General features: G+C 51.5%; 5 protein-coding genes across 10 annotated transcripts; 4 read left to right on the top strand and 1 right to left on the bottom strand.

The window, feature by feature from the left end:
• Positions 1-4,457: 4,457 nt before the first annotated feature.
• AIFM1 (apoptosis inducing factor mitochondria associated 1) lies at positions 4,458-69,450 on the bottom strand. 6 transcript variants are annotated; one of them, XM_050964203.1, is made up of 19 exons: positions 69,445-69,450; positions 39,552-39,658; positions 28,961-29,103; positions 23,088-23,178; positions 21,137-21,193; positions 20,218-20,250; positions 19,596-19,720; positions 19,323-19,453; positions 18,348-18,438; positions 17,559-17,643; positions 14,923-14,999; positions 13,060-13,168; positions 11,182-11,289; positions 9,101-9,189; positions 8,869-9,009; positions 8,130-8,272; positions 6,582-6,706; positions 5,185-5,381; positions 4,458-4,710 (listed from the first exon to the last, which is right to left on the bottom strand). In XM_050964203.1, the coding sequence occupies exons 2-19, from the start codon at positions 39,637-39,639 to the stop codon at positions 4,639-4,641; spliced, it is 1,905 nt and encodes a 634-aa protein (XP_050820160.1). In that variant the 5' UTR covers positions 39,640-39,658; positions 69,445-69,450; the 3' UTR covers positions 4,458-4,638. The 6 variants fall into 6 exon arrangements, with proteins under 6 accessions (XP_050820160.1, XP_050820162.1, XP_050820165.1 ...); XM_050964205.1 differs by lacking the exons at positions 39,552-39,658; positions 69,445-69,450 and adding an exon at positions 39,796-39,849; XM_050964208.1 differs by lacking the exons at positions 39,552-39,658; positions 69,445-69,450 and adding an exon at positions 32,845-33,148.
• Positions 39,826-44,696, top strand: MARS2 (methionyl-tRNA synthetase 2, mitochondrial). The gene is made up of 3 exons (XM_050964215.1): positions 39,826-40,094; positions 40,292-40,626; positions 41,834-44,696. The coding sequence occupies exons 1-3, from the start codon at positions 39,869-39,871 to the stop codon at positions 43,016-43,018; spliced, it is 1,746 nt and encodes a 581-aa protein (XP_050820172.1). The 5' UTR covers positions 39,826-39,868; the 3' UTR covers positions 43,019-44,696.
• On the top strand, positions 53,060-58,639 carry RAB33A (RAB33A, member RAS oncogene family). Its single transcript, XM_050964237.1, has 2 exons — positions 53,060-53,365; positions 58,066-58,639. The coding sequence occupies exons 1-2, from the start codon at positions 53,060-53,062 to the stop codon at positions 58,519-58,521; spliced, it is 762 nt and encodes a 253-aa protein (XP_050820194.1). The 3' UTR covers positions 58,522-58,639.
• RBMX2 (RNA binding motif protein X-linked 2) lies at positions 67,440-80,497 on the top strand. Its single transcript, XM_050964228.1, has 6 exons — positions 67,440-67,528; positions 68,619-68,734; positions 72,011-72,062; positions 73,287-73,416; positions 75,657-75,837; positions 78,949-80,497. Exons 1-6 carry the CDS (start codon positions 67,524-67,526, stop codon positions 79,410-79,412), a joined length of 948 nt encoding a protein of 315 aa, XP_050820185.1. The 5' UTR covers positions 67,440-67,523; the 3' UTR covers positions 79,413-80,497.
• Positions 80,498-86,026: 5,529 nt separating this feature from the next.
• SLC25A14 (solute carrier family 25 member 14) lies at positions 86,027-95,770 on the top strand. Its single transcript, XM_050965231.1, has 6 exons — positions 86,027-86,098; positions 87,736-87,870; positions 90,365-90,489; positions 91,580-91,715; positions 92,267-92,347; positions 95,299-95,770. The coding sequence occupies exons 1-6, from the start codon at positions 86,027-86,029 to the stop codon at positions 95,338-95,340; spliced, it is 591 nt and encodes a 196-aa protein (XP_050821188.1). The 3' UTR covers positions 95,341-95,770.
• The last annotated feature ends 26,126 nt before the right edge of the window (positions 95,771-121,896 follow it).

The raw sequence follows: 121,896 nt of genomic DNA, 5'->3' as shown, positions 1-121,896 counted from the left end.
AGCTCTTCTAATCGATCCCAGTTTGTTATAGACCAAGGACTTTTATACAAGGAAATGCTTTCTGGTGGACACCGGGAAGAATGGCAGCCGCAAAAACAGTTGGTGGTTCCAACTAAGTACCGGGGGAAGCTCTTAAGCTTAGCCCATGATCATCCCAGTGGCCATAATGGGGTGAACAGAACCAAAGACAGACTGGGGAAGTCTTTCCACTGGGAGGGGATGGGCAAGGATGTTGCCAAGTATGTCCGGTCTTGTGAGGTATGCCAAAGAGTGGGAAAACCCCAAGACCAGGTCAAGGCCCCTCTCCAGCCACTCCCCATAATTGAGATCCCATTTCAGCGAGTAGCTGTAGATATTATGGGTCCTTTCCCAAAAAAGACGCCCAGAGGAAAGCAGTACGTACTGACTTTCGTGGACTTTGCTACCCGATGGCCGGAAGCAGTAGCTCTAGGCAACACCAGGGCTAACACTGTGTGCCTGGCCCTAACAGACATTTTTGCCAGGGTAGGTTGGCCCTCCGACATCCTTACAGATTCAGGATCTAATTTCCTGGCAGGGACCATGAAAGAACTGTGGGAAACTCATGGGGTGAACCACTTGGTTGCCACCCCGTACCACCATCAAACCAATGGCCTGGTGGAAAGGTTTAATGGAACTTTGGGGGCCATGATACATAAATTCATCAGTGAACACTCCAATAACTGGGACCTAGTGTTGCAGCAGTTGCTGTTTGCCTACAGGGCTGTACCACATCCCAGTTTAGGGTTTTCACCGTTTGAACTTGTGTATGGTCACGAGGTTAAGGGGCCATTACAGTTGGTGAAGCAGCAATGGGAGGGGTTTACGCCTTCTCCAGGAACTAACATTCTGGACTTTGTAAGCAACCTACAAAGCACCCTCCGACACTCTTTAGCCCTTGCTAAAGAAAACCTAAAGGATGCTCAGGAAGAGCAAAAGGCCTGGTATGACAAACATACCAGAGAGCGTTCCTTCAAGGTAGGAGACCAGGTTATGGTCTTGAAGGCGCAACAGGCCCATAAGATGGAAGCATCATGGGAAAGACCGTTCACAGTCCAAGAGCGCCTGGGAACTGTGAACTACCTCATAGCATTTCCTAATTCCTCACTAAAGCCCAGAGTGTACCATGTTAATTCTCTCAAGCCTTTCTATTCCAGAGACTTACAGGTTTGTCAGTTTATAGTCCAGGGAGATGATGCTGAGTGGCCTGAAGGTGTCTACTACGAAGGGAAAAATGTTATGACATGGTGGCAGCGGTGGGAACATCTGCAGATGTCTGACCACAAGAGTGCCATGGCAACGAACTGACATATATAATGAGATCATTAATATACTAACCCATAGAAGAAGGGCATCCCAGCATTAGTAGGGTGAGGAAATACAAACAAGGAAGAGGGGAGAAACCCTACTGAATATGCATTACACAGAGTGGCATCAGCATAACATATTATACAAGTTGTAGCTCATCCTATGTGCAGAGAGAGAGAGAGAGAGAGAGAGAGAGAGAGAGATAGGAGGTGCCAGGATGATGGCCACTGGTGATGGTGAGAAGGAAGATAATGGCTAATATTTCAGGTTGTTCTGCAAGGGAAGGTGAGAGTCTGGATGTTCAGATGGACACGCTCCTGTCTGACATTTCTCCTTCCCAGGTACCCAGTACCTGCTCTCTCTCACTAACGTAGCATCTCCCTTCCTTACCAAGCTGGTTATGTTGCTTGTCCAGCTTGCTGTGGAAGAGTATACTGTAGAGTTCAATAGCTCAGCTGTCCTGGGTCATTAACGACAATGACAGTGACAAAATCTGCAGGTTCCCTTCACTCTAAAACCAGAAAAATCACCGACCAGAGAGGAGATTAAACTGAAGCTACAGTTCCTTAGCCCTAATTACACCCCAGCCTCCCCCAGAAACTGGGTACAGCGAGATCAGGCTGAGACTTTGGGTTTGCAGACCAGGCAGGAAAGTGAACTGGTAAATTGAGGGTCCCTGGTAGCAAGGGCCCTGCCAGCAGGGCAAAAGGAGTCCAGCTCAAGCTCCTGTATAGCAACACAGACATTCAAAAGGGGGCAAATGAAGGTTAAACAGGCAGCCTTAATTCCAGCATTTCCTACCTTGCAGGTGCTTGACTTTGCAACCTGAATGTTTTTTTTAATGTAGAGCTTTTCTTTGGCTTGTGTGGGGAAATTCCTAGGTTTTTAAAAAGCAAACTGAAAAAATAAATTCCCTCAGCAGGGTTGGAACCTTTAGATCCATCACATTGACACGTGAGCTAAAGCAGTGGTTCTCAGCAGTGGTACGCGTAACCCCGGGGGGGCGGGTGGCAGGGGGAGGCACAGGTCTGCTACAGGGTAAGTCAACTCATCTAGATATTTGCCTAGTTTTACAACAGGCTATAGAAAGAGCACTAGTGAAGTCAGTGCAAACTAAAATTTCATACAATGACTTGTTTATACTGCTCTATATATTATACACCAAAATGTAAGTACAAGATTTATATTCCAATTGATTTAGTTTATAATTATATGGTGGTAATGAGAAAGTCAGCAATTTTTCAGTAGCACCGTGCCGTGACACTTTAGTCTTTTTATGTCTGATTTTGTAAGCACATAGTTTTAAGTGAGGTGAAACTTGGGGGTACGCGAGACAAATCAGACTCCCGAAAGGGGTACAATAGTGTGGAAAGGTTGAGAGCCACTGAGCTAATGGAGCAACTGGGTAAAAGGGTAAACAGGATGACCTGGGTAATTATAGTCTTGTCTGTCTGACATCAATAGCTGACAAGATAATGACATGGCTGATACAGGGCTTGATTAATTAAGAATTTGAGGGTAAAACAAACAAGGAGTCCGGTGGCACCTTAAAGACTAACAGATTTATTTGGGCATAAGCTTTCGTGGGTAAAAAACCTCACTTCTCTTACTGCCAATCATCATGGGTTTATTGAAAATAGATCCTGTCAAACTAACTTGATTTTTTTTTTAATGAGATTACAAATTTGGTTGATAAAGGTAATAGGGTTTATGTGATTTACTTGGACTTCTGTTGACTGGGTACAACATTTTGATTAAAAAATAGAATACAAAGTTAACAAGGCACATATTAAATGATTAAAAGCCAACTAACTCAATGTAACTGTGAATGGAGAATCATCACTGAGTGGGCAAGTTTCTAGTGCAGTCTTACAGGGGTCAGGTCTTGGTCCTACACTATTTAACAGCACTGCCTTGGCACAAAACTAGCAGAGTTAAAACCCCCCATAAAGTGAAGCATGGCTCCAGTACTGATCCTGGTACCAAGATTCTAATTTGGTCCAAAATAGACATAAAATTAAAACCTATCACTAGCACTAACTGTGCTCTTTACCTAGCTAACTACTAAGAGAACAAACACAATATACAAAGGGTGAGGGAAAAACTCGCAATAGCAAGACCAGAAGTGCTCCAGCAACCATCACTGGTTGTCAGAAGGAACTGAAGGAGAGGAAGGGGTGGCTCTGTCCTCTTATACCTGCATCCAGTGGTGCAGAATGGCAGAGGGCACTTGAGCTGCCCCAACAAGTACCACTGAGGGAAAAAGTTCTCCAATAACTGTGCATGAGGGGCGTACATACCTACGGTGGAATGGACATGTGCAATTACTCCAAGAAGAATGTTGGCCATACTTACAGGATGGGGGGCTCTATCCTGGGAAGCAGTGACTCCAAAAAAGATTATCCATCATGGCCCAAATCAGCTGAACATGAGCTACCAGTGCAATCCAAAAGGGCTAATGTGGTTCTTGGATGCATAAACAGCGAAATAGCAAGTAGTAGAGAGGTTATTTTACTCTGAATTTGGCACGGGTGTGACTGCTGCAGGAATACTATGTCCAGTTCTGGTGTCCACAATTCAAAGAGGATGTTGATAAACTGGAGAGGGTTCAGAGAAGATCCATGAGAATGATTAATAGAAAATATGCATTAGTGTGAAAGATGTGACGAGCTCAATCTATTTAGTTTAAAAGAGATTAAAGGATGACTTGTTCCCAGCCTGTAAGTACTTGCCTGGGGAGCATCTATTTGATAACGGGTGCAGTTACATGATCAGAACTATATGTTGTGATTTTTAAGTACACATTTGAGATTCTTCTCCCCCTCTCTTGCTGCATAAATTCCTCCATCTGAATTTGCAGTAGTTTAGCCAGCACTTCAGGATGGTAGCCTGGAGTTCCAGAAACACAAGAATTGAAGAACTGCCCTCCTAAAGCAAGCGAAGGATGGAAATGCCAAGCACCCAGGATAATACTGTGTGAACGTGTGCACTCAGTCCCAGGTGGGACCTCTGCAGGCTGCTAGAATGTGAACTTTAGGGGAGCAGACAACAACACTGCCTTCACCCTAGTGGAGCAAACAAGTGACTAATTTTTCCACAACTCCTCACATCTTTAGGAAAAAGGCCTTGAATTTAGAAGAATCTGGTTTTATTTACTGGTGCAAACATTAGAGTTCTAGATTACTGGAAATATTCACAAAATACTCAGAACACAGAGTCAGCGCTCCGAGGCAGGGAGAGCTCTCAGCCTGCAGCATGTGTGTCCCCACTTACACCGATGCACCCCAGCCAGACAGGTCTTGGAAAAGGGGCTCAATCTTCATGGATGTTGAAGAGCTTCGCTACTTCATTGAGGTCAGCATGCTCCTCTCCATCTTTAATGATCTGAGGAGACAGAAGAGGGCGTTGAGGGCTGCACATGCTATGTATGTGGAGTCCACATTTCTAGCTGCCAATAGGGGGTTTCCTACACTTCATCTGAACCACCTATTACTGGCCACTACTGGAAACACTATAACTAGGTTAGATGGACCAATGGTCTGGTCTGCTGTGGCAATTCCTATGATCTATTAAAAAAGACACTCCCCTGGCAAGTAAGAGTGTCTGGCAAAGGATAAAGATAGGGTTACTCTCCCTACAAAAACAGCCTGTCTACCTATTTCCCAGCTGGCTTTAAAGACAGGACAAGAAATCGCTGGTGAAGGTACATGAGATTCTAGTACTTAGTCACAATTTCCTACTATGAAAATGTATTCTGCTGCTCTGATATGCATGGTTGCTGCTGACACATGCTGCATACATGACACTTGATGAACTCAAGTGCGTCAACCACTCATCAATACAGAGGAAACATCTGACCTTTCGGGCAATTGGCATCCTGTTGAAGATGTTCCATAAGACAATTCCCACCACCACTTTATCCCTGATGTAGAAGATGACCCCTTTGCCATAGTCTTCTCCTTGCTTTGGAACCTGAGGTGTTGAAGGAGAGCTGGCAGAGATTGTAATCTCAGAGGCTTCTGCTTCCGTTTCACTTTCTGAGCGGATGCCAGTCCCTACAGCAAAAAAACAAAACAAAACAAAACATGGGAGAGTCACACATTGGAAATGTCATGCAAGAGTGCAGCTTTTAGTCTGCAAGGCAAAGCCCGTTGTAAGAGCTCTGAATTGCCTATCCAGACCATGCCAATAGCTGCAATGTTGCAAAATACAACGCACCACTGTGAAGAGGAGACGTGTCCTGGGTGAAATAAGTTTCTTTACACAAGAGTCACTTGTTCGTTAAGTGCAGTCTCTAGAAAATGCCTTATGATTTTGTTTGATATGTAACCATTTGTTTCCAAGACCTTTACTCACTATCTCCGGAATTTTTAGTCTTTAGTGATAAACTTATTCTTGTTTTCAAAGTGCTGTGATGTTAAGCAACAGGTTGATCCTGAGTGGAATCATGCACACTGGGGTGTACTGTGTTCCTTTAGGAACAGCAGACCTGGTAATTCTGTGAGTGGCCAGAGTCAGGGGTTGGCTATCACAGGGGAACGCTTCAAAGGGACTCAGATGCACCTATTGTTACCCTGCAAGCTAACGGGCTGGCAGAGCCCAGAGGAAAATGCTTGGATGGCTAGCAGGCTGGTGTAAGGGAGCTGACACTCAGCCAAGCACAAGCAAGGCTCCTTGACATTGGTGCAGGGGTAACAAGGTGGTTCTCAGTCCTGGGAACCCCGAGAGCCATCACAGCAGCATCCCCTGTATTGCTAGCCAACAATTTTTATACCAAGGTGAGCCACTAAACTGTGTTCCTACATCTCCCCTCCACGCCCCAAAACCTTTGGTTGGAGCTCACCCCCCTGCAGCAAAACAACCTGCCTTCTGGTGGAAGAAGGTTGGACACTGCTTCCTGTGCGAGGCAGAGGAGATTCAAGCTGAAGCGCTCTATTCTTTGTTTAGACTGATAATGCCGTCTCCAGATGCACAGATCACTGAACCTGACCAGAGGAGCGCCGACATTGCCTAGAACTCATTCACAAGGGTGCTGCTCCCCTCTCCAGAGTGGTGTGGCCAGAAGCACTCTATGCAGCCTGGGCTGGAGGTGAGCCAAGTTCAAAGGGCAGGTGTCTCCTGATGCTCAGCACCCTGCACAGTTCTGAAACCCCTGCTGCAGGCGAGTGGAGTGACTGCCTTCAATACATGACAATCTTCCACATATTATCACTCTACAGGCAGCTGTACAGCCTCCAGCAATGCCGCTCCCCTACCTGACTGCTCCGTTGCTGACTTCGGTGTGTCTTTTGCAGTTGCTTTAGCAAAAACTCCTACAGTGGGCAAGCTACTGTCTACAAGGCCAATGGCTTCATATCCGACGTCAGGGCCCAGGTCACTCCTAGCAATAAACAGAAACAGACCATCGCAGTGTCCCAGTTTGAAACATTAACTAGCCATTTAACAATCTGATAGATTTAAAAGAACCATGAGGCCACAGAACACCCAATTTCTCCAGAACAGCTTTGTGCCCAGATGGATTATCTGGTGGACAGAATACTAGAGGTGCCAGCCAGCACCTGCAGGGTGCTTTGGCTGCACAGCTCTCAGTGCAGGCATTTGATGGACAAGTGTAGATCTAACTGAACAGGGGAGGGGGAGATGGCCTAGCAAACTTGCCAGTTACTTCACAGTGAAATATTGCAATGCACCATCCCCCACGGAGCTGCTCAGCAATCAAATGTGCTTCTGGGTGGCCAAATACACAGGATCTACACAACGAGTGCTATGCCATGGTATCTGGTCTGGCAACACAGCAAGGGATTGAAGAGTAACTTTTAGCCACCGCACACTGACAAATGCCGAGTGAGACCCAGTCTGGCTCGCCCGTGGTTAGTACAGTTAACACAGAATGCTTGTAGGATGCTGCATGTATTAATCCTACTTAGAACAGCTGCTCCCATGATACAAGTTAATGTCTAAGCATTTGCTCAGACTGTAAATCTCCCCAGGCAGAGGAGAAGCATTGCCCAGTGTGAATTTCTCATTCACCACAAGAGGCGTTATCCCCTGCCCATCAGGAAGGACTACTGTGTCCAAATGTGTCATTGTGGAATAAGGACTTCGTTGATTGCTTCCCCCACAGCTCTGAGGAGGGGACATACCCAAGCCCCCATCCTATGGCAGCTTGAACACTGGGGGAAGGGAATAAAAAGGCTTGTTAAGGAGAAGTGATTATTCCTTTGTTGCTTGAACTCTTGAGAGGCGAGTTTCTTAGCCTAGGCAAGGAGTCCCCAACAGCTGAGCTTGGGTGAGCCCTAAAGGACATCTCAAGTTTTTTTTAAATTACAGAAGTTTCTATTATTATTTGGAATGGAAGACTAACTTGTGTGTGTGTGTGTACACTACCTGCTTTAACCTTGTAAATAACTCATTTATTTTCTCTAGTTAATAAATCTTTAGTTAGTTCATTACAGTATCAGCTACAAGGGTGGTCTTTGGTGAGAGATCTGGGAGCAACTGACCTGGGTAAGTCTTTTGGGACTGGGAGTAAACTGAATGTTATTGGGATTTTTGCTGTAAGGGACTATCTATCACAAAGGCAAGCTTTAGACTGGCATGCCCAAGGGGACTGTCTGAGACTCCATGGTACGACTAGTATGTAGGTAGTTCACACTTGTTACCAGAAATCTAATTAAAGAACATACAACCAATTTGGGACTCGTGCCCTGCTCCGTGACAGTCAGCCCTGAGGCTGACACTCATACTTGTAAGCCACTCTGGACAGTGAGACAAAAGGCATATAGAAAGAGGGAGAAAACTACCAGAACATTGACTGATGCCAATAAGGCTTAGCAGCTCCTGTCATGTTTTCTCCAGCTAATCTTCCACTCACAACAGCATGATCATGATGCTCCACCCGTCTTCTACCTAGCTTGATATCGTAGAAGCAGGCGGCATCTCCTGCCTAAAAGAGAGATGCACACAATGCAAAATGGACAAGAGAAAAAGCAAGTTAAAGAGAAAAAGAATGATGGGAAATGTTGCCCAACCATAAAGGTAAAGAAAACAAAGGGTTGCAGGACAGCCTCCAATTTAGCAGGTCTCCATGGCTTCAGCACTTCTGCCAGAACCAGGAAAACTAAGTTAGTTTTGTGGTCATACTGATCACACTTCAAGGTTTGGATTCCCTGCCAAAGAACCTTTGTGTGTCAACACAGGACTCCTCTGGCATTCGGCAAAGAGGTAAGGGGGTTACTGGGATATGCCAACTTCTCATACACACAGTGCTCATACTTGTCAAGTAGAAGTTTGCACACAGTTCTGACTACCGGAACAAGGTGTGCCAGCAACTGTGCATTAATGAGCTACCTAAGATTGCCAGGAAGGCCCCAGACAGTGTCATAGCTGAGATGCTGCTGCTCTCTACATCTTACTTGTATTGTCAGCCCACAATCCACCCATTCACCTAAACTGGATTTGTAATCACAGTTCTATGTACATGCTTATTCACTGCAACATAAACAGCAGATAAAGAAGAATCTTCCACCTGCACACACGTACCACCCAGATGTTGGAGCGCGCCTGCAGCTCTGCATTCACCCTGAACCCTCCAAAATCAGCGTCTACCTCCAGGCCAGCAGACTTTGCTAACTCCACATTGGGCTCCAGGCCCACTGCTGCCACTATGTGATCAGTCTCCACCTGATGGAGAGAGAAATTCAGACCGGTTATATTACTGGTTCCTTCTCCACATTGCCAAGTGTCTGGCTCGCTATATGCTTCTGGCATTTACCTTTCTTCCATCCTTCAGTTTAATTACCAGCCGGTTCCCACAGACACAGACGGACTTCACCACAGCATTGGGCATGACATTAACACCCTCTGGAAACAAAACATAGAACACTCAACTGGAGGCCAGGGGAGAAGAGCAGAAATTTCAGTGGAAGCCAAACTGTGTGGTGCAGACACGCAAGCAATGTACCACTTCTTGATTGTACCAGGCAGAATTGTGAATGGCTCAGCCGCTAAGGGACACTGGCTTCTCTTTGTTGTACACAGGATCCACATAGTCTAGAGTAAAAATGTGAACAGAAAGGAAACCAACTACAGTAGAGCCTCAGAGTTACGAACTTACTGGTCAACCACACACCTCATTTGGAACTGGAATGACACAATCACGTAGCAGCAGAGACCAAAAAAAAGGCAAATACAGTACAGTGTTAAACGTACACTACTAAAAAAATAAAGGGAAAGTTAAAAAACATTTGGCAAGGTAATAAAAATGTTTCTGTGCTTGTTTCATTTAAATTAAGATGGTCAATAGCAGCATTTTTCTTCCGCATAGTAAAGTTTCAAAGCTGTATTAAGTCAATGTTCAGTTGTAAACTTCTGAAAAAACCACCATAGCGATTTGTTAAGCATTACAAACCACCTCCATTCCCGAGGTGTTTGTAATACTGAGGTTCCACTATAACGAGTCTTAAGAGGATTGTTTAGAAACACAGGAACTACAGCAACAAGTGATTGTCTGTAAGGAGATGCAAGTTACGTGCACAGAAACATGCAAGGATTGGGACCTTTGTTTTCCAGTCCTCAGGCACTATAATGGATACATAGGTTAGATATTGCTCCATTCCAGCCGGGTACACAGACCATATAAGGGATCTTCTGGGACCAGTGGAAGAGAAGCAGACCAGCCCCGTCAGTCACTATGCCCTGCAGCTAAGCCCCACGCTCAAAAGCCCATTAGCTCTATTCTGCCTCCATAGTGGGTTGGGTGATCAGTCCTCTTCCTTCCTCCATCCCAATCCTCAATAGAACAAGAAATTATTCTAAAAGGAAAATGCCAAAGAAGAAAAAGGTACTTCAGACCAGATCAGGTTGGCCAGCTAATCCCGTCAGGTAGGGACAAACAGGGCCTTGCTTGCCCAAGATGGGAGGCTATGCAAGATGTGTTCCCTCTTCCACAAGTTTTGCTCCAGGCTAGATGGCTGAGGCAAAAAACCAGAGGCAGAATCCCAGGTTCTGGCCATTATGTTCGAGGCAGCTCAGGAGAAGGTAGGATATCAAGTCTTGAAGCCACACTCTGCTTCCAGAATGCTGGGGCCACCTGGCTGCTGGTATTGTTCCCGTCACAAATCAGAACAGCCTCAGGGCCATTACAGAGATAGCCATGGACAGGGTACCCCTGCCCATGCCCCCTGCACAAATGATTGGGAGGACGGGTGCCACAGGACCCACCATGCCGGCTCTGTGCTACCCAAGGAATCCTCAAGCAGCCAGGTAAGCCAGCTTTAGGACTGTTTTGTACCACCTAAACAGACAAGTTGTTCTATCTAAAACATGTCCTGTTCTGCTCATGGGTTGCCTGTCAGTGAATTGTGCTTCTTCTGCACCAGAAATCCCCTCTCAGCATTGGGGAAATGCTCATGCAGGACCCCCTCCTCTGGAGTGAAGGGACATTCCTTAGAGGTGACGCAGGGAAGGTTAAAACTCCTGCATGCAGCTCTGGAGCTATGCCTAAGGAGCATATGATCAGGTCCAAGTGAGAAGAACAAGCTAAACCTAAAACCTAAGCAGATTAGAGATTCTACAGCAGACGCATGAAAGATGGAATCAGTGACAACTCCAAAGGTGTCAGTGAGGACACTAATTTTCATGGAAGGAGATGTCTGGCTAAGAGCTCCTGGACAAAAAGGCAGAGGCTCTTCGCTGGGGCCAACCTATGAGGCAGTGCTCTACCACCATGAGGGCTGCTCTCATATACTTTACAAAAGTAATACTGGTGAGGATGGATCTACTCTACTGCTCCCACAGGCTACCCTGTAGGAGAAGGAGCTCTTAGGAAAGGAAGGAGTTAAAGAAAAGCTTTACCTCTTTTGACTTTGTCTGTTGTCCAGTTGCTCAGATACTCAGGCAGGACCTTGCCCATGTTGCCGTTCTCTGGGAACATCTGAATCACCTCCAGCCCTGTGGCTTGTACTGTGAAGAGACCCAGAGAGCAGCCTCTTATACCACATGGAGCTGGGCAAAACTGTTTCTATGCTTGTTTTATGATAGTTTACCCTGCTTAGACAAAAGGAGTTCAAGTCCTTTCTTACTGTAATTTCCTAGACACAAATCACTCTAGCCCTGAGTCTGGCTTCCAGAGTTCACTTCACAGGTGAGTAACAGAAGGGACTGTTTCAGGCCTTTGGGGTCAGACACTCTCTGGATCCCTGACTGGCACCAGCGCACTCTGGGGGATCAGACACTGGATTTACACACAGAGACAAGATTGTGTTTGCCTAAAACAGTCTTAGCGGTGTCCATTTCATAGAATCATAGATTATTAGGGTTGGAAGGGACCTTCAAGAGATCCTGGGTTTAGCAGGCATTTAACTGCCCCGAGGGCGGATTACCTCCACGCAGAGAGGCCTATTCTTTACGAGACCTGCAGAAGTTAAGTGAGGAAGATATTCAAGAATGCATGCACACTTGCTAGTGAAAACCCAACCCAGCAGTGTTGGGCTTGTGCTCACAGGCCTTTGGGAGAATTGCTGGAGTGGGGCTTCATTTACAAGGCAAACTTGACCTTTCTACAAGGAGCACTGATCTCCAAAAGTACTCGAACCCACCTGCTATTCCAGACAGCAAGCCCACAAGAGCCAGGCTCAAAGAATTGGGAAGCACTTCAAAATACTCTGGTCCAGTAGTCCAGGGCCCCATTAGCTAAGGAGATGTATGCGGGGCAATGGAGAGCCTGACAAATCCACACAGCCAGCCAAGAGTTCATGTGATAACGCACCAGACCACTACAGGCAGGCAGACAGACATCTGTTCCACTGGCCAACTGCCTTGACTGGCAGGGAACCCAAGCCCCCACCTTCCCTTCCCAAAATAAGACCAGAGGTTGGGGGGGAGAAGAGGGAAGGATATAATCTGAGGGCCTGTTCAGACAAATACGTAGTTCGCAGCAAGCTGGGGTGTAAGTCTACCCCACACTAGACTCTCATTGTGCAGCAGGCTATGTCAGGGGTGACCAACCTGTGGCTCCGGAGCTGCATGTGACTCTTAAGAAGTTAGTATGCGGCTCCTTGCATAGGTGCTGACTCCGGGGTTGAGGCTACAGGCACCAACTTTCCATTGCTCAACCCCAAGCCACGCCCCACTCCACTCCTTACCCCAGCCCTTCCCACTCTCTCCCCTGAGCCTGCTGCATCCTTGCTCCTCTCCCCTCCATCCCAGAGCCTCCTGTACACTGCAAAACAGCTGATCGTGGCAGGCAGGAGAGATGGGGAGGAAGGGAGAGGTGCTGATCGGCAGGGCTGCCGGTGGGCAGGAAGTGCTGGGGTTGGTGGTGGGGGGGACTGATGAGAGCTGCTGACATATTACTGTGGCTCTTTGGCAATGTACATTGGTAAATTCTGGCTCCTTCTCAGGCTCAGGCTGGCCACCCCTGGTCTACGTGGATCCTGCTGCCATGCACTAAAAGTTCCCTAGTGCACTTTCACCTACCTTACTTTGAAACACGAGTAGATCAAAGTGCACTAAGGAAGTGTTAATTCGCAGCAGCAGGGTCCACACAGACAGGCAGGCTAGCAAGGGGTAGACTCACACCCTAGCTTGCTGCAAACTAAGCATTCGACTAGACAAGCCCTCGGATTTTTCTGGCTCTGGGGTTTCTTAACACGTGCCAGTCTCATGTGTCAGTCTCACATGTGTTGCCTCATGCAAGAGACTGAAGCAAGTGGCCTGGTGCAATCCACTCACCCTTTCTTCCCAGAGCACAGGCCAGCTCACTACCCAAGAAGCCGCCGCCAATAATGGTGATGGACTTGACTTCTCTTGAAATTTTTTCTAGAGCTTTGAAGTCCTCAATCTGTAAGAAGATTTATTTCCATTTCAGATGCCCCAGTCAGTGACAACAGCAGATAGCATTTTGCTCTAGGCCCTCCCTCCAAATGATTTGTGAACATGGAGAAATCGGTTTCACACTCTAATTACAGGAAACACTCTCTGGGCTAAGAGTCAGCTGTACATATTTTCCCTTTTGTACGTTCAGCAGTAACTCTTGGATTTCCACCAGGGGCGGCTCCAGGCCCCAGCATGCCAAGCGTGTGCTTGGGGTGGCATGCCGTGGGGAGGCGGCAGGCAGGTAGCCTTCTGCGGCATGTCTGCAGAGGATCCGCTGGTCCCGCGGCTCTGGTGGACCTCCCGCAGGCGTGCCTGCGGAGGGTCTGCTGGTCCCGCGGCTCCACCGAAGCTGCGGGACCAGCGGACCCTCCGCAGGCACGCCTGCGGGAGGTACACCGGAGCCACAGGACTGGCGACCGGCAGAGCGCCCCCCGTGGCATGCCGCCATGCTTGGGGCGGCAAAATGCCTAGAGCCACCCCTGATTTCCACTGTGGTCTGATTTGACCCACCTGCAGAGATCCAGAGCACAAAGAGATCTTTCCCATTCCCGGGGTGAACCATCCCCTCATAACAATTTCCCTCCAGCCAAGATGCCTAATCCCAATTAACGGGGCTCCAAATGGGCCTCCATATATCACCCTAAAGCAACCAAGAACCATGCTTCCCACCTTCCTCCTTCCCCAGCTGAGCATGCCATCCCCACCAGGCGCTCAGCAGTTCAGGACTAAAAGCTGGTCTGCCGATCGGTAGCACACAGCACGGCGCCTTATTACTGGTTCAGTGACTGAACTAGAACAGAGCCCCAACTTCCTCCCATTTATATTTCAAAACAACACCAACACTGCAGACACAATGCACCTAAACCAGCGAGATCAGCTGGTCTGTGACATGTTTTTCATGACTGTGAATTTGGTAGGGCCCTACTTATAAAGCATGCTGCCCTTAATCAAGGAAGAACAGAACTATATATAGGAAAGGCCTCTGCAAGCAGGGATGGGATACTACTCAGGAGACATGCACCATACTGGGAATAAGGAGAGGGAAGCAAGAGCCAAGGAAGTAACTTTCCACCCCCCAACCACATTTAGTCACTACTGAAACTGAAATTTCTGTGCACTTGCGACTATCTACCAAAGCTAGCTGGTCACGTGGTTAGTGGAATCTTCCTAGACTTTTAAATCCTCTGCTCTAATCCATCTGGGCCAGAGAAGACAGGGGCAGAATGCTTTTGTGCTTATTGCACTGGACCGGGAATCAGGATATCTTGACTCAACCAATATAGCTTTGGAAAAATAATTTACCCTTGTTGTGCCTAATTTGTAGTTCCAATCTAATCTAAGGATAACCCCACCCTTCCCCTCCTGGGGACTGGAGGATGCTCAATTCGTTATTGCTCGTGAAATGCCTGGGAGATACGAGAAAGTCCTATGCAAAGGAAGTGTACAATTACTTGCTACTGCAACCCTAATTTATCTCTACAATCCTGAAGCGAGGGCTCTTATTTCCTGGGGACAAGGTGCTGGGATGCTAACACAGCTACCCTGTCAGCTCGCTTGTGGGCAGCAAAGCCGTATGAGGGACCTTCTAGTTACTGACTAAGGCCAGTCCCTGTCGGGCAAAATCTGTTAAGAATCCGAGTTAGCACAGACTGAGGGTAACAGACTCCACCATGACAGGCTTTGGAGAGCACACAAGGAAAAAAGCCCCCTTGGGATTACCTTGCGGAACAGCGTCAGCCTCTGTTGCACATCTTTCCCTGCTCTCTCGATTGCAGGAAGATTCCTTGGGGAACCACCTGATAACAGGAAAAGACACAACTAGCAACACAACACTCAGATGAGAGCACTAGCCCTCCAGGCAAAGCTGCAGAATCTGGGTTTGGGCTCCTACTGCTGCAGAACTTACTCCACCCCTGCTCTTCCCTCCAGCCAGACACACTCATATACATCTCAGCTCTGTTCAAAACACAGGGTTCAGAAGAAATCAGTATTGTCAAATGGGACACGGATAACTGATAAGCTTATCAGCAGGTATGAATAGCAATAAATAGCTCAAAAAACAGAGCACAGTAATTGTCAAACATGGCCAAATAGAACCCATCTGATATATTTACACAGCCTTCAGGACATTCAGAACATGCTAAATCTGCAGGGGTGTAAGGGGGGGAGAGGGGGGGTATCATAAGTTTCCAGCCCTTCTGTTTGTGAAGAAACTTTTCTAAATGTGCTTCAGTGTAACCGATGCAGGGATGTCTGCCTGAGTCTGCAGACAGCCTAAAACAAGCATTCAGAGGGATGGACTCTCTTGCCCTCTATTAATCTCATTGGGATGTTAGCTTTAGCCCATAGAGCAGAGGTCCCCAAACTGTGGGGACCATGAATTTGGGAGGGGCATGGAGTAAAGTTCAGGGGGGTGGGGAGGGAGTGCCACCCACCAGCTCTGCTCCTGATCCTAGCCCCGCATCCAGGGCTCCATTCCTGTCCCTGTCCCTGCACCCAGCTGTAGCCCCAGCCTCAACCCTCTTACCCCAGTATGTGTTCCCCCATCCTGGAGCCACGTCACCATGGGAGCAGGGGGCGGACACAGGGAAGGGGTGATGTGAGGTAAAAAGTTTGGGGACCTCTGCCATAGAGCTAGCTGTGGTATTTATTTTATTCAGCAGTAACACAAGGAACCTACAGGCCTGTCCCATGTAAAACATCGGCTTCAGCAGTCAGCGTAAAGATTGAGGCCTACAAAGTCTTGCACAGGTAAATGGCCTAACGGTCACCCCTAAGTTTTGGAGAACTGGGAACAGAGTGTGTAAGGGGCAAGTTTGTCCATAATGACAGCAACCAACCACAGGAACATGAGCTAACACCAGTTTTTAGATATTTTAGGATGGGAACATCTGCAGATGTCTGACCACAAGAGTGCCATAGCAACGAACTGACATATATGATAAGAAGATCATTAATATTCTAACCTATAGGAGAAGGGCATCCCAGCATTAGCAGGATGAGGAAATACAAACAAGGAAGAGGGGAGAAACCCTACTGAATATTCATTACACAGAGAGGTATCAGCATAACATATTATACAAGTTGTAGCCCATCCTATGTGTGGGGTGAGAGAAAGATGGGAGGTGCCAGGATGATGGCCACTGGTGATGGTGAGGAGGAAAATAATGGCTAACATTTCAGGTTGTTCTGCAAGGGAAGATGTGAGTCTGTGGATGTTCAGATGTGTTAGAGAGTTTGGGACTTTGCTAAATGTATTAACAAACTACTGTAATATAGAGGGGCTCCTAAAGTGTGAGTGTTGCAACTGTGCACATTGGGGCTCCCCCTGAACAGTAATTTAGATAATACTGGGGCTCATTTTGGGACAAGAACCTATCAAACCTCAGAGTGATAACTGGGAATTCTTAAGTAACCAATATACATCATCTGTAGATGGAGCTATCTAACTCTAAACCCTTACAATGGCACCCTGAATGACAACGTTTAGCATTTCAGTGCTAACCATTTCAGCAGAAGGGAGTGGGAACTGCTTAAGGGAGGAAATTGAAAGGGGAGAAAAAAGAAGGAAAACCAAGAAAGAGGTAGAGAACCCAGGAAGGAGGATTGAGAAGGAAGAGAACACAGGGTAAACAGATGATTTTCCCACTAAGTAACACTAAAGGTGGCAAGGTACTGAACAAATAATAGGTAAGGTAACAACAAACAGTTTAGTTACCACCTTAAGGTTGGTATTCTACACTTACCATGAGAGGTGGGGTGGTTGCACAATCATAGGTGATCTGCCATGAACTGTGTCCTATCGTCACACCCTGGCCCACTGACCATGATTAAAAAGAGAATCCAGCCCTCTCCACCAGATGAGTTTGGCAGCCTGGACTAAGAATCATAGGCTATAGCAGCAATGCCCCACTACAGAGGGGATTGGAGCTAGATTCTCCCCCTCACTCCTCAGACAGGCGGGATCTTGAGCCTTGCTTGGCACTCAGAGCCTTATGTCAGACTTGAAACAAGAACCTCCTTCCCATTATCTTCTCAGGAGTCTCTTCTCAGCTTGCTGGGCATGGCTTAGCATGCCTCCCCTGCTGTCCTGTGCACAGTCAGCGGAGAACGGAGACATCCCATGGTTTCTAGGGGATGAGCTGGACTGCACTGGACCAGACACAGATTCCCATCAGGCACATTCCTGTCCGTATAACTGTCCCAGACAAGGCTGCGCGGTTCCAGTCCCCATCAGCTCAAGAGTTCTGTATTACCGTCCCAGAGAACAAAGAACCTCCCCAACATGGTGCGTGACATTACCAGCAGCCCAAGAATTAACACGTCAGGGAAAGATGACACTCCATGGAACCTACCTGTGGCAATTAAACATTTATCATAGGATATCTGGGTTCCATCATCAAGTTTCACCACATTGCCTCGAACATCCATATGCACCACCTGCAAGGCATAACGCAGAGAGCAGCTCAGGTTTGCATGTCCTGTATGCACTCTGAGCAGTGGGCAGGCAGAGAAGCAGCCACAGAAGATACCTTAGCGTGAACAAGGTTTCCCTGTAGAATCTCCCTTTTCTGGAGAAAGGAGCCGGGGAGGGAGCATGGCTTCAGAACGAATAAGAGGTTTTAACTTGGCCGTAGCTCAAAGCTCAGACTGAACCTTCTCTAGGCTTGTTCCTCTCCATGAACGCTGACTCTCAGGGGAATGCTGATCAGGCACCTGCTATGATTCCATGGGACAAACAGGCTCACTGAAACCAAAGGCTGTCTGGGCTTGGCTACCTGGTATACAGGGGAGGGAATGGCCAGCCAGGTTCACAGGAAGAGGCCAGGCTCCCTACTCACTCCAACCACGAGACTTGTAAGGAGGCTCCTAAAGCTAACTACGCACACCAACTCAGGGTCAGGTGGTGCTTGGCAGCCTCAGTAACACCCCACTGCCATGCTTCAGAAATGGAGCTCCAGCCCAAATGTCTGCACAGCTGTTTTTAGTGCGTACCATGAGCCTGCACCTGTCAACCTGGGCTCACACTTCCTGCTGCAGGTTTTTAAATGCAGTGTAGACAGACTCTCAGGCTCTAAGCTCTGCTATTTGTAAAGCACTGTGTACATGTATGGTGCTGTAACACTGATTAATGCTGTACCAACCTTCTTGCCACTGAGGACGGCCACTCCACCATTCTCTGTATAAGGCAGATCACGAGCAGGTACGTAGAAAGAAGGCGGCTGGAAAAATATACTGTAGAGAAAAGGTGCTCCAATGTATACAGTATTGCTGGTTTTCCTACATTAGCAGCTACTCAATGACTGGAAGAGCACTCACATATCGAAACACACACAGGAGTTTACAAAGAAAAAAAAAAAAACAACCTCTGATATGTTAACATGCGTCCCTTGGAAATTCCAGAAAGGATTTTGTCTCATAAAACTAGGATGTCCATACTGTTAAAAACCAAGCCCTAGTACAGTAATGCTATGCAATGGAGGAAGCCATACAGGTCTAGTCAAAATTGCACAGAGGTTAGCTTTGCACCACATAATTGCATCAAGTTCTTTATGCTCATTTCTTGGTGGTTATACAGTCCAGCTCCAAAGTGTTCAGTATCTTCCCTGAAGACAGAGAAAGATACAGGCTGTAGGGCAACAGTGAGAGACACTCATGCTCTACAAGGTCACTTCACCATAATCATCTCCAGCACTGCAACATCCTAGGTTTATAGTTTGTTGCTTGGTGCTCCCGACTGACAAGTCTGTGCACAATCTCAGCATTTAAAGCCAGGGACTCAATGCAGCCAGTGTACATAGTGAACTAAGCAGCTCAACAGTGCAGCTTGCAGCTGTTATCTTCAGCACGAAGATGCAGCTCTTGGAAACTACGTGTACCAGCATACAGTGCTCCTTGAGCAATCTAGCCACAATGCATGGCAGGATATGTATTCTCAATAGGCTGTCCATCCATAGTGAAGATAAGTGCATGGAAATCTGCTCAATTTTAAGCCTAGTGGTCTTCATGCACCTAAGCAGGCTGCCAGTGACTCCCAGATGAGCATGGTTTGGTCACTCAAAGTGACATTAAGCAATTAATTCAATTCCCATTAGTTGTTGCATGCAGATGGCACATACCTTCTCTCTTTGCCATTCCACTGTTTGAATCGCAGAGTCTCCGTGACATTCGGATCCTCTGAAAACCACAGTTCTTTGGAAAGAGGAGGACGCATATATGGCAGGTCAGGATCTTCAGAAACAATCAGCACCTTTAACGTGGGAAATCATTAACAATCTCAACTATGTATACAAGTTGAGAATGGCAGAATGAAATGTACAAGCTCTAAAGGGAGCATGACATTTGGCTTTAGACATGCTCCATTCTAGAGCAGAGCTGTGCGCATCCCTTACCCTAGCCCCAGGATCACGAGCCCGAATGGATCGAGCAGCAGCAAAAGCAGCAGTGCCTCCACCAATTAGCAGAAAAGGAGCATGGGATGGACATTCAGGGCGAGCACTCGGATCTGTCTCTGGAGCTGCAAAGCAACAGATCAGACAGCCTGCTGTGAATACAGCAAAGCAGCTCCACCAGGAACACTGCCTGCCCCTGAACAGCAGAGGGATAACATTCACCCTTGAAAGAATCATGACATCCCTTTGCATTTCAAATACTATTAACTCTTTGGTGGGTTGCTGTCTCTTAGATATTCACTGAAGACTGCTCTTTCCAATCCCCTCACCCAGAGGGCTGCTTCTCAAATCCCACATGACATTCTGGGAGATGCTACCCTCCCCAAGGAACAGCCTGAAACAATGAAGGACTCAATGTGTAGTTAGCACCAGAAGAGATATTATGCTTCTTAACTCTGCATACCCAGCTGCCAGTCAGGCCTACTAAGTTTAGTGACTAAATCAAATTTTTACCCCAGTTACCCTGGGGAACCAACACATCTAAGAGGCACAGCAGAGGATTCTGGACAGAACAGAAGAATCCAATAAGATAGCTTCTGTTGTTGGACTTGTGCTCACTCACCTCCCTGCTCAGCTGTTGTCAACCCCTGCTCTGCTGTTTATAATAAAAAAAATAAAAAAACAAGAGAGAGAGAGAGAGAGAGAAAGAGTTAGTTAAAGGAACCCGCATAATGAGGCTGAATTATAACCCCATTGGGACATCTTGTTACTAGGCACCAAATGGAGTTGCTTACTCATTTGAGCATTGCTACTGCACTTAGTTGTAGGCTGCCATTCAAACGTCCATCAAGGCTCCTGTTATATTTATAACACTTCCACTAAAAAAATGTTCTGCTTAAATTCACATAGCTGGGTGAAGTGGCTGCAGCATATTCAAGGACTCACAAAGCTTATTGTTGGCACTCAACATGCAACTTTAAAAGCTTCAGGTAAGACTGAGACATTCTCCTTACAGCTCAGGATAGTAGTTTATTCCAGACAAAGCATCAAAGATTCAATGTCTTTGAACCCCACAGAATCAAACAACTGGTTAGTGCTGAGCAAGTGAAGTACTGCAACATGTGTGTAAGTCACACAGCCTGCAAAATGCTCAAACACAAGGGAGATAAGGCCACTAGAGCAGCACTTGATCCTGGTAATATCCTAGCATTTAACATAGAGACATGTTTGAAAAATGCCAAATTCCAAGTGGCTGCTTTGTTTAAATCTCTGATGTAGGAAATCTTTACATTTTAAAAGCAGAATCACTTACAGGCAGGATCAAAATTTCGCTCTTGCCATTTAGTGCACAGCTTGCAAGTAATCCAAATGCATGGAATACTTGAAACCATCAGGAAAAAATCCTGGGGGATGTTTTCTTTTACTCATATACTGAGATGGAGACCAGCTCATAGGAACATGTTTCTCCTACACACCTTCAAACCGTTTTAAGGAACATATGACTATCTTGCACACAGAAATACAACCGAGTTCAGAGTTACCAGGGCGATTCCTGGATTCCTTCTCACCTGTTGAGGCCTGGGAGGCAGCACCCACTTCTGGAAGAGAAGATACTAGACTTAATTCAGCAAGATGCAAACTAACAAGAACGCACTTGGGAAGCCACAATTCAGTTAATCTCGGGATTCCTCAGGGTCAGCAAGCTCCCCTCAGTGAAGGTGGTAAAGCTTCTAGTGAGTAACAGCTGCTGTCATTAGACTGCTGTTCCAACATTTCACCTAGAGAGGTCTCTCCCTCAACCCCAGCTCTGGCTTAGATCTGCTGTAGTCCAAGTTATTGGTCTCAATACCAGGGTAACTGGTGAAATTTGCTGACCTATGTGATACAGAGGAGGTCAGACTAGATGATCTAATGGTATCTTCTGGCTTTAATCTACAAATCCTTCAAAAAGCAGTGAATCTCCAACTTTTTCTTCCTACTGGCTTCATAAGAGAGCACCTCTCACGAACCTGCCCCTCACTGACCAGGACCCAAAGCCTCCATTGGCCAGCTCTCAAGAGGTTTCATTCATTTCAGAAAAAGTCTACAGACCACAGTTTTGAGAAGTGACGCTCTAAAACAGTGGTCTCCAAACTTTTTTTTTTACTGCGCACTCCATCAGTAAAAAATTTGAGCAAGCATCCCCTGCTCCCAGCCAAACTGTCGAAGCAAAAAAAAAAAAAAAAGCACCGCTCGGACTCCCAGCCGAACTGCCGAAGGGGAAGCAGCACTGCTCTGGCAGTGCTCCTCCTGTTGTGCACCCAGAAGGATCCTCTTGTTTAGTTTAAAGAAACCATAAAAATCTTAAGAATTTATGGTGGCTTTTTGTAATTTCTTAAATTTATCTAATTAATTTTAATCAAAATTGAATACAAAACTATCATACTGATGTTTATTGAGGATTAGATACTGATCCCCTTACCCAGCTCTTATGTTTTGTAGCATCACTGATTGCAATTGGACTGTTCTTAGAGTAAGGTGATAAGCAACATGAGTGAGGGTGTCATAATGAGGACATACAAGCTTTTGTTTTAACCATATCATTAACAAAAGGACAGCAGAACAGATTTATGAAGAATAGTTTACTTCTGAAATTTATCATTTTGTATTATCAAGTAGAATTGTATTCTTAGAAGCTGCGTTCCTTTCTCAGGTATTTCCTTTATGGGGTTTGAATCTAAATATACTGCACAATGTGGCAATAAGTTGTCAGCACTGCAGAAATGTCGTCCAAATGTAGCCGAACTGCTGAGGGAGGGGAAGAAAAAAAAGCCGTTCGGATTCCCAGCCGAACTGCCAAAGGGGGGAGGGGGTGAGAGAGAAGCGGTGCTACTCTGGCGGCGCTCTCCTGCTGTACACCCCAAAGAATCCTCTTGAATGCCCCACCTTGGAGACCACTGTTCTAAAAGATGTGCAGGGGCCTGTGTGTCAAGCTGCCATTTCAGCAGCAGTTTGAGACACTTGACAGTATAAAAATGTAATTGTGCAAATATAGTTCCTGAAATGGAAAGTGAGTTGGAAGTGGCTCTTGGACCACAAAGTGCTGCTGGGTTCACACAGTGATGGAAGGGGATGATCTACAAAATCCAGGAAACTTGAAATATGGTTAAGCTTTTATTTTTTTTTTAAAACGGTGCTACCAGATGGCCAAGAAAAGGTGTTTAGAAACTTACCTACGCTTTCCTCTTGCCCTTTTACAGAGAGCCATTTGGACGGCGAGTGCCACTGTGAATGCTTGAAGGCACAAAGCTGAGTGTACCAAAGGCTTACACACTAAAGGGTGACAAGTGCTCTCCTGCCCTAGCTTAGTGCCACCTTGGGCTTTTAAGAGTGTTTTGTCCAGTCTAGTTTTAGATGTCCCAAGTGATCATGATCACTTTTAGGAAAAACCCTTTCTTCGGAGACTCTTAAAAACTGGGATATAACTCGTACCTATGATAGGCTATTACTCACCAGAGGTGGACTTCATGTCTTGGGATTTCATAGCTATTGCTTTGATGCGGTCATTGAATCTCTCTTTGTCTTCTTTCAGTGTCTTGTACACCTGGAGAGGAGAAAAGTGGATGGCAGTTACTCATCTACCATGTGCATATTACTGCATCAATGTAAAATTGTGCTTCAACTCATTGATAGGTTTTTGTCCACTCTGCTCACTCAGAAGAGCCGTCAATTAAACAAAGGAAGCAAAATGCAGCTCACTGTTAAAAGAGAACACATGCGTGTGTAGAAAAGTCTAAAAAATAATGCATGTAGCTGAGGAATCTCAGATTCCTCCACTGTTCTATTCATGAGATGAAGCATCTCCACTGTCTGGGTACATTCCTGATCACGGACTAAGGATTTCTGCAGATGTCTGGGAGTCGGCCTCAAGATTTGTTCCAAGATGGACTGTATTGTATGGGCCTTGCCACAAAGACAACACAACCAATACAAAAAGAACGAGGAGGACTTGTGGCATCTTAGAGACTAACAAATTTATCTGAGCATAAGCTTTCGTGGGCTAAAACCCACTTCATCAGATGCATGCAGTAGAAGATACAGTAGGAAAATATATATTATACACAGAGAACATGAAAAAATGGGTGTTGCCATACCAACTGTAACGAGGGAAATTAATTAAGGTGAGCTATTATCAGCAGAAGAAAAAACTTTTGTAGTGATAATTAGGATGGTCTATTTCCAACAGTTGACAAGAAGGTGTGACTAACAGTAGGGGGGGAAAAATTAGCATGGGAAAACAGTTTTACTCTGTGTAATGACCCATCCACTCCCAGTCTTTATTCAAGACTAATTTAATGGTGTCTAGTTTGCAAATTAATTCCAATTCTGCAGTTTCTCATTGGAGTCTGTTTTTGAAGTTTTTTTGTTGGAGTATTGCGACTGAGATCTGTAATTGAGTGATCAGCGAGGCTGAAGAGTTCTCCGACTGGTTTTTGAACATTATAATTCTTGATGTCAATACAGACTGCCTCTAGGCTCTTTGCAAGGGTAGGCCATGGCATGACAAGTGATCGGGTCTGCAGAAAGCTACTCTGGAGCAGAGAAGAAAGACAGCAAGACAGGATGTACACAAAGCTGAAGCAAGAAAAAGCAGACAGAAAGCAAAGCAGCTCCCAAGCGCACAGCAGAGCCTGGACTAGCTGGATAGGGCTCCAAAGCGGCAAGCCAGAGTCTAACTGGGGAAGATGGCAACGACTGCTGAGTAGGACCATTCATATGTATGATGGAGAAGACCCTTGAGCACGGAACAGAGTTGGGAGATGCCAGGAGACAACTGCCTTGTAACCCCCTCATTTTTGTTCTCTATTTGGAAAGAGAAAGAGGAGAAATTCTGGCTGGAGAACTGCAACATGTACTCTAGACCAATGGGGTGAAAGAAGAGGACAACAAGGTGATGGTTTTTTGTTTGCTTGTGGACAGACACTGCTCAGAGATGGAAGAACACAATGAAAAAAAAATTCACTGTCTTCAGAGGACGAGTGAAATATTCAAGCCTTCTCCAAATACTGTAATGCCTACACATTCAACGCTAGAGACCCAAGTCATCAAAATCCGTCTAGTGGCTTACTACCTGTAAAAATCAGCACCACAAAAAGCACAGGTACTGAGAGTTTGACCTTCTACAACAGGAATGATACTGTGATTAAAGAATAAAGAAGCAGCAAAGACGCCCAACTTCGACAGAGCTAAATCCTTTTTGATTCACGGACTTAACAAGGCAAAAACAGAGTATGTCTCTTTCATTTAGGAGAAAACATTGGGTGAAGGCCTGGCAGCATGACTGGCCTGGAACGTGCAATGGTCCCTGTCAGTTAGCACTTGGGGGTCACTGTGAGTTTCAAGGAGGGAGAAAAGTATTTTTATAGTTCTTGGAGGAAAGACAAAATCTTCCAGAAAAAGCAGAGATCCAAGGAACTACTTGAGTCCCAAGACAAGGAAAACTTGTAGGGAATTGAGCCTTGTGTAGGTTAGCACTTTAAGGCATGAGGTTAACAAGTTTAAATCACAGCCCTTTAAATGCTAGTCTAGACAAAGGCCTTGGAGTCTCTGAAATAACTCAACTGTCTTGGCTTAGAAAAGAATCCACATGAGATCTTTTAAATGTCTCTCAGACACTTCTAGGATCAGCTGGTAAGATGTCAGTGTCAGCATGTCCAAGCAAGAGAACATGGATTTTTGTCAGGAACTTGATACTAAACACCTGTAACCTCTTTCAGCTGAACACCTTTCCCCACGGGGATTTCCTGAGAAGTCAGCCTGGAATATGTGGAGACCTGAGGAAAACGATAGCTGAGCACAGGCTGTATTCTGGGAGACTTTTATTCAGAGAACATATATGGAGGATATATTCCAAACCCAGTTTTCAAAAACTCATGTGCATCGGGAGTGGAAGAGAAAGGGACATTCTGGAAGTGGATCATACCAAGGTATCTCCCTGCCGGCCCCCTCCCCATCAGATAGCTAATAAATAAAAGGGAAGCAAATTAACTGTCTGAAGGTATTGCCTAGCCTTGTGTGATTATGTAAATCCTACATGCACTGCATTTCTCGTAATGCTCTAAGGAAAAGCAACTGCTACAATTTAACATACAATAATTAGACACCATAGTTTGGACCCTTCTCAGAAGGCATTAAAACTGTATACAAACTTGGATCTTTTCAACGTGCCAGTCAGGGCAACTAAAGTTGCAATGGCAAAAACCAAATGACACTGAAGACATTTAACAGTTTATTAGCAAAATATTATGCGATCCAAACTCTGTTTAAACTGAATTTAACAATTCTCTTGAGGTTTTGGCATCTCTCCTACTGCCTAGACAGTTCAAACTTTACTTATCTCCAAGATTAAGCTTTGCACAGTGAAGCAAATTAAGGTAAATTCTCAAATGAAATCCAAATGATCTCAACCTTAATGCAGAACTTGAATAAAAAGCAGAGGCAGACAAAAGCATATCTCTGGGATAGAAGCAAAATTTCAAGCATAATAGAAGTACTGTTTAAGAATTAGCATAAAACATTTTAAACTGTTATTTGTAATCAATTGTACAAACCCAAGGTTTGTAAACCTACCTCTGTGTTTTAGAGAGAGGTAGAAAAGTGTGAAGTTGAGAAATGAGTTAAAAAGAAAGCATACAACAAATCAAAATCTGATCATTTAGGAAAGTGGATACATATAGGTGCACATATTAGATCTGCCCACTTTAGGCACTACCTCTGGATAGGTTTTCCAAAGGGACACTGCTAAGTATTTATAATAAAAAAACAAAAGCTACTCTCTTAGCTATTTGACAAGTGATTTAATGCTCCTTCTGTAGCATAATTACAAAGGCAGGTAAATGGATTGCCTCCCTTTTTCTAATAGACCTTGAAGTTAGTGGGTTACTTCCTTATTTGTAAACTTGGAAGGATTAGATCATCAGTAAATGTTGGTAAACGTCAATTTCACCATACACGCAACCAAAGAAAAAGTATTTCCATAGATAACTGAAATATACAGATAGGCAAAGACAAATGCTGCTTGAGAACTAAGAGTCTGATTTAAGGGTATTTACTTTGTATACTTTGTTGTAATGTTGACAGCTTGTGTTTTAACATATATAAAGTCTTAATTTTTGAATATCAATATCTAGCATTAAGAAAAATATTGTCTGGGTACCCCATAATTTTGCACAACTAAAAATCTGAAATGACAAAAATTGGGGAAAAATGCTTAAAAATATAAATGCATATTATTGGTAAAAATTATAAAAAATGAAAATCTAATTTTGCCAAGCCTATTTATTTGTACACCAGCTCAATAATGTCAGCACAAATCTGGTAATGTGACTCATTAATTAACTTTGCTTCCCTGCTGGCTATGAAGAAAAGCAAAAGACACAGTCAGTCCTACACAAGCTCTGGCTATTTTGACTTTAGATATTCAGTGTCAAAAGATTAAACTGAGCAGGACATTTCCCCATCAGAGACTTGAATTGTGTGGACAGATCGAATTTGGAATTGTATACTAATGGACAATGTTCCTTTAAATAAAACCCCAGAGAGGACACTTATAGGATTTAGTTAAGTTATTATATGATTAACCTGATATTAGACATATGACAGGCACAAAGATTTAAATCATGCCATGGTATCCCCCCACCCACCCATCCACTAAAATGCATTTAGTTCAAGCATCTTACATAAGCTCCTGCCCCAGTGACTGTTCCTCCTACAATTAAGTAGTACACTAGGTTGTTGCCATCTTTCCCAGGAACACCTGTAGACGTTAGAGATCTAGATGGGAGTCTTAGATGATGACACTGCAAAACTGTAGGTGAAGACAGGCAATGAAAGAAAAGAGAAGGAAAGAGTACTGAATATTAATGAGGACACCATCACACAGCTCTTGGCAAAGCAGGGTTCGTTCTCAGTTACCTCGCTGGTCAAAAGAAGTGTGGCTAATGCACATTTATCATTTCAGGACTTAAATACTATGAAAGCCTCTTCCCTTTCTTACGGGCATATTCATTTCAAAGTGAACATAACATCTTCTAACCAGAAAGGCTCCGCTCTGACGCAATGTCTGCTTCCCTGTGCGCAGCTGGGGAAGGAGATGGGCATGTCTCTCTCTCGAGGAAGACCAGTTCACACGCTGAGCTCACTTTATAGTTGGATTCTGATTTTTACTAAAGTTTTCCAGCAGGAAAGGAGACTAGGCAGGCAAGCAGCTTACCCCCCAGGCCATACGCTTAGTCTATGGTTTTCCACATTAGAACATGGGTTTTACTGTTCCCAGCCCTTTGTTCTAATAACTTTTCCACAGAATTTCCTTGCTAATTATGCCCTCCTAGAGGAGCACACAATTTAACATTTGGTTCTACTCCGCAAGGAAGCTTTTCACATTCAGGAAGTTCCTGAGTGGCAGACTTATTTATTCTAAAATTTGAGGGGGGAATTATTTCTGACCTTTCCCCACTCAGGTGCTCTACTTCCTGGCTGCAGCTCCATGACACAGATCAGATCACGTTTGCCAGGCAGTTGGAGCTGGCATCTCTGAATTGGGGAGGAGGGTGGCAGAGCACATCTGAGAGCCAAAGGAATAGGTAAACCACATTTCTCCTCCGAATTTAACAAACATAAATAAAAGTTCTATTTCCCAGGCTCCACATCTATGTGAAGAGTTTCATTAGGTAAAATCAGTGCAATAGCCACACTAAGTGTTTGGAATACTTGTGTTTGATGTTTTAAATCAAGACGATAAACTGTAGACAAAAACATTCACAATGCTTCTCTGTAAGAAACAGAACTTCAAAAGGGTAGATTCATATTCCTTAAAATGGAACCTCTCCATTAAAAAACACTATTTGTGTCTTGAATTCACTCTGCCTTGGAACCTGATTTACCACCTCCGCTTGGCTGAACCATTTTGCTCTTTTCCCATTAAATAAAGGGCGGTTAAAAGAGGTCTATAAATATCAGACTGGGACAAATGCAGAACTTAAACTTAGAAATGAAAAAAGAAATTCAGCAAGCAATGGCCTGGTTAAGTTTGTTGCTCAAAGGATAAACCATCAGAACTACGTGCTAATTATTACATACAAGATAACAGAGTTGTGGTTAATCACAGGATATACAAAATAATGTTTTTCTAGTAAAGATAAAAGGTAACTGAGACAAGAGAAAATACTGGTTAATCTGCAGCCAGTTCCAGTTTGGACATTAGTTTCCTAGTAAGTTTTCCAAAGCAGGAAAGAACAGCAAAGATAAGAGGCAAAGGAGGCAAGAGAAAGTAATCATTTAACAGGAGCTGTGTTGCAGCTTCTTTCATGAACCGCCTTTCTACTTACATATGCACCTGCTCCTAACGTTGATAAGCCCACAATAAGGACAAAAACAGAACTATCGCCTTTGCCCCCAGGTGCACCAGAGCTAGCCATTTGTCTGCTCAGCTGTAGTTTTAAGGGAACATTCCATCGCTGCAACAAGTTGCCTAAGGAACACAATGTTTTTAAACAAAACACAAAGTATCGTCAATACATAGTAATATTTTAAGGTATAGTAATTAATTGTATAATAAAGCCAAGTAAATCAGCTACTTGTTTGAAGAGCCCAGCGCTACATTTGACTGATCCTAGTGAATTATTTTGTGCTAAAGTGAGACCACTACACTAAGTTTGAGATCCCATCTCCCCACCTTCAACAGCAGAAAATGGAACTGCTACTGTACTCAGTCTTTGGAATTTGTACTGAAACTCCCCTCACAGCCTCCAGTTATTGAATACAGTACTGCCCAAATAGTGTGTTCACAGGAGAGGGATTTCCAGCACAGTTTAGACCCTGCCCATAATTGGATCAAACTCTTGGCTGCAACTGTGTTTGCACATGCTGGGGGTGAGTCAGCAGGGTTCCCCTGCAACCAGTGAGTATTTCTGTGAGAAGTGAAACTTCCCCGAGCTCTCTAACAACTTATAGATGGCTCTAAGGCCTGGTCTACATGCCAAAGTTAGGTTGATGCAAAGTCACCTTGTGTCAACTTATTTGTGCATGTGTCCACATTTAAATTAGTCTCCAGCCAACATCAGCACCCCGTTACAGTGACACAGTAAGACCACCTCCCAGTGTTGAGCCATGGTTGAACTACTGAGGTTGATGGCACTGCATGAACTATGTTGACCCTAACAGCCCTCAGACTCATAGACTTTAAGGTCAGAAGGGACAATTATGATCATCTAGTCTGACATCCTGCACAATGCAGGCCACAGAATCTCACCCACCCACTCCTGTAACAAATTCCTAACATATATCTGAGTTACTGAAGTCTTCAAATTGTGGTTTAAAGACCTCAAGGTACAGAGAATCCTCCAGCAAGTGACCCATGCCCCATACTGCAGAGGAAGGCGAAAAACCTTCAGGGCCTCTGCCAATCTGCCCTGGAGGACAATTCCTTCCCAACCCCAAATATGGCGATCAGTTAAACCCTGAGCACGTGGGCAGGACTCACCAGCCAGACACTCAGGAAAGAATTCTCTGTAGTAACTCAGATCTCACCCCATCTAACATCCCATCACAGACCATTGGGCCTATTTACCTGCTAATAATCAAAGATCAATTAATTGCCAAAATTAGGCTATCCCATCATGCCATCCCCTCCATAAACTTATCAAGCTTAGCCTCCATCAGCTATCTCATAATTCCCCATTCCCTGCAACAGTGATCACCCTGGTCACAATTGTAAACTCCACTGACAAGGGCTCAGAGACCGAAAGCCACCCACCTTAAAGCCCCCTGCATATTTCTGAAATGCCTTTTCCTGATAGCCCACCTTGGCAAGTACACCTAGCAGCTCACTCCTGCCGCAACTGCCCAACCAACCATGTGCCAGAGCCACTCCTGGCTGGAGTACATGGGAGGTACTGCAACTCCTGCAGCTATGGACAGAAGAGGCTGTGCAAGCACAGCTGTGGACCAGACACAGAACTGTGGATACCTGCAAAGAAAGGCACAAGGGTTTGCAGGCAAAGAGGTATGGCAGGGACTGGCAGCAGTGCTGTGCGAAAGCAAAGGAACTTTGACAGGTGCACCACAAGGCCAGGGAGGCCAACAATTGATCTGGTGCTGAGCCGCAGACCTGCCGCTTCTACAATTAGCTGCATGCCATATTTGGCAGAGGCCCCAGTAGTGCACCACAGACCACAATGGATACCTCAGAGGAGCCCAAGACAGATCCCCCTGCCATGAACAGCAAGGAGGAAGAGAGGAGTCAAGGGAGATGCAGCTGGGGAGGAGTCTAGCTATGTTATGAGCCAGGACCTGCCTGAGACTCCACCCCAGTCTAGCCAGTCCTGACAGCCAAATATGGATGAGCCTGCTGAAGGGGAAGGAACCTCAAGTAAGCATAGGTATGTATTTTTCCTTACAATGTTTACATTTAAAGATGACGCTCGGCCCATCCCCAAGTCAAGACAAAGGTATTAACTTTTCATTGCTCTATTCAGACGAGAAGAGTTAGTGGCACAACAAAGGTAGAATTGGCATCTGCTTTTCATTCCCCTGTTGGGCTAGGTGGGGGGTAGGGTGATCCAGGCTGGGCAGTTTGGTTTTGTGTACATAGAGATGTCCCTCAATGAAACTTTCACAGAGATACTCTGCAATTCTCTGCTGAAGGTTTCTAGGGATGGCTGCCTTATTTCTTCCTCTGTGGTAGGATGCTTTCCCGCACCACTCTGTGATGAGTTCAGCTGGCACCATTGCAGTAAACAGGCTCATGGCATACAGACCCAGGTGGCTTCAGGATGCCAATGGAAGCTGCTCCTTCTGATTCTTTGTTAAGCTCTGCAGTGAGATACCAGCTAAAACCTCCACTGCCTGTGGAAAACAGGGCACTCAGTGCCACTGCTCCATGCTCCCACCCTTAGAATAGGGACTGCAATTTTATTGTTTCGTGCAACTGAAATTCCTTCCCCCCAACCTGCCATTTTTCCCCGGATGGGCCATACTCACCATGCCTAGGGCTGGAGAGTGGAGCTGAAGTGTCAATAAGCATGTCTTATTAAAAGTGTTTATAGGAATAAGGGAAGGGAGTTTTGAATCTTATCTTTCTCTTCCCGTAGTGGCTCTAAATCCTATGGTAAATCTGACTATTGTTATCAGCAGATTCTGGCATGGAGGCCTTGAGGGCTGCCCCCTCCATTCCACAGAATGCTTGACCCTGACAAGGAGGAGAAAGAAGAGGACGAGGAAGAACATGTCCAGCAAGATCCTGCAAGCCAGTGCTGCATCAGATTGTGATAAAAAGAACCTGGAAGGCCAATGTGGCAGATAGCAAGAGTGGACAGGAGAAAGGCCTGAGAGTCCCAGCAGGAAAAGGAGAGGGAAATGCATGAGGATGCAATCGGTCTTCTCAGGCAGCAAACCCAAACACTGCAGTTCCCGGTCAGCTACCAGTCCAAAAATCCCAGACTCCCCACTCTTTACACTCCTTGGAGAATTCCAGCTCCCTACATACCATATGGAATCCTGGGCCACATCTTTATCTCTACTACTCCATGCCAGGGGACAGCAAGGGAAACCACAACTTCAGATACTCTAACCGGAGAGACCCACGCCTGGTGTACACGTAGACACAATCGACTACATTTGTGCGTTCAAAAGCGCAGAAATGTTGCTACCTTTCCAATCTTCAAGTTCCCTTCCATTAATTTACAAATAATGTTTGTATTTTCTCACATGCTTTTTGCGCATTGATTTTTCCTGTGCTGTTGGTGCAATTAAATAAATTTCTGTTTTTTGAGAATGAGATTATCTTTATTACTTCACACCACATGTGCAAAGCATACAGTACTTGTAAATGTACAGGATCACAGTGCACGCATGTCCTGGCAAACAGCAAGTCCTATTTATAAATAGACAGCAGGCACCACCCAATTCCTAGCAGCACCCACAGCTTGAGGCTCAGAGAACATTCCAGAACAGCACCCTACTGCAGCTCTTTCAAAGCAACCCTCATTAGCTCCATGCTCAGCTCTTGTGATGGCCCCTATGTCTGGCTGTTCAAAGTCAGCAGACAGCCACTCATGACAGCTTACCCTCCTTTGCCTCACAGATCTTATGCAAGACACAACAGACAACTATAACCATTGAGATATTTTTCTCAGTGAGATCTAATTTAGTAAGTAAACACCACCAGCGTCCCTTCACTCCACCACAAGCATATTCAACAGTCATTCTGCACCTGCTGAGTCGGTAGCTGAGTCTTTCCTTAGAGGTTCTGAGGAGGTCAGCGTAAGTTTCATGAGCCAGGGGAGCACAGAGCAGGCTGGGTCCCGCAGAATCATTACTGGCATTTCAAAGTTGTCAATGGTAAGATGCCAGTCACAAAAGAAAGGCCCTGCTGGCAGCTTTCTGAGCAGTCCTGTGTTCTTAAAAATGCAAGCATCATGCATCTTCACAGATCAGCCTACACTGGCATCGGTGAAGCGTCCCTGGTGACTGACCAATGCTTGCTTAACCATAGAAAAGGAACCCTTTCTGTTGACGTCTCTGTTGCAAGGTGGACTTGTGCTAAAATAGGGATACATGTGTGGTCTTTTGTCCCACCACAGTTTGGGAGCCCCCCACTGCCTAGCCATTCGCCATATCCTGCACATTGCGAAAAGTCACAGCCCTGAGTAGCAGGAGATGATTAATGGCCCTACATACTTAACTGACAGTGGTCCCCACTGTGGATTTTCCAACTCCAAAATGATTTCCCACTCACTGGTAGCAGTTCAGCACTGCAAGTTTCCCGAGTGAAATCGCCACTCTCTTCTCCACTGTTAATGCAGCTCTCATTCTGGTGTCCCTGTGCTGGGGGATCTGGGGACAGCTCAGCACACAGATCCAGCACTGTGGCCTTTTGCATCCAAAAGTTCTGCAGCCGCTGCTTGTTTTCCCAAACCTGTATGATGCAACCCACCCATCAGTGCTCATTTCTTGGGCCCAGACGTGGTGCTCAGCTGTCTGCAGCTGCTCTTTGAACCCCACCACCAATTCTGAACTGTTATTCGCTACATCCCTTAGCAAACCGTCCTTGAAGAAATCCTCATGTCCCCCATTGCTGCAGTACTTCCTGTGGCTCTAACTACAGGAGAATTGTGCCTCCTGTATTTGCAACGTTCATGACAATAGCACTGAGCTCTGTGGGCTCCATGCTTCTGTCAGAGAGGGCAGACACCGAGAGTGCCATGTGGGTTGGTAGGATTTTTTTTAAAAAGGCACAACGGTAGGCTATGAATGGCATTATGCAATGGAGAAAATTGCAAGCTGGTAACTTCACCCCTGGCTCCCAAAGGTCCTATGTGACTCATTTCTACCCCATACACATTGCAAAAAGTTCCCAAAAGGCATTACACCCCAGACGGCAACATGCAACACAAGCACTCCTGGTGAGTACATACAATGGAGATGAAAGTAGCCAAGCATGCATTTGCACGAGCCATACACAAACTGTGGTAATTGTACAAGAATGTACTTTGTGTCAATGACAGTTTGTAGTGTAGACACGTTCTAAGACAGGGATTGGTGCCTGAGACCCAAGTCAAGGAGAAGTTACTAGAACCCAACCAGCAAAAAGGGCCCTGTCTACACCAGAACACTTTCCTATAGGATCCTACCACTGACACCCTGAGTGGAGTCTGATCAGTGATATCAATAAGCATGCTCAAGCAAACTGTGCACCAGCAGTCACTGGCAGTTTAAGTATTGTCATGCTAATCTGCTCTGAATGCTGCACTTAATGCAATGGGCCCCAGAGCCCTGCTTCCCCTAGCTCCCAATGTTGCTGCCATTGGTGGTAGCAACAGTGAGAAATTTTCACAAACTCCTCCCAGTGTAGAAACAAATGATGGTGATTAAACAATTACAGCTTGCTACAGCAGGCTGGACAGAGTTTCATGATGCCTTCCCTACAGTAGACTTGCATATAGCAAGTGAAGATCATTACAGATGAGAACTCTGACATGCTCCCTACAAACATTAATGCCAGATGCTGTATATTACCCCAGATTATCTCAATGTGAAAACCAATTCCAAATAGAAGACAAAGAAGATACTGTCTAGAGTGAAGGGGGATTGTTACTGGGACTAAATGGCAATGGCCCTCATTCTGGTGATCCAAACAGCTACAGTCCCATGTAAGGTGTCAGAAGGCACTTTCTTAATCTCAGAGGAGCAGTGTACAGCAGAGGGGCAAGGCATTTGTCTCCCTGCTAACCCAGGAAGTTTGCTGTTGGTGCATGGGGATGAGGGGAGAAACCAACTTGATTAACTCAATCAACTCTCTCAACTTCAAAGAGAGGCCATCGGAATGCAATTATTCAGCATGATGGACAAAGCCTGCATGGTGATCTTGTCTGGTTTTCGGTTTATGTTTCCTATAACACGCTGTTCTAGCACAATATTTCAATTTAAGTCAGTGGGAACTACAGGTGCTAAGCATCCCTGAAAATCTGGCCTCAGGTACCCTACACTGGACTTGCAACAACTGAGACCCCTAAAATCAGTGGCCACTTTTGGAAAATTTGGCTGCATCTGGAGAGGCCTAACTGCAACAGGTGAATGCAGACAAGAGAGAAAAGGACACAGAAGAGGGTGTTTGGGAGGGTCAACCAACAGTTCTGAGAATCAAACACATATCTATTATGTTTTATATTGAATTTGAAATATTACAAAAAATGGTATTCACACTATACCACAGTTAAGATAATAAAACATCAGGAAATGCAAAAGCTAACTTGGCAGCATTACACATACAGTATGTTTTCATAGTCTGTACTTCTAGGAACCTAGATATTTCACAAGAGAGAAAGAGAAAACAGTACTTAAATGCAACATAGCTGAGTAATGTTGGAATATTCGGATCACATCAGTGAATGCAGCAGTCAATTATGTATTGTTAACACTGCATTAACAAACTTCTTTCCCTTTAATTTTAAACTTACAGAGCTTGTAAAAATTTCCAATCTGTGCAGACTTCACAAGCTGCACCATAAGCTTCTTGAACCAATCTGTGCATGTACCTAACTAGCTGTGAATTTGCAAACAATCCATGTCTCCTGGAGTGTGCATATGGAAATTTAATTTGCTCTTGTAAAGGCTTAGCAGGCAATCTTCAAACTGTCTATTTTATTCAATCAAAATCTAGGTATTTTAAGTGTCGTACAGGCACTACTTCTCAAGGACTGTCCCTATGCCAAGTTTAAATCTTCAGCCATTTTTCATATAGCTCTCTAAAAAGGTGGCTAGATTTTCTTAATACAGGAAAAAAGTATTTTTCAAGATCAACTGAAAGAATTTTGCTCCAATTTATGAAAAGGCCACTTTTAGGTAGAGATCAACATGTAAAATTTAGGAACAAAATAAGAATTTTCCTAAATTTGTAAGCATGAAAAATAGGGGAGTAGAAGGGAATCTTTTGCATAACAGTGACCAGTATAAATACTAGTAACTTTCAAGGACGTGTGCTGCTAGATTCTCCAATGGCCTTCCAAGGTCATTGCTACACTCCTGCTGAAAGCAAGGCACTGACCCTTCGGGATTCCTTTTACTTGGCCACCTATAGAGCCCTGTCTACATGACCCACAGTGACCGTCTGAATAGGGCTTTGAAGAATTAAATTAGCTGACAGAGTAGTCCAGGAAAAATGTGTCAGCCAACTCCTCACCATCACATTCAAACACAGCAACAATCTAATGTGTACAAGGCCTAGAAGATCTCAGCATGTCTGATGGGCCTCAAGACTTGCTATGAGCACACTAATTCAGATTTCCCCAAAAGCTGACATGCCAAGAACAGCTACACGTGAGAATCTGCCTCTGCCAGAAGGGGAATATCAGAGGGACCCCTACCTCTACTCACATTAGGTGAGTAATACCAGAGCATAGGCTCTTCCTTGTAGCTCCTGCCCTCCAGCTATTGAAGAAATCTATTTCAGAGCTCCCTGCTCCACTGTTGTCTCCGAGGGATACCGAGCTTCCTGACCAAGAAGCTCTCTTAACACTAGAGCAAGGGAACATTCAAACAAATTGAAAGGTGCCAAACTCAAAATGGACAACAGAAACTTTATTTTCACACATCTACTGTGGAACCAACTGCCCCAAGATACTGTTGAAGGTAAGAGCTTATCAAGACTCAAAAAAGGACTGGACATGTATAAAGACAACATCATCTGAGAACAACAGCAAAAAAAAAAAAAAAAAAAAAAAAAAAAAGTGTGGGAATTGATATCAAGCCTCCTGCTTTGGGATTTAAATCAGTTTCTAATTATTAGGGCTTAGGATGGAGACATCCATGGAGAGCAGATTATCCCACACCTGCCTACTGCATGGTTCCTTGTACACCATTACATCCAAGTTCCGTACATTTTCTCTGTGTGATGTATTGGTGGAACAGAGTGGAAACACGACTGATCTGTGGCGTTGTAAAATAGGCTGACTCTATGCTGTTGAAGGCTTATATAATTGTGCGTGCAGCTCGCAAGTTTGTATTTTTAACTACATTAACAATGAAGTGTAGCAACTAACAAATGCAAGTTTTGTAGCGAGTAGTGTTGCACTGTGTCTCTGCTATACTACTATGGAAATGGAGTCTTCGAATAAGAAACAGGATTTTATGAACTCCTAGTTTTTTGTCACTTTGACCTTTGCACAAACTTCACTAGTTTTAGAGGGACAATTAAAGATGGTTGGGTGGTGTAAAACAGGCAGTGTGAGAGTGAGGCATAAGTCAGTTAAGTTTCAGAATTTTAAATGTTCTGGTTTTTCTAACAGTGTCAAATTTTGGTCAAGATTTATATTGGGAGAAGTCCACCGGAACACACTTTCAACTTTAACTTATTAAAACAAGCTTTGTTTGGGAATTTCCCTGATTTTAAATGAGTGCCAAGTTTAAATTGGGTTGGCATATAAAGCCCAGAGGAAGCACCCTTTGCCCCCTCCTCTCATAGATTGTAGCAAGCTCAAAGCAGTCTCCTTTATTATGTTCAAAGATACAAGCCCTCTCCCCTCACCCAAGAACAGTTTTCATATTTGAAACATCAGATTCTCTCATTTCTTAAAGGGCTCTGGAAAGATCATTGGAGGACCAGATTATTGACACAAAGCAGGGGTGGGAATACAAGAGAGAATGCCAATTCTTAGACCACAAACAGTAGTCGTAGGCTGTCAGTTTCCAGTCTGAGAATCAGCATTGCTTCCTCATCTCATTTTGGAGCATGAGGAGCTGAAGCTCAGGTTAAAGACCTGTGTGACATCAGTAACATCCTCCTTCAAGGAGCTTGCCAGAAATTGCCAACAAAGAAGGAAATGAGGAGCAGATATTCCCAATATGAAAGACAGACAAGAAGAACAAAGTCTGAGATCCTCTTCAAGCCATTCTATCAAAGGAGGAGTTGAAAGCAAATGCACAGTGTGTGTGTTGCTTCACAATTCATTTGTAAGGAAATAACAATTTCACCTCTCAATCCTGGAGATTAAGATGGCCTTCCTACAACACAGGATTAGATTAATGAAATGGGAAGCGGCACAGGGGACTTCATTCACTGATCTCATGCTCTGAAAGCTCAAAATGACATCCTCAAACAGCCCTCACACTGAGATGTCACAACCTCAAGGACGATAAACAACGATAAACTCAGTAGCTCTAAGAATCCATTTAATCGTGTTATGAAAGCTGTTTTTCATGACCCACATTCTGATGCAAAAGATCACAGAAATGGGCAAAAAGCAACACAGTTAAAAACCTCTAACTTTTAGCATTAAACTCCATTGGTTTTATTTCTGTTCTAGACTCAGTGCGTCTTGGACTCACACCACACATAAATAACTGTTTGTGGATTCACTCACATCCTCTCTCTCTTCCACTATGAGGTAATCAACTCAAAAGCCATTCAGCAGGCAATGCAGCAAAGAGCTCTAGCACAGGGTTTCTCAAACTTTTGTACTGGTGACCCCTTTCACATAGGAAGCCTTTGAATGCGACCTCCCCTTATCAATAAAAAACACTGTTTAATATATTTAACACCATTATAAATGCTGGAGGAAAAGAACGATTTAGGGTGCTCATGACCCCCCATGTAATAGCCTTGCAACCTCCTGAGGGGTCCTGATGCCCAGCTTGAGAACCCCTGCTCTAGCAGACTGTCACTTCACACCTAGAATACTTCTTGGAGTTCAGAGGCCCAACTCCTTCTAGTCACCATCCTGAGCCCTGCTGGCTGACAGCAATGAGATCGGGTTCCATGAAGGGGTAAGAATACAAGAACCATTCAGTCAAATCAATTGTCCATCTAACCCAGAATCTTTGGCCAGTACTAGAAGTTCAAGGGGAGTATACAGAACAGGGCAGCTGGACTGATCCAACCCCACTTCCCCTCCCGGCTTCTGACAATCAGGAGTTGGGGTGTCTGGAGCACAGGTTGCATTCCTGACCATCCTGGCTACTAGCCACTGATGGACCCACCCTCCATGAACTGATCTACTCCCTTGGCTGCCCCTGCTCAACCCATTCTGCCTTGATGCCCCGCAGCCGCCTTGTTCAGCTAGCAGTTTTCAGAACATGCCAGGCGGACACTGGTTCCTCCCCACCCGCCATCCGGCTTTCACACACCCCCTTCCCCGGAGGCCCCAGGCAGCTGCCGAGGCCCTGGCTCCCGGCATAGCGCCGGGCTGTACTTCTCAGCACCGGCCTCAGACCAGGCAGAGGCGGGGCTCGGCCCCGCTCGACTCCCCATGGCGCGGGGGCTCGAGAGACCGGCAGCGCCCTGCTCCCGCAAGCAGCGGGGATTGGCCCCGGAGCCGCCGTGGGGCGGGATCTGGTCCGGGGGCTCCCCGCGAGCATCGCGACCATGCCCGGGTAGGTCGGTGTCCGGGCGGCCGGGAACGGGGCTCGTTCACCCCGACCCACCTGCCGCCGCCCGGCCCCGCGGCCTCGGGGTCAGGGAGCGCAGGCTCCGCGCCAGCTTCGCCACGGCGGCCACTCGGCAGCGGAACATGCTTGCAGCGTGCCCCAGCCTCCGCTCCGCACTGACCCCGGCGCGCCCTCAGCGCATGCGCCACCCCCAACGCCGAGCCCCGATTGGGAGATCCCTTCACGCACGCGCAGAGCCTTCACGCCCGCGAGGGGAGCCGTCTCGCGTCGCGTCACTCACCTCTCGCGAGCGGGCCGAGCTGCGAAGTGCCGCTCTTTCCCCCAGTCTCTATGGTGTGGCCGCCGCTCTGACCATGCTGTCGTTACCGGCGCGCTGTCTTCTGCGGCCGCCGCGGCAGCCGCTCCCGGCGCCTCCTCGGCGGGGAAGCTCCGGGCCCGGCCGCCGCTGGCTTCTCTCCACCCCGATCTTCTATGTGAACGGGCCGCCGCACATCGGACACCTCTACTCGGCGCTGCTGGCCGACGCGCTGCACCGACATCGGGGCCTGCTGGGGCCGGGCCCGGGCCGCCTCGCCACCGGTGAGCGGGAGAGGGGAGGGGGCGGCGCCGGAGCGGGAGCGGATCCCTGCGGCGGCCGCGGGTGCGGGGCTTGGCAGCTCTCCATCCCCGCCCGGCAGGCGGTGCCGTGCTCGCTGGGCAGTGCCCACGGGAGGCGGGTGCCCCCGCCCTGCAGCCCCCCTGGCCCAGCACCCAGCTGCCCCGCTTGACTGTTCCAGGGACGGACGAGCACGGGCTGAAGATCCAGCAGGCGGCGGCGGCGGCCGGGACGGCTCCCTCTGAGCTCTGCGCGCACGTGTCCGGCCTGTTCCGCGACCTCTTCTCCCGGGCTGCCGTCTCCTTCACCGACTTCATCCGCACCACGGAGCCGCGCCACCGTCGGGCGGTGCAGTGCTTCTGGGCGGCGCTGCAGGGCCGCGGGCTACTCTACAAGGACTTTTACGAAGGCTGGTACTGCACCCCGGACGAGTGCTTCCTGACCCAGGCCCAGATCACCGAGCGACCCGACGCCCAAGGCCGCCCCTGCAAGGTCTCGCTGGAGAGTGGCCATCAGGTACAACACTGAGCTGCGCTGCCTTCCTCCCTGCCCTCCTCCTCCCTGCTTCCCTGCCTCGCTGGCTAGAGCAGGTGTGCAGGTGCTTTCTCTTCTTCCTTCCTACCGGGGCTCAGGCCCTGTGCTCCCCTCACCGATGCTCAGCAGACCTCCTACTTAAGAGAAACAATAGCAGTTCCATAGTTAATGTAGCAAGAGAGAAGCTGAAGTTTCAAATCTCTCTAGAATTTTCTTGGATGGTTAGATCAGCTTGAAATGTGGTGTGTCTGTTCATGGGCTGGAGCAGAGTTACCTGTCTAAATTCGCACTCATTTAGTCAAAAGGTTTTGGAGATGTAGAATACTCTAAAAGGAGATGGTTTTAAAACCTCAACCTTCTTACACCAATCTCTAGCACAAATGAGGTCAAAACAGAGGGCAATAGCCACATAAATCACATCACTTCATTGTAGGTATTGAGAGCTAGCATTCAGCACCAAGAAAAGTCTCAGATATGTAAAAATTAGCATTGTCAAACAATTTGAAAAAAATGCAATTAATCACTAGATTAAAAAAAAGTTACGTTTAATTTCAGTTTTGATCACACTGTTAAATTTTAAATTGGCATTCTATTACTGTTATAAATATTTTTGAATTTTTTCTACATTTTCAAATATATTTCTTTCAAGCACAACTCAGAACACAAAGTGTACAGTGTTCACTTTATATTATTTTTATTACTGATATTTACATTATATAAACAAAAGAAATAGTTTTTTTCAATTCACCTCATACAAGTATTGTAGTGCAATCTCTTTATTATGAAAATGCATCTTACAAATGTAGAATTATAGAGCCTTCAAATCGAAGCATGAAGGGGCACACGAATGTTTAACATATCTGGCACATAAATACCTTGCCAATGGCAGCTACAACAGTGCCAGGTGAACATCTGTTCTCACTTACAGGTGACATAAATAAGAAGCAGACAGCAGAGGGAGAGGTGCAGTCCTTGTAGTAGAGATGTATGGGGACCATGGCTCTGCATTTCCTGGTTTTCCAAGGTTTGAATTTTGAGAATGAAGCTCTTGTGCAGTGAGAGGGCCCAAAGGGCACCAAGCACTGTTGGATGTCTACAACCATAACTCCCATGTTAACAAAGCTATGGGTGTCTCTTGTAGAACTTAGCGAAAGGTGTTGTTTGTAATTCATTTTTCTCTCCCTCTCAGGTGCACTGGACCAAAGAGGAGAATTACATGTTCAAGCTGTCTGAATTTCAAGAGCCGTTACGGAAGTGGCTCCAGGGGAATCGGCATGTCATCTCCCCTGAGCCCTTCTACCAGGTGGTGCTCCGATGGCTGGAAGAGGACTTGCCAGACCTGTCTGTCTCCCGTGAGAGAAACCGATTACAGTGGGGTATCCCTGTCCCTGGTGATTCAACACAAACCATTTATGTGTGGGTAGATGCCTTGGTGAACTATCTGACTGTAGCAGGTTACCCTGATGCACATCATGCCTGTTGGCCAGCTGCTCACCATGTTGTTGGCAAGGACATCCTCAAATTCCATGCCATCTACTGGCCAGCATTACTCATGGCTGTGGGGCTTGATCCCCCAAAGCAGATCTATGTGCACTCCCACTGGACAGTCCGTGGGCAAAAGATGTCAAAAAGCCTGGGAAATGTGGTGGATCCAGTGGCATGTTTCAAGCAGTACACGGTGGATGGCTTTAGGTACTTCCTGCTAAGGCAAGGTGTCCCTGAGCGAGACTGTGACTATTATGAGGAGAAAGTTATTAAGCTGGTGAATTCTGAGCTGGCGGATGCACTTGGGGGGCTTCTCAACCGTTGTACAGCCCCTAGCATCAACCCCAGTGGGATTTACCCACATTTCTCAGAGTCATGCTTTCGAAAGGGCTCTGGCCACATGGATGTGGAAGCCTCAGGTAGGGCTTTGGCTGAGGACTACGAACTCATAGCATCAGTTGATCGCTTGCCTCTCCAGGTGACTGATTATTTTGAACACTTCCAAATATACAAAGCTTTAGAATCCGTTGTTACATGTGTGAGGCAGACCAATGGCTTCTTCCAGAGACATGCGCCCTGGAAACTGTGCCGAGACAACCCTGCAGAGAAGTGCTGGCTTGACACAGTCCTTCATGTGACTCTGGAATGTCTGCGGATTTATGGGATTCTGCTGCAGCCAGTGATTCCAGCCACTGCGGAGAAGTTACTTTCCAGGTTGAGTATTAAGCCTGAGGAAAGGGCTTTCACAGGCTTGACATTTCTGCCTCGCTACCATGGAAAGCCGTGTCCCTTTGAAGGAAGAAAACTTGGCCCTGACATGGGAGCCTTATTTCCTAGGCTGGAAACACCAAGAAGGCATCAGATGGAAATCAAAGGCCTTAGACCTTGACAAATAACTGCTGTGAATAAAACCTCCAGGGACACCCAGAACATCTGTCTCTGTTTAAGTATGGTTTTAAAAATTGTTAGCAGCTCCTTGGATCAGACATCAGCTGGGTGGGTCTCGTGCAGCCTCCTCCTGGCTAGGATGCCCTTGCCAGAGCAGGAGGCCCAAATACCTCATTGAGATAGAACCCCAGGAGTGTGAGCCAGGCCTGTTGTGTTTTGTGGGGTTTTCAGTGGAGCATTCTATGATGGTGTCGCTGGTAAACATCCTCAGCTGCTCTTTGATTCAGTAAGCGGGGGAGGGTGAACTGGAATTGCCATACAGAGCTGGAATGTTACTGCTGTTTGCTCTGCTAAGTGGGTGGGACATGAGAAGGGATTTGGATAATGCCTGACTCCTTTTTTAAAAGGGTAGATCTTTCTAAATAATATTTGGGTTCTGAAAAGTTAACCCCACCCCCACTTCTTACCCAGTTAGTTTCCTTTTCCGTCCTATCTGCCTCTCTCATTAATGTGAGGAGTAGGGAGGTCATTCTACTAATGATATCTGGGCAAGAGCACAGCAGCCTGATCCCCTGAATGGCCTCTCCTGTTCTGGGGTGAGACCCTTCCCAGCTAGCACCTCTATGCAGAGAGGACCCAGAGCCCTTGAGGGCACTCAGACCTGCTAGCTAACTTAGTGGGGCAGTGACGTGAGAGAGAGTTGAAGTGAGAAGGGCAGGGGCTGATGATGAGGCAGTGAGGGGAACTGGGGTTGCTGCCAAACCCTGTAGCCAGCTGTTCTGCACAGGGCTTTGGATGCCGAGGCCCCTGTACTGGGCTCAGTGCCGAGGCTGGTGCCTTTGCCTGCTGGCATCAATGGCAGCAGTGATAGCTGCAAGAGCGCTCTGTTGATGGCTGTAGAATGTTAGTTTCTTTTGTCCTCGGGATACAATGGCCCCTACATGTTATGTTTAGTAGCTTCATCCTCCCCGGGGTATTGGGGGTTGCAGCTGGCTCGTTACAGATGGAGAGGAGGGCAGATGGGTTGGAGCGCATGCAGTGTAGATTTCCTGCTGAGTCTGACCAATTGCCCTGCAGAGCTGTGGGATATTATGCTGTGGGAGGGATGCAGGAAGGTACCACCATCGTACAGCTAATGAAATTGTACTCTGGGGCAATTGCTCATCTGTCCAGAGGCCATGTGCAGGCAGGATGTTAGTCTGTCACTGCTGCTGTTCAGTTTGGACATGGGGCTGCTAGGAGGACTGGATGAAGCCTAGTTTCCAGTGTTGTCATGCTCTGTAACCTTGGCTAGGCTGCAGTTGTAATTGGCCTCTTCCCCTGTTGCTCATGGATTTGCTGCACCACCACCCTCATCGCCCCAGACACCCACTGCCTCCCCCAGCCCGGCATCCATCCCCCCTTCCAGGGCTTAATTTGGGGTTTGCTGAGAAAAGCGATATTAACAAATATGCAAGTATTATTTCTCACAGCAGACTTACTGGCTAGTTGGGAGGCTGTGATGATACTTGTATGTTTGTTGCTATCACTTATAGCAGCCTCCCAGCTAGCTACTAAATGTGCTGTGAAGAGTGATATTAATGAACATACAAATATCACTTTTCACATCATTACTTTTATCCTGTCTGCAAAAAACAAACAAATCCTACATCAATAAATTACAATGCTTTGGGCGTGTGAATTTATTTGTTTCCTTAAAGTTAATTATTTTAGGAAAAAGCATCAGTGTGGCCACCAGCAAGAGTTGGTGGCCACACTCTGAGCCAGGGGCTGATAGAGACATGGCTGCTCCACCCTTCCACCCAAAGAGGGACGGACTTGCTGATACTCTACTGAGCAGGGCAGGGGGAGTCCCACTCTACCCTCTAGAGCCACAATGGGTGGTAGCTACTCCCCATGGGCCATTGGCCTGGCAAGAATACACTTTATCTTGAGAAGATTGCCTTGTAACACAGCAAAATCCCCCAGAAACAACCCTCCCCTTCCCCCGAGTGCAAGAAGAGAACCTGGCTGGGAGGGTGCTCTCTGGGCCCTGCACCTCTGCTGCCTTTCCCATCTCCAGCTTTCATTTAAAGGCCTTGTCTCATACAAACCACTGTGCTGCTGTCCCTTAACCCAGCCTGGCAGAAAACTTCCTCAGCAAAACCAGACCTCTTCTCATTCCAGGAAGGGGTGAATGCAGTGCCTAACTTGGGCTATTTACATACCGATATTAAGCATGGGCCATTTTTTCCTTCTTTGACTGTCCCAGCATTTCTTCCCCCTGTGCTATGGGGAGAGCTATTACTCAGGGTTGTTCAGCCTTGTACTGGCAAGCACGTCTCCCAGAGGTCCTGCCAGGACCCTCCCACACAGGGCAGTGAGAACATGAGACTCCATGTGTGGATAAGCTAGCAAAGAGCAAAGTTCTGCTGTTCAGGATGTTCTATAAGGGTAGGAAGGGGCCATGCTGATAGGGTTGCAGTTCAGTTTGCAAAGGGTGTCTGAGGGAAGAGGACCCTGTGGCAGGGAGCAGGCTGCCATGCAGGTGGGGTATCAACATATGCATATATACCTCATTTCCCCCACTGCCTGTGCCTCTCAGTCCTGACCCACATGCCCCCTGCTGTTTCAGGGCTGGGACCCCAGGCAGCTCTGCTAATGTACCCCGGTCATGAGGGGCACAATCCATCCCTAGTTTGCTCCTGGGCTTGCCTCTTGTACAATGCAGTGGTTTAAGAAGGTGCACAAATTGGAATTTGAATGAGACCTTCCAGACTCATTTCACTTGTGGCTTTTTCCACAGGTGAAGGGTGAGTGCAGCCGTCCTGTGCTGAGTCCCATGCACTGCTGAGGTACAGGCAGACTCTGTTCTCCACTTTCAGGGCAGGGGTAAGCCAGTCAACCCTTGATAATGATTGGAGATGCCTGTGTATCTCCTAAATCCAGACCTGGTCTAGGACCATCACTGGCTAATGGGATCCCCCTGAAAGAACACTGTTCTGCTTCTTGTTGAGGTGGGAAGATGCCAGAAGGGACATCCTCCTCACCTATTATGGTAGAAGTGTTGGGGACCTGGCTGGGCATGTGGCTGGATTTGCTGAATCTCAGCTTTCATTTTAAAACAAAAAGTAAGTCTCTAGCCTTACTCAATGCAGAGAAGTTTAAAAATGTGACCTTTAATGGCTGAAACACAGAGGCAAAACAACAGGACCACAGCTTTATTAGTTTTTAAAATCTCATGATTGTTAAGCCAAACTTATGGTTGTGTGAGGTCTGATTCATGGTTCTTGAGGGCTGGGGGTTGGAAGTATTGCATGGGAGATCAGATAATTACAGAAAAACATGGTGGGGAGAAATCCAGAGGAGCCCAGCCAGTGCTTAATTTGTAATGAAAGAGGTGCTGGGGTCAAGCAATTTTTTTTTACTTTCATAGCTGATGTGGCAAGCCCAGGGGTGCCAGGGCTATGAACTCACAGGCCTAGAAGTGCCAGGGCTAAGCCCTGGTGTAAATTAAGTGCTGGGCCCAGCCAGTTCCCCAGGTCAGAGTAGGGCCATGTTCTATAGAATATTCACCAATTGAAATGACTCCTGACAGTGACCTGGCAGGAACACGTTTCCATGCTAGGGCTTCCGTCTCTGCAATCAACCAGTAGGAAGGTCTTCTGATTTCAGCTTGTATTTTCCCTCTCATCATTCCCGCCCCCCCATTCCCTCTTACTTCTACCCCCTTGCCCTACACTAAGCAGTCCCAGTATTGCCTATCCCTGTGCTCAGCAATTGTGAGGTTGGTTTGCAACTCATAAGGTTTGTGCTTACCCAGGGAACAATCCCAAAGGTGGCGTTGTGTTTCTTTGCCTTTTGGTGTCTGAGCCTGTGGGATCTTGTTTAAAAACTTTCTTCAAAACAAGAACTGTAAAAGTGAGAACAGATTATTCCGTAATTGCCTGACTCCAGGATTTGGGGATTTAAGAAAAACACCAAATATCATGAGACTTATGATCAAATTTTGAGAGTTGGCAGAATCTGTCTGGCTTATATCTGATACCTTTAGGGAACTGCTCCCTAGCTCTACAGATCTAGCTCTTCAAATATCTCATCACAAATTGCTCCCTCAAGATCCTTCATGTTGCTCTTTCAATTTCCTTACAGTCTGTCACCATCTTTCCAGATTTTTAGATTCCCCCTACTTCTTGAAGCCAATATAGCATACTGTTGACTCATCAGAGTTGTAGTGTGAGTTGAGACCTCTGCATGTGCAGCCCAAAAGTGTAGATGGGGTCTTGTCCAATAATGCATCTACCTCACAGCATGACTGCACACTACAAGCCATCCCAGAAGTATATGGAAGTGCTCCAGCCGCTGCCCTGTCCAAGCCGCATCTGGGCTTGTTATATAACTAGACCCTTCTTGTTCCTGACGGTTTGTGACTCCTTTGGCTCTCTGGTTATGTCTATACTGCAATAAAAATCCACAACACTGAATCTCAGTGCTTGGGTCTATTGACTTGGGCTTGCGGGGCTCGGGCTGCGGGGCTAAAAATTGGTGTGTAGATGATTGGGCTCGGGCTGGAGCCCAGGTCGTGAGACCCCCCACACACACACCCTGGGTTTCAGAGCCTGGGCTCTATCCAGAGCCCAAACATCTACACTGCAGTTTTTAGTCCTGCAACCTGAGCCCCACAAGCTTGGTCAGCTGACCTGGGCCAGCTGAGGCCATGCCGTGGATCTCTTATTGGACTGGAGATGTACTCTCAGCTCTCCCAGTGCAGCCTGCAGTCAAGTCTGCATCAAACTCCCCTGGAGTGGTTAGAATCCTCTGGGGGTGTTTCTAATGCACCAGTCACCAGAGTACTCAGATATTCTCCAAGGAAGGGACTGGAAACTCTTCTAAATTCATCACTGTCGCTGCGAACAAAGAATGCCTTAAAGCATTTTTGCCCATCCCCTTCTTAGCTGCACTGTCTTTTTCACCAGCATTTTCTGGGGTGCACATCCCTTCAGCAGTTGAGTGCCTTTCGACAGCCTACTCTTGTATGCATTTACAATCCTGGCCAGGAGAATCCTCTTCCTAGCTACAGCCATGACTACTCACCGGGTCCTAGCATGGTTTCCTTGACTACAGTGAAGGGTGTTAGAGCCATTCACAAAGCCACAGGGTTGAGGGGGAAGGGCTGCAGCACTATCTGGCTAGCACAGTTTGCAGCGCAGCCTGCGTGCACTGCTCCAGGAAGTCATGCTAGGCCCCTATGGGCAGCAGTCACCACTCAGCTTCACCAGTGCTAATAGAGAGCAGCTGCTGTGTCCCCCAGAAACACTGTGGGCAGAAAGGCAGGCAAAGAGAAAGGAGCAGCAGATTGAGGGGTGAAGGAGCACTGCAGAGACTCGGGCACTAAGGAAGACCCCAGGATAAAAGAGAGGGCAATGGAGGCTGAAATCAAAGGTCTTATCTGCGCTCAGCATTGTCTCAGTGGCAGCCAGTGGTGCAGGCAGTAAGGCCCCTAGGAATCAGCTTCACCGTGTCTGCAATGGCAGTTTGCACTGGTGAAGATACGCCGGCACTGGCTGTAAGTGAAGTAGATCCCCAGCGTAGGCAGGGCCAAGGAAGGAAGACAGGGAAGAAAGAATAAATTAATTGTGAGAAACAGAGTGAGGGGGAGAGCAGCCAAGAGGCTGTGCAGCTGGGGGGAAAGCAGCAGTCCTGCCAAGGGAGGGGGCACAGGTGACATGAAATGTTCCAATACAAAGAGAGCTGGGGCCAAGATATCCAATGTGAGATGCCTCTCCAGGTATCAATCATGCTAGACTGAGCATCCGGCTGAAGGCAGAACAGTGACCCTACCCAGGGCACAAACCCAGAGGAGCTGGGTAGAAGTGGAGGGACTCTTCCTCACATACCAAGGAGTGGGGGAAAGGTTCCCCCAAACTATCCAAAAGGATCCAAGAACAATGATGGAAATTTCAGCCTACAGTGGGAAAGGAGAGAGGGCAGAGACAGCATTGTCCAGGGGAACAACCTGCCAGAGAGGCAGGAACAGACTCGGGGCTAGTCTACACGCAAAGTACTGTGCCACTGTATCGCGTCTGGTGAAGACTCTACGCTGATGGGAGAGAACTCTCCCGTCAGCCTATAACTCTATCTCAGTGAGAGATGGTAGCTATGTCAGCGGGAGAAGCTCTCCCATGGACAGCAATGTCCACACCGGCGCTTAGGTCAGTATAACTTATGTCACTCAGGGGTGTGTATAAGCCACCTCTGGGAGCGACATAAGTTACACCAACATATGTGGTAGTGGGTACAAGCCCTCAGATGCCCTATGTGATAAAGTGGGAATTTTCTGTAATACTGTTTATTCCTATGTGACTCAGTTTCCCCATGTACTTGCATTGCTACCCAGTAGGTGCAAAAGGGGTAAAAAGCTGCTCCTGGGGCAGAACAGGATACATGAGATGTTGTGTCATGTAACTGTCTGGGATGGAATTAATGGGTCATTAAAGGACTGGCTGAAATTTACCCGTATCAATGAAGGGTCCACAAAAAGGGACTGAGCAGTTGATACTTATCCATGGGACTCTGGCAGGTGATCTCTGGATGGCTCTGCAGGAGCTGGACGATGAACTGAAGGGTATTGGGTGGCTGGTATAAGAGTTAGCCTTGGGGAGAGAGGTGGGAGCTCTCACCTAGGACTGAGGAGAAAGGGAGAGTGACAGAGAGTCAAGATGGCTTCAACAGCAGCATGGCTCAAGGGAGCCCTGGCCTGACTGTGGCCAGGCTGAACTGTATCTTAACCTTTTCCTCTCTCTGCTAACCCGCAGGATTGTCAGATTCTGTAGCCAGGTGACTAATAACTCATTGCCTTTGTTTGAAAAGGCTGCCTGGTGTGGCTCCGAATACTCACGGAGAGCATTGAACCCTGAAGTGGCACAGTACAAGCCTTCCGGAAGAGTGTGGCTTGGCTGGAGTCATGGAGAAAGACAGGGATTGCTGGTGCCTGAAGGCCTACTTTCTAAGTCTTGGAGGCTGTAGGCCTGCCCCTGTGGAAATGTGTGGGTCCTTGAGGCCCAGCAAATTGAAGGGGTCACTTTCAAAGGACTGGTTACACAGGCTGGGGCACAGACTAGACCAGGGGATGGCAAACTTTTTGGCCCGAGGGCCACATCGGGTTGCGCAACTGTATGGAGGGCCGGGTAGGGAAAGCTGTGTCTCCTTAAACAGCCTGGCCCCCACCGCCTATCTGCCTCCTCCCACTTCCCGCCTCTTGACTGCCCCCCTCAGAATCCCTGCCCTGACCCCTATCCACACCCCCGTTCCCTGATAGCCCCCCTGGGACTCCCACCTCCTATCCAACCACCCTCTGCTCCTCATCCCCTGACCACCCCCTCCCGGGACCCCCCTACCCCTAACCTCCCCCTGGGATCCCACCCCCTTATCCACTCCCGCTGCTCCCCTGACTGACCTCCTAATCCCTATCCACATCCCCACCCCCCTGGCAGGCCCCCCGGGACTCCCCCTCCCAACGCTCACTGTTCCCCATCCCCTGACCCTGCCCCCAGAACCTCCACCCATCCAACTGCCCCCGCCTCCCTGACTGCCCTCCAGGACTCCCTGCTCCCTTACCCAACCCCTCACTCCCCACCAGGGCCAGCTTTAGGCCAATTCCACCAATTCCCCTGAATTGGGCCCCGCGCCTAAGAGGGCTCTGCGCCCACTGAGAATCTCTTTCCTGGCTAGAGGCACCTTTTTAATTTTTACTCACCTGGCAGCGCTCCGGGTCTCCGGTGGCACTTCAGCAGTGGGTCCTTCGCTTGCTCTGGGTCTTCGGCGGCGGGTCCTTCAGTGCCACCGAAGCCGCCGCCCGAAGTGCTGCCGAAGACTCGGAGCACTGCCCGGTGAGTACAAGCCTCATGTATTTTTTTACATTTATTTTTTTTTTGGTTATAGTCATCCCTGCTGGGGCCCCATCAAAACTGTTCGAATTGGGCCCTGCACTTCCTAAAGCAGGCTCTGCTCCCCACCGCTTTACCAGCAGCAGGAGCTCGCAGCCGTGAAACCCGGCCATAGCCAGCTGCGCTCCCCAGGCTGCCCAGCAGGAGCGGCGGGCCAGACTGTGGCACACCTGGCTGCGGGGGAGGAGGGACATCGGGGGGAGGGGCCGGGGACTAGGCTCCTCAGCCAGGAGAATAGGGGCAGGGCAGGACGGTCCCACAGGCCGTAGTTTGCCCACATCTGGACTAGACCCTGTGGCTCCATGACACCTATCCCAGGCATGTGCTGATGGTCCCTCTAGCAGAGACCCAGCATGTGTCTGTCACAGGTGTTGGCAGTGCCCAGAATGAATTCCTGTATTGGATGCACACAGTCATGTCTGTACTTTGGTCTGCTGTAAATGTCACTTCACTCTCTGTCCTGCATTTAACCTAGGGAGTTGGAGCCCCCTAAGCTTCATGATCCAGGTCAGCCTTCCACCGGCCTCTTATCTTGCCTACCCTGCTTCTGCTTCACCTGAGCTGGAGAGACTGGGCCTAGAAGAGCAGGTAGGGGTGAGAGGGCTGCCAGCTGGTATGTGCTGATGGTGCCAGTCCACTGCTGGCTAAATGCCATGCTGCTGTGGTCAATAAGGCTGTGCAAATGTGGCTCTGTTCACCTTGCTCCAGCCTGACTATTCCCATAGCAGCCTGCAGAGGAGGTGGAGGGGAACAGGACCGGTGTAACCACTAGGCACACTTGGCGACGGCCTTGGGTGCCAAGATTTGGGGGTGGCAAAAAGCGGTGCCCCAATTTTTTTTTTCCAGTATTGCTTAGGGGCAGGTACCTGTCAGTCTCCAGTGCTCATCCCGTGCCAACAGCCTCTTCACCTCTGAGTCTCCCCCGCTTGTCCGGGGGCCACTACTTCTCTCAGGCTCCCCAGCTGCTGCCGCCATGGCCGCCCGGGAGGACACGGATGGGGGGCGTCGCCACGGAGGCGACACAAGGGGCTGGGCTTGGCTGGGGCACTGCACCTGCCAGCTAAGAGCAGCAGGAATCGGGCACCACTCGGGGAGCTGGGCGGCCCGAGCCCAGGGCAGCGGCAGCCTCCGCGGCCGCAGGGGCAGACAGGGAACATACCCTGCCATGGGGCAGGAGAGGCCGCACTGCTGCTGCTGTTTCCCACCTACAGCCGTCCTTTGTGCCGTGCGGCAGGGCAGTGAGAATCTTTGTGAGATCTGCGCATTTACCTTAAAAGTCTGCTTTATAGGCTTGGAGTAGAAATTAGTCACCAGGGGATAATGGCCCTTTGGGGCAAGGGGGATTTGTCACCTTGCCTAACCTAGCTGGTGATGCAATGCAAGGCTCAATTGTTTAGCTTTTAAGACTTTGAATGGGACACTATCAGAGGCAGTGGCAAACAACTGAAATGCCTTAAAGGTAAAAAAGAAACATTACAACAGCTGTTACCCATTTCTGACAGGCTGTTTATAATGCTAAGTTTACTAGTTTTCAGAGGTTGGTGGGGCGGGGAAAGGTGGAAGTTTCACCTAGGGCGCAAAATATCCTTGCACCGGCCCTTGAATGCTTTCCCTTCCTGCTTCCCATGGGGCTTTGGCGAGATCTGGAAGGGAAGGTTGTCTGTGTGCCCCATTTGGCCTGCTTGTTTCCCTGCAATATAATCAGGCCTGCCTGAACTTTGCTGATGGGCTGGGAGAGCCAGAGCGGAGCCCTGGGAACGAGCTCTTCTAGCTGATCAGCAAAAGAGTTTTTCTCTCACCTGGGCCTTTGACTTCAATATGTGTGCACAAGTCCCGGCCCACAGCATCCGAACGCCCGCGGGGGCACTTTGCTGGACTGGGCTCCCGCAGGCAGAGGCCCTGGCCCTGGCTCGTGAAGGCGCAGGCGGGGGCGTGCAGTCCGCACCCGGGGACGCCCCTTGTTCCGAGGGCGAGCCTCCAGGGCCCGGTGTCCCTGCTCCTCGGGTGCCCGCCTGCTGGCCCGCAGGCAGGCGTTGCGGGAGCGCGTGGGTCGGGCGCGCCCCGAGGCCGGCCCCACCCGCCGGCCGGCCAGGGGGAGGGTCTCCGCCGCGCTGAATATGCATCAGCCACCTGATCCGCCGCGCTCGGCAGCAGCCTCCTGCCTTTGTGTGCGGGCAGCAGCCCGGCTCCGCGCAGCGCCCGGCATGCAGCCCTCCGGGCCGGCCGCGGCCGAGCTGGACGCCTCGCTGGAGCAGTACCTGCGGGTCCGCATCTTCAAAATCATCGTCATCGGCGACTCCAACGTGGGCAAAACCTGCTTGACCTTCCGCTTCTGCGGGGGCGCCTTCCCCGCGAGCACCGAGGCCACCATCGGCGTGGACTTCAGGGAGAAGACGGTGGAGATCGAGGGAGAGAAAATCAAGGTGGGGGGAGAGGCGGGGAGGAATGGGGTGGGGGATGAGGAGCGGAACGGGGTGATGGGGAAGCAGGGGGCATGTGGGGGGCAGCAGGAGCACTAAAGGAGGATGGAATTGGGGGAACAGAGCAGTGGGGGAGGCGGGGAATGGGGAGCAGGGGTAGTGAGGAAGAAGGGAATTGGCGGGTGGGGGTGTAGGGAGGAGGAGCGGGGGCAGTGGGGGATGGGAATGAGGGAACGGGGGCGTGGCGGCGGATGGGAGTTGGGGAATGGGGGATCAGGGCGTGGTCGTATATGCAGAGTGGGGAAATGGGGAAGCAGGGGGCAGTGAGGGAGGATGGAATTGGGGGCATGGTGGTAGGAGATGGAGTCAGACGGGGATGGGGGAGCAGAGGGCAGTGGGGGGAATGGAGGAGGAGGGGATGGGGCAGTGAGGGATGGAGAGTGGGGGAGCAGGAGTGGTGGCAAATGGGAAGTGGGGGAATGGAGAAGCAGGGGCAGTGAAGGAGGCGAGAACTGGGGGTTAGGTGGTGAGAGATGAGGAGCAGGTGGGAATAGGGGACCGGGGCAGTGAGGGAGGAGAGGATGGGGAGTGAGGAGATTGGTAAGGGTGTGGGGGAGAGGTGGAAAACAAGCAGGAGGTTGGTGACACAGGAAGGCATGGGGCAGAGAGAGGGGGATGCTGGAGAACAGGTGGGGTAGGTACAAAGGCATTGGGGTGGCAAGGGCATGTGGGAGAGCAGTGAGTGGAGTAGCAAGTTATAGGGGCAGGGGCTACAAGGGCACTGGAGGGCAGGAGGGGCACGGGGAGGTATAAGGGCACTGGTGGGCAGGGGAGGGGATACGAGGGTACTGGAGGGCAGAAGGGGTTGGGGAGGTACAAGTGCACTGGGGGAGGTATGAGGACACTGGAGGGGGGATATGAGGGCAGGAGGAGCTCGGGGAGGTATGAGGGCACTGGTGGGCAGGGGAGTGGAAGTTCGTAGGAGAGCACTGGAGGGCAAGAGGGGGATGGGGAGGTACAAGTGCACTGGGGGAGGTACGAGTGGACTGGATGGGCAAGAGGGGGGTACAAGGGCACTGGAGGGGGGATATGAGGGCAGGAGGGGTGTGGGGAGGTATGAGGGCACTGGTGGGCAGGGGAGGGGGTACGAGGACACTGGAGGGCAGGATGGGGCGGGGAGGTACAAGAGCACTGGTGGGCAGGGGAGTGGAAGTTGGTAGGAGGGCACTGGAGAGCAGGAGGGGGATGGGGAGGTATGAGTGCACTGGGGGGCGGGAGGAAGTACGAGGGCACTGGAGGGCAAGAGGGAGGTATGAGGGCACTGGAGGGGAGATATGAGGGCAGGAGGGGCGCAGAGAGGTACAAGGGCACTGGTGGGCAGGGGAGGGGGTACGAGGACACTGGAGGGCAGGAGGGGTGCGGGGAGATACAAGGGCACTGGTGAGGAGGGGAGGGCAGGAAGGTATGAGAGCAGGTGAGGGGAGAGGTGTAGGAGGGCACTGGAGGGGGTGGGGGGGGGATACGAGGGCACTGGAGGGGGACTACCAGGTCATCCAGGGGATTGGGAGGTCTGAAGCCATTGGTGAAGTATTGGTGGGGGGAGCAGATGGTATAAGGGGATGGGAGTATGAGGGAAGGGGCATGGGGGCAGGGAAGTACAAGTGGATGAGAGCGGTTGAAGGAGGGGGAACTATGAAGACATAGGGGGGCTGGGGAAGGGAGAAGTACAGGAGGTCAGGGGCAGGAGATGTATGAGGGTTTGGTAGGGAGGGAGCATGGTGGTAAGTGGGGAGAGGCAGAGAGTACTAGAGGTGCTGAGGTATGAGGGCATTGGGAAAGTGGGGGCCATATACCAGCCCCCTGGGAGGTTTCAAGATCTGTGGAGAAGGAGGAGGTGGTGGTGAGAATGCTGTGGAAAGGTCCAGTATGCCCAGATTTGGATCAAGGGAGCTGCATGGGGGAGTGGTAGTGAGTGCTTATAGGAAGGAGCTGGTAGATGCTCCAGACCCCAGGACTTCTGCCACTGAGGAAGGTGGGGCTTTGTGGAGCTGGGGTGTAGGCCCAGGAAAGGGCAGTTTGCAGAGCAGAGCTGTGGACCCAGCTACTTGCTGTGACTGTGGCTTGAGGCCTAGGACAGGAATAGTTGCTGCAGATTGTGCATGTGACTGGCAGCCCAGTGGGATGCTCCTTGCTGTGTCTGTCTTTAATGGCTATGCTGGGAACTGGCCTTGAGCAACTGGCTCTGTGTGGGTGGCAATCCCCTTTTCTTGCAGCTTGCACCAAACTTTCTCCATAGGAGGAGATGACCATTCCACTATCACAACCCCAGATATTCCAAAATCACAAGCCAGGCCCCCAGATCATGAGACTTTAAAATCTTGAATGCTGGGTCTTTCTTTGACTCCTGGTTTCTGAACCTTCAGGCTGCACTCAGGTGTTTTCAGACTTCCTTTGCAAATGTGCGAGCTAGAAACTACCTTTTTAAATGAAAGCTGAGATTCTGCAAAATGTTAACTTGTGTCAAGTCCACATCCATACAGTGCATGGGCTGGATCTGGCTGCCTGCCCAGGGGGTTGACACTGGTAATCCAAGCTCGATGGTTAAGACTGATAAACTTTGACTTGATGGGTAAGGTAACAGAGAGCAAGGGAAGATTGGCAGGCTTGGCATGCTACAGCAGGAGTGACCGCTGGAGGCTGAGCAGTCTGAGGGCTTCTGAAGGGGGAACAGCAGTGCAGCCAACTCTGAAAGGCTCAGAAACCAGGTGAGAGTCATAACCACTGAGCTGTTGTGTCCCTCTCTCTTGCCTAACAAGTATTTAATTAGTTACACAAAATGAAACACTCCAGCAGGAGACAGGCTCTATAGCCCAGTGGTCAGGATGCTCGCCTGAGATGTGGGAGACCCAGGTCTCTGCTTCTAATTGGGCAGGGCAGACATTTGAACCTGCCTCCCATCTCCCCGGGGGAGTGCTCTGCCCACTGGACTGTGGGCTGTTCCTGGTTGCTCTGCATCTCAGTTTGACTGGTCCATCCTGGCCCACGGAACCATTTCAGTGGTGATAAAACTGCATTTTTTACAGGAAAAAGCTTGGTCAAAATGTTTTCAGCCAGCTTTGTTCCTGAGCCCTGTGTTCTTCTTACACCCCATGTTGGCCTGAAGCCAGTGTTGCTATTCCAGGCCTGGGAAGCGTCCTGCCTGCTGCTCTCCCCTAGCTGCTTGCACTTGAGCAGTGAGGGGAGAAGGGTTAGTGGCCCAGGCTAACATCCTGTCAGAGGGGAAAAGTGAGGCTTACGTAGCCTGAAAAGAGGGTGTGTGAGAGGGTGGGACAGGAGGGTCTGAAGGACAATGAGCCCAGAGCAGCACCCCCTTTTCACGCTGTCCCCGTGATTCGAGTGCAAGGGGGAACTGAATGGCAGGGAAATGAGGAACAAACATGCTTGCTTTCTGCCAGCGTGTGCCCAGCTTAAGACTCCCCTGCTGTGGATACTGGCACTGGGTTCACAAGGCAGCCGGATGGTTTCAGCATCAGTCTGCAGCTATTGCAGCTTTAAAAAAGAAATAATCAAATCCCAGGTTTCAGGGTGCACCTGCAGGGGTTGGGAAGGAATTCTACTATTTCTTCCCCCTCCAGATATACCATTGTACAACTGGCTGGGTGCATTGCAGAGTTCTTCACTCCTTCTGGAATAGGATGCTGGCGGCAGGGCTGTCCCTAGGGGGTGCGGGGCCTGGGACAAATCAGCCACCCTGCTAGTCTCCTCGCTGTGCGTCCGCCCCCTCAGACACACACCCTGCCTGTCGCTCTTGTCCTTGCTGTCTCCTCACCATCTGCCCAGTGTGCGCCCCCATCCATCGCTCTTCTCCTCACCATCCGCCTGCCTCCCCTACCTCCTCCTCGCCGTCCATCAGGTGCATGCCCCCCCATCCACTGCTCTCCTGCTTATCCACCCTTTGCCTCCCCGTTCGCCTTCTTACTCCGCTCACCTACCTGCTTCACCTGAATATCAGGACAAATGGCATACATCAGTCGGGACGTGGGACAAAGGGACAGTCCCGATTTTATCAAAGCACGGGGCCCCTCAAAGCATGGGGCCTGGAGTGGTTGCCCCAATTTGCCCTACCCAAGGGATGGCTCTGGGTGGTGGAGGTGGAGTAATGCCTGGTCTGGTGTACAGATGCCTCTGAAGTGCCAGGTGTTTTATGCACATTATTGCTATGGTAAAGATGGCAATGAAATATGGTTAGAAGAGGAAACACTCTCTTAAAAAGAAGTTCACAGAGTCTGCCAGATAGGTGCTGAGCAAGAGTGATTGAATCCCAACCACTTTGCCTGGAGCAAACCATGCTCAGTACAAGGACAAAGGAATCCAAGGCTTCTGGGCCAGAGTACTGGGACCATTTGCAGATAAAGCAAAGGGCTGCCCAGGGAGGGACTTCTCTCAAAATGTGCTGGACTCAGCAGTGTCAGTTGAGGTAAAGAGGAATTAGCTATGTGGAGCTCTGCAGTTGTCTAGCCTCACTAATCAAGCTGAACAAGGGTTATGTACATATTGAGAATGATATAGACTAGGAGGAAATGCCCCAAGTCGCCGTCCCCCAGCCTCTCCCAACAAGAAACTGCCTGTTCTTGGAAACCAAGGCCTGCGTGGGGGTGTGCTACATCTTGGCTGCCTCAGGCACACTGTGCTTTGTTTTCTAGGTGCAGGTCTGGGACACAGCTGGCCAGGAGCGGTTCCGGAAGAGCATGGTAGAACACTATTACCGCAATGTGCATGCCGTCATCTTTGTCTATGATGTCACTAAGATGGCTTCCTTCACCAATCTCAAGATGTGGATTGAGGAATGCAATGTGCATGCTGTGCCCCCTTTCGTCCCCAAGGTGCTTGTTGGGAACAAGTGTGACTTACGAGAACAAATTCAGGTGCCATCCAGTGTGGCCCTGAAATTTGCTGATGCTCACAACATGCTTTTGTTTGAAACATCAGCCAAGGACCCCAAAGAGAGTCAGAATGTGGAGTCAATTTTCATGTGCCTGGCCTGCAGGTTGAAGGCCCAGAAGTCCCTGCTCTATCGGGATATGGAGAGACAGCAGGGAAAAGTGCAGAAACTGGAGTTCACACAAGATGCTAACAATAAAAATTCCTGCCCCTGCTGAACAGAGGCTGTGCATTCTAGGTTAATATTGTGGGGGGAGGGTTTTGTGCTTGTATAAGATTGACATCTGCTTGTTTCACTATAAATTAATGTTAACAAAATAAAATTTGTATCACTGATGTCTGCTTTGAGTCTTTCTTTGCCTATCACCAGGGGATTCAGAGTAATTATATGCTTGTAGAAATGGGGTCTTGGCTGGAATTGGAACTCTCAGCAAAGCCTCAGGCTGGCTGGTTGTTCATCTCACCGTGTAAGAGATTAACTGTAGGTAAAGTTTAAAGGGCATGTTGCTGTCATGCCCTGAGACTTGACTCCTTGATGCTGTGGTGAGAGGAATCCTTGTTGATGTTCTACAACAGCTGAATGCCCTCTCTGTGCAGGATGGGCTGACTTGCACGCATTGCTCTACCTAGGATTCCTGTCACGATAAAATCTTCAGATTTGTTCTGGTTCTGCATGACATTTTGATTTAAAAAAACAACCCTAGAATGATAGTGACATTAAGAACAGCCCTAGGGCAGAGGGAGAGTGGCATTCTGCTCTTTAGCAGTCAGTTTCAGTTGACTTGCCCAGCCCAGTGTACCCCAACTCACTATTGTTACTACAGGACATCCTTTAGTTACAGATTGTCATTGGATAGCTTATAACTCACTGGTTAATACTGTGTAATGTAGGTGCAAGCAACTGATGCAAAATTATGGACATAAACTGAAATTATAGTTCTTCAAATGTGTTTGCCAGGCAAACAGGAGTTACCCTAAACAAAGGAGTGTGGTTTCTCCATTGGATATTTATTTCTAAAACACTTCAAAAGATAATGAGAATGTAGTTACATATCACATAAACAGTCATCAAGCTAACAAGGGGTGGAGGCAAACCTCACACATAAGCAGGGGAGAAGAGAGCCTGGCATCTAGGCCAGTCAGAGGAGAGATGCTTGGTCTGGGTTTTACTTTTCAAACACTACATTACAAAGGCTTACTGGTCTATGAAGACAAGAGGGCTGAACCTCAAATGATAAGCAACTGATTGTATACAGTATTACTATATTATAAATGTGTATAGTGAAGTATTTTCTGAAAGCTGACACACCAGTGATTAATATTGTGAACTGTACATATTAACACTAAGGAATTATGGATACTCATTTATATTAGGCTGTACTGTTTGCCCAGACAGGAGGGAATGTCACAACTATTTCCCTGTATTCTATGTAAATCAAGCATCGTGGAAGCAAACAGTGGAAGCCCTATTTACATACAGGGGCATAGGAAGCCCACAGAAAGGAATGAACAGCATGAGGTCATCCTGCCTCCTGAACCATCACTGAACTTTGGAAAATACAAGCAAAGGCAGAAGCCACCTTTGGCATTCATCACTAGACAGACATATGGAAACAGAGCTCTTGTGAGCTGAGAAAGATGGGTCCTTTAACTAAGGGGAGAGGGTGAAGTCTCTGGGAATTGAATAAAGGTGAGAAACCTGCTTAGACAAAGATTGTACCTTGCTAGATTGTTTTGGACTTAGAATTAGATTTTGTTTTACTTATAACTCTATCTTAATTCCTTGTATATGAACTCACTTAATCCTATGTATATTTAGTTACTAAATTTATTTCATTCTTACCATAAACCAACTCAGCCCTGTGTTTAAAGGGAAGGGTGTATTTACTCCCAGTTAAGATCGTATCCTGTGATGTGGTTCTCTCTCTTTACAGGAACAATGAACCTCATTATTTCTCTGAGCTGTCCAGGAGAGGGCTGGACACTTCAGTGCACAGTTTTTGAGAACTTCAGGACTGGGAGTGTGTTGGGGTCATCTTGCTAGTTGTAAACAAAGCTGTGTGATTGATTGGTGTGTTGCTGGCAAGCTGCGGGACCAAGGCTATAGCTACACACAGCACTCAGAGTGTGATCTGCATGGTTGTAGGCTGTGTGGGAGCAGCCCAGGTTGGAAGCTACAGCAGCAAAGCAGTGAGGAACCCAGTGTTACAGGACAGGTGGTGACACAGCCCCTCACTGGTATGGATTACACCTCTCACTGACCAGACCGTCACAGATATAAAAATAATGTGGCACACATTAAATGGATTAAAAACTATCTAACTCTGATAGGTTTCAAAATGGAAACTGGAAATAGGGACTCATCCAGTGGGCATGTTTCTAATGGGGTCCTGCAGGAATCTGTTCTTGGCCCTATCGTATTTGACATAATCAGTGACCTGAACAAAACATAAAATCATCACTGATAAAGTTTGAAAATGACATAAAAAATAGGGGAGTGATAAATAATGAGGACAGATCACTGATCTAGACAGCTGGGTAAATGGGCACAAGCAAACAATACGCATTTTAATACAGCTAAATGTAAACATATACATGTAGGAACAAAAAATGTAGGCAAAAAATGAACAACCATATTTACAGAATGGGGAACTCTATCCTGGAAAGCACTGACTCTGAAAAAGTTTTTTGGGGAGTAGATAATCATCTGAACATGCGCTCCCAGTGTGATGCTGTGATCAAAAGGGATAATGCAATTCTTGGATGCATAAACAGGATGATCTTGAGTAGGGGTAGAGAGGTTATTTAGTGTTACAGCTGCTGGAATACTGTGTCCATTTCTGGCATCCACAATTCAAGAAGGATGTTGATAAATTGCAGAGGGTTCAGAGAAGAGCTACAAGAATGATTAAAGGATTAGAAAACATGCCTTATCGTGATAAATTAAATATATTGAGCTCTTTGAGACTAACAAAGAGACAGTTAAAGGGTGACTGCATTACAGTCTATTAATACCTACATGGGGAACAAACCTTTAATAATAGGATCTTCAGTCTAGCAGAAAAAGGTATAACATGATCCAATGGCTGGAAGTTAAAACTAGACCTTCAGACTGGAAATAAGGTATAACTTTTTAACAGTAGTGTTAAGGCTGATTCCACACTCTGGCACTTCAAGTGCAGAAGGTGGGAGCCTGCAAGGACTTTAAAAATTAATACTGGCCACTCCAGACTTGTATTAAACTCCCCAGATTACAGCTTTTCTCTGACCTTGGATGGGTAGACGCTGCCACCACCCAAGTGCAAAAACCCTTTGAGGATCCAGGAAGGTGCACTTGGGAATTCCTTCCTGTGGAGTACCCTTAAGCCCTTTCACACACCCCCACCCCGGGAAGAGCTGAGAAAGAAAAATCAAAGAAAATCAGCTGTTGCCACCAGCTAATTAAAAAAACCAAAAACCACACACATGCACAAACCTTTTAAGATACAGAACTCCAATCCTGTTCTTAAAAAAGGTAAAGTTTATTAAAAAAAAATACATCTGAAAACTAAGGCTACTGCTAGATTTAAAAAGAGCAAATACAAGAATTAAGCATTAAAAATAGCTCTCGAGGTCCAGCTTAAAGGTTACAAGCAAAACAAAATCACCTGGGGTTAGCACAGAGGAATACACATGCCACAAAAAATAAAAGGGATAAACCTAATATCTTTTTAGACATTTCCTAATCTACTTACATATCTGGGGTTTTAGATGAGTAGTTTCTAGGTATGATACTGATTTTTCATACCTGGCCCAAAGCTTCTTACAGCACTGCTGCTCCCTGTCTGCTTCTCCCTAAGAACAACAATAGATAGACAAAACGGGAGTCTTGTTTTAATTTTAAAAAGTTCCAGCCTTCCCATTGGCTCTTTTGGCCAGGTGCCCACTCACTTCCTTTTAACCCTTTACAGGTAAAGCAAGTAGAGAATAGTTACTATGAGGGATTTTATAGCTAACTGGCTGGCTGGGTCCATAAAAGGGAGCTACCCCTTCCCCTTCATTTATCACAAGTGGTAATTAACCATTGGAACAATTTAAAAATGGCCATGGTGGATTTTCCATAACTGACCATTTACAGTCCAGATTGGATGTTTTTCTAAAAGATCTGCTCTAGGAACTATTGTGGGGGAAGTTCTCTGGCCTGCATTGGTGGTCAGACTAGATAATCCCAATGGTTCCTTCTGGCCTTGGAATCTATGAATTTAACTAATGTTCCCTTTGCAGTTTTAGATAAATACAAGGTTCTTCTTTACTTCCTATCCTGTATTATTGCTGCTGCACAGCTGTCCATGTTCCAGGTGTCCCATGTGTTGCTGTGGAGGGGTGATTTATTCTTTTCTCTAAAGCATATGGGGGACATCCTTTCCAATTGAACAATGCTATAATAATCTGAATTAAGATATTTCCTACTTCTCTGGAAAAGTGTTGTAGCTGTGTCAGTCCCAGATACTAGAGAGATAGGGGGTGGGGGAATTAGGTAATCTCTTTTATTGTAACAACTTCTGTTGGAAAGAGAGACAAACTTTTGAATTACACAGAGCTCTTCCTCTGGATCTGAGGAAAAGCTCTGTAGTTCAAAAACTTGTCTCTCACACCAACAGAAGTTGGTCCCCTAAAAGATATTACCTCACCCATCTTGTCCCCCTGGAAAAGGACAGTCTAGTGACCAAAAATGCCTAAGCCCCTAGCCCTGCACACTGTAGAAAGGAAGTTGTTGCTTTCGGGTTGAGCCTGGAGCTAGTCCCGGCTGCTAAATCAGTTGTGGTGTGGAGGAGTGTTCTGGGGAGGTCAAGCAAACAAGCAGACTGAGCAATCCCAGTAGCATCAGAATCTCAATGTCTAGGGCTACCAGTGCTAGGAGACAAGGACAGGGGCCTGCTGCAGCTCCCAGGTCTGGTGTCAGTCACATTATTCACAGCTTGGTGACTCAAACACAGCAATGATGAGATCATCACCTGCTAAAAATAATGAATCTAAGGAATAAATCTCTGGCCTCAAAATCTTTTTTTTTTTTATTTCAGTCTGATTTTCAGTGCTGCTGCTGTCATCTACATCCATTATCTAAATGCATCACCATCATCCCATCTTACAACCTGTCCTGGCATGTCAGCAATGAAGGATCCGGTGCTCAATATTAACTGGGGGATCTTAGATATTCAAGGTGATTTTCAAAGCTGCCCGAATCCAATTACATCTAATGAGAACTAGGTGTCCAAATCCTGATATGCTACACCATGGGTAGGCAACCTATGGCATGGGTGCCGAAGGCGGCATGCAAGCTGATTTTCAGTGGCACTCTCACTGCCCGGGTCCTGGCCACCAGTCCGGGGGGCTCTGCATTTTAATTTAATTTTAAATGAAGCTTCTTAAACATTTTAGAAGCCTTATTTACTTTACATACAACAATAGTTTAGTTATATCTTATAGACTTATAGAAAGAGACCTTCTAAAAACGTTAAAATGTATTACTGGCACATGAAACCTTAAATTAGAGTGAATAAAGGAAGACTTGGCACACCACTTCTGAAAGGTTGCCGACCCCTGTGCTACACCAACCAGACAAATGCACCAATAGGGCCTACATGGGTTCACAGGGAGGGCTTCACTGAACAGCCACTGCCATGTTTTTGTAGTGCTGCTAATTAACAAGCCAAGGAAACTAGAGCAAAGTAGCTGCGTGGTGAGAGGGTATCTGGGGCCATGGGGCCTGGAATATTGATGCTCTGGTTGGCTATTCAGAGAGAGAGGATGCCTGTGGAGCAAGGGGGCCAAGAAGCTCTTGTGCAGAGTCTCAGCACCTAGTGTCCTGTGTGGGGTACACAGAAAGAGATCATTACCTGAGTTGTGTCCGTTCATCACAGGAAGGTCTCCCCAGCAGGCAAACACAGTATCATGCACAGAAAACAGGTCTTTGTCCGGCCTGGGGCAGCGTTCCCAATTTAGCGAATTTGTCACTAAATCAAGCAACTTTTTAGGTCTCATGAAGATTTTTCAATCTTTACTACAAGAAGTTGCTAAACTGCAACTTTTCAATAAATCTGTCAATATTCTGGAGACTTTTGCTTTTGTCTCAGCTTCAGTTCCTGACAGCCAGCCTTGCCTGGAGTTAGGGGGCACTGGGGTTAGAGGGAGGGAGAGGATGGTTGGTGCAGTCACTCGTACAGCTGTAGGCAGCGGCATGGGGCAGCCACAGCCTAGCCTATTACTTTTGATGTTGGGAAGCAGCAGTTAAATGTTGGAGCCTTCGGCTGCAATGGTCACACTGGGCTTGGCAAGTATGGGATAGGGCAACTTGGCAGAAGAACCAGGGGTCCCAGACTCCCCTGGCCCTCTGACAGAGAGGGGAGGGCAGGGCCTGGTTGGTCCCGGTTTCTTTGGTGGGGTGAGGAGGGGAGGGAGAAGCTGGTTTGGGTCTCACTAGTGGGAGGTGTGATAACTGGACCTACAAATTTACCCTAATTATGAGTCCAAATGTAAGAAGTGAGTAAGTTTATAAAATATCACAATAACCTATAACAACTGTTGATAGGAAAACATGCAAAGGACAGACAGCAAGACTTAACTAATCCAAACAAAAAGGCCTGTTGTTATAACTCAGACTGTGTTAAGATCATGCCTAGTAAACAAGAACAGCAACTTGCAAGACACCAAAAATCAATGCACTAAAACTGTTGCATAAGAGATTAGGCCTACTTGGTGGACAAAACAAAGGACAGGCTATTCCATCAATCACTCCCTTCTGGGATCCTTAAAGAGACTTTGAGGGAGAAAAATTGGCTACTGGAGTGAACTTCACCAGCCCAGCTGCCACCCTCACCATCTTCTAAGATGCCAGACCTTTATACCAATCCTGAAAGATGACCTGATCAGATCAGGCCAGCAAGACCCAGATGACATCACCACATCCAGTGACTCTGGCTGGGTTGTAAGACTTTGTTTTTCTGCCCCACAATGTGTCCTTTTCCTTCCCTACTTTATTTCTTTTCTTTCCTATCCCTCTTTTTTTCCTTCTGTCTAATAAGAGTCTGGCCAAGCCAAAACTGTATATATTACAACACTACTGTGAGCCTGTGACCGGGAAGAGGAAGCTAAAAGCAATGTCCTAAACAGTCCAATGCTGTTACAAGTTTGCCAGGTCTTGGAGTAGCTGATCAAACCAGGTGCTGGGCCTGTGTTTTTCAAGAAATGAGATTATAAGTGAGAGTCAATACCAGAGGCAGAAGCTGCATTGTGTATCTTTGCTGTTCTTTTCTCTTCGCTTTTGTATGTTTCTCCTGTTTTTTCTTCTAGGAAATGGGATCAAACATTAACAGTATCAACAACCCCAGCCCATCTCTACCTAACCTCTTTTCCCCAAAAAGGAGAGTAACTGTCTTCTTCAAAACCCCTAAGACAGTGGTCCCCAACCTTTTCGTCTGGCAGGTGCCAGATGAATGACCGTGGCAGCAGTGGAGCATCCGCCGAAACGCCGCCGAATTTCAGCAGCGTTTCGGCGGCAACGTCTCTCAATGACGTCGCTTGTTGGCGGCAAGTAGCATCATCGAGAGGCATTGCCGCTGAATTTCGTCGGCGTTTGAATGGCATCACTGCTGAATGACGCCACTTGCTGGACAAGTGACGTCATCAAGAGGTGTCGCCGCCTAAACGCTGCAAAAATTCGGTGGCATTTCAGCAGATGCTCCACCGCTGGCCAGGACGCAGGCACATTTAGATGCCCCCGCAGGCACCGCGTTGGGGACCCCTGCCCTAAGAGACTGTCAAACAAGGGGGGCAGGGGATTCCTGCTAAAAACTCTCTCCAGCTATAGGGAAAAGGAATGGGACCAATGTTAAAATGAAAGCCTTGATACTTTACATTTCAAGTACTTTAACTGTTTTTCCTTTTCTGGATCTTTAATAAAAGGATACAAGGCTGTTTAATAGCACGTTTGCCCATGCACAGGTTGATGTCTCTGTATATCAAACCCCAAACCGTGTTTAACACTGCTTAATGTTGGACAATGACAGGTCATGTCAACACCTCTGACCCTCTGGGCCTATATATTCCATCTAAGGGGTTCTCAACCTTTCCTGATTACTGTACTCCTTTCAGGAGTCAGAAACCCAAGCCCTGCTGACCAGGGCTTGAAGCATGTAATTGAGCTTTGCGTGGAGACTGGGACAATTGCTCTACTTGCCACCCCCTAACTCCAGCCCTCCAGTTGCATCATCCCTAAACCCATCCTGCAACCCCCCTGGGAGTCATAACCCCCAGGCGGAGAAACACTGATCTAGATGAGTTGATGTACCCCCTAGAAAACCCTGTGTATTCCCAGGGGAACACATATCCCTGGTTGAGAACCACTGATCTAAAATAATACAAGGGGGAAGGAGAGGGAGTTTCTGGCTGGTCCCAGTCTTTATGATTGGAGGGGAGAGATCTCAGCTAGTTTGGGTCTCTGGTGGGAGGAGAGAGGATGGGGGACAAGGTCTCACTACGCTGGTTTCTCTGGTAGGAGGGAAGGAGAGAGGAGGGGGAAGGTCAGTCATGGCAATGCAAAGGGGGGGGGGGGGGAATCCAGGCCTCTCAGCCCCTCCTTAGGAAAATTCTAGTTGTGCCCCTGTGGCTGGGCACCCAGTTCCCACAAGGGTGCGTAGGAGTGAGAGTGAAGCAGGGGTACCACTGACTCCCCACTTCCCACAGGCACCCAGCACCATCTCCTCTGCCTCCCCCAGGACCCCCCCGAGCCGCCTGCCTCCCAGCCAGACACCCACCATCCCCCCACACCCTCTCGATACCCAGCCCACAATCCGCTCGCTCCCCTCCCGGGCACAGCCCTGTGGGCCCCCTGCCGCGCGGCGCAGGCTTCGGACAGCGCCGCCTCCTTGTGCCACGAGACACGGCCCAGCGGGACGCGCTGCGCGCTCAGCCCTCGTCGGCGCCACGATCTCTGGGCGGCCCCTGGGGACGCAGCGTCCCCAACGCGCTGAAGAGCCCGGCCAGGCTCAGGGTCAACCGCCCCCTTTTCGTTCCGCTCCAGCAGCTCCCCCCCCCGCCAGCCAGCGGCCACGAAGGAGGGAGCGAGCAGCGCGGCCCAGGGGCGGGGCTTACCGCGGGGGCTCGGGTCGCGCTGTCTTACGTTCCGGGCGGGCTCCCCGAGAACTGCGCGTGCGCGAGAGCTTGGGGCCTTGTCGTTGTCACGATGAAGTAGGTTTGAGGGGGCCGTTCTCCCGGTGGGGCCGGGAGCTGCGTCTGGGGTGCAGGGGGGGGGCTGTTTGTGTGGGGTATGTGGGGGTGCGAGGCTGCATTGGGGGTGTAGGGGGCTGTTTGGGGTATGTGGGGGTGCGAGGCTGCGTCGGGCGTGCAAGGGGGCTGTTTGTGTGGGGTATGGGGGTGCAGGGGGCTGTTTGTGTGGGGTATGTGGGGGTGCAAGCCTGCGTCGGGGGTGCAGGGGGGCTGTTTGTGTGGGGTATGTGGGGGCGCGGGGGTACAGGGGGGCTGTTTGTGTGGGGTATGTGGGGGTGCGAGGCTGCGTCGGGGGTGCAGGGGGGCTGTTTGTGTGAGGTATGTGGGGGTACAAGCCTGCGTCGGGGGTGCAGGGGGGCTGTTTGTGTGGGGTATGTGGGGGCGCGGGGGTACAGGGGGGCTGTTTGTGTGGGGTATGTGGGGGTGCGAGGCTGCGTCGGGGGTGCAGGGGGGCTGTTTGTGTGGGGTATGTGGGGGTGTGAGGCTGCGTCGGGGTTGCAGGGGGGCTGATTGTGTGGGGTATGCGGGAGTACAGGGGGCTGTTTGTGTGGGGTATGTGGGATTGCGAGGCTGCGTCGGGGGTACAGGGGGGCTGTTTGTGTGGGGTATGTGGGGGTGCAGGGGGCTGTTTGGGGTATATGGGGGTGCGAGGCTGCGTCGGGGGTGCAGGGGGCTGTTTGTCTGGAGTATGTGGGGGTGGGAGGCTGCGTCGGGGGTGCAGGGGGGCTGTTTGTCTGGGGTATGTGGGGGTGGGAGGCTGCGTAGGGGTACTGGGGCTGCTTGTGGGGGCTGCATGGGGATATCTGGGTGCAGGGAGCTGCATAGGGGATATGGGGGCTGTTTGTGGGGAGAGGCAGGAGACTGCATAGGGAGTATGGGGGCTGTTTGGGGTTGGCTCCATGGGGATATGTGGGGGGCAGGGAGCTGCAGAGGGGATACAGGGAGTGTTTGTGGGTGGGCTGTATGAGGGCATGAAAGGGTTGTGTTTGTAGGGAGGCACTAGACAAGGAGATGTCCATACCTTGGTAACTGTTTGGCCTTTGCCCTGCAGCCCCCTGACGAAGGTGAAACTGATCAATGAGCTGAACCAACGGGAGGCTGAGCTGGGTGTACAGGAGAAGGTGTCATGGCATGCAGAGTACAGTGATAGCGCCTGGATCTTCGTGGGTATGTGCTTGGTACAGCAATCTTGGTGCTAGTTCCCCAAGGTCCTGTATCATGACCCCTGTGAGTCAGCTCTGGAGGCTGAGCACCAAGTGAAGTCTATTTCACTGTTGCTTTGTGTTGTAACAATGTCAGTCTCTGTTGACAGGCATTGAGAGAAGTGTGGGTGCAAGGACTCACAGGGTCTTCCTCTCTGATAAGTTGCTCAGGGGATAGATCATGCAATCTTGATATGCCTTTGGCCCAAAGAGGATCAGGAATAAGGAGCTCTAGGATTTCTTTCTTTCCCAAGACTTCCAGACTCTTTCCTAGCTCTCCCAGGTTCAGGTTATGGACTTCAAATTTGGACATGCTGTCATGATGGACATGTTCCCCTGCTGCTGCGAAAGTGTAATCTCTTCTGTTCCTCTAGCTCTGGATTCCTGATCTTGAACCACTTCTCTTATCAACATGTTGTTAACTGACACTGTTTTTTCATCATCCATTCAGCATGCATTGGTTAGTAAAAGGCTGTTATTCAGTTTGTTTTTTTCTATTTGAGATAAAATAGCATTTCCCCATTCTGTTCTTTTTGCAGTATAGCCAGTGTCTGCTGCAGGATGTTCTTTCTGCTCCCTCAGAAGGTGTAATAACCTCCAACTGTCTGCACATCTGTCAATCTGTGTCATGCAGACAGCTTGGCTTCCTTAATACTTGCTTTCCACAAGAGGAACTTCCGCTCAGCTACCTGTATGTCCTGCAGATACCTCTCTACGCATTGTTAACTCTTAGGACAGTGAGGACACACATCCCAAGGCCCTGATTTTTCAGAGTGGGCGCACCTGTGGCTCCCATTGACTTAAACTGAACATCCACAACTCTAACTTATCTGTAAACTGCACCCTGCATAACTGAAGATGAGTATACAAGTTCCTTAAGCAACCGCAGTCCCAGCTGCTTAACTAGCCTGTGCATCCTCCACACATACCCTGAGTGCTCCAGTCCAAATACCCTCTCTTCTGGCTGGCAAATTATTTTACTACCCTCATTAGCAGTGTACACCCCATCATCTCTCTGCTAACGTCATGCCCAGTAGTTGAATGGATTGTTAAAGGCTTCAGTGTAACTAGCTCTGTGGGTAAGGTTATAAGGTCACTTTCAGTTTAACTCCCAGGTCTCAGTTATGAATAATTTTCCAAAGAAGTTTAGTTGTTATCTAGTTCTCCCCCATCCGTTTATTGTGTCCATCTGTTGTCTCTTGTCTTGTGTTAAACTGAGGACAGTGACTGTCTTTTTTGTCCTGTGTCTATAGAGTACCTGTCACAGTGGGGTCCTGGTCTATGACTGGAATCCTTACACACTTCTATAATACAAATATTATTACTATTAAAAATGAAAATAACACTTTCAATGGAAAATATGTTTGTACTGTGACCAGTGTAGGAATGTTGATAATATTTTTATGATTCTAATATGCCTCTTAGTTTCCCTCTTCTCTCAGGCCTTGTCTGCGCTGCCACTTTACAGCGCTGAAACTTTCTCCCCTTGAGTGATGCAAGTTTCAGCGCTGTAAAGTGACAGCATAGACAGTGCACCAGCACTGCTCAGAGCCGCGCTTCCCTCATGGTGGTGGTTTTTTTACAGCACTGTCTCCCAGCACTGGTGCCACAACTGCACATCCACGTTAAAGCACACTTTACAATTGGTAATGAAGACGTACCCTCAGTGATGCATGCCCTGAGTGGAAAGAGCAGGAGACTTCAGGTGTTTTGTCATGTAACTGTCTGGGGTGTCATGAATGGGTTGTTCAGGACTGGCTGGGACCAACTCATATCAATTGACTCAGACAATGGAAACCCCAGTTACTGAACAGTTGACAGCTATCAATGTGGGAGGCTCCCAGCTTAACTGGGAAGACAATGTGGGGAAGTGACAGTAGGTGGTAAGAAGTACTGGGCTCAGAAAGAGACAGCGGGCTCTCCTGGACCTAAGACAAAGGGATAGACAGAGAAAGGAAACCAAGATGGCTTCTAGCAGCATGGCTCAAGGGAAACATGGCATTGGCCAGTATGGACCATGTCATAACCTTTGCTTCTCTTTGCTAACCTACAGACTTCCTGATGCTGTGTTCCAGTTGACTAATAAACCCTGTTCTGTTTTGAAAGGTAGCCTCGTGTCACTACAAATTCTTCCTGAGACGCATTGATCCCTGAAGAGGGGAAAAGTCTCTTGAACGAGTCTGGTTCAGTTGTATTTGCTGGGCAACACTCATTTGGGGGGAGAGGGTGGAGAAGGGGAGGGAAGCAGGACTGCTGGAGCCCAGAGGTTTTAGTCTGGGAGGTGTTGAGGCCATATGGCCTATCCTTGAGGAAGAGTGGGACCCCTTGGAAGTCTAGCACACTGAAGGGATACCTCCCAAAACATGTTTAAAAGTAGCACAGATCCACTGACTATTATGTTTTGTTCTCTACTCTTTCCCTTTGTATCCTTGTCTTCTCAGGGCACTTAAACATGCAGTTCAGTGTCTTTTTCCTACGCTAGAACAATGGCATTGCTTATATGCATTCTGTGCCCCACACTCTGCTATAACAGCAGCAATAAAGCTACAAGCAGGGTGTGCAGAGAGAGGAACATTGTAGGAAGGCAGAAGGAAAGGTCCATAAAATCCTCCTAAATGTGATGAGGAAAGCAAAAACATGTAGACGCTTCTAAAGTCCTGGGTGTACTGTATTTTAAATTAGTTTCAAAGCAATTCAGGCTGTCAGTGTCCCTTTCAAAAGGAACATTAGGCTCTCTTGGCTTTCAGGTAACTCAAATGTCAGAAGTTCACACGCTGTGTGGATAAATTCCCAATGAAGAGTAGTTTTACTGGGGTCTTGTGAGGAAGAAATGTCACATTACTCACCAAATAATTTGCCTAACTGCTTGTGGTGCTATTGAAGAAACAAAAGCTTGCGAGGATAGTGCTGTAACTGTATCTAGAGTGGTGAAGATTAATGCCTAAAGAAATCTGCAGAATACAATTCTTCTATTCCTTAGTGTTACAAGGAATAGAAGAATTCTAAATTAAGATTGTTTTATGCATTTAAGAAAGTTCTGTAGAACTTCTTCAGTATTATGAAATTGTTCTGACTAAATCAAATGACTTAAATATTTGATGAATTGTTGCCTAGAGTATGGGAACCAGAGGAGAGGCATATTGGGTTGAGGGGATCGGCATGGCAATCCGCAAGGCCAGGAGGAAAGGCTGTACTGCGGTCCTATTCAGTTGAGCAACATAACCTGTTTCTTTCTCCCCAGGAGGTCTCCCCTATGAGTTGACAGAAGGTGATATAATCTGCGTGTTTTCACAGTAAGTGGAATTTCATTTTTCATTCTCAGTAGTTTAGCAGGGTTACAGCATGAGGCCAGATGGTTGGTGTTATGCCTTGGTACAGTAACTTCTCACTTAAAGTTGTCCCGGTTAATGTTGTTTCGTTGTTACACTGCTGATCAATTGGACAACATGCTTGTTTAAAGTTGCGCAGTGCTCCCTTATATTGTTGTTTGGCAGCTGCCTGCTTTGTCCAGGAGGAGCAGCGTCTTGCAGCTAGCTGGTGGGGGCTTGGAACCAGGGTAGACTTGCAGCCCCCCATCCGCTCTCCACTCCCCTAAGTTCTCTGTGCAGCAGCCGCTCAGCAGGGTACCAATTGCCAGCAGTTCAGCTGGCCCTCCCCCCTCTGCCTTGGAGCTGCTCCTGGGAGCCTCCTTGCTGTGCAGGGGAGGGAGTAAGAGGGGGGCTAATGTCAGGGTGTCCCTGTCCCCCCTACTCTTGTCCCCCACTTACCCCTTCTCCATATAGAGCAGGGTGGGGACATAACAGGGCTCAGGATGGAGAGCTTGGTGGCTGCAGCTGCTGTCTCAACTTCTTGATCTTTTTAAAGGTAATGTGCTTAGAGTGGTGTCAGCATACTTAAAGGGGTAATGCGCATCTCTCTCCCCCACACAGGGTGTGTCTCTCTGTCTGCCATGCTGTCTCCCCTCCTTCCATTTGTGCTGCCTTGTAGAGTGTGAGGCTACATTAATCTGTTAATCCTTGAGGGCTCAGCTGAATGCTAGTTCATCATTTAGCAGTAAGGCATTTCCCAGGAAATATCCCACCCTCTTCCACCCTCTAACTTCACCACCTCAACCAAGCTTCACAATCATCATTGCTGTGAACAGTATTAAATTGTTTGTTTAAAATTTACTGTCTGTCTGTGTGTGTGTGTGTATGTATATATAATATAGTTTTTTTGTCTGGTGAAAAAAAATTCCCTGGAACCTAACCCCCCATTTACATTAATTCTTATGGGAAAATTAGATTTGCTTAATATCATTTTGCTTAAAGTCACATTTTTCAGGAACATAACAACAACGTTAAGCGAGGTATCACTGTACTGCATGACACGGGGTCTCTCAGAGACACCCCTCCCCTCCCCCCGATATCATTGCAGGCTGAATCTCGAGGGCTGGTGACTTTTCCTATTAGGTTTGTCATTTCCCTCGCCTTTGGTGCTAAGACTAAGCATTTGTGACTACACTTTTTTCTTTCTAGATATGGAGAAATTGTGAACATTAATCTGGTGCGAGATAAAAAGACTGGAAAATCGAAAGGTTTCTGTTTTATTTGCTACGAAGATCAGAGAAGCACCATACTTGCTGTTGACAATTTTAATGGGATCAAGGTCGGTATGTCAAAGAACAGAGACCTGCCTTTAAATAAAGTCCTGTCTGTGTCCAGATTGGCTGCTAGTATAGGGCTGTTATTTGCCATGACATTAGGGCACCCAGAGCTCCAGTTCACCATTCTTTCCATGTGCAAGGGTCCACAGTTAGAAGCATTTGTGGCTCCCATTGTGTCTTCAGAGGGAATTACAGCAGTATATTAGTGCTACAAGAGCAGAGATGTCTAGTATGGCACGTGGGCTGGATCCAACCTTCAGAGCCCTTTCCTCTAGTGTGCAGCATCTTCTGTAACTCGCAAAGGGATCTGGTCTCCAGCTACCAACCTAGGGCAGCTCAGGTATGGAGCAGGAGATGGAGCGATAGAATTGTGAAGGGAGCCTGTGTCTGATCCCAGGCACTTATGCCTCTCCCCACCTTCGCATCAGCCCTTTGTGCAGCTGGCCTCACAATGTGACATTGAAGGAGGATCCTGTCCAGTCTCTCTGCTCCTGCTGTGGAAGCAGGCTCCTTCCTCCTCCTTACCACATTGAAGCCTCCCGGTACTGGGGTCAGAGGTGGCTTCTTTTCTGCCCATCCCCCCACTCCCTCACCGCTACTGCTGGGACCCATAAGGGAGGTGGCAGCTTCTAAGTTACAGGGAACAGATCTGGGGGTGAGGAGAGAAATGTCCCAAAGAGGTACGGTGGAGGGGAGGGGTGCTCAATAGTATATATAACTGTAGGAGAATTGTTCACAAAAAGGTGTCATGGCAAAGTGGTCATGAGAAATGCCAGGAGTGGAGGAGTCAGTTTGTCTCTAAATGCCGCATCGATGTTCACTGACTAAAGAGGCTCATTTTGCAGGCAGACAATACTGCAAAACAGGCCCTGTGCCCTTAGCTCTTGAACCTTTCACTCGCCCCAGAATGTGTTTGATACCCTTGTGCTAGAGTTCTGGCAGAGAAAGCACTTCCATATTTAACCATTTTTAGGCTTGAACTCTTCAGCAAAAGATCTTTTTGCTCTCCAAGGAGAATGCTGTTCACGCCTGATAAGATCTTTCTAACATCTTATCGACATGCGGAATAAAGTGTGCCTCCAAAAAATCACAGTGAAGCAGGAGCTTCCCCAGGCCACAATTCCAAGCAGCTGGTTCCATCAGCAGAAGTACAGTGCTCAGTGCTCTGACGACACTAATGTTGCTGTTCCCTGATCACTGCGACTGTCCTTAAGCAGAGGAGCTCTCAATCTCCTTGATAAATGTCCTTCTTATGCCCTTTCTCTGTCTGCTAGTGTTTCTGAAGCTTTTGTGAGCCAGCTGCAGCCAACACCTCTCTATCAATGGGCACATTGGACTCCTGTTGGCACCCACTGCCTCATACAACTTTGTTGGCCTTGGTCCCAGTGAGAGTCATGGGGTTTCTTTCTTTCTAGTCATGGAACTACTCATTTTCCAATCCCAGCACCATTCCTGCTCTGAGTGTCATTGCAACCCTGCTTCACAAAAACTGCTATGTCCTGGGCCTTGGAACTGACATGTGGTTCTGTCAGTCTTACAGACTCTTTTAGAGGGCTAGGAACATGCAGATTCTCCTTCTTTGCTTCTTGTTTCTCCCTAACGTATATACTGGTTCTCTTCCAACTCCAAGGATTAGGACTCACCTCCCCATTTTACGCTTCTTGGTAGCATCTTGGGTAGCACGTCAGGAAACCCCTCTGATGTGATTGTCCCAGGAGTGTTCCCCTGGCTTTTGGGCTGTGGCCGGGTACTCTTCTTCGCAAAGCCCTCTTACTCACAGTGCTGAGGGGTCACTCGTTATTTTGCCAATGTATTAGTGATAATGTTTTTGGTACGTAGGAGTATTTTACCCAGTGTGGAAGGCCATGGAAGGTGGCATGTCTCCCACAGTCATCTGATGCTGTGGTAGAGAGGAGTGCAGGGACAGAGAGAGCTCATGGCTGCCCCTGCTTGGATAGGGGATGTTTCAAACTATGGCTGGACTGATCTGGCCTTCTGGTGTCTGAATGGCTCTACTTTGAGTCCTGGGGCAGGGCATGTTCTCTGTGACCGGGGTTTGTAACAGAACCCCTTCTAATGTAATCACAAAGAGGGAGCCTGGTCATGCATTGTGAAGGCAGGAGGTCTTGAGCCCAGGCTTGGAGCCCAAGTCCTGTGCCTTTTGCCTGTGTGCTGTGTACTTTCTGTAGCCTTGTGGGCTTATTGGCAGCTTTACTAATGATCCAGCCTTTCCTTTGTATAGATAAAAGGAAGGACAATTCGGGTGGATCATGTCGCTAACTATCGCCCTCCAAAGGACTCTGAGGATATAGATGATGTAACAAAAGTCCTACGTGAGAGAGGCTGTGGGGCTAAAACTCCTCCACCTACTTCATCTGACTCTTCCTCAGAAGACAGTGAGGTACCAGTGAAAAAGCATACAGGTAAAGCATGTTCGTACCAGAATCCTAATCCTGGAAACACACCACGCTAGAACTCCTCAATCCCGCAAGGCATCGAGCTGCACAAACAAGCAGCTGCCAATGGGAACCGTATGGGGATACATAGTCTTGGTGTCTAGGTTATCCTTTGCCATCCTGCTAGGGGAATCTATTGTCCTGCATTCTGCTGGCTGTGGATCTCTTCCCCCTCCCTCTCTCCTCCCCCTTCCAGGACCTGCATGCTCTGCTTTACTAGATGGATCCTTTATGCACAGAGCTCTCTCAGCTGAAGCTCCTGGCTGGCTGCAGGGCTACACCTGAGAGTGGTGGGGTTACCCTTTGTTTGGAGGGAAGGGGGTTGGCTTCCTGATTTTAAAGCTTAGAAGTACTTGCCTGTCTCATTTCAACATATCATATGGGCCTTACACGGGTTGCCTGGCACAATCAGATTGTGCAGAATCTAAACTTCTTTAAGTTAGAAGACAGCACAACCATATCCAGTGGTAGGAAGCTATCATTTTTACTCTGTTTTTGATGAGATTATAAATTTGATTGATAAAGGTAATAGTGTTCATGTAATATGCATAGACTTCTGTAAGGCATTTGATTTGGTACCATGACATTTTAATTTAAAAAAAATAGATATAAAATGAACATGGTACCATTAAATGGATTAAAAGATGGCTAACTGATAGGTCTCCAAACCTATTTGGAGATGAGGAATAATCATTGAGCAGGTGTGTTTCTAAGAAGCCCTGTAAGGATCGGTTCTTGGCCCTAAAACATTTTTTATCAATGACTTGGAAGAAAATATCAAATCATCACTGATAATGTTTGCAGATGATACAATTGGAGGAGTGGTAAATAATGAAGAGGACAGGTCACTGATTCAGTGATATGGATCGATTAGTAAACTCGGCACAAGCAAACAATATGGGTTTTAATATATCTAAATGTATATATCTAGGAACAAAGCATGCAGGCCATATTTACATAATAGGGGCCTCTATCTTGTGAAGGAGTGACTCCAGAGAGATTTGGGGAGCATGATGGATAATCAGTTGAACTTGACCTCCCAGTGTGATGCTGTGGCCTAAAAAGCTAATGCGATCATAAAATATATAAACAGGATACTCAAGCAGGAATAGAGAGGTTATTTTACCTCTGTGTGGCCCTAGTGTTACCACTGCTGGAATCCTGTGTCCAGTTCTGGTGCCCACAATTCAAAAGGGATATTAATAAATTGGAGAGGGTTCAGAGAAGAGCCATGAATTAGAAAACATGCCTTATAGCGATAGACTCAAGGAACTCAAACTATTTAGCTTAATGGAGAGAAGGCTAAGGGGTGACTTGATTAGTCTATAACAGTGGTTCTCTGACTTTTGTACTGGTGACCCCTTTCACTTAGTTAGCTTCTGAGTGTGGCCCTCCTTATAAATTAAAAACATTTTTTTTTATATATTTAACACCATTATAGATGCTGGAGGCAAGGCGGGGCTTGGGGTGGAGGCTGACAGCTCGCGACCCACCATGTAATAACCTCGCGGCCCCCTGAGGGATCCTGACCCCCAGTTTGAGAACCCATGGTCTATAAGTACCTACACGGGGAAGAAATATTTGATAATGGGCTCTTCAGTGTAGCAAATGAAAATCTAACAAGATCCAGTGGCTGAAAGTTGAAGCTAGACAAATTCCTATTGGAAATAAAGGTATACATTTTTTAATAGTGAGGGTAATTAACCATTGGAACAATTGACCAAAGATTGTGATGGATTCTGTATCACTGGAAACTTAACTCAAGACTGGATGGGTTTTTGTTTGTTTGTTTGTTTTTTGTTTGTTTTTAATGCTCTGATTCAATCAGGAATCCGTTCAGAGAAGTTCCGTGGCCTGTGTTATACAGGAAGTCAGATGGCATGATCACAATAGTTAGTTCTGGTCTTGGAATCTATGAAAGCCTTTAAATAAGGACCAGATGCTTTTCTAAAAAAGGTGCTCTTGTTCAAACAAGTAATGGGCTTGAAACAGTTTACTGGCTGAGGCTTTCTGGCCTGTGTTATACAGCAGGTTGGACTACATGATCATAGTAGTCCCTTCTGTCCTTAAAATCTATGATATTGAAAAAGTAAGGCAAGGGTGGTTGTTTTTTTAAGCCCTCATGGTTTCAGGGAACTTTAAAAATGTTTACTGAGTTAGCTGATATTCCTGCCTGAGTGTGCAGAGAGCCTGAAACAATGGCTTAAATGTGAGCTCTTTGGCTCTCCATTAATCTCTTTTGAAATGTCAGCTTTAAAGCCCAGTACTAATGCTTCAGTGTGACCATTAACTATATAACTGCTAATCATTTTAGAGGATGGAACAGGGAGGTCTGTAAGAAGGAAATCCAGAGGGAACACAGAAGAGAGTCAGGAAGAGGATGGCGAAGGAAGAGAACTGCAGGGCAGGCACAGCATTGGATGTAACAGAGAGCAGATTTCCCATTGAGTGGTGCTGAATGTGGCAATAAAATTGAATACATAAAGTATAGTTACTACCTAATGGATCTATTCTCTCTCTCTCTCTATGCCCACTGACACCAGGAAGATTGGCTATGGATGCATGATGGGGAGGCTGTATAGTATGCTGGCCCATGTCTCATAATTAAACATGGAATCTAGCCTTCTCCTTGGAGTCAAGCATCTCTGTCTTAAAGACACCCACTGGGTGGATATCTTAATTCTTATTAAAGAAAACCAGTACAAATATGTTAAGGATGGACTGCGATAATCACTCACACAGATACTTGATATAGCAGATGATACCATGTCAAATCAAAATGTGCCTGCACAGCTTAGCTGAGATGCTTGGGGGTGTGTGTGTGTGGTGGAGTGGGCAGTGTGAAATCAGGGAATGGGGGGAGAGCTTCCTGATTAGGGGTGCTGACAGCATGGAGTGGTGGGGAAGGGTGGGTGAGGGCAGCATGGGAGGCTAGGAGCCTCTTGTGGTCAGGAGCTGGAAATGTTGGAAGGAAAACATTCTAGGGTGAATGGAACATGGGGAGCTGCTGTAGCATACGGGGTTGAGGCTGAGGCAGTGCTTGCTGGAGTCTCTCAAAGGGATTAATCTGTATTTCAGATAAAGAGAAGAGAAAAAGAGAGCAGAAGGAGAAGAGGAGGGGCTTGCAAGGTGTGAAGAGGGCCCTCCCTGCAGGAGAGCCGCCTGACACAGCCTGGATTAAAAAGGAAAAGGAAGACTCTGCCTATGACCAATATGCTAACCCAAGGCAGCAGTCCCGGAATGGGTCTGGGCGAAAGCATGCAAGTAGGACTTATCTGGAAGAGGAACCTGAGCAAGAGCAGTGTCGCAATAGAGCTGTGGAGAGACGAGGGGACAAGGGGCACCAGGAGCAAAAGGGTCTGAGCAGTGCCTGGAAGGAGGAAAAGGCAGAAGACAAGAACAGAAAGGGCGAAGGCCGCAGCAGCAGACAAGAGGAATGTCTAGGGAGCACTAGATCAAGAGAGCGATGGGAGAGAAGCACCAGGGACCAGCATGCCAGGGAACGAGAGCTGTCTAGCTCTCGGGACTCCAGCCGCTATTGACCTGCCTGTCCTGTGGCTGCAGACTGAGCAGTGCTCCAGGCCACTGGTGCTCCCTGTGGAGGAATATGGTGGCTAACTAATAATTGGAAGGGGGAGGAAAATCCCACCTGTTGAATCCATTTCTAAGCTTGCCTCGAAGACTCTCTCCTACTAAACTCCAAGCATGTATGCCTCTGTGAGTGCAGTGAAATAGCACTGTATTTCCTCCATCAGCTTTATATCTCTGCTCCTTGTTCCTGCAGTCCTTCCTCAAGGACCAGAGAGCCAGACACCCTCCTGCTGTTGTCTTAGCTGGTGGAAGTGGCTGAGGTCTAGGACACACACTCTAGTTGCAATCTATCGTAAATGCCCTGTGTTGTTAATAACAGTGAGATGCCTCCCAGGTAATGAGCTTTGTCTGGCCACTTCATTGCTGGCCCCTGTAGTTCTCGGAAATAACCTGTGTCATCAGTTCTCTTGGTGAGGGTTCCTTGCCTAGACTGTCACAAGTGGTGAATGTGTCTTCAGTAGTCCATATAACCTGGATTTATGTAAACTGAGGAATTCTAACATGGCCATTTGCTACTGCCATGAATTCCCAAGTGTTGCATTGTGGAGTCAGGATAGCTTATTGTTTTAAATGTCATTTAATGCTTACTTCCTCCCTCCAGATCCATGGCTGTTTTACTATTCTAGGAATAATAAAACTACTTTGACCAAACAGCCTGCTTCAGATCATCCCTGAGAGAGAGAGTATGTGACCAGTCTGGGGCTACTTATCAATACTTTGTTCTATATGTGTGTCCGATTGCTGTAAGGGGATTTGCTGTATGAATAAAAGGGGTTAATTTAAGAAGAGGCTGACTACCTCCAATCCTGTGCTGAGTCTGTCAGAGGGGCAGGGCTGCCTCAGTCTGGGGAATTGAGAATAAAAAACTTTGGCTGGTTTTACAAAGACTGTCTCTCAAGGATTGGGGAACAGATGGTAGGGGCCTGCCCAGGACTCTAGGTAAGATAGACATGTATGTAGCATAGTTTTAAAAAAAGAAGTCTATGCTTTGTTCCTACGGTTAAGATTAAACAATACTTTTGATATAAAATGAGAATGTTTTGGGTCACTGTATTCTGTGCTGGTCACAAGCTCCCAAAGGGAGGAACTGCAGGTGCCAAGTGAGACCTGCTGGTTAATCCCAGTTGATGCAGAGTGTGGTATACCACCGGCATGGCCTAGGATTGGGAGAACTGTCATAGTCCACCTCAAGGAAGATAAATGTCTGTGACTTCAGGAGGGTGTCTTCAGAGATGAGAGAGGGGTCAGAGGTGCAGCTCACGCTGTAACTGTGACAGTTTGTACAAAGCGCTGTCCTACTCCTGCTGGAAGATACTATTCTAACTTTGTATGTTTTTATTTTAAGGGTCTGAAAGCAGTCTAAGCGCTACCTTTAAACCCTTCAGGGAAGAGGCCCAATACAGCTCATACAGCTTGTATTCCTTGGAGAGCAGGGAGAGAAATGTAGTCTGCCTCATGATAAAACCTGCCATGGTCTGCATAGCCTGTTGCTGAGCAGTGTCCTAATGTCTAGATGCAAGAAGGGACCATTATGGCCATCCAGTCTGGCCACCTTTATAACACAGCCCAGATAATATCACCCAGCTGTTCCTGTATGCTAGGGTCCAAGTAAACGAGTACGGCCACCTTTTCCAAGCTGTGCTAGCACACAATGCCATCTATAGTGGATTGTACATTCCCTGAGCTCCACTCAGTGGTGTCCAAATATATTCATGGACTCTGCTGCCTTTTGTGGGTTTGGTTTCCCCTCACCCAAGCTCGTACCATGCTGAGCTTCTTCAGCTTCACTCCCCCTTCGGAGGCAATAGATACCCCATTAGGGTCTGCTAGTGTCATAAATATAGGTGGAAAGGTAGCAACCTTTATGTATGCAGTAGCATAAAATCCCTCCTTGGCAGCTGTGCTGGATTGCTTTACCTGTAAGGGGTTAAACAGTTCAAATAACCAAGTTGGCACCTGACCAGAAGGACCAATGAGGAAAGAAAATACTTTCAAATCTGGGGTGGGGGAAGGATTTGTTGTTCTCTTTTTGTTCCCTCTCCAGAGGGACTGAGAGAGAAGCCAAGCAGGTACAACATCTCCTGAAAATATACCTGGAATAATCCATCTAAAACCACAAAAACTGTAAGTAGGGCAAGGAAATGCATTAGGTCAGGGGTCGGCAACCTTTCAGAAGTGCTGTGCCGAGTCTTCAGTTATTCACTCTGATTTAAGGTTTCGTGTGCCGGTAATACATTTTAACGTTTTTAGAAGGTCTCTATTAGTTTGTAATATATAACTAAACTATTGTTGTAAGTAAATTAAATAAGGTTTTTAAAATGGTTAAGAAGCTTCATTTAAAGGTAATTTAAAATGCAGAGCCCCTCCCCCAGACTGGTGGCCAGGACCTGGGCAGCGTGAGTGCCACTGAAAATCAGCTTGTGTGCCGCCTTCGGCACATGTGCCATAGGTTGCCTACCCCTGCATTAGGTTATCTTTTGTTTTAGCTTGTGAATTTTCCTATGCTACAGAGTTAGATTTATTCCTGTTTTTGTGAAGCTGAACCAGAGGGGAATCCTCTGTGTTTTAAATCTTTTATTTACCCTGTAAAGGTACCTTCCATCCTGATTTTGCAGGTGTGATTCTATTTTTTTCGCAGCAAAGAATCCTGTGGCACCTTATAGACTAACAGACGTTTTGGAGCATGAGCTTTCATGGGTGAATACCCACTTCCTCAGATGCATGTAGTGGAAATTTCCAGGGGCAGGTATATATATGCTAGCAAGCAAGCTAGAGATAACGAGGTCAGTTCAATCAGGGAGGATGAGGCCCTATTCTAGCAGTTGAAGTGTGAAAACCAAGAGAGGAGAAACTGGTTCTGTAGTTGGCAAGCCATTCACAGTCTTTGTTCAATCCTGAGCTGATGGTGTCAAATTTGCAGATGAACTGAAGCTCAGCAGTTTCTCTTTGAAGTCTGGTCCTGAAGCTTTTTTGCTGCAGGATGGCCACCTTAAGGTCTGCTATAGTGTGGCCAGGGAGGTTGAAGTGCTCTCCTACAGGTTTTTGTATATTGCCATTCCTAATATCTGATTTGTGTCCATTTATCCTTTTCCTTAGAGACTGTCCAGTTTGGCCGATGTACATAGCAGAGGGGCATTGCTGGCATATGATGGCGTATATTACATTGGTGGATGTGCAGGTGAATGAACCAGTGATGGTGTGGCTGATCTGGTTAGGTCCTGTGATGGTGTCGCTGGTGTAGATATGTGGGCAGAGTTGGCATCGAGGTTTGTTGCATGGATTGGTTCCTGAGCTAGAGTTATTATGGTGCGGTGTGCAGTTAGTGGTGAGAATATGTTTCAGGTTGGCAGGTTGTCTGTGGGCAAGGACTGGCCTGCCACCCAAGGCCTGTGAAAGTGTGAGATCATTGTCCAGGATGGGTTGTAGATCCTTGATGATGCGTTGGAGGGGTTTTAGCTGGGGGCTGTATGTGATGGCCAGTGGAGTCCTGTTGGTTTCTTTCTTGGGTTTGTCTTGCAGTAGGAGGCTTCTGGGTACACGTCTGGCTCTGTTGATCTGTTTCCTTATTTCCTCGTGCGGGTATTGTAGTTTTGAGAATGCTTGGTGGAGATTTTGTAGGTGTTGGTCTCTGTCTGAGGGGTTAGAGCAGATGCGGTTGTACCTCAGTGCTTGGCTGTAGACAATGGATCGTGTGATGTGTCCAGGATGGAAGCTGGAGGCATGAAGGTAGGCATAGCGGTCGGTAGGTTTTCGATATAGGGTGATGTTAATGTGACCATCACTTATTTGCACCGTGGTGTCAAGAAAGTGGACCTCCTGTGTAGATTGATCCAGGCTGAGGCTGATGGTGGGGTGGAAGCTGTTGAAATCGTGGTGGAATTTTTCCAGCGTCTCCTTCCCTTGGGTCCAGATGATGAAGTTGTCATCAATGTAGCGTAGGTAGAGGAGGGGCACGAGTGGACGAGAGCTGAGGAAGCTTTGTTGCAGGTCGGCCATAAAGATATTGGCGTATTCTGGGGCCATGCGGGTGCCCATAGCAGTGCCACTGATCTGGAGATATATATTGTCATCAAATTTGAAATAGTTGTGTGTAAGTATAAAGGCACAGAGCTCAGCAGCCAGTTGTGCTGTGGCATCATCAGGGATAGTGTTCCTGACAGCTTGTATTCCATCTGTGCGTGGGATGTTTGTGTAGAAAGCCTCTACATCCATGGTGGCTAGGATGGTGTTTTCTGGGAGGTGACCAATGCATTGTAGTTTCCTCAGGATCTATTTTTTTCATTATTCATAAAGTTCTTCTTTTAAGAACCTGATGGATTTTCAGTGTCCCGAAGACAAAGTGTCTGATCTCTGCTCACATTGCTAAAGCAATTTGTTGGCATATTATTCTCAAGCCTCCCCAGGAAACGGGGTGAAGGGGCTTGGGGGGATATTCTGGGGGAATAGGGATTCCAAGTGACCCTTCCCTGAATTTTTGTGTAAATCACTTGGTGGCAGGAGTACTGTCCAAGGACAAGGAAAGGAATTTGTGCCTTGGGGAAGTTTTAATCTAAGATGGTAGAATATAAGATTGGGGCTCTTTCATGCGGGTCCCCACACCTGTACCCCACAATTCGGGGGGGGCACCCTGACAGCTAGGTTCCTGGAATTTGGCTCCTAAAGTAGGGGGAGGGGATGTCACCTAAACCCAGCACTTGTGGTGCTGAAAGAAGCTGTCACTCACAGAAGATTGTGCAGAGCTGCACATTGTGATCATCTCTCTCCTTTCTTACATGCTTTAAGCAGTGAAATAGTTTATGCTCTAATGGCAACATTTGTTATCAAGGAGTATCTTAGATAGTCTCCATCAAGATGAGTTCTGTCTCATGTGGCCAGGGCCCGGGCAGCGCACGGTCCTCTGCTGACCCTGCATGTAATGGCAAAGTTCTATCACTTCAAGCCTCGTCAGTTATAATTCTGAACAGTCCCTCTGCATAGTGGTCCAGTTTCCAGCACTATGGGATCCTGCCAACTTCTGTGAGCTAACATCACAATGGACATTGGCCACCAGCATTGTTCACCTGGGCAGTAAGGAAAGGATTAACAGGCCCTTTACGGGTCTTAATGCTGTGACTGAGTTTGAAATGTTTCACAATACTTGACTAGAAATTTTTAAAAAATTATCTAGATGTTTTGCTATAGCAAATGGCAGCTAAAAAGTTTATCTTCACTCAATTTGAAACAGTGAAAAGAATAAACTTTAGATTGAATAAGCTGTTTTAAACTAAAACTTATATTGAGAAAATATCAATCCATTCAGGTGAATAATGGCCCATAGATGTGGTTGGCTGGTATTTTCATGTTGACCAATACATGCTGGCTAGCATATATATTGTAGTATGTATTATCTGCACAATATACACACTAGAATGCATTAAGCACAAATATTTTATAGCAGTTATGTAATCTAAATTGGTCTATACCTTTACTATAATTCTGTTAAGTATCTCATAATACCTTGCATGAGTTGAAGTAAGCTTGGGTTAAGTAGATACAAAAGCTGTCTGGATCAGGGCCTATGATTATTGTATCATAGCAACAGGTAGGGATTTTCACAGGCCTGTACTGGAGTGTCCTAAAGGAACAGGATGGATATGATTGTTCTACCTTAGTATAAATCTAGGAGGTGCCTTCATGCTCATTGGCACCTGGAATGCATGTGTTCAGAATAAAGAGATGAGGGGTAAACCATGGTACCAGAAAGATAAGGTAGAAAGCTGAATAGTTAAATCTAGTTTCAGATGACATATAATCAGGGCCGGTGCAAGGACATTTTGCACCCTAGGCTAAGCTTCCACCTTGCCACCCTACCATCGCTTATTTAAAACTTTCAAAAATCAATACTGCATAATGTGGCATTGTTCATTAGAATTAATACACGTTCGGCTTGAAAATGTATTAATTTAATTATTTAGTCTTCATATTTAATGAAAATAAATGAATAACCTGACAGTGCTGACACTGTTGTTGTTTTCACTTTGCACAACATAGCATGGATCTTAAAATAAATCACATACATTATACACAATACACTGTCACAGAATAACCTGTTATAATTTAGTATTTATTTTTCCATGGGGAAGGGAAGCAGACTGGGTTCACATCAGTGGGAGATTGGGTTTGGCTGGGGAATGGAAGGGAAGCAGACCGGATTTGGTCAGTGATGGTTTGCATTTGGCCGGGAGGAGAAGGAGGCAGACTGGGTTCACGTCAGTGGGGGATTGGGTTTGTCTGGGGAGCGGAAGGGAAGCAGACTGGGTTCAGTCACTGGGGGTTCGGGTTTGTCTGGGGAGTGCAAGGGGAACAGACCAGGTTCGGTCACTGGGAGGATCGGGTTTGGCTGGGGAGGGGAAGGGAGGCAGACTGGGTTGAGTCAGTGGGGTATTGGGTTAGGTGGGGAAGGGAAGCAGACTGGGTTCAGTCAGTGGGGGTTCAGATTTGGCTGGGGAGTGCAAGGAGAGCAGACCGGGTTCAGTCACTGGGAAGATCGGGTTTGTCTGGGGAGCGGAAGGGAAGCAGACCGGATATGGTCAATGATGGTTCGAGTTTCGTCTGGAGGAGAAGGAAGCAGACTGGGTTCGGGTCAGTGGAGGATTGGGTTTGTCTGGGGAGCGGAAGGGAAGCTGTCAAGGTTCCTTCCCCACTCTGAACTTTAGGGTACAAATGTGGGGACCTGCATGGACACTTCTAAGCTTATTTACTAGCTTAGATCTGGTAACTCTAACACCATCCAGAAATTTTAGTGTCTGGAGCACTTCCTGTCCCCCCAAAACTTCCCTCCCTGAGTGGCCTTGAGGGACTTCACCAATTCCCTGGTGAACACAGATCCAAACCCCTTGGATTTTAAAACAGGGATAAATTAACCATCCCCCCTCCTTTCCCCCACCAATCCCTGGTGAGTCCAGATCCAATCCCCTTGGATCTTAAAACAAGGAAAAATCAATCAGGTTCTTAAAAAGAAAGCTTTTAATTAAAGAAGAAAGGTAAAAATCATCTCTATAAAATCAGGATGGAAAATACTTTACAGGGTAATCAAATTCGTATAGCCCAGAGGAACCCCCTCTAGGCTTCGGGTCAAAGTTACAGCAAGCAGAAGTAAAATCCTCTCAGCAAAAAAAAAGGACATTTACAGCTTGAGAAAACAAAAATAAGACTAATCTGCTTTGCCTGGCTATTACTTACAATTTTGAAACATGAGAGACTGATTCAGAAAGATTTGGAGAGCCTGGATGGACGTCTGGTCCCTTTTAGTCCCAAGAGCGAACAACAACCAAAACAAAAAGCACAAACAAGGACTTCCCTCCACCCAGATTTGAAAGTATCTTGTCCCCTTATTGGTCCTCTGGTCAGGTGTCAGCTAGGTTCACTGACTTCTTAACCCTTTTCTGGTAAAAGAGTCATTAACCCTTAACTATCTGTTTATGACATCACTGGGAAGATCGTGTTTGTCTGGGGAGCGGAAGGGAAGCAGACCGGATATGGTCAATGATGGTTCGAGTTTGGCCTGGAGGAGAAGGAAGCGGACTGGGTTAGGGTCAGTGGGGGATTGGGTTTGTCTGGGGAGCGGAAGCGTCACTGGGAGTTTGGGTTTGGCTAAGGAGTGCAAGGGGAGCAGACTGGGTTCGGTTACTGGGAGGATTGGGTTTGGCTGGGAGTGGAAGGGAAGCAGACCGGATTTGGTCAGTGATGGTTTGAGTTTGGCCGGGAGAAGGAAGCAGACTGGGTTTGGGTCAGTGGGGGTTCAGGTTTGGCTGGGGAATGTAGGGAAGCAGACCGGGTTTGGTCACTGGGAGGATCGGGTTTGGCTGGGGAGGGGAAGGGTCACTGGGAGTTTGGGTTTGGCTAAGGAGTGCAAGAGGAGCAGACTGGGTTCGGTTACTGGGAGGATTGGGTTTGGCTGGGAGCGGAAGGGAAGCAGACCGGATTTGGTCAGTGATGGTTTGAGTTTGGCCGGGAGAAGAAGGAAGCAGACTGGGTTTGGGTCAGCGGGGAATCGAGTTAGGTGGGGAAGGGAAGCAGACTGGGTTCAGTCCGTGGGGGTTCAGGTTTGGCTGGTGCAGACCTGGGTTCGGTTCCTGGGAAATCGGGTTTGGGTGCTGGGAGCGGTGAGGGGCAGTTGGATTTGCCGCAAGGTGAAATGGGCACTATCTTCTCCAGTCCCTGGCATGCAGCAGCAGCGGGCCAAGTGCACTTGGAACAGGGCAATGGGAGCATGTGGCCTGCTTTGCCTTCAAGAGTCTGTCCTGCGCCTGGACTAGGGAGTTGAGTGCTGGGCTCTCGCTCCACTGGAAGGCAGGCAGGACTGTGAAGGCAGAGAATGGCAGCTTCATCGATATCTACCAGCAGGAAGGCACACGGGGGCTCTGGAGGGTAAGCACCCACTGCTGAGAGTCCTTTCTACTCAAGCAGCAGAAGAGTAAGCTGCTTCCTCAGCTGCCATTTGCTGACTAAAGCCAGGTGGTGAGTTCACCTTCTGATCCCAGTGTGCTGCTATCCCTTGGTGTAAGTGAAGCATCTGGAGAGTGAACGGGCCAAGGACAGGAGCAGCCTTGCTGTTTTGTCTGCTGTCCATGGGGAAACTGTGGCTAGAGTCACCATGTATGTGCTGGATGGGACACAAACAGGATGTGAATGGGGCAGGTCCCCTCATGCACAGAGTGCAGACTTTTCCAAAACCTGCCCCTTTCCCAGAATATACAGCTGCAGAATAGTTAACGTGGAGCAGGGTCAGGCAGTTTGCTTCTCTCTGCAGGAGTCTTTTTTCTTCCCCCTAGCTCACCTCTTGAAGAGTGACTCAGCCTGGGTATCTCTGAGTGGGTTTTGAGCACACAGTGAGGTTAGCGGGGAGGAGTCTGCAGAGCTCAGCAGAATAGCTCGTAGCCTCCTCATAGAATCCTGAGGCTGAGCATGCCGTCAGGAGGAGGAATTCTCAATGTTAGCAAGTGTTTCCCTTGAATGTCCTCACCAGAACACTTCAATATAAAGACACAAATTGTTTTAAGGCAAGAAAATCCACAATTAATGTTCTACACCAGCTTCAGCTCTGCCTCGTGTCCAGCTTGAGACCCCCTATCCCTTGTTACCTGAAATCTGTCCTGTGTGTATGAATGACAGCAGGATGGCAGCTTCCTGGGGACTGCTGGAAGGGCAGATTGTGAAGAAAGGATCCTGAGCTTAAAGGTGTTAGATTCTTTAGAGCCCACTTGTTACTGTTAGTGCGTTGAGGAGTTAGCCGCACTTGGGGTTTGTGATAAGATACTTGGGCCTGCTTTTACTATAGTGACCTCACTGTAGAAATCCTTCTATGAACTTCAACCAGCAAACCCAAACTGGAGAGAGCTCCAGTACTGGGATTGCCAAGTCAGATGGCTTTCCCAAATGGAGCATTCCCCTTTATCTCTTCCTTGAATTCAGTACAATCTTTCAGAGGGAAGATACATCTCTAAGTCGCTCACTTACTCCAGAGCCTTCTCATCTGGAAGGGAGAGACAGGGTAAGGAGTATCTCCACTGCTGGTTTTGGCTCAGTGGTTGCTGTTAAGATTATTCCTGCTCTCTAGACAAACGCACGCGAGAGGGAAGAGAGGATAGAAAAGAAAGGAAAACATCTGTCTCACGGACACGTGCTGCAGGCAGGATACAGTACACAGTCAGGTCAGTCACAAGTGGGTGCGTGCTAGCCCTGGGCTCAGCTCGTTCTCCTGGTCTAAGAGCTGGCAAGCCCTGGCCACCTCCTGCCATCTCTCCTTTGTGCTGAGGTGAGCGTTCTTGTGCTGCCTCAGCTTGTCATACTGGAGCTGGCCAAGTTTGGAAGTAGTTACACAGAAGCCGAAGAAGATAGGGAAGAGAATAGACATGAAACAGCTCATGAGGGATGGGCAGTGGGATTCTTAAATCAACCTCCCTAAGGTCATTGCAGTTTGATGTGGTCTGAGAGCTGCATCTCCTGATTGGCCTGTTTGCCAGCTGGATGTACTGAAGAATTCCCCCAGCATCCGCAGGCCAAAGGGTTTTCCTTTGGTTAATATAGTGGCCTCCAGGACATTGATGCCCTTACACTTCTCTGCAGTGCCCAGAAGGGGCAGCCATCACTGTCCCATCTACTCTGCCAGTCCATTGCCCATGGTTTTTCTCTAACCCAGGAATTTCTCATACATTGTTGTGAAAATGGGTCACCTGTTTGGAGTCCTTGAAGTTTGCTTTGCAGTCAGTTCAGGTGGCTCTTTCCAACTTACTCTTGTTTCCTTCAGCTGTTTTATAACCTATTCTCAGGCCAGAGCGACCTTCTGCCAGCTCAGCCCAGCTTGTGCAAGTCTAATGAAGCATGAAGGACTCCCAGATCATAGGCCTTGGTGCAACAGAAACTGGGCTCCTAGCACCTCCCTGCCATGTTGACAGGAAGGACATGGCCCCTGCATAGCTGCATCTTGTTTCTGGTTAATCTCTGCTGGCATCTAGTTTTGTTGGGTGCTGCCCAGTGGGAGAAGTTGAGTGATTTGAGAGCTTCAGCTGGGATCTCGGGGGGCAGGTGAAGAGCCTGATCCAGCCAGGCTACAGGCCAGGGGGCAGAGTAGCAGGACACACAATTCATGTCGCTAGTAAAGTGAAACCAGGCTGGAGGGAGCATAACTCTTTAAAACCAGAAAAGAGAGTCATGCCCAAAGGGAGGAGGGCTCTGGGAGTAAAACCAAGATAAAGCAGGATTCCCTTATCCAAGGGTAAGTGCAGCTGGTGAACTAGGGGAGGCAGCCAGAAGGCCTTGTCAGTGGGCTGCAGGGCTGACTGCCATGGGAGGGCTTTGCAGAGTGTCTAGGAGGGAAGGGGGCTCTGCTTCCAGTGGTAAATTGAGTGCTTGTGTTTGGTAGGGTGTAGTCCCCACGGCGCAGAGAGCTGCCATTGTGGTTGGAGTGGAGCTGCCAGTGTATGACATCACCAAGAAGCACCTGATCCTCTCAGGGTTCATGGGGGATACGATCCTTGCCCACTTCATGTGAGTACCTGCAATCCCCTCTGCTCTCTTTGGATCCACTGAAGCTAGGCATTGCCAGTCAGACCTGCTGGAGAAGGGCAGGATGTAACAGTGCAGTGCAGCCTGTGATGTTAACTCTTGACCAGTACCTGGTTATGCTGAATACAATGCCAGCAGCTTGGCTAGATCCAACTCAAGAGGCAAGGACTGCAGCTTTGCCGTGGCATCCACTTCTTGGGGGGGTCTACAGAGAGCAGTTCAGCTGCCTGGCACGTGGGCAGTAGGGGGTGCAGGTCTCCTAGCTAGAATCCCAGTGGGACTTACAGGAGGAGAGGTGAAGGGGGTTGGGGGACAGGAATTCTGCAGAGCATGTGAAATGAGCTGCTGCATTCCTAGCTACTTTATTCCCCATTCCTCCTCTGCCCTGGCTTCTGATTCTAGGCTGTTGCTGCAGAGTGGTTCAGTGGGATGATTCTTTTGTCGGGGTTTCTTAGCTGGGGGTGGTATGGGGCACCCACTGAGTTTGCACCACGTGGCTGGAGGGAGGAAATCACCAGGTTACAGTGAGAGCAAGACAAGGGAGAGGAGTAGCAACATGGTTGCTTTTGCCTTGCTCTATGCCGCTGCCATTCTCAGTGTGGGTCTTCTACTCTTGCAGCACTCACTCTGCAGAAGCATCCCCAACTCCAACCCTGCACCCCGTCCTTGAATTCAGCCCCCGCAGGTTTCCTAAACCCACCTGCCATGACTGCAGTGCCACAGTCCTTGGCAGATCTCCATGGGTCATGGCAAGAAACTGCAGCTTGTCCCTGAGGCCAGATTTAGGAGAGGCTTGAAACATCTCCAGTGCCATGGGGCATTACAACCTCTGGAACTTGGATTTAGGAGGTGGTTGCTATGATAAATGTGCTTCTCCTGCCCGAGTGATAGTGTGCATCTTGCCTGCACCATGGGTTTCTGGATGGCAACAGAAAGCATGAGACCAGATTGAGCAAAACAAATTAGCTGCACTATGTTCTTGTGGGGAGTGCTCTCTCTGTGCCCTCAGGTCTGTCTGAGGCATGTCACCAGCCTGGGCCCAGAGCAGCCTCTAATGCTCTGATGCATTTAGTTCCAGTTTTACTTGTGGGCTGGCCGGAGCCATTGCCTCCAACCCAGTGGACGTGGTGCGAACGCGGATGATGAACCAGAGGGCAATAGTGGGGAGTGTGGAGCTCTATAAAGGCACACTGGATGGTCTAGTAAAGGTAAGAAGCCAGATAGTGTTGGGCAAGTGGGGTCACAGCCAGTTGAGCCTGAACAGGTTCTCATGTCGCATGTGACTCTGATCCCTGCAGCAAAAGGCACCAACCATGGAGCATTCTTCTCAGGGAGTGTCTTGCAGTGCAACAAACATGGACTTGAGGAGCTGCCCCTGGGCCTGCTCCTGTGAAATGGGACTCTGGGAGTAGTGGGAGAGACAGTCAGAGCAGGGACTGCCCAAGATCTTATTAATAGATTCCAAGGCCAGAAGGGACCATTTGTCCTTTAGTCTGACCCCCCGTATACAGGGCAGAGAACTGCCCTGAACTAATTCTTAGAGCAGCACTTTGAGAAGAACATCTTGCCTTGCACCAGCCCAGTTGAACTGGAGTTGGAGGATGTTACATTGTATGCGGGGAGGGGAGACCACATCTGTCTCTTCAGGAATGGGCAAAAGCAGCTACTGGAGTCGTAGCAGGAAGCACCCTGTTTCATTGTGCACTTAATCAGGAGCTTGGGGAGCATTTCATGGTCACTTTGTCTCTCTCTTCTCCAGACATGGAAGAGTGAGGGCTTCTTTGCACTCTATAAAGGGTTCTGGCCCAACTGGCTCCGGCTTGGCCCTTGGAATATCATTGTATCCTTTAAAGAGTGACTGGGTGACAGTGTGGGTACAGCTAGCTGGAGAAAGGCCAGGACATAAAGAACTACGCAAGGCAGAAATGGTTCTTGCTCTGGACCGGTACCATTGTCCCCATTAACCAAATCAAGTCATGGCTCTGTCTCCCCTGCAGTGACCCACTCAGATGTACTCCCTGCCCTTCATGGACAGTGATCGTGCAGGATACAGTGCAGCTGCAACCTACTGTATGGCCAAGAAACCAGCAGGGGGCGCATTGTAGCTTCTAATGTAGTCTGCTGAGTGGCTACTCCTTTGTCCCAGTTGTGTCACAAGAGCAGGGAGTTCTGCTATGGCTTCATAATTGTAAGGAACCTTCATTAGAGTGAGCACCTTGAACTGCTTTGTTTGAGGGTCCCCATATTTGTTCTGAGTCCTTTGGGGCTAGCAGTCTCTGGGCAGGCCCCTGCTTTTGGGATGAAGTCTGGGGAAAGCCTTGGGATGCATGGGACAGGTGATCGGAACAGGCACTGTTTGCAGATAAATGTTTGCAGTTATCCTGTACCTCAAGCTCTGTACAGCCTTGTACTGGACCCTTTTTTCTTTTCTGAAAAATGTGTCCTCCCAGTGTGGGAAGCACATGTGCTGGAGAGGCAGAGGTGGCCAGCTGAGCCCTCTATCCTGTCCCACCTGTTTGGGAGGGTTAGAGACTTCCCTCTGCTGGGCTTCCCTGGGGTTCGACAACTCCCCTTCCCCATGTGCAGGCTGTTTCTAGTCCTAGTGCCCCCTCAAGGAAGGCTTCCGGTGGTATTTTCCTCTTGGAAGTGGCAGTGTGGCCATGCCATGTGTTGGCATTCAGCTGTGTTGCGGTAACCCCTAACACTACTGTAGGAGAGATTCAACCAGACTTTGCCTTGCAGATTTTCTGTCCTTCTGTGAGCATGTGGCAGGGAATGGGGCCAACAGGACTAACCTGTTCCAGGAAGTGTACTCTAGAGAACTCCTACCTGCTGGGTGCAGCCCTACACCATTCAGACATAGCTGCCAAAATAACAGTCAGCCACAGCAGTTTGCTTACCAGTCATGTGACCAGTAGAGCTGAAAATCTCCATGTACTTTCCTCCCATACAAACCTGTCCTCAGCTGCTTCCGCCGCCTCACTGGTGACCTTTGCAGCATGCCTTGGAACCTCAGCACATTAGGGCTATTGGGGCCTTGTCAGAGAGTGATCGCAAGAAAAGAGGCCCTAACAGAGAACGCTCACCCAGCCCAAGAATCTCTGTTGGTGGCAGCATGGAATGGGCAGAGGGGTGTCTCAAGTAGGCAGCTCCCAAGCAGTTCAGGGCCTTATAGGCCAAAACACATGTTAAACTCATGATCTGCACTGGCTGCCTATTGGAGGGTGGTATCATGAGCTGCCACTAGTGGCACTGCTTAGCAAATGGGCCTGCATTGTGCACCAACAGTTTCCAGATAGATGAAGTGCAGCCCGATGGTAAATTGAACTGCAACAATTCAAGCTTAAGGAGACAATGGCCTAGATCACAATAGCAAGGTCCATATTTGAGAGAATTACCCATCTACAGCTGGCCAGGAGATGGGATAAGCTACCCTAGTCACTGCTGCATTGGGACCATCCAGCAGCAGGTGAGCATCCACCATAGCCCCCATTCCATAGACAAGTAACACATCTTCAGCAATCATCCTCGATCACAGGGGAGATACTGGCCTTGCCATAACTGTGGGTTGCTTCCTCCCAGCAACACCTGTCTGGATTGAGCTTCAGCCAGCTAGCTTTCATCCATACCCTAGTCTCCTCCAGATGCTGGCCCAGGTATTCAAGCAGCAGTGACAGGTGAAGGTGGGCGTAATCAGCATGCGAAGAGCACTGCAGTTTATGACTCCTTGTTAACACACCCATTGTGGCTATTAGGAATGTCTACAGAGCCCGAGCTCCAGCCCAGCCACAACTTCCAAGCACTGTCTGTGCAGCTCCTTTTAGAGCTAGCATGAGCCCCACAAGCGCACGTGTGTCCATCCATGCTGGGAGGGTCACTGCCATGGGCTGTGTAGATACAGCCTCAGACACCTGGCTGGAAACCTGTGGAACTCCTTCACCACCCTCCAAGCGATTAGTGTTAGAACTCAGAGGAGGAGGAATGGGGCATTCCAGCTTGGTTGCCTCTGCAGGATTTAATACCACTAGTACTGTTTCTTACTGTACTTGTGCAGTGGGAAGGGGTAGCGGTGCCATTGGCAGAGAGGCACCACTGGGCCTGTGAATCTGCCCCATGAGACAGCATGTAGCCAAGCATCTAGCCAAGCCCTGTGCCCTGACTGGCTAGGGGTAAGGGGTGATGTGTGGCAGCTCTTTGCAGTTAAGTAGCCCAATGAGAAGGTTACCTGCAGGCTTCTCACATCGTGCTTTAACTGCCCAAGCACCTATAGCTTCATACAGAATGTGGCTTTGTGTAGGTGGAGGAAATGCTTGTTGTGTCTGTGGAGGAATGTGTGACCACTCTGCAACGGGGCTCCTTTCCACAAGGGGAGTGTGTGCCCGTAGAGTTCTGCAAAGGGACTGGTGGTGTGGGAGGTGGGCACCCTAACAGACATTACAGATTAACCCTAGAAACACCAGTGCAGGGCTTCCAGTGACCCAAACCCTTCAGTGGCTTCTACTGGGGCTCACAGGCTCTCAGAATGGCCCAGCGAGCCCTGGTTCCAGGGAGTTGTCTGCAGCTCCCACCTATGGGATATCTCTGAGACAGCTGGCCCTGTGTGCAGTGTGGGGGAGCTCCTTGGAGTGACTGACACTGGAGCTCAGTGATGATTTCCATGCTGGTTGTGAGGGTGGAGCTGCTCTGGCTTCCCTGCTGCATATAGACTTTGGTCAGCAGCAACTGGAGTCATCAGGAGCTTGGGCGGGGCTGCATGAGCATGTTGGCCCTGTTCCTTGACATGTCCCCCAGTTTTTTATCACATATGAGCAGTTTAAGCGACTCCCATTCTAGGGCTGCCTCCAATCCACGAGCACAGCCTCCAAGACGTGCAGTTGGGAATGAGCAGCCCGAAGTTGCCACCCCTTTTTTTCACTCATTTCATCTCCCTGTGTCTTGATGTCTTGGCATGCATGGATTGGGACCCGCAGTCCACTGAACATCAGGTCCTTGGAGCACATCCTGCCTGCAGTGGAGAGGAGCCAGAGGAAGAGGTTGTGTGTTCTAGGGGAAGTATTAACTGTACCAGTGTCTGGGCCTGAAGCGGTGTCTTCTGTGAAGACTAGTGAGGTGCTGTGGCCTTGCAGTATGGGTGTGGTATGTGCTGGTTGGGCAGGTGCACATTGCTGTACCCTGCCTGATGGGCAGGACAGAAGATGGAGCTGGAGGGGGGGTGGCCATGTTTTCCTGCAGACCTGTAACCTCATTAAACTATTTATTGATAGGGCTGTCTGGGTTTGTCTGTTGTTTTTGTGTGGGTGTGAGTCCCACAGCAGATGGCCTGTCTCTGCCCTTGGAGAGGAAAAGGAGGAACCATTTATTGCAGCTGCAGTGTCTGATTTTCTTAGAATATACGCTGCACTTTTTATAGCACCTTCCAGTGATGGGCCCCAGCCCTCCTTTAACTTGGGAAACAGGCCCCAAATGCCTGGAGTTTTGCCCAGTATGAATCTAGGAATGTCAGACATGGAACTTGAGACTCCTGACTCCCTATCTGCTCCTTTACCTACTAAATAAGTGGTGCCCAAACTGTGGGGAGCACCCCCCTAAGGGCATGGAGGAATGTCTGGGGTGTATGGGGCAGAGAGGGAGTGCCACCCAGCTTTGCTCTGCCTCTCCAAACCAGCTCCTACTCATAGACTTTAAGGTCAAAAGGGATGTCAGGGTATAATTCCCCACTCTGAACCTTAGTGTCCAAAAGCTGGGGTACCAGCATGAATTCCTCTAAGCTCAATTACCAGCTTAGTACTTGCAGCGCTGATACCAACCAGGAATTCCAGTGCCTGGTACACTCTGGTCCCCCCCAAAACCTTGCCCGGGGAACCCCAAGACCCAGACCCTCTGGATCTTAACACAAGGAAAGTAAACCCTTTCCCTCACTGTTGCCTCTCCCAGGCTTCCCCTCCCTGGGTTACCCTGAAAGATCACTGTGATTCAAACTCCTTGAATCTTAAAACAGAGAGGAAAATTCACCTTCCCTCCTCCTTCTCTCTCCCCCCTCCCAGACTCTCTCTGAGAGAGAAAGTAATCCTAACACAGAGAGAAAATTAACCTTTCTCTCCCCCTTCCCTCCTTTCTCCCCACCAGTTCCCTGGTGGATCCAGACCCAGTCCCCTGGGGTCTCAACCTGAAAAAAACAATCAGGTTCTTAAACAAGAAAAGCTTTTAATTAAAGAGGGAAAACTAGTAAAAATTATCTTTGTAAATTTAAGATGGAATATTTTTTCAGGGTCTTTCAGCTATAGACACTGGGAATACCCTCCCAGCCTAAGTATACAAGTACAAATTAAACTCCTTCCAGCCAAATACACATTTGCAAATAAAGAAAACAAACATAAGCCTAACTCGCTTTATCTACCTAGTACTTACTATTCTGGACATATAAAAGATTGTATCAAAGAGATTGGAGAGAAACTTGGTTGCACGTCTGGTCACTCTCAGAACCCAGAGAGTACCACCACCGAACACTAACAGCACACACAAAAACTTCCCTCCCTCAAGATTTGAAAGTATCCTGTCCCCTGATTGGTCCTCTGGTCAGGTGACAGCCAGGCTCACTGAACTTAACCCTTTACAGGCAAAAGAGACATGAAGTACTTCTGTTCTATTAACCCTTGACTATCTGTTTATGACAAGGGACCATTATGATCATCTAGTCTGACCTCCTTCACAATGCAGGCCACCGTCTCACCCACCCACTCCTGTAACAAACCCCTAACCTGAGTTATTGAAGTTATTGAAGTCTGAGTTATTGAAGTCCTCAAACTGTGAAGACCTCAAGCTGCAGAGAATCCTCCAGCAAGTGACCCGAGCCCCATGCTGCAGAGGAAGGTGAAAAACCTCCAGGGCCTTTACCAATCTGTCCTGGAGGAAAATTCCTTCCCGACCCCAAATATGGCAATCAGTTAAACCCTGAGCATGTGGGCAAGACTCACCAGCCAGCACCCAGGAAAGAATTCTCTGTAGTAACTCAGATCCCACCCCATCCAACATCCCATCACAGAGCACTGGGCATACTTACCTGCTGATAATCAAAGATCAGTTGCCAAATTAATTTCCAAAATTAGGCTATCCCATCATACCATCCCTTCCATAAAGTTATCAAGCTTAGTCTTAAAGCCAGATATGTCTTTTGCCCCCACTACTCTCCTTGGAAGGCTGTTCCAGAATTTCACTCCTCTAATGGTTAGAAACCTTTGTCTAATTTCAAGTCTAAACTTCCTAGTGTCGAGTTTATATCCATTTGTTCTTGTGTCCACATTGGTACTAAGCTTAAATAATTCCTCTCCCTCCCTAATATTTATCCCGCTGATATATTTATATAGAGCAATCATATCCCCCCTCAAGCTTCTTTTGGTTAGGCTAAACAGGCCAAGCTCTTTGAGTTTCCTTTCATAAGATAGGTTTTCCATTCCTCGGATCATCCTAGTAGCCCTTCTCTGTACCTGTTCCAGTTTGAATTCATCCTTCTTAAACATGGGAGACCAGAACTGCACACAGTATTCCAGATGAGGTCTCACCAATGCCTTGTATAACGGTACTAATACCTCTTTATCTTTGCTGGAAATACCTTGCCTGATGCATCCTAAAACCGTATTAGCTTTTTTAACGGCCATATCACATTGGTGACTCAGTCATCCTCTGATCAACCAATATTCCGAGGTCCTTCTCCTCCTCTGTTACTTCCAACTGATGTGTCCCCAATTTACAACTAAAATTCTTATTACTCCCTAAATGCATGACCTTGCACTTTTCACTATTAAATTTCATCCTGTTACTATTACTCCAGTTTACAAGGTCATCTAGATCTTCCTGAATGATATCCTAGTCCTTCTCCGTGTTAGCAATACCTCCCAGCTTTGTGTCATCTGCAAACTCCAGCTGCAGCTCTACTTCGCCCCCAGCCCAGGTCTGCCCTCATTCTTTTCCGCCCCCATACTTGCTCCTGTTCTAGTCCCAGCCCCTCCCTAACCCCAATTCTGCCCCCAGCTCTGCTATCCGCCCAAGTTTCTGCTGAGCCAACTGTGCAGTAATGGGGAGGAGGTGTGTGTGTGGTGGGGGGGCAGATTCCATTACTGGTAAGGGGGGGTGAGGAGATGACTGGAAAAGTTGGGCACCACTGCGCTATATTGTGCTGCCCCTAATACTGAGTCATTCTGAAATACTGGCAAGAAAGCACTTGAGACAAAGCAGAGCAGAATAACGTGGAAGAACTCCATGCTCAAAACATCCAGGCTGGGGCAGATCAGGAATATTGAAAGGACATGGGGTTTTCATTCCCTGTGGTTCAGTAAATCTAGATAAATCTAGGAGAGTTGTATATGTTCTTGTTGCATATTTGATCATTGCTTTCTGGTTCTGGGAGCTGCAAGTGTGGTTCATCACTGAAAATGGGTCTTCCTTCTTAAGCAGATATCGTGTGTGTATCGGTGGATCTGCTCATTGTGGTGTCAAAAGTAAGATGTTACTTTTCTGATTCCTTGCAGGCCATCAGAGGCTGGTTCAAAAAGTCTTGGTCAGTTGCACGTTGGCATACCCCTCAGGACAACAGGTCTGCACAGGCATCAGTGAGGGTAGGAGTTGCCCGTGGAACCTTTGTGCTGCATGGGAGGAAAGCCAAGCTTGCAGCAGCCCCACATGAAAGCTCTGTCTTTTATTTACATAGTAGGGCCACTTGCACAGGATTCAGTGTGGGTATGTCTTGTACCTATTGGGCTCCGGGAAGTGGGCGGGCGGAAGCCCGCTCACTGCTAAAGGATCCACCCCCCCCAGCCTAAAGGGAGGATCTACAGGACCTCAAAACCCAACTGATGTCAGGGGACAACTAATAAAAGAACAGGGACAGGAGTGCGGTCAAAGGGTCACAATAAGGGAACCTGACGGGGACACCGAGCAGAGAACCCCAGACAGCGCCCATTACTCCTCGAAGGCATCAAGGGAACCAGTGGACGCCGCCCAATGGAACTCCGCCCGGATACGTGAACGGACCATGGATCGAAAACAAGCCCCACAGTCACCGGAGCCTCCATTGGCCAACCTCCGCTCCCTGGTCGTGTAGATGGCCTTTTTAGCCAGAGCGAGGAGGAGGTTGACCAGGAGGTCCCATGACTTTGTGGGGTCACGGACAGGAAGTGTGTAGAGAAGGAGGTGAGGGGAAAAATGCAGCCAGAAACACAACAGGAGATTGGTGAGGAGCCGGTATAGGGGCTGCAACCCGGCGCACTCCAAGTAGACGTGCGCCAGGGTCTCCCTCACGCCACAGAAGGGGCAGGTATCCGGGATGGGTAAACCGCGACAAGTACACGCCCGTGCTCAGGGCCCCATGAAGGAGCCGCCAACTGATATCCCCGGTGGGTCTTGGGACCAAGGTGGAGTAGAGGCTGACCCACCGGGGCTCCTCACCCTCCAGAGGTGGCAGGAGGTCCCTCCACTTCGTATCGGGGCGGGACACGAGGGTGAGGAAGTGAAGGGTGTGGAGCACGAGCGCGTAGAGCTGCTTCCTAGGCGCGGTTTGGAAACGGACCGGCTGCAGGTCGTGCAGCCGGCTCGCGGAGAAGGGGTGGGCGGGCCGGTTGGGCCTACGGGGCAGGGGCCCGATGAAAAGGTCCGGAGGGCCTGGGGTAGGGGGTGGGCGGGGCGTGCCCTCCCGCAGGACCCGGTCGAGGTAGGCCCGAGCAGCGGGCGGCAAAGCGGCCTCCACCTCCTGGAGTACGCGCCGGGGAGTACAAGGTCTGGAGAGCCCCATGCGGTGAGCGAGCGTCAGGGGATCCAGCCAGCCTCCCCGGTCATAGTCCAGGAGATCTCCGACCCTGGTAGCTTCCGCCAGGACCAACCTCCGGCGCACCGCGGGGGACTCCGCCACCTGCACACGAAGCTGGGGATTGTGTAGCAGGGGCTCCGCGAGGAGGTCGGCCCCCGCGGTGGCCGCCACGGACCTGGTCGCAGAGAACAGCTTCCAGGTCCGGAGGAGGTCCTGGTAGAAGACCGGCAGCCCAGAGAGGTCTCGCGGAAGACCCCTCGGTTCGAGATAAAGGAGCTGCCGGTCGTATCGGAGTCCTCGGAGGCGGCGCAGGAAGGCGTGCGCCAGGACTCTCCATGCCGGACTACCTGCACCATAAAGAAGTCTCTGCAGTGCCTGGAGGCGGAAGACATGAACCTGAGTGCGCAGGCACTTCAGGCCCTGCCCTCCCTCCTCCAGGAGCAGGTGGAGTACCCCTGCAGGGACCCAGTGCCGTCCTGGCCAAAAGAACTCCAGCACCACCCTCCGGAGGTCGGCCAGGAAGCCCGGGGCCGCGACCAGTGTGTTGAGCCAGTACCAGAGCTTGGACAGGACTAGTTGGTTGAGCACCAGTGCCCTCCCTTGAAGAGAAAGGCACCGGAGGAGTCCTGTCCACTTCCGGAGCCGCTCCGCCACCCTGCCCTGCAAACTGTGCCAGTTCTCCGGCGGAGACGGATGCGTGGCAGAAAGGTAAACGCCGAGATAGAGCAGCGGACCCGCGCTCCACTGGATGGCCTGAAGCGCGGGTGGGAGGGAGCCTGCCTGCCACCCGTCCCCGACCACCAGGCCAGAGCTCTTGACCCAGTTGACCCGGGCGGAGGAGGCCGCCGAGTACACCGCCTGGCAAGCCTCCACCCGCGCCAAGTCGCCTGGGTCCTGGACCACGAGGAGCACATCGTCGGCGTACGCCGACAGGACCAGCAGCAGCTCCGGCTCCCGAAGCACCAACCCCGTCAACCTCCTGCGGAGGAGACAGAGGAAGGGCTCGATGGCCAGAGCGTACAGCTGGCCCGAGAGGGGGCACCCCTGCCGCACTCCCCGCCCGAAGCTGACCGGCTCGGTCAGGGTCCAGTTGAGCCTGACCAGACACTCCGCGGAAGCGTACAGCACCCGGAGAAAACCCACAAACTGGGACCCGAAGCCCAACGCTCGCAGAGTGCCCAGGAGATACCCGTGGTCCACCCTGTCGAACGCCTTCTCCTGATCCAGGGACAGGAGGGCGAACGACAGACCATCCCTGCACCCAAGCTCCAAGAGATCCCAGACCAGATAGAGGTTATCGAAGATGCTACGGCCCGGGACGGTGTAGGTCTGGTCTGGGTGGATCACGTCCTCCAGCACGGACCCCAGAGGCAGCGAGATGGCCTTGGCGATGATTTTGTAGTCCGCGCTGAGGAGCGAGACGGGACGCCAATTCCGTAAATCGCGGAGGTCCCCCTTCTTCGGCAATAAGGCGAGCACAGCTCGCCTGCACGAGAGAGGGAGGACCCCGCCCTGCAAGGACTCGGCCCAGACGACGGCCAGGTCTGGGCCGAGGACGTCCCAGAACACGCGGTAGAACTCCACGGTCAGCCCGTCCATGCCCGGAGACTTGTTGGTGGGCATGCGACGGAGGGCGTCCGAGAACTCGGCCAGAGAGAGAGGCAGCTCTAGCCGGTCCCGGGCGCCCGCGCTGAGCGTCGGGAGCCCGTCCCAAAGCACTTTGCGAGCGGCAGGATCGGTCGGATCCGGAGAGAAAAGGTGCACGTAGAAGGTCCGGGCCCTCTCGCACATCTCCGCCGGATCCGTGAGGGGGGTGCCGTCCTCCGCCAGAAGGCAGGTGACGTGCTTCTTGGCCCCCCTCCATTTCTCCAGGGCGTAGAAGAAGCGGGAGCCGCGATCCATCTCCCGCAGGAGGCGGATGCGGGAGCGAACAAAGGCGCCCCGAGCCCGATGGTCCTCCAGGACCCGGAGCTCCTCCCGCTTCTCCTGGCACGCTCCGCAAAGGGATAGATCCTCGGGGCTGGCGGCCAGATGCCTCTCCAGCTCTAAGACCTCCCGTTCCAACTGCCCTATCGCCGCATCCCTCCGTCGGCTGATGCCCCGGGTGTAGTCACGGCCGAAGAGCCGGGCACGCACCTTCCCCACATCCCACCAGCACCGTGCCGAGGAAAAGGCGCGCCGCTGCCCTCGCCAGGCCAGCCAGAACTCCCAGAAGGACGCCACGAAGCCCGCATCCTCCAGCAAGCTGTTGTTGAAGTGCCAATAGGCCGGCCCCGGCCTCTCCGCACTGAGGGAGGCCGTTACGGTGACGAGGTGGTGATCGGAAAAAGGGGCCGGCCGGACGCTGGAGGACTGGGCCCGTGAAAGGTGGAATCGCGACATGTAGATGCGGTCCAACTGGGAGTGGCACGACTGATGGGCCCCCACCCGGACATAGGTGAACGTAGAGACATCGTCTGGGTGGTGGTCGCGCCAGACGTCCACCAGGGAGTGATGGTTGACGATCTCCCGGAGGACGTCCGCGGCGGCCTGGCTCTGCTCGGTCCCCGAGTGGTCCCGCTCCTCCAGGATGATGTTAAAATCCCCGCCCAGGACCAGGCACTCACGAGGATCCAGGGAGCCGAGGAAGGCGGACGCCTGCTGATAGAACGGCAACCGCTCCGGGGCCGATGTCGGGGCATAGACGTTCACGAGGTTCACCACGAGCCCCTCCAAGCGGACTCGGAGGTGCAGCAGGCGGCCCGGCACAGCCTCGGCAACCCCCAGCACCTCCGTCCGTAGGTCGGGGGAGAACAGGGTAGCCACTCCAGCACTACGGGTGGTGAGATGGCTGAAGTAGACCCCGTCCCCCCACTCCAGCCGCCAGCTGGCTTTGGCGGCCGGATCCGTGTGGGTCTCCTGCAGGAAAATCACAGAGTACCCCCCCTCCCGAAGGAAGGAGAGCACCTGGCTCCTGCGGAAACCCACCCTACAGCTCCGGGTGTTCAACGTGGCAAAGATGATGGGTGCCATGAGGAGGGCTGGGGGGGATCCTCGCCGGCAGGGATGCCCACGGCTCCCAGTGGGCCGCGCAGCAATCCGTGACCCACCCCGAAGGTGAGCAAGGAGTCACGGAAGCTGCGGACCCGGTAGTAAGTCGCAGCACCCTGCTTCCCGGTCCTCTTGCCCTCCCCCATGAGGGCTCTCGCGGCCCGGAGGATCTGATGGAAATCCCCCCAGCGCTGGAGAGCAAGCGCCACCTTGTTGCGGGAGCCCCTGACGTCTTCCAGGAACTCCCGCAGCTCCTCTCGCAGCACGTGGGGGGGTGGGGTCACTGGCCCCTGGTGACCCACCAGTGGGGCCTCTGGGACAGCCCCGTGGCCCACGGGGACGGGGAGGCAAGGGGCGGACCCCCGACGTGGCGCCCGATAGGCCGACGCCACGCGCTCCGCCTCAGACCCCGGCTCGATGGGGGGCGGCGGAGCGAAGAGTGCAGCTCCGAGGGGGTCGGGGCTGTGAAACGTAAAGGCCGCTCCCTGGGGGTCTCCCTGCGGGAAAGGGAAGGAGACAGCCCCAGGGGCGGCAATAACAGCGTGGGAGGTGGAGGGGACAGGGACGGGGTCAGGAGTAAGGGCAGGGCTGGGGTCAGGAGCAGGGTCGGGAGGAGGGACAGAGATGGGACTCTGGGCCGCAAGAGCTGAAACGTCAGGAGGCGGCTCCTCGTGGCCAGGCGCAGGGGTTTGAGGGGTAGGGAGCGGGTCCCCGGGGACACCGGGTTCAGGCTCAACCGCTGGCAGGGCAGCCTCAGCGGTGAGGGATGCAGAACCCTCAGTGGGGCCCCCGCCCAGGAAGGAAACCGGTTGCCCCGTGCCACCGAGGGATCCCCCTGGTGGCTCACCTCCCGGCCGTGAGGCACCGGCCCTCGCCTCAACAGGCTCGGCGGCCGTCAGCGGGGTGCCCTCCGCGGCCGGGCAGGCAGAAGAGTCCAGGGGGCCCCCGGAGGCGGGGGTGGACGCAGCAGTCGGGACGATAGGACACAGGGAGGGGGAATCCGGGGTGAGGTTGGCTAGGTCGGGGCCCGCTGACAGAGGGTCGATCTCCCCCAGGGTAACCGGGGTTAGACCCAGGGCCTCGATCTCCTCAAAGAGGGAGGGGAGCTCACCGCCCACCACCCCGGGGTCGTCCCCACTCGCACCCGAGGTGACGCTCACCATGGGTGTTGTAGGGGGCACAGGCGGCACGGGGATAGGAGAGGACTCATCAGGGGCTTCCGCCGGAAGGGACTGCGGAGGAGGGACGGTGGTACTCTCCAGTGCTGCCACGTCTTCCCCAGCTGGGACTGGCATATGGTCCGATCCCGTGGGCATGGCGGAAGGCTCGGAGTCTGCGGCCCCCTTCCTAGTCTTACGGGGGGCTTCCGCATCAGATGGCGCGAGCGGAGCCCGAGCCTTCCGCTTGCCCCGCCTACCCTGTACTAGGGTCCAGCCCTCCATGGCGTCACCTGTGGGCTGGTCGACAGGGGTTGGGTCGGAGGGCAGGGATGTTGGTTCGTGGACTTGGAGGGGCACTGGTGGGACAGCCGGAGGAAGGGAAGATACCCCCTGGGGAGGGCCCTCTCCCACGCCCGGCAGTACCCCTGCCACACCTTCCTCCACAGGCCCCGCCAGGGCGCAGGCGGGGCTCTCCCACTCGTCTGGGCATGCCGAGGGAGGTACCCCTGCAGCCCGAGCGGGAGCAGTGATGGATTGAGGAGGAGGAGGGGCGGCCCTGGGCACCGGGCGGCCAGGTGCGCCGGCGATGACGGGACCGGCACTCTGCCGCGGCTCGGGGGTCCAGGGGGCTCCTCCAAGCTGGGCCAAGGGGCAGTCCCTCCGGACGTGCCCCGTCGCCCGGCAGAGGTAACACCGGGCCTCCCCCGTAGAATAGTGCACCCGGTAATGGGCCCCCTGATAGGGGACCAGGAAGGACCCCTCGAGCGCCTCTCCGCCACGTGCCGCCGGCGGCAGTTGAAGCTGCACCTGCCGGCGGAATGAGAGGATGTGACAGAGGGCGGGGTCCTTGCAGCCCAACGGGAGAGGGCTCACTATAGAGATGGGCTTCCCCAGAGTCGAAAGGGCGGGTAGCAGGGCGGCATTGGGAAGGAAGGGAGGGACGGACGTCAGAACAACATGGACACCCAGGTCCTCCAGCGGCTCTAGGGGGACGAACACACCCCCCACCGCCAAGCCCTTCTCCACCGCCTCCTGGGCGGCAGCCTCCGAGGCAAGGAAGAAGACCACCTTGCCATACATCTTGGAGGCCGCCACAATGGCCGTGGGCCCCACCAGCCTTGCCAACGCCCGCACGTAGGTCTCCACATGGGGCGAGGCGGGCACCAGGAGGCAACGGACGCCGTGCTTCCTGGTCAAGGTGGGGAACGGGCCCCGGCTGCCGTAGGTGGTACTGGAGGCAGCGGTCGGGGGAGATGATGTAGCGGCGGGCTGGGGGGCCGCCGCCACCTGGGCGTATGCCCTGGGGGCCGGAGGAGGGGCACCCGCAGAGCTGGTGGAGGGAACAGCGGGGAGGGGCGCCGCGGCCGATGGCGGAGCCGCGGCAGCGGTGGCAGCCACTGCCATGGAGGGCTTAGTCTGCCGAGCAGGACCCTTCCCCTTCTTCTTGCCCTGGCCCTTTCTGCCAGCTGGGGGGGATCCCCCAGAAGCGGAGGGGGCGAGGGACGTGGCAGCAGTGGAGGTCACCCCAGCGCCGGGCGCTGCCGGCGCTTTAGCGGGAGAGGTGGCAAGCGGTCCGGCAGTGGCGGTTGAGGCTGAGACTGGGGGGCTTGGGGGCAGAGCAGGCGGGGGAGGGGGTACAGGGGTTATCCCAGGAGTCCCACCCGCCGCATCTCCCGCCATGGTGAGTAGGGAGGGAGGGGAAAAGACCCGAGAAGGGGAGGGGAGGGAAAGCAGGTCAACCACTCCTCCCTGCTAGGCTGTAGGCAGGGGAAGAGGGTGCCAAAATGGGGGAGGGGGCAGAGAAGGGGACTATCAAGGACTCGGGGGGTGGGGGTGGGTCAGGCACCGACACAAGATCGAAATCTGGCCTCTCTAGCTGCACCAGGGGAGGGGAGGGATACAACAGCAATTGGGGGGTGCAGTGCAAGAGGGGCAAACTCAAACTGGGGGGGAAGCACAAGCGCACTAAAGGGGCATGGGAGCACGAGGGGAGGGGTAGATCACGACGAAGGGGCCGTAGGGAAGGGGAGCAACCAGGCTGGGAGTGGGGTAGAGGGACCAAGGGGCTAGCTTCAGGGCTGGGGCAGGACAAACAAAGCTGCAAAGGGAGACGGGCGGGGCAGGCAAACAAACTGAAGCTGGAGGGGGGCAAAATGCTACAAGGGGCAATGGGGCAGGCAACAAGGGGCAAAGCTAGGGGGCCTGTTGCAGAGGAGAAGGGGTCAGTCCAGGGGAGGGGGGGTGCGTGCACCCACGAGCACTTGTGCAAAGTCAATATGGGTGGCTGGCTGCTGCTGGAGGCCCAAACGCTGGCAAAAGGGCGTGACAAGCCAGGCAAGCAGCTGAGTCCCAGAGGCGAGGACCAAGGCAGATGGCAAGCAGTCTGGGGGGGTGGTGGAGGGGGCAGCGGTGGTGGTGGGGGTTGGGGTGGGACACAGATGGACCAAGGGGCAGGCCCCACACCACACCCCCTGTGCCCCCACAAACACAGTCTGCACCCCCACCACTAGAGCACAGTCAGAGAGTTACTCAGTTCCTGAGGGCCCCCTCCACAGTGGTCTCCAGAGTCTTCCTGTGTGCTCCCCCAGCAGCCGGTGGTCTTCTCAGTCCTCACCTTCCTCCAGGCTCCAGCAGCTCCCAGGCAAACACAGCTCCAGCAGCAGCAGCAGCTCCTTCTCCAGCAACCCTGGTGGCCAGGCAGGAAGGACCCCACATAGGTGGTAGCAGCAGTGGTGGTGGTGGTGATGGTGATGGGGTCCTGGCTTCTCCCCCGGGAGATGGAGGAGTGGGGGCTGGCCAGCAAGGCCTCCCCACCCCGCCCCGCCCCGCCCAGCAGCAGTGGCAGCAAGCAGCAGTCCAGCAAAGGAGCACTCCAGCCAGCAGCAGCAGCCCAGGAAGGGAGAAGGGGCTCTAGCCAGCAAGGTAGCCGGAGAAGGGGGAGCACTCCAGCCATCTATTGGGTGTCTGGGAAGTGGGCGGGCGAAGCCCGCCCACTGCTAAAGGATCCCCCTCAGCCTAAAGGGAGGACCCACAGGACCACAGAACCCACTGAGTTCGGGGGACAACTAATAAAAGAACAGGGACAGGAGTGAGATCAAAGGGTCATAAGAAGGGAGCCTGAGGGGGACACCGAGCAGAGAACCCCGGACAGCGCCCACTGCTCCGCGAAGGCGTCAAGGGAGCCAGTGGACGCCGCCCAGAGGAACTCCGCCCGGATGCGTGAACGGACCAGGGATCGGAAACAAGCCCCACAGTCGCCGGGGTCTCCATCGGCCAACCTCCTCTCCCTGGTCGCGTGGATGGCCTTTTTTGCCAGGGCAAGGAGGAAGTTGACCAGGAGGTCCCGGGACTTCGTGGGGCCACGGATAGGGAGTGCGTAGAGAAGAAGGTGAGGGGAAAAGTGCAGCCAGAAACGTAAAAGGATGTGAATGAGGAGCCGGTGTAGGGGCTGCAACCGGGCGCACTCTAAGTAAACGTGCGCCAGGGTCTCCCTCACGCCGCAGAAGGGGCAGGTGTCCGGGACAGGGGTAAACCGCGCCAAGTACACGCCCGTGCTCACGGCCCCATGAAGGAGCCGCCAACTGATATCCCCAGTGGGCCTTGGGACCAAGGTGGAGTAGAGGCTGACCCACCGGGGCTCCTCACCCTCCAGAGGTGGCAGGAGGTCCCTCCACTTCGTATCGGGGCGGGACACGAGGGTGAGGAAGTGAAGGGTGTGGAGCACGAGCGCGTAGAGCTGCTTCCTAGGCGCGGTTTGGAAACGGACCGGCTGCAGGTCGTGCAGCCGGCTCGCGGAGAAGGGGTGGGCGGGCCGGTGGGGCCTACGGGGCAGGGGCCCGATGAAAAGGTCCGGAGGGCCTGGGGTAGGGGGTGGGCGGGGCGTGCCCTCCCGCAGGACCCGGTCGAGGTAGGCCCGAGCAGCGGGCGGCAAAGCGGCCTCCACCTCCTGGAGTACGCGCCGGGGAGTACAAGGTCTGGAGAGCCCCATGCGGTGAGCGAGCGTCAGGGGATCCAGCCAGCCTCCCCGGTCATAGTCCAGGAGATCTCCGACCCTGGTAGCTTCCGCCAGGACCAACCTCCGGCGCACCGCGGGGGACTCCGCCACCTGCACACGAAGCTGGGGATTGTGTAGCAGGGGCTCCGCGAGGAGGTCGGCCCCCACGGTGGCCGCCACGGACCTGGTCGCAGAGAACAACTTCCAGGTCCGGAGGAGGTCCTGGTAGAAGACCGGCAGCCCGGAGAGGTCTCGCGGAAGACCCCTCGGTTCGAGATAAAGGAGCTGCCGGTCGTATCGGAGCCCTCGGAAGCGGCGGAGGAAGGCGTGCGCCAATACGCTCCATGCCGGACTACCCGCACCAAACAGGAGCCTCTGCAGGGCCTGGAGGCGGAAGACATGGACCTGAGTGCGTAAGCACGTCAGGCCCTGCCCCCCCTCCTCCAGGGGCAGGTGGAGGACCCCTGCAGAGACCCAGTGCGTCCCAGGCCAAAAGAACTCCAGAATCGCCGTCCGGAGGTTGGCCAGGAAACCCGGGGCCGGGACCAGGGTGTTGAGTCGGTACCAGAGCATGGACAGGACCAGTTGATTGAGCACCAGTGCCCTCCCCCGAAGGGAGAGGCACCGGAGTAGTCCTGTCCATTTCCGGAGCCGCTCCGTCACCCTGCCCTGCAAATCCTGCCAGTTCTCCGGCGGAGACGGATGCGTGGCGGAAAGGTAAACGCCGAGATAGAGCAGCGGACCCGCGCTCCACCTGATGGCCTGAAGAGCGGGTGGGAGGGAGCCTGCCTGCCACCCGTCCCCGACCACCAGGCCAGAGCTCTTGACCCAGTTGACCCGGGCGGAGGAGGCCGCCGAGTACACCGCCTGGCAAGCCTCCACCCGCGCCAAGTCGCCTGGGTCCTGGACCACGAGAAGCACATCGTCGGCGTACGCCGACAGGACCAGCCGCAGCTCCGGCTCCGGAAGCACCAACCCCGTCAACCTCTTGCGGAGGAGACAGAGGAAGGGCTCGATGGCCAGAGCGTACAGCTGGCCCGAGAGGGGGCACCCCTGCCGCACTCCCCGCCCGAAGCTGACCGGCTCGGTCAGGGTCCAGTTGAGCCTGACCAGACACTCCGCGGAAGCGTACAGCACCCGGAGAAAACCCACAAACTGGGACCCGAAGCCCAACGCTCGCAGAGTGCCCAGGAGGTACCCGTGGTCCACCCTGTCGAACGCCTTCTCCTGATCCAGGGACAGGAGGGCGAACGACAGACCATCCCTGCACCCAAGCTCCAAGAGATCCCGGACCAGATAGAGGTTATCGAAGATGCTACGGCCCGGGACGGTGTAGGTCTGGTCTGGGTGGATCACGTCCTCCAGCACGGACCCCAGCCGCAGCGAGATGGCCTTGGCAATGATTTTGTAGTCCGTGCTGAGGAGCGAGACGGGACGCCAATTCCGTAAATCGCGGAGGTCCCCCTTCTTCGGTAATAAGGCGAGCACAGCTCGCCTGCACGAGAGAGGGAGGACCCCGCCCCGCAAGGACTCGGCCCAGACGCCGGCCAGGTCCGGGCCGAGGACGTCCCAGAACACGCGGTAGAACTCCACGGTCAGCCCGTCCATGCCCGGAGACTTGTTGGTGGGCATGCGACGGAGGGCGTCCGAGAACTCGGCTAGAGAGAGAGGCAGCTCTAGCCGGTCCCGGGCGCCCGCGCTGAGCGTCGGGAGCCCGTCCCAAAGCACTCTGCGAGCGGCAGGATCGGTCGGATCCGGAGAGAAAAGGCGCGCGTAGAAGGTCCGGGCCCTCTCGCACATCTCCGCCGGATCCGTGAGGGGGGTGCCGTCCTCCGCCAGAAGGCAGGTGACGTGCTTCCGGGCCCCCCTCCGTTTCTCCAGGGCGTAGAAGAAGCGGGAGCCGCGATCCATCTCCCGCAGGAGGCGGATGCGGGAGCGAACAAAGGCGCCCCGAGCCCGATGGTCCTCGAGGACCCGGAGCTCCTCCCGCTTCTCCTGGCACGCTCCGCAAAGGGATGGATCCTCGGGGCTGGCGGCCAGACGCCTCTCCAGCTCTAAGACCTCCCGTTCCAACTGCCCTATCGCCGCATCCCTCCGTCGGCTGACGCCCCGGGTGTAGTCACGGCAGAAGAGCCGGGCGCGCACCTTCCCCACATCCCACCAGCGCCGTGCCGAGGGAAAGGCGCGCCGCTGCCCTCGCCAGGCCAGCCAGAACTCCCGGAAGGACGCCACGAAGCCCGCATCCTCCAGCAAGCTGTTGTTGAAGTGCCAATAGGCCGGCCCCGGCCTCTCCGCACTGAGAGAGGCCGCCACGGTGACGAGGTGGTGGTCGGAAAAAGGGGCCGGCCGGACGCTGGAGGACAGGGCCCGTGAAAGGTGAAATCGCGACATGTAAATGCGGTCCAACCGGGAGTGGCACGACCGATGGGCTCCCACCCGGACATAGGTGAACGTGGAGACATCGTCCGGGTGGTGGTCGCGCCAGACGTCCACCAGGGAGTGATGGTTGACGATCTCCCGGAGGACGTCCGCGGCGGCCTGGCTCTGCTCGGTCCCCGAGCGGTCCCGCTCCTCCAGGATGAGGTTGAAGTCCCCGCCCAGGACCAGGCACTCACGAGGATCCAGGGAGCCGAGGAAGGCGGACGCCTGCCGATAGAACGGCAACCGCTCCGGGGCCGATGTCGGGGCGTAGACGTTCACGAGGTTCACCACGAGCCCCTCCAAGCGGACCCGGAGGTGCAGCAGGCGGCCCGGCACAGCCTCGGCAACCCCCAGCACCTCCGGCCGTAGGTCGGGGGAGAACAGGGTAGCCACTCCAGCACTACGGGTGGTAAGGTGGCTGAAGTAGACCCCGTCCCCCCACTCCAGCCGCCAGCTGGCTTCGGCGGCTGGATCCGTGTGGGTCTCCTGCAGGAAAATCACAGAGTACCGCCCCTCCCGAAGGAAGGAGAGCACCTGGCTCCTGCGGAAACCCACCCTACAGCTCCGGGTGTTCAACGTGGCAAAAATGATGGGCGCCATGAGGAGGGCTGGGGGGGATCCTCGCCGGCAGGGACGCCCACGGCCCCCAGCGGGCCGCGCAGCAAACCGTGACCCACCCCGTAGGCGAGCAAGGAGTCACGGAAGCCGCGGACCCGCTGGTAAGTCGCGGCACCCTGCTTCCCGGTCCTCTTGCCCTCCCCCATGAGGGCCCTTGCGGCTCGGAGGGTCTGATGGAAATCCCCCCAGCGCTGGAGAGCAAGCGCCACCTTGTTGCGGGAGCCCCTGACGTCTTCCAGGAACTCCCGCAGCTCCTCTCGCAGCGCGTGGGGGGGTGGGGCCCCCGGCCCCTGGTGACCCACCGGTGGGGCCTCTGGGACAACCCCGTGGCCCACGGGGACGGGAAGGCAAGGGGCGGACCCCCGACGTGGCGCCTGATGGGCCGGCGCCACACGGTCCGCCACAGAGCCCGGCTCGACGGGGGGCGGTGGAGGGAAGAGTGCAGCCCCGAGGGGGTCGGGACAGTGAAAAGTAAAGGCCGCCCTCTGGGGGTCACCCTCCGGAAAAGGGAAGGGGACAGCCCCAGGGGCGGCAACAACAGCAGGGGCAGGGGAGGGGACAGGGACGGGGTCAAGGGCAAGGGCGGGGCCGAGGTCAGGGAGAGGGACAGAAATGGGATCCGGGACCGCAGGAGCTGAACCGTCAGGAGTGTGCTCCTCGCGGCCAGGCGCGGAGGTCAGAGGGGCAGGGAGGGGGTCCCCAACGATGCCGGGCTCAGGCTCGGCGGTAGGCGCGCTAGCCACGGCATCGGGAGAGGTAACACTGTCGGTGGGGCCCCCACCCGGGAAGGAAGTCGGGTGCCCCGCACCACCGGGGGACACCCCCGTGAGCCCGTCTCCTGGCCGTGGGGCACCGGCCGTCGCCTCAACAGGCCCGGCGGCCGTCAGCGGGGCGCCAACCACGGCCAGGCAGGGCAGGGAGTCTAGGGGACCCCCGGAGGCGGGAGCGGATGCAGCGGCCAGGAGGAGGGAACACGGGGAGAGGGGAGCTGGGGTGAGGACGGCGAGGTCGAGGCCCGCTGGCGGAGGGTCATCCTCCCCCTGGGTAACCGGGGTCAGACCCAGGGCCTCGATATCCTCAAAAATGGAGGGGTGCTCACCTCCCACCACCCCGGGGTCCTCCCCGCTGGAGCTGGAGGCAATAAGCGCCCCGACCGTTGCAGGGGGCGCAGGCGGCAATGGAGCAGGAGGGACCAAAGCCGAGGCCGCCACAGAGGGGGCCTGCAGGGGAGGGACGGTGGAACCCTCTGGTGCCGCCACGGCTTCCCTGGCTGGAACTAGCGGACGGGCCGACCCCGAGGGCACGGCGGAAGGCTCGGCATCCGTGGCCCCCTTTCTGGTCTTACAGGGGGCTCCCGCATCAGGTGGTAAGAGCGGAGCTCGAGCCTTCCGCTTGCCCCGCCTACCCTGGACCAGGGTCCAGCCCTCCATGGCGTCGCTGACGGGCTGGGTGTCAGGGGTCGGGTCGGAGGGCAGGGTTGGTGGGTCGCGGACCTGGAGGGGCACCGGTGGGACAGCAGGAGGAATGGAGGATACCCCTCGGGGAGGGCTCTCTCCCACGCCCGGCAATACCCCTGCCACACCCTCCTCCACAGGCCCCGCCAGAGTGCAGGCAGCGGAGGCAGGGCCCACCCGCTCATCTGGGCATGCCGAGGGAGATACCCCTGCAGCCCGAGCGGGAGCAGCGATGGATGGAGGAGGAGGAGGGGCGGCCCTGGGCACCGGGCGGTCAGGGGTGCCGGCGATGACGGGGCCGGCGCCCTGCCGGGGCCCGGGGGGCCCGGGCGCTCCTCCGAGCCGAGCCAAGGGGCAGTCCCTCCGGACGTGCCCCGTCGCCCGGCAGAGGTAGCACCTGGCCTCCCCCGTGGAGTAGTGCACCCGGTAATGGGCCCCCTGATAGGGGACCAGGAAGGACCCCTCGAGCGCCTCTCCGCCACGTGCCGCCGGCGGCAGTTGAAGCTGCACCTGCCGGCGGAACGAGAGGACGTGACGGAGGGCGGGGTCCTTGCAGCCCAAGGGGAGAGGGCTCACCACTGAAATGGGCTTCCCGAGAGTCGAGAGGACAGGCAAGAGGGCGGCATTGGGGAGGAAGGGGGGGACAGAGGTCAGGGTAACACGGACCCCCAGGTCCTCCAGCGGCTCCAGGGGGACGAACACACCCCCCACCGCCAGGCCCTTCTCCACCGCCTCCTGGGCGGCAGCCTCCGAGGCAAGGAAGAAGACGACCTTGCCATACATTCTGGAGGCCGCCACGATGGCCGTGGGCCCCACCACCCTCGCCAACGCCCGCACGTAGGTCTCCACGTGGGGCGAGGCGGGCACCAGGAGGCAACGGACGCCGTGCTTCCTGGTCAAGGTGGGGAAGGGGCCTCGGCCGCTATAGATGGTAGCGGAGGCGGCGGCCTGGGGAGATGACGAAGCGGCAGGCGGGGGGGCCGTCGCCACCTGGGCGTACGCCCCAGGGGCCGGGGGAGGGACACCCGCAGAGCTGGTGGAGGGAACAGCAGGGAGGGGCGCCGCGGCCGGTGGTGGGGCCGCGGCAGAGGTGACAGGCTCCGCCATGGAGGGCTTAGGTTTCCTAGCGGGGCCCTTTCCCTTCTTCTTGCCCTGGCCCTTCCCGCCAGCCGGAGGGGGTCCCCCAGAAGCAGAGGGGGCGAGGGACGTGGCGGCAGCAGAAGACACCCCTGCACCCGCCGCTGCCGGTGCCGCAGCGAGAGTGGTGGCAGGCGGTCCGGCAGCAGCGGCAGCGGTGGAGACTAGGGGGGTCGCTGAGGGAGCAGGGTGGGCGGGGGGAACAGGGGTCGTCCCAGGGGTCCCATCCGCCGCATCCCCCGCCATGACGAGTAGGGAGGGAGGGGAAACACCAGAGAAAGGGAGGGGAGGGGAAGCAGGGCAACCACTCCTCCCTGCTAGGCTGTAGGCAGGGGAGGAGGGTGCAAAAAATGGGGGGGGGGGCAGAGAAGGGGTCAAGCAAGGACTCGGGGCGGGGATCAGTCACCGGACACGGGAGGGAAAAAAACCGGCTCCTCTAGCTGCACTAGGGGAGGGAAGGGAAACTAAAGCAATGGGGGGGGGGTGCAGTGCCAGAGGGGAAAACTCAAATGGGGAGGCACAAGTGCACGAGAAGGGTACAGGCGCACGAGGGGGGGGGGCCAAACAGGGCGATGGGGCAGTAGGGAAGGGGCTCAACAGGGCTGGGAGTGGGGCGGAGGGACCAAGGGACCGGTTGCAGGGCTGAGGCAGGACAAACAAGGCTACAAAGGGGGGGGGGGACGGGCGGGGCAGGCAAACAAACCGAAGCTGGGAGTGGAAGGGGCAAAAGGCTACAAGGGGCAATGGGGCAGGCAACAAGGGGAAGGCCGGGGGGCCTGACACGGAGGGGAAGGGATCAGGTTGGGGAGGGGGGTGGGGGGGTGCGTGCACCCACGAGCACTTGTGCAGGGGCTAAAGGTGTGGCTGGCTGCTGCTGGAGGCCCAAACGCTGGCAAAAGGGCGTGGCTGGCCAGGCAAGCAGCTGAGTCCCAGAGGTGGGGACCGAGGCAGATGGTAAGCAGTCCGTGGGGGCGGTGGAGGGGGCAACGGTGGTGGGGGGGGGTTGGGGGGGGGCACAGACGGACCAGGGGGCAGGCTCCACACCACACCCCCCGTGCCCCCACAAACACAGTCTACACCCCCCCCACTAGAGCACAGTCAAAGAGTTACTCAGTTCCGAGGGCCCCCTCCACGGCGGTCTTCAAGGTCGTCCTGTGCACTCCCCCAGCAGCCGGCGGGCCTCTCAGGCCTCACACGCCTCCAGGTTCCAGCAGCTCCCCCGGCAAACACAGCTCTAGCAGCAGCAGCAGCCCCTCCTCCAACAACCCAGGCAGCCAGGCAGAAAGGACCCCACGCAGGTGGAAGCAGCGGTGGTGGCGGCGGTGGTGGGGTCCCGGCTTCTCCCTCCGGAGGTGGAGGAGTGGGGGCTGGCCAGCAAGGCCCCCCCACCCCGCCTCGCCCAGCAGCAGTGGCAGCAAGCAGCAGCAGCAGCAGTCCAGCCAAGGAGCGCCCCAGCCAGCAGCAGCAGCCCAGGAAGGGAGAAGGAGCTCTAGCCAGCAAGGTAGCCGGAGAAGGGGGAGCACTCCAGCCATCTATTGGGTGTCTGGGAAGTGGGCGGGCGAAGCCCGCCCACTGCTAAAGGATCCCCCTCAGCCTAAAGGGAGGACCCACAGGACCACAGAACCCACTGATTTCGGGGGACAACTAATAAAAGAACAGGGACAGGAGTGAGGTCAAAGGGTCATAAGAAGGGAGCCTGAGGGGGACACCGAGCAGAGAACCCCGGACAGCGCCCACTGCTCCTCGAAGGCGTCAAGGGAGCCAGTGGACGCCGCCCAGAGGAACTCCGCCCGGATGCGTGAACGGACCATGGATCGGAAACAAGCCCCACAGTCGCCGGGGTCTCCGTCGGCCAACCGCCTCTCCCTGGTCGCGTGGATGGCCTTTTTTGCCAGGGCAAGGAGGAAGTTGACCAGGAGGTCCCGGGACTTCGTGGGGCCACGGATAGGGAGTGCGTAGAGAAGAAGGTGAGGGGAAAAGTGCAGCCAGAAACGTAAAAGGATGTGAATGAGGAGCCGGTGTAGGGGCTGCAACCGGGCGCACTCTAAGTAAACGTGCGCCAGGGTCTCCCTCACGCCGCAGAAGGGGCAGGTGTCCGGGACAGGGGTAAACCGCGCCAAGTACACGCCCGTGCTCACGGCCCCATGAAGGAGCCGCCAACTGATATCCCCAGTGGGTCTTGGGACCAAGGTGGAGTAGAGGCTGACCCACCGGGGCTCCTCACCCTCCAGAGGTGGCAGGAGGTCCCTCCACTTCGTATCGGGGCGGGACACGAGGGTGAGGAAGTGAAGGGTGTGGAGCACGAGCGCGTAGAGCTGCTTCCTAGGCGCGGTTTGGAAACGGACCGGCTGCAGGTCGTGCAGCCGGCTCGCGGAGAAGGGGTGGGCGGGCCGGTTGGGCCTACGGGGCAGGGGCCCGATGAAAAGGTCCGGAGGGCCTGGGGTAGGGGGTGGGCGGGGCGTGCCCTCCCGCAGGACCCGGTCGAGGTAGGCCCGAGCAGCGGGCGGCAAAGCGGCCTCCACCTCCTGGAGTACGCGCCGGGGAGTACAAGGTCTGGAGAGCCCCATGCGGTGAGCGAGCGTCAGGGGATCCAGCCAGCCTCCCCGGTCATAGTCCAGGAGATCTCCGACCCTGGTAGCTTCCGCCAGGACCAACCTCCGGCGCACCGCGGGGGACTCCGCCACCTGCACACGAAGCTGGGGATTGTGTAGCAGGGGCTCCGCGAGGAGGTCGGCCCCCGCGGTGGCCGCCACGGACCTGGTCGCAGAGAACAACTTCCAGGTCCGGAGGAGGTCCTGGTAGAAGACCGGCAGCCCGGAGAGGTCTCGCGGAAGACCCCTCGGTTCGAGATAAAGGAGCTGCCGGTCGTATCGGAGCCCTCGGAAGCGGCGGAGGAAGGCGTGCGCCAATACGCTCCATGCCGGACTACCCGCACCAAACAGGAGCCTCTGCAGGGCCTGGAGGCGGAAGACATGGACCTGAGTGCGTAAGCACGTCAGGCCCTGCCCCCCCTCCTCCAGGGGCAGGTGGAGGACCCCTGCAGAGACCCAGTGCGTCCCAGGCCAAAAGAACTCCAGAATCGCCGTCCGGAGGTTGGCCAGGAAACCCGGGGCCGGGACCAGGGTGTTGAGTCGGTACCAGAGCATGGACAGGACCAGTTGATTGAGCACCAGTGCCCTCCCCCGAAGGGAGAGGCACCGGAGTAGTCCTGTCCATTTCCGGAGCCGCTCCGTCACCCTGCCCTGCAAATCCTGCCAGTTCTCCGGCGGAGACGGATGCGTGGCGGAAAGGTAAACGCCGAGATAGAGCAGCGGACCCGCGCTCCACCTGATGGCCTGAAGAGCGGGTGGGAGGGAGCCTGCCTGCCACCCGTCCCCGACCACCAGGCCAGAGCTCTTGACCCAGTTGACCCGGGCGGAGGAGGCCGCCGAGTACACCGCCTGGCAAGCCTCCACCCGCGCCAAGTCGCCTGGGTCCTGGACCACGAGAAGCACATCGTCGGCGTACGCCGACAGGACCAGCCGCAGCTCCGGCTCCGGAAGCACCAACCCCGTCAACCTCTTGCGGAGGAGACAGAGGAAGGGCTCGATGGCCAGAGCGTACAGCTGGCCCGAGAGGGGGCACCCCTGCCGCACTCCCCGCCCGAAGCTGACCGGCTCGGTCAGGGTCCAGTTGAGCCTGACCAGACACTCCGCGGAAGCGTACAGCACCCGGAGAAAACCCACAAACTGGGACCCGAAGCCCAACGCTCGCAGAGTGCCCAGGAGGTACCCGTGGTCCACCCTGTCGAACGCCTTCTCCTGATCCAGGGACAGGAGGGCGAACGACAGACCATCCCTGCACCCAAGCTCCAAGAGATCCCGGACCAGATAGAGGTTATCGAAGATGCTACGGCCCGGGACGGTGTAGGTCTGGTCCGGGTGGATCACGTCCTCCAGCACGGACCCCAGCCGCAGCGAGATGGCCTTGGCAATGATTTTGTAGTCCGTGCTGAGGAGCGAGACGGGACGCCAATTCCGTAAATCGCGGAGGTCCCCCTTCTTCGGTAATAAGGCGAGCACAGCTCGCCTGCACGAGAGAGGGAGGACCCCGCCCTGCAAGGACTCGGCCCAGACGCCGGCCAGGTCTGGGCCGAGGACGTCCCAGAACACGCGGTAGAACTCCACGGTCAGCCCGTCCATGCCCGGAGACTTGTTGGTGGGCATGCGACGGAGGGCGTCCGAGAACTCGGCCAGAGAGAGAGGCAGCTCTAGCCGGTCCCGGGCGCCCGCGCTGAGCGTCGGGAGCCCGTCCCAAAGCACTCTGCGAGCGGCAGGATCGGTCGGATCCGGAGAGAAAAGGCGCGCGTAGAAGGTCCGGGCCCTCTCGCACATCTCCGCCGGATCCGTGAGGGGGGTGCCGTCCTCCGCCAGAAGGCAGGTGACGTGCTTCCGGGCCCCCCTCCGTTTCTCCAGGGCGTAGAAGAAGCGGGAGCCGCGATCCATCTCCCGCAGGAGGCGGATGCGGGAGCGAACAAAGGCGCCCCGAGCCCGATGGTCCTCGAGGACCCGGAGCTCCTCCCGCTTCTCCTGGCACGCTCCGCAAAGGGATGGATCCTCGGGGCTGGCGGCCAGACGCCTCTCCAGCTCTAAGACCTCCCGTTCCAACTGCCCTATCGCCGCATCCCTCCGTCGGCTGACGCCCCGGGTGTAGTCGCGGCAGAAGAGCCGGGCGCGCACCTTCCCCACATCCCACCAGCGCCGTGCCGAGGGAAAGGCGCGCCGCTGCCCTCGCCAGGCCAGCCAGAACTCCCGGAAGGACGCCACGAAGCCCGCATCCTCCAGCAAGCTGTTGTTGAAGTGCCAATAGGCCGGCCCCGGCCTCTCCGCACTGAGAGAGGCCGCCACGGTGACGAGGTGGTGGTCGGAAAAAGGGGCCGGCCGGACGCTGGAGGACATGGGCCCGTGAAAGGTGAAATCGCGACATGTAAATGCGGTCCAACCGGGAGTGGCACGACCGATGGGCTCCCACCCGGACATAGGTGAACGTGGAGACATCGTCCGGGTGGTGGTCGCGCCAGACGTCCACCAGGGAGTGATGGTTGACGATCTCCCGGAGGACGTCCGCGGCGGCCTGGCTCTGCTCGGTCCCCGAGCGGTCCCGCTCCTCCAGGATGAGGTTGAAGTCCCCGCCCAGGACCAGGCACTCACGAGGATCCAGGGAGCCGAGGAAGGCGGACGCCTGCCGATAGAACGGCAACCGCTCCGGGGCCGATGTCGGGGCGTAGACGTTCACGAGGTTCACCACGAGCCCCTCCAAGCGGACCCGGAGGTGCAGCAGGCGGCCCGGCACAGCCTCGGCAACCCCCAGCACCTCCGGCCGTAGGTCGGGGGAGAACAGGGTAGCCACTCCAGCACTACGGGTGGTAAGGTGGCTGAAGTAGACCCCGTCCCCCCACTCCAGCCGCCAGCTGGCTTCGGCGGCTGGATCCGTGTGGGTCTCCTGCAGGAAAATCACAGAGTACCGCCCCTCCCGAAGGAAGGAGAGCACCTGGCTCCTGCGGAAACCCACCCTACAGCTCCGGGTGTTCAACGTGGCAAAAATGATGGGCGCCATGAGGAGGGCTGGGGGGGATCCTCGCCGGCAGGGACGCCCACGGCCCCCAGCGGGCCGCGCAGCAAACCGTGACCCCCCCCGTAGGCGAGCAAGGAGTCACGGAAGCCGCGGACCCGCTGGTAAGTCGCGGCACCCTGCTTCCCGGTCCTCTTGCCCTCCCCCATGAGGGCCCTTGCGGCTCGGAGGGTCTGATGGAAATCCCCCCAGCGCTGGAGAGCAAGCGCCACCTTGTTGCGGGAGCCCCTGACGTCTTCCAGGAACTCCCGCAGCTCCTCTCGCAGCGCGTGGGGGGGTGGGGCCCCCGGCCCCTGGTGACCCACCGGTGGGGCCTCTGGGACAACCCCGTGGCCCACGGGGACGGGAAGGCAAGGGGCGGACCCCCGACGTGGCGCCTGATGGGCCGGCGCCACACGGTCCGCCACAGAGCCCGGCTCGACGGGGGGCGGTGGAGGGAAGAGTGCAGCCCCGAGGGGGTCGGGACAGTGAAAAGTAAAGGCCGCCCTCTGGGGGTCACCCTCCGGAAAAGGGAAGGGGACAGCCCCAGGGGCGGCAACAACAGCAGGGGCAGGGGAGGGGACAGGGACGGGGTCAAGGGCAAGGGCGGGGCCGAGGTCAGGGAGAGGGACAGAAATGGGATCCGGGACCGCAGGAGCTGAACCGTCAGGAGTGTGCTCCTCGCGGCCAGGCGCGGAGGTCAGAGGGGCAGGGAGGGGGTCCCCAACGATGCCGGGCTCAGGCTCGGCGGTAGGCGCGCTAGCCACGGCATCGGGAGAGGTAACACTGTCGGTGGGGCCCCCACCCGGGAAGGAAGTCGGGTGCCCCGCACCACCGGGGGACACCCCCGTGAGCCCGTCTCCTGGCCGTGGGGCACCGGCCGTCGCCTCAACAGGCCCGGCGGCCGTCAGCGGGGCGCCAACCACGGCCAGGCAGGGCAGGGAGTCTAGGGGACCCCCGGAGGCGGGAGCGGATGCAGCGGCCAGGAGGAGGGAACACGGGGAGAGGGGAGCTGGGGTGAGGACGGCGAGGTCGAGGCCCACTGGCGGAGGGTCATCCTCCCCCTGGGTAACCGGGGTCAGACCCAGGGCCTCGATATCCTCAAAAATGGAGGGGTGCTCACCTCCCACCACCCCGGGGTCCTCCCCGCTGGAGCCGGAGGCAATAAGCGCCCCGACCGTTGCAGGGGGCGCAGGCGGCAATGGAGCAGGAGGGACCAAAGCCGAGGCCGCCACAGAGGGGGCCTGCAGGGGAGGGACGGTGGAATCCCCTGGTGCCGCCACGGCTTCCCTGGCTGGAACTAGCGGACGGGCCGACCCCGAGGGCACGGCGGAAGGCTCGGCATCCGTGGCCCCCTTTCTGGTCTTACAGGGGGCTCCCGCATCAGGTGGTAAGAGCGGAGCTCGAGCCTTCCGCTTGCCCCGCCTACCCTGGACCAAGGTCCAGCCCTCCATGGCGTCGCTGATGGGCTGGGTGTCAGGGGTCGGGTCGGAGGGCAGGGTTGGTGGGTCGCGGACCTGGAGGGGCACTGGTGGGACAGCGGGAGGAAGGGGAAGGATACCCCTTGGGGAGGGCCCTCTCCCACGCCCGGCAATACCCCTGCCACACCCTCCTCCACAGGCCCCGCCAGAGTGCAGGCAGCGGAGGCAGGGCCCACCCGCTCATCTGGGCATGCCGAGGGAGATACCCCTGCAGCCCGAGCGGGAGCAGCGATGGATGGAGGAGGAGGAGGGGCGGCCCTGGGCACCGGGCGGTCAGGGGTGCCGGCGATGACGGGGCCGGCGCCCTGCCGGGGCCCGGGGGGCCCGGGCGCTCCTCCGAGCCGAGCCAAGGGGCAGTCCCTCCGGACGTGCCCCGTCGCCCGGCAGAGGTAGCACCTGGCCTCCCCCGTGGAGTAGTGCACCCGGTAATGGGCCCCCTGATAGGGGACCAGGAAGGACCCCTCGAGTGCCTCTCCGCCACGTGCCGCCGGCGGCAGTTGAAGCTGCACCTGCCGGCGGAACGAGAGGACGTGACGGAGGGCGGGGTCCTTGCAGCCCAAGGGGAGAGGGCTCACCACTGAAATGGGCTTCCCGAGAGTCGAGAGGACAGGCAATAGGGCGGCATTGGGGAGGAAGGGGGGGACAGAGGTCAGGGTAACACGGACCCCCAGGTCCTCCAGCGGCTCCAGGGGGACGAACACACCCC

This window comes from Gopherus flavomarginatus, chromosome 8 (assembly GCF_025201925.1).
Source record: "Gopherus flavomarginatus isolate rGopFla2 chromosome 8, rGopFla2.mat.asm, whole genome shotgun sequence".
In the NCBI taxonomy this organism is placed as follows: Eukaryota; Metazoa; Chordata; order Testudines; family Testudinidae; genus Gopherus; species Gopherus flavomarginatus.
Note: the sequence above shows the minus strand (reverse complement) of the source record. Positions and strands in the feature narration are given on the sequence as shown.

What these genes read in the sequence shown, in the direction of transcription:
- AIFM1 (XM_050964208.1), bottom strand. Translation starts at nt 33,055, where the DNA reads ATGCATGATGCTTGCATTTTTAAGAACACAGGACTGCTCAGAAAGCTG. An exon ending in CTCGTGATCCTGGGGCTAGG is followed by an intron (nt 19,454 to 19,595) that starts GTAAGGGATGCG and finishes CCCACGTTAAAG; the next exon opens with GTGCTGATTGTTTCTGAAGA. An exon ending in TAAATGTTTAATTGCCACAG is followed by an intron (nt 15,000 to 17,558) that starts GTAGGTTCCATG and finishes TCCTGTTATCAG; the next exon opens with GTGGTTCCCCAAGGAATCTT.
- MARS2 (XM_050964215.1), top strand. Translation starts at nt 39,869, where the DNA reads ATGCTGTCGTTACCGGCGCGCTGTCTTCTGCGGCCGCCGCGGCAGCCG. An exon ending in CCCGGGCCGCCTCGCCACCG is followed by an intron (nt 40,095 to 40,291) that starts GTGAGCGGGAGA and finishes TGACTGTTCCAG; the next exon opens with GGACGGACGAGCACGGGCTG. An exon ending in CGCTGGAGAGTGGCCATCAG is followed by an intron (nt 40,627 to 41,833) that starts GTACAACACTGA and finishes TCTCCCTCTCAG; the next exon opens with GTGCACTGGACCAAAGAGGA.
- RAB33A (XM_050964237.1), top strand. Translation starts at nt 53,060, where the DNA reads ATGCATCAGCCACCTGATCCGCCGCGCTCGGCAGCAGCCTCCTGCCTT. An exon ending in TCGAGGGAGAGAAAATCAAG is followed by an intron (nt 53,366 to 58,065) that starts GTGGGGGGAGAG and finishes TTTGTTTTCTAG; the next exon opens with GTGCAGGTCTGGGACACAGC.
- SLC25A14 (XM_050965231.1), top strand. Translation starts at nt 86,027, where the DNA reads ATGGTCAATGATGGTTCGAGTTTCGTCTGGAGGAGAAGGAAGCAGACT. An exon ending in ACGATCCTTGCCCACTTCAT is followed by an intron (nt 90,490 to 91,579) that starts GTGAGTACCTGC and finishes TGATGCATTTAG; the next exon opens with TTCCAGTTTTACTTGTGGGC. An exon ending in CACTGGATGGTCTAGTAAAG is followed by an intron (nt 91,716 to 92,266) that starts GTAAGAAGCCAG and finishes TCTCTTCTCCAG; the next exon opens with ACATGGAAGAGTGAGGGCTT.
- RBMX2 (XM_050964228.1), top strand. An exon ending in TAGCGCCTGGATCTTCGTGG is followed by an intron (nt 68,735 to 72,010) that starts GTATGTGCTTGG and finishes CTTTCTCCCCAG; the next exon opens with GAGGTCTCCCCTATGAGTTG. An exon ending in ACAATTTTAATGGGATCAAG is followed by an intron (nt 73,417 to 75,656) that starts GTCGGTATGTCA and finishes TCCTTTGTATAG; the next exon opens with ATAAAAGGAAGGACAATTCG.